The 127,140-nt window shown below is 44.1% G+C and overlaps 3 protein-coding genes and 1 long non-coding RNA gene across 5 annotated transcripts; 1 reads left to right on the plus strand and 3 right to left on the minus strand.

Annotated features, from left to right (window-relative positions):
- Positions 1–38,827: 38,827 nt before the first annotated feature.
- SOD2 (superoxide dismutase 2) lies at positions 38,828–54,482 on the minus strand. The gene is made up of 5 exons (XM_053294476.1): positions 54,119–54,482; positions 49,982–50,184; positions 44,104–44,220; positions 41,291–41,470; positions 38,828–39,802 (listed from the first exon to the last, which is right to left on the minus strand). The coding sequence occupies exons 1-5, from the start codon at positions 54,145–54,147 to the stop codon at positions 39,657–39,659; spliced, it is 675 nt and encodes a 224-aa protein (XP_053150451.1). The 5' UTR covers positions 54,148–54,482; the 3' UTR covers positions 38,828–39,656.
- Positions 54,483–61,228: 6,746 nt separating this feature from the next.
- On the minus strand, positions 61,229–83,300 carry WTAP (WT1 associated protein). 2 transcript variants are annotated; one of them, XM_053294498.1, is made up of 8 exons: positions 83,167–83,300; positions 78,441–78,478; positions 78,299–78,354; positions 75,651–75,709; positions 73,006–73,133; positions 70,753–70,931; positions 65,210–65,364; positions 61,229–62,421 (listed from the first exon to the last, which is right to left on the minus strand). In XM_053294498.1, the coding sequence occupies exons 2-8, from the start codon at positions 78,468–78,470 to the stop codon at positions 61,838–61,840; spliced, it is 1,191 nt and encodes a 396-aa protein (XP_053150473.1). In that variant the 5' UTR covers positions 78,471–78,478; positions 83,167–83,300; the 3' UTR covers positions 61,229–61,837. The 2 variants fall into 2 exon arrangements, with proteins under 2 accessions (XP_053150473.1, XP_053150464.1); XM_053294489.1 differs by lacking the exon at positions 83,167–83,300 and adding an exon at positions 82,787–82,926.
- A 3,930-nt stretch (positions 83,301–87,230) lies between these two features.
- Positions 87,231–95,736, minus strand: LOC128344443 (uncharacterized). Its single transcript, XR_008315857.1, has 2 exons — positions 95,497–95,736; positions 87,231–95,035 (listed from the first exon to the last, which is right to left on the minus strand). It is a non-coding gene; the product is annotated as an uncharacterized LOC128344443 (long non-coding RNA).
- On the plus strand, positions 94,648–120,406 carry ACAT2 (acetyl-CoA acetyltransferase 2). The gene is made up of 9 exons (XM_053294528.1): positions 94,648–94,818; positions 97,795–97,929; positions 100,267–100,448; positions 102,277–102,394; positions 102,782–102,925; positions 103,860–103,982; positions 115,988–116,142; positions 118,632–118,742; positions 120,167–120,406. Exons 1-9 carry the CDS (start codon positions 94,764–94,766, stop codon positions 120,332–120,334), a joined length of 1,191 nt encoding a protein of 396 aa, XP_053150503.1. The 5' UTR covers positions 94,648–94,763; the 3' UTR covers positions 120,335–120,406.
- Positions 120,407–127,140: the final 6,734 nt, after the last annotated feature.

Below are 127,140 nucleotides of genomic sequence, written 5' to 3' on the forward strand. Positions count from 1 at the left end.
GACCCAACCACATAAGAAGGACCAATTGCACTGGGACTTCCCTGTGGAACTGGCAGCTCCTCTCCTAGCAGGGTACCAATTTCATAGGCAGGATCCACATATTTGACCCCCACATGGTTGGATTATTTCCTACTCATGGAACAGTTACTTCCATGTGGCTAGAGTAAGATTTTAAAGGTTCATGTATTGGAGAATGTTGTGTTTCTTATCTGTATGGAAGATCATAGGAACATAGGAAGCTGCCATATACTGAGTCAGAGCATAGGTCCATCTAGCTCAGTATTATCTTCACAGATTGGCAGTGGCTTCTCCAAGGTTGCAGGCAGGAATCTCTCTCAGCCCTATCTTGGAGAAGACAGAGAGGGAACTTGGAACCTTCTGCTCTCACTTCTAGTCTCCCATTCATATGCAACCAGGGTGGACCCTGCTTAGCTAAGGGGACAAGTCATGCTTGCTACCACAAGATCAACCCTTTGGTTTGTGATTTGTAATGCTGTATGCCCTGCTGCAGAAAGCAATGGTATTTTTGGCTTGGGCTGAATGTTCAGGTCATCAGTATGAATATGCATTTAATGCCTTCTTTATGGATTAAAATTAGAGTTCCAAATCAATCCAAGCTGGCTTCCAGTATCCCCCTGGAGCCAGGATCTCACCATGGCCACTGTGGTCTGCTGCTAGTGGAGCTTAATCCCACATCTGCTTGATGCCATTCCACCAATCTGCATGATTGCATTTCAAATATTGAGCTAGTTGCATACTTTAAAATATGACGTACATTTTTTGTACATTTTTTTGTAATTTTGTAAGGAGGCTGTACCTCTAGAAAGAGAACTCACATGCTATCCAGTTGGGCAGTTCACATGATCAAGAAGAGGGTAGTAGAAGCACCCAGTCCTCATTTGGGAGCTGTGTATGCTCCCGATAGTTGATCATGTGTTAGATAAGAAAAAGGTCAGAGGCAGCCAGTAGGAAGCTTGCTCATCTGTCCAGCCCTAGCTGGGCAGGGCAATTTTTCTTCCTACCTCATTCCGAAGCTGGGGATGGAACCTGGGTAGGGCATGCTCATCCTACCCAGCTGGGGTTTAACTTAATCATGCTCCCCACATCAGACCTTGTTTTTAACTGGCTCACAATTGAAAAGCAGAAATGCACAGTGCTCCCAGATTAGGATAGGAGGCCTTTCCTATTCCTGCCCTAATGTTAACATCAGGGGTGGAGGAAGATCAGTGGCGGCCCAGGTTCAGCCCACCGTCACGGCCCTAGCCCCACCCCCTGCATCAGACACGTTTTTGAGCGAAATAATGCCCCTGTGTCTGACATCAGATGAAAGGGCATGGCTGGTGTGCGACATGCGGCCTCTTAGGGGGACAGCCCAGGTTTTTCGAACCCATTGCATAATGGTGGCTCCATCCCTGGTTAACATAAGAACAGCCCTGCTGGATAAGGCCCAAGCCTATCTAGTCCAGCATCCTGTCTCACACAGTAGCCCACCAGATGCCTCTGGGAAGCCCACAGGCAAGAGGTGAGGGCATGCCCTCTCTCTTGCTGTTGCTCCCCTGCAACTGGCATTTAGAGGCATCTTGCCTTTGAGGCTGGAGGTGGCCTATAGCCACCAGACTAGTAGCCATTGATAGACCTGTCCTCCATGCATTTGTCTGAGCCCCTTTTATAGCCATCCAAGCTAGTGGCCATCACCACATCTCGTGGCAGAGAATTCCTTAGATTAATTATGCACTGTATGAAAAAGTACTTCCTTTTGCCAGTCCTAAATTTCCCAACATTCAGTTTCATGGGATGACCCCTGGTTCTATTTTTGTGAGAGAGGGAGAAAAAAATATTCTCTGTCCACTCTTTCTACTCCTCGCATAATTGTATATACCTCAGTCATGCTTCCCCTTAGTTGCCTCTTTTCCAAACTAAAGAGCCCCAGATGCTGTAGCCTTGCCTCATAAGGAAGGTACTCCAAGCCCCTGATCTTGGGAACATAGGAAGCTGCCATATACTGAGTCACACCATTGGTCCATCTAGCTCAATGATGTCTTCACAGACTGGCAGCGGCCAGAGGCGTAACTAGGGAAAACGGCACCCGGGGCAGGCACTGAAATGGCGCCCCCAACATACTACATTATACTTAGGTTTTTCCTCACAAGCGCCCGCCGCTGCCAAGCCAGGCCACTGACTGGCCGCCAGGCGCCAGCAAAGCAATGGGGGAGGGCGCGGGCGGTGCAGAAGGGACTGCTTGTGGGGGAGGGGGGCCGACACGCTCCCTTGACTGCTGCAGCGCTGCTGCACTGATCAGGAAATATTTGCATTAACAAAAAATAAAAAATAATAAAAAAATATTTTTTGTCATGGCGGCGCCCCCCACGTGACCAGAAAAGATGGCGCCCGGGGCACGTGCCCCCCCTGCCCCCCTATAGTTACGCCTCTGGCAGCGGCTTCTCCAAGGTTGCAGGCAGGAATCTCTCTCAGCCCTATCTTGGAGAAGCCAGGAAGGGAACTTGCAACCTTCTGCTCTTCCCAGAGCAGCTCCATCCCCTGAGGGGAATATCTTACAGTGCTCACACTTCATCTTGGTTACCCTCTTCTGCTCCTTTTCCAGTTCTACAATATCCCTTTTAAGATATGGTGACCAGAACTGTACACAATACTCCAAATGTGGCCACACCACAGATTTGTATAAAGGCATTATAATACTAGCATTCTTATTTTCAATCCCCTTCCTAATGATCCCTAGCCTATTTGCTGTTTTCACAGCTGCCATGCACTGAGTTGGCACTTTCAATTAGCTGTCAACTACAACCCCAAAAATTTCTCTCCTGGTCAGTCACTGAGAACTCAGATCCCATCAGCATATATGTGAGGTTGGGGTTTTCTGCCCCAACATGCATCACTTTACACTTGCTTACATTGAACTGCATTTGCCATTTTGTCACCCAGTTTGGAGAGATCCTTTTGGAGCTCCTCACAATCTGTTGTGGATTCCACTACCCTGATAGTTTAGTGTCATCTGCAAATTTGGCCACTTCACTGGTTACCGGAACTTCTAGATCATAAATTATCTAACAAGTTAAAGAGTACTAGTCCCAGTACAGATCCCTGGGGGAACCCACTTCCTACTTCTCTCCATTGTGAAAACTGTCCATTTATTCCTAGCCTCTCTTTCCTGTCCTTCAACCAGTTACCAAACAACACATGAACCTGTCCCCTTTTTCCATGACTGTTAAGTTTACTCAAGAGCCTTTGGTGAGGAACTCTGTCAAAAGCTTTTTGAAAGTCCAAATATACTATGTCAACTGGATCACCTTTATCCACATGCCTATTGACATTCTCAAAGAACTCCAAAAGGTTAGTGAGGCAAAACTTGCCCTTGCAGAAACCTTGCTGGTTCTCCTTCAGCAAAGCCCATTCTTCTATGTGTTTGACAATTTTGTCCTTAAGTATGCTTTCCATCAATTTACCTAGCACTGAAGTTAAGCTAACCAGACTGTAATTTCCCGGATCCCCCCTGGATCCCTTTTTGAAAATCAGAGCTACATTAGCTGCTTTCCAGCCCTCTGGTACAGAGCCTGACTGTAAGGGCAAGTTACATATTTTTGCTAGGAGATCAACCATTTCACATTTGAGTTCCTTCAGAACTCTTGGGTAGGTGACATCTGGCCCTGGCGATTTGCTAATTTTTAGTTTCTCAAGACAGTTTAGAACATTCTCTCTTGTCACCTCAAATTGGCCCAGTTCTTCAGCCTCCAAGTCTGAGAAGCTCAGTTCCAGAAAGGATATATAGTCAGTGTCCTCCACCATGAAGACAGATGCAAAGAACTCATTCCGTTTCTCTGCAGTCTCCTTATCCTCCTTAACAATCCCTTTCACACCCTCATCATCTAAGGGTCCGACCGCCTCCCTGGCAGATTTTCTGCTTCTGATATATTTAAAGAAGTTTTTGTTATTCCCCTTGACACTTTTAGCTATGTGCTCCTCAAACTCTCTTTTTGCATCCCTTATTGACTCCTGGCATTTCTTTTACCAGAGTCTATGTTCCTTTCTGTTCTCTTCACTTGAGCAGTGTTCTCTTCCATTTTCTGAATGAAGTCTTCTTCCCTTTTATAGCTTCCCTGACTCTGCTTGTTAGCCACGCTGGCATCCTCCTGAACTTGGTGGTATCTTTTCTCCTTCTTGGTATACATTCTAACCAAGTTTCTATTATTGTGGTTTTGAATAAGTTCCATGCTTTCTGGAGTTTGACCCTCCTGACTTTCAGTTTCCTTCGTACCAGTCCCCTCATTTTTGAGAAGTTTCCTCTTCTGAAGTCTAACGCTCTAAGTCCAAGTCTAAGTTGGCAATGCTCCATTCGCATATATGCTGAATTGGATCACACTATGGTCACTGTTCCCCAATGGTTCCGCAACTCTGACATCTTGCACCAGATCCTGGGCACCACTCAGTTGATTGTGTGAACTGCCCTAGTGTTTCACATGAAATGTTCATTCATTGCATTGTTGCATTTACATGCCTTTATATGTCCCACATGGGATCTAGATAACACCCCCTCCCTCAGACACTCTCTCCTCAATTTCATTGTGAGTTGTTGCTACCACAGACATCTTGGTGCTGTCCTCAGCCATGCAAGCATGAGTCCTCAGAATCTCCGTTTTCAGCACAGTGAAATGAGGAATCACAGAATAGGTCCTTCTGAAGCGGAAATCACCTACAAGCAGGGCCTCACCTACAAAGATACAAGAAGGCATAACATAAATTCTTTAAATGCCTTTGCCCATAGTTCTCTATTTGTTCAGGGTGGTGTCTGGTGCAGCAGAGTGATATTTCTTGGCATCTCTCGTGTGGAAAAGCCTATATAATTTGCATTGGGGTTTAATGTGGAAAACTAGTTCAGGTTTCAACTGGGAGTATTATGTGTGACTCTAGTCTTTTTCTATCTCTATGGCTTCACATACTCCCCACCACACCTAGCAAAACCAGCTTTTCATGGACTCCTTTGTTCTCAGCCTTCTGGCTGCTTTCACTGTTTTCTAGCCCCAACGATGTAACTAGTTACAAACGTTTCTGTTCCCATTCACAAATACAAGGTAAATAACAGCCACTACTAGATCATTTGAAGTAAACACTCATAATTTGGGGGATTCTTATTTAATGTAAAAAGAGGTGACACCCAGTGTCCACACCATATCAACTACATTCAGAAGTTCAAAATGTACCAACACAGTTAAAAGAGTATTATTTGGATCTTTTGAGAATGGGCTCTTGGACTGAGGACAGTCTGAGGATTTTAGAACTCTGCCAGATGCCATGTAATTGCACTCCTCTTAATGGCTCGGATGTGGATAACTTCAGTGTGCTCTTCCTTGGATATCATCTACTACTGCTACTATTACTACTACTACTACTACTACTACTATAAAGAGGCATGGGAGAGTACTGATCAAGTCAAACTCTTCCCTGGAAACTCTGTCGCAGTGAGAACATCTTTCTATAAAACTCCTGTTTATTTCCCACATTCATTCATTCTAGCTCTAAGGAAAAAAAACAACAGGTACCTGTGGCTTAGCCTGGAGTATTTAATGCACATCAGCTTGACACTCTTCCCAGGCTGGAAGCAAGTTTAACATATGAAGGAGGCCTCAGAGGAATATACCCAAAGGGCAATCGAAATTAAATTAGGTTGGAAATGGCTAGCCTGCTGCCAAAGAAATATGCTTCATATACCCAGAAGGCTTGTTTGTGGTAAGGGAGAATTGAGCTTGCATTAAACTCTGGAAATGCTGAATGAACAGAAGAAAATGGTCCATGCGTCTTTCTTGTATGTTAGCTTGGCTCCATTCACGACTCTGCATTAAGCAAGTACATTAAAAAACAAAAGTATAAGGGATTCTTCAAACAAAAACAAATTTGGGCACTGCTTCTAATGTGTTAAAACCTAGAGAAATTACCAGGAGCTGGGCAGAGATACAAGAGTACCCATGAGTGAGAAAGGGGTGAGGAAGGTTGTGGAGAGGCATAAGCTACCAGGAGCATTTATAGTGCGTCAAGAGCTGGTAGAGCACTGTTGCAAAAAGTATGAGCTGGGAAGTCACAGGTTCGAATTTCATCTTACTCACAGACTTGCCAGTGACCATGGACCCTGGGGGAGGTTGGCAGAGGGGTCTAGAGCCCCTCCTAATATTGTCTGAGGAGGCTGAGTGGCTGAGCCCTCCCAGAGATGATCAGGAAAGGCTACTGTTGTTGGCAAGGCTGATTGATAAAGGAGAAGGAGAGGTGTGGTCCATTCTCTAGGATGCATAATCAACTTATAGAATTCTCTGCCACAGAATGTGATGACTGCCAGCAGCCTGGCTGGCTTTAAGAGGGGTTTAGATAAATTCATGGAGAACAGATCTATCACTGGCTATTAGTCTGGTGGCTATAGGCCACCTCCAGCCTCAGAGGCAAGATGCCTACCTGTAAATACCAGTTGCAGGGGAGCAACAGCAGGAGAGAGGGCATGCCCTCACCTCTTGCCTGTGGGCTCTCCAGAGGCATCTGGTGGGCCACTGTGTGAAACAGGATACTGGACTAGATAGGCCTTGGGCCTGATCCAGCAGGGCTGTTCTTATGTTCTTATATGAACATAAGGACATAAGCAGCCAACTTCAAAGTCTTGCTTGCTGTGTCTTGGGAGCAGAGCTTACCTGTGGAGGGAGGGGCTGAGAAGAGTAAAAGTATGGAAAGAGAGCTATCTTAGGCTTAGACTAGAATTGCCAAGTCCAGATCAAGCTTCTAGATCATTACCAATCTATAGTATTCATTAACAGTGTATTTTCAGTATAGTTGAGATCCATTTTGAAGTTCATATTCAACCAATTTACAGCCTGCATTCATCTTTTGAAATAGACTTGAAATAGGCTAAATCAGGATTATAATATCATTGTTCAATCCTATGCATATTTACTCAGAAGAAAGTCCCACTGCGCTTACATGAACAAAAACAGTTGATTAAAAACTTCTTATTTAACCGCAGTGTAATCCACATTCCCTTCTTCTAAGAGGGTGGGAACTAGTCCACCTCAGCTTGGAGAGGGAAATTGAATGAAATGTATTTGTCTTACAGGAGAAACTGTAAGTGGACAAAAACGAAAGCAAGGAGTTTTGGGTCAAGAAAGCTATCATAACTGAAAGTCTGTTTCATCAAAAAGAGTTAAAATGTAGCCAAAGTCAGTGCAGAAGAATATTCAGAAGGTGTATTTGTCTGCAATTTTTGCCTAAGGCTACAATTCTAGAGTGCATTTACTAGGGAGTAAATATTTAACTCCGTGGGACTTCGTTCTGAATAAACTTATTTTGGATTACTCTGCTTAACTCACTGAATTGTATGTGGCATACTACCTGTAATGTGGGGTTAAATCATCAAGCTGCAAGTCAAAACCCACAAAATTATATTATGACAATGAAGACATGGCAATCAAGGAAGGTCTTCTTATGAAAATGAATGGAAACTGAAATGAGGCACACTGTGTTAAATGTCTGGTTCATGTATTCAGTTTATGTCAACGGTTTCAATGCTTTCTTCTTGGCAAAAGCTGGAGTCCATGTTAAAAAATGCCAGCCATAGCATGGGAAAATATTGGGTTTCAATAATGAGTAACAAATTGGGTGATAAGTAGAAACCCAAGTCAGCATATGCAGAGAGGACTAGAAATGGTATTAGTAATACTGTTGCGGAAGTTGGAATTTATATTTAGAATGAGTCTGGATGTTTTAAATCAAAGATTTCCAATACAATTTCAATGGCGCGCAGTACATTGTGGGATATCCGGAGGCCAAGACATGTGATCCCGGCCTCCAGAGCAACATGCTACATAGCACAGCACAGATCATCTGGTCTGTGCTCCCAGCAACATTCAGTCACTCGTCTGGGGGGAAGGTGAGTTGGCTCAATCTTCTTGCCCATGTGGTTGTGTGAATAGCCCCATAGTCTCTTTCCTCCGCAACAGCTGAGAAAAGATGCAAACCAAATACTCTTCATGCAGCTGTACTAGGTGGCTAGAGAATTTGTTTATTTATTTCTTACATTCCTATACCGCCCCATACAAAAAAGTCACTGGGCGGCTTGTGATCAGAATGAGTCAAGCACTTTGTTGCTACAAGCAAGTCATTCAGATGTGCTAAGGAAAAAGTGACAAGGGTCTATTAAAATTCCTTCCAGTATTTCACAATGCCATAAAGCAGAGGACTGAGACTAAACAATGAAAAGGGGCTTAACCTCCAGTTACAAATCAACAAAGAGATTGAACTTTCAGTTGATGTTATTTGCATGTCCTCATTGGGCCATGAACTTCGCCTGCTTATTTTAAAAATGGGGATGAGGAGAGGAAAGAAGCTACTGGGTAGACAAGAGGGATGATAAAGAATGCTTTGAAGGGCTTTTAAGAATATTGTTTTCATTACCCTACTGACTATTCCACAGCACAGAGCATCTGTTTCCAGCTATACATCTACTTATGGAAAATACTCTAGACACTGCTAAAACTCTCCCCCTTCTCCTCCCCCCAAATGCACGTGGAATCACAAGGCCCTACAGCTCAGGGCATTTCAGTTGTAATCATTGGCACCAGATTTAGAAACAGAGCCCAATGACAGATTCAATATAAACCAAAAAGTTATGATTATAATGGGGTGATTTATACAGTGAACAGTTGACCCCACTTGGTCTACTGGAAAGTACATCTTGCCTTCCTCTCTATTCATAGCTGATTTCCTTTCCACTACTTTTGTCTGAGAAGTGGATTCGCTTTGTGAACTGTAGGCCAGAGAACGGAGGGGAAAGGGCAGTGGATACTGGGGATCAACTTGTTTGTTTCCAAAATCTAATTGGATGAGGCAGACGTGTGTGGCGGGGTGGGGGCAGGGGATAAAGTATTGCTGACACCTGTGGGAAGACCCACTGGCAGACATCCAAACTAAATTTGCCTAACTTGTCCATTTAATTCCAGTTGGACTTCCTTGAGTAAATTTAGTCAGGATGTAAACTAGCAGTTCCAGTTATATAGATTTTAAAATGTAGTGAGCGACTTGACAGAATTTTATCTAACTTTGCCCTTTTCACACCACAGACAGTTGAAAACTGGGTCCCTGGTACATTACCTATGAAACCTACCTGCTGTTTGTATTTTTGTTGTATTTTGATTCCATCAGTGTTAGCTGTCTTGGATGCAGGGATGACTCCAAGGGGTAGAAAGAGGTAGTGGACACTTCCCCACAAATATTTTCCACTCCCCCTTTTACTTCAGACTGGAACTTTGCAGCAAAGTGTCAGACAATGCAATCATATTGTCCAGCACTAACTTTCATTATTTAAAGCAGCCTCATTTACTCACTCCTCTTCCCCAGAACAAGGAGTAGAAGCCAGTGCAGCCAGGTAATCAGGTGATTCCCCCAGCCTTCCAGGAGCCAGGCCAGCCCTTTAGCATCCTTCCTGGTCAAGAACTGGACTGGGTGAGACCATGGCCACATTCACACGTAATGCCAAACTGGAGTTAAACGTGGCCAAGGTCGGAACTCCAGTACTCCCAAACACGCAGAACCGCAGTTACAGGCCAGATAGCAACCTCTGGTTTGCCTCGGCAAACTCCAAATTGAACCTTCAGTTATCACTAAGGTTCGCTGCCGAGACCTGAGGTTTAGCCGCCAAAGCATTCCGTTCGGCTCCTGGCACAGAAAAGTATACAGTGTACTGTGCTTGATTGGCCAGCAAACTCGCCTGACCTGACCCCATAGAGAATCTATGGGGCATTGCCAAGAGAAGGATGAGAGACATGAGACCCAGGGGTGTATCTAAGGGGGGGCGGGGGGGCACGTGCCCTGGGCGCCACTTGAAGGGGGGGGCGCAATTTCTTAAAATTAAATAATTAAAAATAAATGGCCACCAAAAACAAAATGGCCACTGGGCATGCTCAGATGGCCTCTGTGAGGCCCTAGGGCATGCCACACCTCGCAGAGGCCATTTGAGCATGCACAGTGGCCATTTTGTTTTCAGCGGCCATTTTAAAAAAAAAATATTTTAAAAAATGACCACCTCACATGCTCAAATGGTGCCTGTGAGGTCCTAGAGGCCAGTGGGAGGAGGGGGAAACTTTGCAGACCCCCCACAGCCTTTAAGATGTCCCCCGAAGGGGCTACAGTTAATTTTCTTTTTTAAAAAAAATTAATATAATATGTCACTGTACACATATTCAGATTGGCACTATGTACAGAGAATAAGGGCTTGTGAATACTGAGCTGAAGTTTATGAGCTAAGATTGTATCCATTTGCTCTTACTTTGCTTCTTGTGATAGGTGAGTTAAATGTGATGTCTTAATAATATGGCTATTAATGGTCAGTTTGTCTTTGAATCAATGTGAAATCCTTAGTATTAAGGCCCACTAGGAGTTTCTTGTTCTTTCTCTCATTTTTACTGTCTTTCTGAAATACTAGAATATATTCCAAGCAGTGACACAGTTTACTCTGCATATCATTTAATTATTTTCAGAGTATCTGGGAAAAGTCAAATTCTCCATTTATTTTTAAAACTTATGTAATCGTGATGCTACAATGCATAGCAGAAAATTAGACAGGCACTTCTTTTAGTTTTTCCAAGTACAACTCCGCATAATATTTGGGGATTTCATGATCCCCAGCATACTGAAATTTGTCGTTTTCCAGCATTTTAACCTGAGCTATCCAAACAAATTAATGATAGCCCCACAATTTGGATAGTTTTAAAAAATAAATCTGAAGTGGTAGATAGGAGCTTGACCACATGTATGATATTGGTAATTTTTTAAATTTTTTAAATAAAAGTTTTCTGAAACATGTGTGTCAGTCAGATGTATGTTGGGGGGGGTGGCGGGGGGGTGCGGTGGGGGGGACGCAATTTCAGTGCTTGCCCTGGGCGCCGTTTTCCCTAGTTACGCCACTGATGAGACCAAACAATGCAGAAGAGCTGAAGGCCGCTAATGAAGCATCCTGGTCTTCCATAACACCTCATCAGTGCCACAGGCTGATAGCATCCATGCCACGCCGCATTGAGGCAGTAATTGCTGCAAAAGGGGCCCAAACCAAGTACAGAATACATATGCATGCTTATACTTTTCAGAGGTCCGATATTGTTCTATTCTACACTCCTTGTCTTCTTGGTTCCATGTAATATTCTAATTTTCTGGGATTGTGGATTTGGGGTTTTCATGAGCTGTACGCCATGATCATCACAATTATAACAAATTAAGGCTTGACTTATCTTGCTTTGCATGTAATGCATCTGTCTCATATATCAGTTTCACCTTTTAATTTGCATTACTGAAATTAATGGACTTTTGCACGATATTCTAATTTTCCGAGTTTCACCTGTACTCTTGTTGCAATAGGTGGTACTCCTATTCCATGCTGCAAAGTTAGGCCATTATCCCATGGACTGCTCTCTCATGAGAGTGGCATCCTATGGGGACTTGATACTGAGCCAGGATGCTCCATGCAGCAAAGCTGTGGGGATGGATATTTGGGTGAATGCTATCCTGGTCGTGGCAGCTACAGCCAAGCTGCTGTCAAACCCTGCACCCTGCCAGCCTGCCTGCCCATGTGGAGACGTGCACCCTTGCCCATAGCCCTGAAGGGCAAGCCCACTGTCCCAGGGCCACAGGAAACCAGGGTTCTACTCTCCCAGGAATCCCTGTGCCCACAGATCTGCATATGGCACAATGACAAACCTAGCCCAGTAACTTTGGACAGGTTTAATGGTCCATTTCCAACCCCTGGGTCTGCATCATCCACACAAGCAGGTATGCCCTGACAAACTGCCCCCTCATGACAGGAGTAGCCAGCATCCCCTCTTTGGGTGTGGAACAAATTTTTTTTTGGGGGGGGGGTTGCTTCTGTCCTGGCTTAAGAGGCTGCCACAAGCTAGGATTCTGGAGCTGCCAAGTTCTATTCTTCTCACACAAAGGTTAGGGAAGCGGGACCCAGACCCCTTGCTCCCCAGGCTTATTCATGATCAAGGCCAGTCCCCAGGGTCGGTATGGGTCAACCAAAATCATTCTTCAAAGATATGACCACCAGACCTTGGGCAAACCGCCCAGGCATGAGAGTGCCAGGCCATGAAGACACCCTCATGCAATTCATGAGAAGGACCATCACAGGGGTGGGGAGAGAATTGCCAAGCAAATTCAGACATGATGCCTGATGGCAAAACATCCCCTTTTCCCACGGACACCTCCCTCATGAGAGTGTCAGGCAATGGGGGCTCTAAAGGTTGCTGTGAGGAGGGAAGCTGTGGGGAGGCGTAGCCCGGAGACTGCTTTCCTTGTCTTGGGGACTGGGCCCAAGCTGGTTTCCATGGAAATATGGCCCCTGCCAGCCTGTCCACCCATGTTGACATGTATGCCCTTGTAGCACCCCAGAATGGTGCAACGCCGGACCAGCACCTTGGATTCTGAATGGGTTTTAAGGTCTGTCTCAGTGTCTCCCCCCCTCCCCTCTGCACATGCATCTGGGCCATTGCACATGTAGTGTCTAGATGTCCTTTGGATGCATGAAAGTCTCCACAGGGAATGCAGGTGGAGGGGGGGTTAGGGGGATTTGTTCTATTTTTTACAATCAAGAGTTGGGGGGCCCACACAAGCAGTTCCCTCTTGGGTGCATTAGTGGGTGAGTGAATTGTTTCAACTTGTGAGCTCACACTCCGCAGGTGGGGCAAAGCCCTTACATGGGCACAGCCTTACCCAGTAAACTTGCCCTCTCATGAGAATTTGAGCCCACTTGGCAGCAAGCTGCCAGACAGTGGATTTCATTTGGGTCTACATGGACTGCTTTGCTGGGGTCACCCCTCCCAACATCATCCAAGGTTATGGTGGGACATAGCCCACAGCATCCCACAGCATTTTTTGCCCTCCATCATCTGCATGTCCTGTCCTAGGAAGTCTCCATGCTCCACTCCTCTCCCTTAATTAAAGCAGAATAACAACCCCCTCCTAGACCCCCCCCAAGAATTCATGTTTGTGTGGGACTATCAGGGTGTGGGGCTACTTGGGGGGGGCAGTTCCATTGCTGGCAGAAGAAGCATTGCCAGGGCAGGGCAGGGCATTTAAATGGGTTTAAATGCCCATTCCATGCCAAGGGCAGGCAGAGCATTCAGAAAATGCACTATCATGCTTGGCACGTCCCCTTTGAGATTGTGGCCAATCGCAGCTGCTCCGCTGACACGATGACACTTTGCCCACAGTTTGGCCAAGTGGCATGCTGGGATCTGCCTCGAGGGCCAAGCAGAAGGGAGGGGTTCCTCACTCCCGCAACTGGAGTTTGGCAGTCTGCAGCTTGGCAAACATCTGTGGCGCAATTTGGAGTTACGAATTGAAACCTCGGTCATGTTTAACTCTGGCTTGCCATTACGTGTGAATGCGGCCCATGTGTGCAGAGGGGTGCAGAGTCATCTCCCCTGAAAGCTTCAGTTGTCCTGGTACTGACCTCTCTCCCACCCTAGTCTTTCCTGCTACATGGTCTTGGACAGGAAGAGAAAACTATCCTGGAAAGCAAACTGAAAAGTTTGTCCTAATCCCAAAAGACAGTATTTTTCTAAGAGGAACAAGTTTTTAATAAGTTCTGAACAAGTTTGAACATGTCAAAAAGGCTTCATTTATTCATAAGATAAACTAACGACATTACATAGGAACATAGGAAGCTCCCATATGCTGAGTCAAACCATTGGTCTCTCTAGTTCAGTATTGTCTTCACAGACTGGCAGTGGCTTCTCCAAGGTTGCAGACAGGAATCTCTCTCAGCCCTATCTTGGAGAAGCCAGGGAGGAAACTTGAAACCTTCTGCTCTTCCCGGAGCGGCTCCATCCCCTGAGGGGAATCTCTTACAGTGCTCACACACCAAGTCTCCCATTCATATGTAACCAGGGTAGACCCTGCTTAGCTAAAAGGACAAGTCATGCTTGCTACCACAAGACCAGCTCTCCTCTCCTGATTAATTGGCAATTAATTAAACATTAATTGCCTTATCTCTATAAATAACGTATAGCAAATTCCTCACTCCCCTAATAATGTTCTTTGTTACCCTTTTGCTTCCCCAGACTAGTTGTTCTAGAGCAGGCCTGCTCAACCTTGGCCCCCCAGCTGTTTTTGGACTACAACTCCCATAATCCTCAGCCACAATGGCCAATAGCCAGTGATTATGGGAGTTGTAGGCCAACATTTGTAGGAGGGCCGAAGTTGAGCAGCCCTTTTCTAGAGTCAGATCCACTTTGATGTAGACACAGAAACGGCCAGTGAGGGAGGTGGGGGGGGGGGGCGACGAGAAGCACCTATACAAATAAATTAGCATGTGCTTACCAGCTTTACTGCAGCACCTGCAAACTGTCTCAAGTAGCGGCATTCCACCCAGTATCCCATGTGGGGCAGCAGCGCTCCGCCTGGTATCCTGTGAGGGGCAACAGTGCTCCACTTGGCATCCCACGTGGGTCAGCAGCGTGGCCCTACACTGGATGGCAGGCCAAGCGCCGCTGCTCCACATGGGATACCGGGCGGAACACCGCTGCTTGAGACAGTTTGCAGGTGCTGCAGTAACGCTGGTAAGCACCTGCTAATTTATTTGTAGAGGTGCCTCTCGCCACTGCCTGCCACACACACACACACACACACACACCACTGCTCTCACCATCTGCTCTTGTGTAGATGGAAAGGTGATATAGAAATATTTTGAATAAATAAATAGGTAGGTCTGTAGCTGGAAATGCTGAGGCTGTGGTGGGCCTCGAAATCCACTAGTGAGAAGGGAGTAAGAGTGTTTATTGCACCTCAATGCAAAACACCCACAGCCTAAACATGCACAGTCTAATTTGTTCAGATTAAATGATCAATTATTTCATTTATTCATGACATTAAAGCATATGTGGCAGGCACCCAATAGTTTGCTCTCAAGCCGTCTCACTTACAGGCCATTGGCTTTCTGCTTTTGAAAGTGCAGCCTGGACATTTCCCCTTAGACCTCTGTGCTGGAGGTTTCCTTTAAAGGTCTCTCTCAGGGCCAAACTACATGTTGTGTTAAGAAGATTCTTGGCCCCTCCTTGCTTGTCCCCACCCCACACTAAATAGCAGCCTCAGGGGCAGCCAAATTGGGACCATGGTGGGGCTGGGGGGAAGGGTCACCTTCTGCAGCTGCAATTCAAGCAAACAAAGCAAGCACTCAAGGCACAATAATGTGTCAATTGGCCTTCAGCCTTTCTGCTCCTGAGTCCCAATCAAAACTGTCATGAGGGAAAGCTTCGTATGCTTCATCACTTCTGATATGCATGTGGCCAAATTACATACCTGTATTGTGTGTTTGCCTGGCTCACAGGTTAACAATCTGTATCACAGGATTTAGCCCAGGGTTGTGGCATGTTCTGTATTGTGCCCTTTTTGATGGCTCATAAAGGGTCCACACCACTCTTTTTTCTGGGAATCTTCTTTGCAGATACCATGGGTCCAAGATTGAGAAATGGTTCCCCAGTCATGAAACAGCTTCAAAAACTTTGATATGTTTTTTTCTCACCTGAGTGGTCTGTTTTCCATGAGAAGGTTTTCCATTTTCAAACCCCACAAACATGGAGTCAAGACCAAGTAACTCTGTTTAAATCAAGGATTCTCAGCTTTGGGTCCCCAGATGTCATTGGACTTCAACTTCCATAATCCCCAGTCAAAGGTCATTGGGGTGGAGGATAATGGGAGTTAGAGCCAATTACATCTGGAAACCCAAGGTTGAGAATCCCTGGTTTTAAAAGAGGTGTGTTTTGTGCTGTGCCATATAATATGTTGCCACTCACCATTATTATCATCTTTACATATCATGTGTAGAATCCAGAGGAAAGAGTTGTGGTGTGCAGGGGCAAGACAGTGGAGTTGAATCAGGAATATTAATAGTTTAATGAGACAGATATTATTTACAGAGAGGCAAGTGCAGTCTACTTTTAATGCTCTCTTTCTCTTGCGGCTGGCTGCTTGTTAGTCCTGCCTCTAATCCAGGACTGGAATAAAACTAAAGCACCATTCAAAAGCTGGCCTGGATCAAGGAATGGATTAACCAAAAATACCACATCATTTACTAGAGGTCTCAGAATTCCTTAAAGGAGTGTTTCTCAAACTTTTTCACCCCAAAGCAGAGTTACATTTTTTTAAAAAATAGAATAAAAGATTTCCAGCATATTGTCACCTGACTTTTTTTTCCTTTTTTTTTTTGCAGTGGCAAAGCTGCCACATATCTATCTATCTATCTAATCCATCCATCCATCCATATTATTCTTTATTGTTATATAATCTTTATTCTTATTCCTCACATCCTTCCTGGAGCTGACTTGCCCCAAATTGAACTGGGAAGAATGTGTTCCTCCTGATACATAAGGGAGTGAGTCGGCTCCAAAAGCGGGGAGTTTAAAGTCCCTGTTTTCATTGCTGGTTCAGAGTGAGTCAGTTTGGCCTTACAACAATCCTGCAAGAGGTTATGGGGTGGTGGTTTGCTCAAGGCTACCCATAGAGTTTGTAATGTAGGCAAGCTCTGAACCAGGGTTGACCTTTCCCCAACATCATCTCTTAGCTATTGCACTATATTGGCTCTTGACAGAGAAAGTAATCTGTTGGGCACAAAAATATAAATAATCATATTTAAAACATATCTATGCACCTAACCCAGCAGTGACCAAATGTGCTTTAAGTTTTTAGGCCATCCTGTTTTGCACAATTATGCTTAAGCCTTTCACACAATTTAAGGTGTCTCTCTCTCTCTCTCTCTGACCTTGCATGACAGCTTTTAAAAACATACATAAACACATGTATGAGAAAGTCTTTTGGCCATAAGACTGTCATTCTCTGTATTTAAATCAAAATCGTATGGAAAGTGTATTTCTTACAGAGAGACTATTTAGAACCTCTCAAGGAAAAAGGAATACTTCTAACAGATGTTTCCTCTTAAAAGAGAATGGATTAGAAAAGCCAGGAAAAACTCATCCTGGGCCAAATTAATCTCCAAATGGAGGACAATCCCTGGAGTGTTCACAATATGAATTTCAGCAGCCTTTCCATGGTATGTACAACACCTTCTACAGTGAAAATTCTCTGCTGATGTCCCTAGCCCTCTTGATTCAGCCTGGCTAACCCAGTAATCGCTCTCAGTTACTGGAATAAAACAAACAAAGTGGGCGTGTCGTAAAGATTAGGGTTAGTCTTCAGCAACAAAGTTATGACATAGGACCCTGCTCACTGAGCAAAAAGGCACATTATAAAATGGCAGATCTCTTCTACTAGGCAGGGAGAGAACTTTGTCCAACAGTCCCTATGGTTTGTAGACTATCTACAGTCCCTATCCAACTGTAACAGAGCATCCTTCCAGTGGATGCTATCTTGTGATTCTTTTTTAGATTGTGAGCCCTTTGGGGACAGGGAGCCATTTTATTTATTTGTTTGTCTGTTTGTTTATTTCTGTGTAAACCCCTTTGGGAACTTTTTGTTGAAAAGCAGTACATAAATGTTCTTCGTCACTGTCGTCGTCATCATAGGTAGCTGCCTTATTCCAAGTCAGACCATTGTTCCATCTAGTTCAGTATTTTCTATACTGACCAGCAGCAACCCTCCAGGGTTTGAGGCAGATATTTCCCAGCCCTACCTGGAGATTGAATTCAAGAGGTTCTGCATGCAAAGCAGATGTTCTTCCACAGGGCCAGAATTTCCCCTGAATCTTTAATCTTCTGGTTCAGCTATAGTCCAAAGGAGCAGTCCCTTTTGCCAAAGGGTTCTACAAGGAGCCAAGCCTTCTCTTCCAGCCCACAAGTGGCCAGTTTGGCAAAAAAGAATGTTCCCTCGAAGAACCCAGAGACCAATGATAGATCACAGTATTCAAATCAAAAGAAACAGGGGGGTCTCATCTAAGAAATTTTCAAAGGCTGGAAAGCACTTCATATTGTAAAATCCAAACTGTTTGTCACCCCTGAGTTGACAGATATTCTGAGTTTACAGGATTTAAAACTATAATGAAGTGTAATTAGTGTAATTCTTATCCTGCAAAGAAAAACTTGGGTGTATCTACACAAGTGATGTGCAGTCTGGATAATGTGTATTTACTCAGAAGTCAGTTTCATTGTGTTTAATGAGGCTTATGTTGGAGATGGTGTCCCAGTGTATTGACCTTTTGCACCAGCTATCCTAATGACCACTAGGGGCATTGGGAGTAGAGATAATGAGTAAGGGTCTCCCTAACTGTTCTACCAGTCTCTGCTCTATGACCCCTGATATTACTCTTCAGGTATTTCCTGTTGAGCTTCACAATCCTTCCTTTCCTCTTAGAGAGTAGATGGAAACATCTCTCTCCTTCCTTACCTGTTCATTATGTAGTCCTTTAGATTAGGATTAGGTCTTTCCTATCCAAGTGTACTTAACCAATAAATACTTTGTATTTAGTTCTACAAGAATCTATGTGTGTTTTCATTAAATAGCTGCAACAACTAAACCCTGTGCAAACTACTCTGTAACTGGAGTGTATGCTCTTCCCTAGTGCTCTGCTGTTTACCTACTGGGGGTAAAATTAACAGCCCGCCCCCCCCAGCAGCTTACTCCCAAGTAATCTTGAATAGGATTACAGCCTCAAACTAGCTTAATTGAGAACCACTTCCCTTGCTCTAGGGAAGGAAGAGAAGGTGGAAGGCATCAATACACCTAACCAGTGTTCTCTCTAACAGGAATTCCCAGATGTGGTGGACTAGAACTCCCATAATCCCCAGCCAAAGGCCACTGCAGCTGGGAATGCTGGGCGTTGTAGTGAACCACAACTGGGAATCCCTGTTAGAGGGAACACTGCTCCTAACCAATAGGATCAGAGGTGTGAACATTTCTTCCCAGTCCTTTGTGAAGTGTGACCTATTGTGCCACAGGGTACCACAAAAAGAGGAGTGAAGGTCCACACTGCATTGGTCATGGTGGAGCATTAGCTAGTCTTACCTTGTAGGTCTTCCTTGTAGCACAAGGCTGCACAACCTTGGCCCTCCAGCTGTTTTCAGACTACAACTCCCATCATCTCCAACCACAGTGGCTAATCGTCAGATATTATGTCCAGCATCTGCAGGAGGGCTGAAGCTGTGCATCCTTCCTGCTGCACAGTGTGACATCTCCCATTCATGGCCACTGGATTCATTTGCCACAAGGGGTTTCAAAGGTTTTGCAAAAGGCAAGGAGTTTCTTTAGGGAGTGCATGGAACAGAAGACCCTCTGCATGAACACAATCCTTGAACATGCCTAAAACTATCAGGCAGCTCAAAATGAAAACAGTACAATTCACATGCTGCATCTTTTACACAAACTAAGCTTCTCTGGGGTTAACTAGCAACGATACTTGCAGTTATTCCATTGCTTAGTCTGTTAAGGATGTGGTGAGTTAGCTGGTCCAAAATGACACATGTTTGGCCATCTCTAGGAATGTCCAGAGGCTTGGTGTTTATAGGTAGATGTCGCTCGAAGTGATGGTATATGCTGAATCTATTTGGCATGGAGTGCTGACTTTCCAGGCTGCCACGCTACCAAGTGCTGAACTCCAAGTTGGCTGGTTCATGGCAGCTGCTAGAACGATGATGTATTTTCAGACCATTGCTATGTCTTACTTCACAAAGACAGAATCAGTTATTTGTTCAACACTGTGTAGTGAATAAATGTTTTTTCCCCTCGAGACCCCAGGATTTTTAGAAAAGAGACATTTTCTCCCAGCATCATGCATTCCTTAACACTGCCCCAACGGCCTGATACAGACCAGAGCTGCCGAAACTTCCATATATGCCCCTAAATCCCTCAGATTTGCATTAGGACTCCAAGAAAGCAATTATGATTATGCTTTGCATAAATATTCCAACTACTCCATGATATTGATGTTGGAAAGAGAGCTCAGACTATAAATGGGGGGTCCTTTTTCAAGAAGTGGCACTCACAAGAGTGATCCAGTGACCATGTTTACTGGAGTTTGTGTTTTGCTTGGGGGATTTGGAGGGGGGACTGTCTGGGCTCCTTAAAAATATATATATTGGAGCAGGAAATGAGGATTCAGGACAGCTTCACTTATTATCTCCAAAGAAAGGAATATTGAAGATACTGAAAGAAAAATAAAACAATACAGAAACATATAAGGCATACAACTCAACTTGTTCATTATTTTTGAGATCTGGAGCACTAAGAAAGTTTCTCTTGCCATCAGAAATAGCCTTCGAGGCCCAGGTCAGATGTTATGTAGCAATCCAGATTAAACCATGGTTCTGCACCATGTCCCCAAGCTTTAGAATCGCACATTCCCTGCTCCCCTGCTTGCGTGAAGGGAGAAAATATTCTATTTCTGATCCTGATTTTAAACAAGCTAGAATTCACCGTGGTGTCTGAACCTGGCAATACCTGGTTTGTTCTAGCCAGAGTACGACATGAGAAGTTTTTCATGCAAAGAAAAAGGAGCAGTATGCGAGCTTGAGGCTGGAGGGCATGGCGCAAAACCATGGTTTAATCCTGCTGAGCCAATGTCTTGCACCACAAAAGTACTTTCCATTGCCTGGTTTGCATGTTGTTTCAGGTGTATCACAACTAGGAGTTTCTCTAGGAAATCCAAGCTATCATTCTTTGAACCATTCCAAAAAGAATCAGTGCATGTTTTAGAGAGAGTGGGAACAACATCAGTGATCTCTGATTATACTGTGGGTGCTTGGGAATATTTCCTAGGCATTGTCTATATAAGGACTACATTTGTCTTTACAGGTGCAATGGTGGTGGGTGCTTTCCAAAAAAAGGCCAGTGAATCCTGTCAAATTACTTCCTACTAAAGCAGGTGGCTAAGATAGGTGGCTAAGATAGCTATCTGGCAATGGAATGGCATCATGAGAATTTGGAAAATGTGGACCCAGGCACAGAGCATTTGCGCCCCTAGTTCTCCCTTCCTCCCCCTCCATTTCAGGGCTCAGCCAGTTCTCCTCCCATCGCTTCAGCCAGTCTCCCGGGCTGCCCTCTCAGCTGGCAGCTCTCATCCTCCTCACAAGGAGACCAGTGGCTCCATTTTTGCTGCCTGCTTGGCCACTTGCAGTGGCACCAAGGCCTCCTCCTCAACCTCTCCCTGCCTCCCTCCCCCCACCAGCTCCTTTCCTTCTCGTGAGGAGCCCAGCAGCCCCGTTTTTGCCACCTACTCAGCTATCCCCGGCAGCGCTGCAATGGTGGTGGTGCCACTGCCGCTGCCACCTCCTCCTCGGTCTCCCTCCCTCCCTAGCAGCTCTCGCAGCTCTCAGCAGCTGCTCATGAACTCTCACGAGAGCTGCTACACATGGGATTAGCCATGGGCACACCTTAGGGAATTATATATATTGATGATGATTGATGTGTAACATGCAACATGCCAAGAAGGCTACCTGTTCCTGTATTCCAGTACTCCAGTTCTATGAATAAACATGTCATTAGCCTCAAAATAAAGTGTTGTCTGATTATTACTCAAAGTTTTAATGTTATACCTTTTGACACAACATACTTGATAATTTCAATTTCCTATTAACATTACATCTCCGTTTAGTGTTGAACATACAAGAAGAATAGAGGAGTGTTTCACATCATAGTATCTAATCTGATACCCAAGAAAACCCTTTGAAATACTGACATTTATTGGTTGTTAGGTTGGTTGGCTGGTTGGTTGGTTTTCACCTAAAAATAACTCCCATCATCTACAGTAAAACAACTAAAATGTCTCTAGTCTGAAAAAATAGCACCAAGGGCACCATGCAAGTTTCCCTGAAGAGACCACTTCAAAAATGGGGAACACCACAGAAAAGGCCCTATTGCAGGTCTTCAGATGGCAGGGGGACCTTCTGATGAGCCTCTGATGAAGATCTTAATACCCAGGCAGCGTCATGTCGGAGAAAGTGGCCCTTGAAATTGACCTTTTTATAAGCCAAGCCTATAAGGTGAGGAAGGTTACATGAGAGAACTTGGAAATAATGTCAATGTTTTAGCAAAAGACTGTGTACGTAGTTGAGCCGGTATGATCCTAGATCCAAATGGATTAGACATTAAAGACAGTCCTCTGCACTTGTTTTATTCCCCCACCCCCACCAATGTAGGTTTTATGCACTGAATTGTTACAATGAGTTCGAAGTAGCTGAGTTGTTTGAAGAGGAGAGGTCTGGTGCTTGCTGCTGTTCTCACAAACCCAGTAGTATCCTGAGTGTAAGCTGTTCAGGGCTTCAGTGGGCATAACCAACACCTGGAACTAGGCCTGGAATGAACCAAGGCACTAGTTTTAAGATTGGCAAGGTATGTTCCATATGCTTGCTTCCATTGTTATTGTTGTTATTGGCTGACATGATACGCAATCCCTACAGAGACTGAAGGGACTTTCAGCACCACTGGTATGGACCCGGAAGCAGCAGGGCCACTTTAAAGAAGCAGTGGCAGCACAACAAGCATTATGAAAGAGTTGTTTTGTTTTGTTTTCATTCACAACCATGGGAATAAATACAGTAATGCTGGTAGCACTACTACTAGTTGTCTACACCAGCGCCACTGCTTCCGGGTCCCATGTAGCAATACTGCAAATCCTATGCATATCCATAGAGCTTGCGCATTATGTCAGCCAACAATCCCCTGCTGAGTAAAGAGGCACCTTTTTAAATTGGTGATTCTCTTTATTTAGCAGGGGGTGAGCAACTGGCCCTATCCATGCCCAGCACAGCATCCTTCCAGGGACTGTTGCTGCTGTCTATCTTATGTTTCTTGTTTAGATTGTGAGCCCTTTGGGGACAGGGGACCATTTTATTTATTTATTTATATCTATGTAAACTGCTTTGGGACCTTATTGTTGACAAGCAGTATATAAATATTCATTGCATTTGTATATGATTATGACAATGACAATGTCTTAAAGTCATTAGCAGGACACTGTATCTGCTGTGTGCTGCTATCAAAGCAGCCCACAACTATACAAAATAAAACAAAAACCCAACCCAACCACTTAGCTGCCATACTCTGTACTACCCCCAGCTTTCCCAATGGTCTCCAGTGGCAGACCCATACACAACACATTGCAGTTGTCTCACTGTGCTGGACTATCTCTGTCTAGGAATGACTGCAGGTGGCAAAAGGTGTTTTGTGCCCCCATGGCCACTTGGGCCTCCAAAGATAAGGCTGGAACTAATAGGATCCCCAGACTGTGAAACTGTTCTCTAAGACAGGGTTTCTCAACCTTGGGCATCAAGATGTTGTTGGACTACAACTCCCAGAATCCCCCGCCACAAAGGCCATGTCTGGGGATTCTGGGAGTTATAGTCTGACAACATCTGGGGGCCCAAGGTTGAACTGCTCTAAGAGACAGGACAAGTCCATCAAGAACAGGCAAACATACTGTCATCTCGCAAATCAGACAACACATCCAGCAATAGAGTTTCCATCCCCCCTGAAATTCTGGGTTTCAACTGGATTTTAAGTATGTCACCCAGATTGCTTAGCTCACCCAGATTCGCCTGGATTTCAGCTTTCTTTCTTTCTTTCTTTCTTTCTTTCTTTCTTTTTGAAAGCTAAGCTTTAGCCCTTGTAGAAACGGAGTTATGAAGCAAAACATGCAGTCACTATTCTGCTCAAAAATTATTTTCAAGCCAATTTACATAATATGCAAATTAGGCACCTGGATTTGGAAAGCCAGAATATGGCAATCCTAACCCAGCAATAACACAATAATTTTCTTAGAACTGAGCTTGCTTATGGGCCTGAACTATACATGGATGATCCACCATAAAGGTTCCAGCTTGTTAAAGTGTCACCCTTCCCTAATTCTTCTTACCTTAATGGCTCTGACCTGGAAGTCTTTGAACAGACTTCCTACAATTAGCATGCACAAGGGTCACTGCATTTCCCCCCTTTTAAGTACTTTTTATCCTCGTTGAGAAGTAAGAAATGAAATTAGTTTGACATGAGTTGCTTTGTGGATTATGTGAATTGCCTGAGGTCATTACTGTTCCTGGAACTGGGATTATCTTGCTTTTTCACAATGTGATATAGCCAAACACACTGCAAGAGATAAACGGAATGCAGAAAATTCACTTCTATTTGGAGGTCAAAACTAAGCAAATCTATTCAGCTAATCCTCTAAAGTTAGGACTACACAGAAAAGGAAAATTGCTCTTCTAAACCCTGAAATTCAAAGAATAGAATAGAATAGAATAGAATAGAATAGAATAGAATAGAATAGAATAGAAAGCTCATTCTCAGGAGGATGCACTGGTGTTTGGCTGCTCCTCCTCTCCAAAGGTTCAGAACAGAAAGATGTACTTTGAAGATGTATGCTGAAGGAAAGAGACACAGCCATTGCACATTCCATGTGCTAGTCCTATATAATAAAGAGCCAGGGTGTGTGCCCGTGTCTCTGCGCCCGTGTCTTTCTCGGCCGTTCTGGGCATGCGTGGAGCGCATGCCCAGAACGTCCGAGAAAGATATGGCCACAGAGACACGGCTGCCATGTTGTCTCCCGGGACAAAAGAAGGAGAAGCGGGGACCGGGGAGAGCAGATGCGGCAGCGGCAGGACCAGCCCAGCCACTAAAAAGGAGGATGAGAAGCGGGGACTGGGCAGAGGCGGCAGTGGTGGGACTGGCCCTGCCGCAAAAACGAAGGAGAACAAGCGGAAACCGGGGAGGGCAGAGGCGTCAGCGGCGCGACCAGCCCTGCCGCAAAAACGAATGAGGAGAAGCGGAGACCGGGGGAGGACAGAGGCAACAGCGGCACTGAGGAGGAGATTTCTCCGATGAGGAGAGACAACGGGGGTGGGACCGGCCGGGTCGAGGGGGGAAAAAAACGGCGGCAAGACTGGCCCGGACCCGCAAAGGAAAGAAACGGCGTCAGCAGATCATATCCCTACTAGCGCCCGTTATTTTAACGGGCTTAAAAACACTAGTTTCTTTATATATATGAATATTTAAAATGTTGCCTTGAGGCTAGATTAAGATAAAATGGCCAGGTGGCAAACAAAAAAATCTGGTACATGTGCTTTAAAAATAACTTTAAATGAAATTATTTCTGCTTCAGTTGAGGTATATTCCTGCATCCTTGGAGCCAGTGTGATGTAGTGCAGAGGTAGCCAACCTGAGGCTGTCCAGCTGTTGTTCAACTGTAACGTCCATCATCCCCAGCCACAATTTATGGTCCAGCAACAGGTGGAGAACCTTAGGTTGGCCACCCCTGGTGGTGTGTGGCTGGGAGGATGAGGATTCAATTCCTGCCTTGAAACCCGTAGGTGCCCTCTAATGAAGCCTTTTTTAACACACCACTTTCTACCCTGTGTGCACACAAATACAAATTATTGCTATGTGTGATAGCTGAAAAGGAGGCACTTAAATACTCAGACTTGCACTTTGCCATGACTTAGTGGCAAGTTTGCTATAGTTCCAAAGCGATCTTAATTCCCATGTCATTAATAAAGAAAAGAAGCTGTTCCCAGCAACACAAATTCAGAGATAGGCTCATTTCATTGGCTTTTCTTTCTTTCTCTTTTTTTCTTTCCCAGATTGGCAAATGATCAACTATTTATTAAAAATCACTGTTTTATGCAGTAGAAATACATTTCTACTGTAATTTTTAAATCTTTGAAAAAATAATTAAAAGTACATGTTCTATGAATGTTTCTTCAGTAGTCCTCAGAAGCCTACTTAAGTAGATGTCAAATTTTTGTTTGCAATCTTGGTCCTAATATAAAACCACCAGTAGCCTGTTCAGTCCACTTTGCATTCTTCTTCCATGAAGTTTAATGTAGAAAATGAAAAATGTATCCAGTAATACCTTATTTACTCTCTTATCCCACACATCCTTCAAAGACTTCAGGGCAGCAAACCCAAGTCTCCCACCATCCCTTTATCATCACAACAACCCTATGAGGTAGATTAGGCAGAGCGTACGTGACTGACCCAAGGTTATCCAGCAAGCTTCATGACTGAATGGGGATTTGAAAGTCTCAGCATACACCTTTTAAACGACTCCCTCCTCTCTTTTGTTCAGGTTCTGCATAGCCTTGCACACTTAGTGTATGAAAAGGACGCATGACTAGCTGTAGAGAAATTTAGGATAGATTTAAAAACACACACACACTTAACGCTGCTATCAAAATAACCTTTATTGGAAGAGAAGGAGGAAGTCTAAATGAGCCGAGCTGAACTACAGGTTCAGAAATATTTGAAACAAATGGCACACTCAGAAAAGGCATGTAATATTGTCAAAGGTGCAACTAGGTAATTTTGGAGCCTGGACCTAAAGGCCTTTGGAGGCCCACGCTGCAAGTTAAGCATAATTTTTCAACACGTAGGTTCTTGAGGGCACAAACCACACTACTCAGGACAGACTAAAGAGGATTGCAGGGGACAGCGGGTGTGGAGACCCTGGACTTTGGCCCCGAAGTCCAGAGATAAGAGCACCTCTGAATATTGTTCTGTTGGGACTGCACTACTTTTGACTCCAGGTGGGGAAACCTATGTCCTGAATGCTTTTCCAGGTTTGAAGAGCAAACTCCCTGCATCTGGAAAATTAGTATACAGGGGAAAGGGATGGGCTAGAAGTCTTCTTTTTGCAAGTTTTCAAGTTGCTGGGAGTTTTGAATGGTAGGGACATATTCTTCATGTTATTCTAATAATTTGTTTGAGTGGTATGCATTCTGTTGTGATTTTAATCTTCATGGGACACAAAGCAGTAGAGTTAGCTCCACTCCATGGGTGTACCCTTCACCCTCATCCAGTACACAGAGAGTGGATATTAGGTTGTTGCTTTTGAAGAGTAGGACTACTGCACAAATGCTAAAACCTGGTGGGGTTTTCATTCATTGACTGGGTAAGGTCTACATTTGGTAATCTCTCTTTACCATTATATCATAATCCCTGTTCTGTTGAGAGCAGGGAGGAAACCTTGAAGTTTCCCCTGACTAAAAATAAGGTGTGCTTGCCAGGGACACATGAGGGGACCTTTTCTGGGTGGCACCCAGCATGAAGACCTTTCTGCTGTTGGAGGTTAATGGGGCACTCTCTTTGGTAGTTTCCTCATACCACTTAAACACTTTTCTGTTCCAGCAAACTTTTTAGGTTTGCATTTGTGCCCATTTTTTCTTCTTTGGTTTATTTATGTTGTTTTTGAAACTATATTATTTAATTGATTGAAGCTTGTATTTATCTTTGTTGTTTTTTATGTCAGTCACTTTGGGAACTTCCTGCAGAAAGGCAAAAGCAAGATACAAGTTTTTTAAATAAAATAAATGTCATTTTTTTAAAAAAAATGGGCCTGACATGGTATTACTGGTGAGAACATCTGGTCGCCACAATTTCACTTTGCCTGCACTGCCCCCTGACCTCCAGCTGGCCTATACTACCCTAGCTGCACATTTTATCAATGTTGTGCTTTTCTTTTCTGTTGGGCAGAGCCCCAGTCCAGATGCATCACACTCTGTGTCAGATGGACAAAATGGATGGTTGTCCATCAGACACAGAGTGTAATGCATCTGGACCAGAGCTCTGCCACAACATTCTTCACACCACCTAGCAGTGCTGGCATGAAGCAAAATATATACAGTCATTCTCATATTTGGTAAGCTATTGGTGCTCTTACTGCTGTGAATATTCAGGGAACCACACCAGAAGGCTAAAAGAGATAAAGATCTCCATCTACTGGCAACAGTCCATACATTTAGTCATGAACCCTTAACCACCACAGACACACACATACAATTTTTACTAGGCATAGAACTAGCCAAAGCAGGGGTGTAGCTATAATTGAGCGAAAGGGTTCAAAGAACACAGGCCCCCAGCTCCCGGGGGCCCTCCAGTTCCATCCCTCCCTATTTTCTTCATTATCTCCGTCATTCTGGGGGGGCTGCCAGAGAGAGGGATGAACATGGGCCCCCTCTCCCCTAGCTACACCCCTGGGTGTCGCTATAATTGAGCAGATGGGTTCAAAGAATCGAAGCCCCTAAGCTTTTGAGGGCCCCCTAGCTCCACCCATCCCTATTTTCTTCATTTTCTCTCTCATTCTGAGAGGCCACCGGGGAGAGGGGCGAACATGGGCCCCCTCTCCCCTAGCTACACCTCTGACCCGAAGCAAAGCATTTTCTTTGATCAGCATCTGTGACTTCGGAGATAACACCTGAGCAAATATGTATGTTACTAAGCTATTAAGTACAAGCCAAAAATACAGAGAGAGAAACTTGATTCAACAACCTTATATTTGCCAGCCTCTTTTAAAATAATGTTAAAACCTGAGAAATGATTTTGCATTGAATTTAATGTGTAAGTCTGTATAGTCAAACTGATCAGACACACCTTTCCTTTTCTCTTTCACAGAGAAAAAAGCATTAATTGTAAAAGAGAAGGAAACACAACCTCATGTCATTTTATGGGGAGTATGGGGTACAAAACTGGCTGAGGGCACTGGAGTGGATGCAAAGGAATGGTCACGTTTTCTGATTTCCCCCCTCAGTCCTTGACACTGCTGCACTCAGTCAGCAAAGCTGGATCCACCATAAGGGTCCCAGAGTTAGTGCAAGGGGATAGTTTACATCAGACCTGGACCTCGTTAACATGAGAGCAGGTTTCTGCTTCCGTGTCATGGCCGTGGAACTCCACTGTGGCCCATAAAGGCTTTCTTGGGGCAGAGGAGGATGAGGAGATGAGAGGCTAGTGTGCAAAGCCTTGCACAAAATTAGAGTAGCTCTGACTCCTTAGTGCTGGGTGGAACATTGTAACATAAGAATGAAGCACAGGTGAAACAGAACTAGCAAATAGCACTGCCTTCCCCTCCCACATCAAGCAGAGATGTTACTTCACCTGCTTCAGTGCAAGCTTCTCCTTCTGCCCCCACAACTAAATTGGTATATTAGAGTCAGATTGCCCCCATTTCCCTCAACATTTTAGCCCTACTCACATGTTGGGCAGGATCCAGACTTGTATTATGCTTGTGTAATGTGAGGGAAATGGGTGCTTTGTGCTACAGTTTGACAACAACTAGTAAAACCACTTTTCCAACTGAAGGCAAATCTGATTACATTTGCACACACAGCGTCATCAATACATGTTAATAAAGTATGATGGGTTGGAAGGAAACTACGTACAAGTGTGTTTTGGCCTTTGAGCTGTGCTTGCCCTGCTGAAGAACATTTCCCACATAACTGGACGCAGGGTGGCTTGGCTGGTTGTAGGTCTAAAACTGAAACAGAGTATGGTCCAAACTCAACCACAAGTCAGAGGATTCTCCTGGAAAACAGCTAGTTGTGGTGAGTGCTACACTAGCTAGAAAGCACAGGGAATGGGCCATCTGTTAGCTGGAAAACCCACCAGTTCCATGGAAACCACATGCCTCAAAGGTGCAGACAGAAGGATCAGTTGTCCAGAAGGACAAATCAGAAATGTAGATTAAGGGTCTTCATTCAAATGAACCTATCAGGATACAAGGAAGAACTATCTGGTTGGGATAAGCCAATCATAAAGGGGAATAAAACATATTGCTGAATATAGTGTTTGATTCCTGTGGAGTAGGGTTATAAAATCATGTCCACATGATATTAATCATGTCCCTTGATTAGGAATCGGGGCCTGCCATCCAGGTTGACTTATGCTACTTTAGTATGCGGTTTGTCACAAGCACTGACAAACCGTCCTTTGGTATGACCGGGTGGTATGACTGGGGAGAGCGCCCTGAGCCCCATCCACCGGGCCAGCAGCTGGTGAGGCAGGCTGGGGTGGGGGGTGGAGGCAGAGCATGGTTTCTTTTAAAAGCTCAGCTCTCTGTGAATTTAGCAGCAGGCTCAGCAAACTGGTGGAGGCTTACGCAGCATTCCGCAAGGAGGCTGCCCCACCTCCACTGCTCAGCTAGCTTCTACACAGGCTTCACAGAGGCTGCCACTGGGTGCCCAACAGGGTGAAGAGCGGCACTGTTAACATAGATCACATGCTGCCTCCACTGCCCCTGCCCCAGATTGCCTGCGGGCCTGGCAGGTGGTTGGGTGGGGAAGAGAGAGAGAGGGCATGAGCAGGAGTGGCAGCTTCTGCACCTCTCACCCTTGCTCCTGCTGCTGCCTAGGCTCTGCTGAAGAGCCTTAAGAATATCCCTGCTGGATCAAGCCCAAGGCCTATCTAGTCCAGCATCCTGTTTCACACAGTGGCCCACCAGATGCCTCTGGGAAACCCACAGGCAAAAGCTGAGGGCCTGCCCTCTCTCCTACTGTTGCTCCTCTGCAACTGGTATTTAGCAGCATCCTGCCTCAGAGGCCGGAGGTGGCCTATAGCCCTCAAACTATGGCTCAGAATAGTCTGTGATAGACCTGCCCTCTGTGAATTTATCTAAACCCCTCTTAAAGCCATCCAGGTTGCTGGCGGTCACCACATCTTGTGGCAGATAATTCCACAAGTTGATTATGTGTGGTTCGGGGAAAGTACTTCCTTTTGTTGGTCCTAAATTTCTTGGCAGTCAGTTTCATCAAATGACCCCCTGGTTCTAGTGTCATGAGAGGGGAAAATATTTGCCATCAGGAGGCAGAGGAGGGCAGCCACTGCGCTTCTCTCACCCTTCCACTGGGCTCTGGCCTAGGGATGTCCGAAAGGGTCTGACATCAAAACTGTTCAGTTCAATAGTCTGGTGTCAAACTGAGCCCCCCACACCACCCCCAGTTGGGTTCGGCACCGAACCAGACACACACACCACTCCGGCCATTGTGCGTGGAGGTCACACTCTTCTTTTCTTTTTAAATAAATTTGGGTACTTATCCCCTCTGGGAGGCTTCTCCAATGCCATACAGAGGTCACAACTCGGCCATGCAGAGGCCCATTGGGCCTGCATGGTGGCCTCCCAAATGGCCACCAAGGCAGAGGTGAGGCCAGGAATGGGCTGAAGACTGCCCCAACAGAGCAATTTGAATCATATGGAGGCTGTCAAAGGGAGGGGAATCTCTGGAGACCCCCCCCCACCGCCTTGGAGAAGCCCCCAGAGGGGGATAAGTTTAAAAAAAAGAAATTAAACAAATTTAATTGTTCACAAACCCTCCAGATCAAATTGAACCGGGAGGGTTCAAGGGGTTGCCGGACCGAACTGGCCCAGGCCATCTGGTTTTGTGCACACCCCTGCTCTGGCCCAACCTCCCTGCCTCCCTCCCAGGCAGCCCCGATCCTGGGAGAACAATGATGCAGGCTGGAGGAACAGCCCTGGCACTGCTACAGGAGCTACCGTTGTGGGCCCTTCACTAGCAATGCAGAGACCCATGCCAGGCAACAGCAGCATGCCCCTTTGCAGCAACCTCCTTTTATCCACTCCTCCGGCTGGGGCCCCGCACACTCCCCACGCCCTCCATTTGTCCTGGGCCCTGTGCCTGGCTAGGGCCAGCCCTGGCTCCAAGGGTCTCTAGCTTCCAACCCTAACTAGGGTGGTGAATTTGGCGACCTACCAGAGTTTTCTACCTCATTGTGCTTGACCAACTCAAACTTGCTGTTTGCTGCATGTTCTGTTTTGCTATTCTACTATCTGTTGGAGTTGGTGAGTAGCTAATACAGCTTTGAAATGTTGTTCTGTGCAGGTGAGTTTTGCTCCCTTGGCAGCAGGTACTCGGGCAGTGAAAATCCAAAATTTGGTATTGCAGCTGGACTCTGGCCAGGGTGGGCTGCAGACCTAATCATTACAAAAGGATGCATATGAAATTGTGCAACATGTTGTACAATAATTGGCTAGCAACCTATGTTGTGCATATTCTGCTAGCACAAAAATTATGGTAGTTTGGAACAGAGGTTAGTGCAACAAACAAGCATTGTCCTTGCACTATCAAGATAGTGTTACACTAGTCTTTATCCTGCTTATGTTCAATACACATACGTGTGTACAGTGCACACCTGTACAGATCTGTACACATATACACATTATTCACACATTATGTTCCATACACGTATTGTAGGGCACTTTGTTTCTGAACCCTGAATTTGGAGAGGTCCTGTATCCAGATTCACTTTTAAAATAACTGCATGTATAGAAACTCACATTAAAATATGTACATGTGAACAATATCTGAAAAGTGATTGTGTTTTGAATGTCTCTCTGATTCTATATCCTGTGGTATTGCTACTTAACCTAAGGGCTAGGCCAAGGTACAAATTTAAGTGAGCAAACTCAAGCTAGAGTCTTTATGTCTAATATGACATTTTCAAGAAAATATTTTTGCAGATGAAGTGCAAAAATCCCAGCACACAACACTATGTAGAAACAATTTACTGATCTTCCCCAGACAAAAAAAACACGGATTGTTGGCAATGTTTAAACAGTTGGAGAAGAAAGCAGTAAAAGAATAGCTTGAGGCTTAAACAGTCTTGCAAATGGTCGTTATTTAAAGAGACTGTTTGCCAAACGGGATTTTGAAGGATGGTACAGAAGCTCCACCTGGTGGACAAGTTGGAGACTTACTGTTAACTTTTAATAATGCAAAAACACACATTTAATAATGGAGGGAAATGGGGACTTGTGAGGAATCTGGATGGTGGGGTGGGGTATTCTCCCCCCCCCCACTGGCAGATGGTAGCAACAGACACAACAAGAGCCTCCCTCTGGGCTTTCCTAAGAGAATGCACTACAGTAGGCATACAATACCTTCGAAAGGCCCTTGGCATCCAGTGCTCCTGCAAAATTTGGTGAGACACACACACACTCAGCTCCCACTTGAAAATCTGGCCTTTATTTAAATCACCAAATCAGTTTCTGACTCTAAGCAGTCACTCAGAGACCTAACTACTACTCCTGGATTTGATATAAAGGTGAAACTTTATATAGGACTTTTCGTCTGAATTTTTAAATCAACCAAATGGTCCTCCCCATTCACCAAAGACAAATATTTAATGAAAAACCACACAAGATTAAGCACTACATTTTGCTAAGCATGTGCTTAATCTCCGAAATGCCTGTTTCTTTTAAAAGGAAAAAGCAGATTGGCCACCCCTGTGGATTGGGACCATGGGATGGAGAGGTGGAAATCTTCACTCTACCCTGAATAAGCTAGTAAGGTTTCATAAGCCCCATAATAGTAACTTATTGGGCCAATTAAGTACCGCTTCTCCTGCAAATTATTTGCTGAGAGGAAGCAAAAGATCAGAAAAACTCCTCTAAACTGCACAAAGTAGGTAATCCAAATCAAGGATATCACACAATACTGATTTAGATCCCTGTGTTCAGACTACAGTGGGTATTGAAAAGAATCATCCCCTTCGATAGACCTTAAATTCTGGTTCCCTTACATCCTGAAATGAAAACACAAAGAAAATTCCCTTCACCAGCTGTACTTATCCAATGCAACCTATAACACCCAACTGAAAAACATCACAATTACAGTCCAGAAAAAGTGTCAGAAATAAAAAACAAGAATTACTGAGATTGAAAAAGGATCACCCCCCAACCCAATGTCAATATTTTGTTGAACCACCTTTTGCTTTAATAACAGCCTTGAGTCTGTTGGGATACTTCTCTATCAACCTTGCACATCTAGACGGAGCAATATTTGCCCACTTCTCCATACAGAACTGTTCAAGTTCGGTCACATTGGATGGTAGGTGTTGGTGGACTGCTATCTTCAAATCTCCCCACAGATTTTCTGTGGGATTTAGGTCTGGGCTCTGACTGGGCCACATGAGGACGTTCACTTTTTTCTCCTTCAGCCACTGTGTGGTCAATTTTGCTGTGTGCTTCGGATCGTTGTCATGTTGAAAGGTGAATCTTCTGCCCATCCTCAACTGTCTGGCAGAGGGTAGCAGGTTTTCTTCCAGAATCTGACGGTATTTTGCCCCATCCATTTTTCCTTCTACCCTAACGAGAGCCCCAGTCCCTGAGGCAGAGAAACACCCCCACAACAGGATGCTGCCACCTCCATGCTTCACTGTAGGTATGGTGTGTTGTGGATGGTGAGCTGCGTTGGATTTACGCCAGGTGTACTGTTTGGTGTTGCGGCCAAATAGTTCAATCTTGGTCTCATCTGACCATAAGACCTTTTTCCATTTGGCATCAGAATCTTCAAGGTGCCTTCTGGCAAAGCTCAAATGAGCTTTAATGTGGCCTTTCTTGAGAAGTGGCTTTCTCCTTGCGACCCTCCCGAACAAGCCACATTTATTCCACAACACACCATACCTACAGTGAAGCATGGAGGTGGCAGCATCCTGTTGTGGGGGTGTGTCTCTGCCTCAGGGACTGGGGCTCTCATTAGGGTAGAAGGAAAAATGGATGGGGCAAAATACCGTCAGATTCTGGAAGAAAACCTGCTACCCTCTGCCAGACAGTTGAGGATGGGCAGAAGATTCACCTTTCAACAAGACAACGATCCGAAGCACACAGCAAAATTGACCACACAGTGGCTGAAGGAGAAAAAAGTGAACGTCCTCATGTGGCCCAGTCAGAGCCCAGACCTAAATCCCATAGAAAATCTGTGGGGAGATTTGAAGATAGCAGTCCACCAACACCTACCATCCAATGTGACCGAACTTGAACAGTTCTGTATGGAGGAGTGGGCAAATATTGCTCCGTCTAGATGTGCAAGGTTGATAGAGAAGTATCCCAACAGACTCAAGGCTGTTTCTGGACTGTAATTGTGATGTTTTTCAGTTGGATGTTATAGGTTGCATTGGATAAGTACAGCTGGTGAAGGGAATTTTCTTTGTTTTCATTTCAGGATGTAAGGGAACCAGAATCTAAGGTCTATCGAAGGGGGTGATTCTTTTCAATACCCACTGTACATCCCAATACTGTGCATTGTCTATAGTCCCAGCTACCAGTGGGGCAGCACTGCCTAGTCTTTTAGGTGTAAGTTGTGCCTAGAGGCCATTGCCTATTGAGTGGCCTTTATGAAATCAATGTGAAACAGTTTGCTCAGTGGCGCACCTAGGTAATTTGGGCGCCCTGGCTGCCCCCGCCGCGAGCCCCACCACCACCGCTGTAAGCCCCCACCTGCTGCTGCCGCCGCCACGAGGCTGAACTGCCGATCTTTGCAAGTATTCTAGCCACTATGTGCATAGCTGGGGGGGGGGCGCAGAGAGCCTGGGCAGCCCCCCCTCCCCTATGGCAGCTGCAGGCAGAGCAGGAGCCGCCGCTGGGCTGACAATCTGAATCAGTGATCCTTGAGCGGATGGTCAGCCCAGCAGCCACTCCTGCTCCGCCTGCCACCACAGGGGGAGGCCTGCTCAGGATCAGATACACACACCCCCCTCCGGCTGTGCACATGGCAGCTAGAATACTTGCAAAGATCAGCAGTTCAGCCTCACAGCAGCGGTGGAAGCCCCGCCCTCCCCCGCCCCAGACCTTGGAGGCCACAGGCCAGGGCCCCATGGTCCTGGAGTAAGGGCACCTCTGAGTTTGTCATTAACCCTCATCCAGTCACGATTTTTTTTACACATGAGTAGGACTTTCTATTCCCAAGTAGTCCCATTGGTTACACTGGATGCCCCCACAACCTTTTTCAGACCACAGACTGCACAACTTACTGAGAAAGTGAGTTCTCAGCTAAGAAAAATGAATGCTTCAAACACCACACTAATAAGGACCCATACTTCAGCAGCTCAGTTCTCAGCATTTCCGCAGGAAGGACACTCTGTGACTGACCGAAAGGCAATCTGGGAGCTGGTCAAGTGCAATCTACAGGCCAGTCACCCACAATCAACCCATCATTTGCTAGTTTTTTTGTCAGCTGTCCTGGGCGCACACAATACCAACATCTTCTGTCCATCCAAGCCAAACACAGATGACAGGCCTTCCCTTTGTGAATGTGGTTGCATATCTGGGAGTGTGTCTGGCTTCTTGTGTCTCATGGTGCCTACACGGGTCAACCCCTTGCTCAGGAAAGCTCTGTCAGCTATACACTAAGAAAAATGTTATCCCTCACAATTCTCTTGAGGACAGATTAAAATTTCAGTTTAGATTAAAATTTCCCACATGATAACAAAAGGTCTCTGGCAAGAACAAACCTGCCCTGATGCCACTGGTGGGTCTGCCGATGTGCTCTTGGCACATCCTTTAATCGCGAGAGGGATGCTCATCTGAATCACCCCTCTACACGCGCTTCACTTAGGAGCTGGAGTGCACGTAGAGGGTCAATTCATCTGAAACAGCCACAACAGCGGGTTCCATGGCTGTACACATTGCTGTGCAACTTGCAGGCCTACATCTCTTTGTTGCAGTGCTCCAGCTTGCTTCCCAAGGACAACATCTCCTGCCAGCGAGTAGGATGTTTTTGAACCACAGCACCACATTTTCAAACCATACTTCTTTGGATTGCTTGGCATGTGTTGCCAGAAGGGACAGCTGCTCACCAACTGCTGGTCAGACCCAGGAATGTAGCTGTGCTGCAGTTCCCACACAAACAAGGTCCAGGTTCCTCTAATCGTTGACAGTCACTCTTCTCTCCTGTCGTATGGCTTTGTCATTAAACCTTACAGTACTTGTGATGTCCTTAATTAATCTCAGCTGCATCATGGCACAGAAGTTGGAGGACCCCAAATGTACTGCCCACGGTCCCTGCAGTGCTTCATGATTGGCATGAAACACACCAGCCAGGATTACCAGATTGTCTTTCTGGTTGAAAGACAGGAAACAGAGGGTAGGTATAAATGGAAAGTTTTCGCAATGGAGGGAAGAAGTGGCAAATGTGGTTCAATGTTGGCAAGTGTAAAGTGATGCACATTGGGACAAAGAACCCCAACTTCAAGTATATGCTGATGGGATCTGAGCTGTCGGTGACTGACCAAGACAGGGATCGTGGGGTCGTGGTGGACAGCTCGTTGAAAGTGTCAACTCAATGTGCGGCAGCTGTTAAAAAGGCCAATTCCATGCTAGGGATCATTAGGAAGGGGATTGAAAATAAAACGGCTAATATTATAATGCCTTTGTACAAAACTATGGTGCGGCCACACTTGGAGTACTGCGTACAATTCTGGTCACCACATCTAAAGAAAGGACATTGTAGAACTTGAAAAGGTGCAGAAGAGGGCAACCAAGATGATCAAGGGCCTAGAGCACCTTTCTTATGAGGCTAGGCTACAACACCTGGGGCTTTTTAGTTTAGAAAAAAGATGACTGCAGGGAGACATGATAGAGATCTATAAAATCATGCACGGCATGGAGAAAGTGGAGAGAGAGAGGGAAATTCTTCTCCTTCTCCCATAACACTAGACCCAGGGGGTCATCCCATGAAACTGATTGCCAGGAAATCTAGGACCGGCAAACGGAAGTATTTTTTCCACACAACGCATAACCAACTTGTGGAATTCTCTGCCACGAGATGTGGTAACAGCCAACAACCCGGATGGCTTTAAGAGGGGTTTGGATATTTTCATGGAGAAGAGGTCTATTTACTGCTACTAGTCGGAGGGCTGTAGGCCACCTCCAGCCTTGGGGGCGGGGTGCCTCTGGGTACCAGTTGCAGGGGAGCGACAGCAAAAGGGAGGGCATGCCCTCAACTCCTGCCTGTGGCTTCCAGCAGCATCTGGTGGGCCACCGTGCGAAACCGGATGCTGGACTAGATGGGCCTTGGGCCTGATCCAGCAGGGCTGTTCTTATGTTCTTAGCAGGCTAAAGTGCTTCCATCAGAACATATGAAGGTGCTGCCAACCGAGTCAGACCATTGGTCCATCTAGAGCAGCATTGTCTTCTCTGATTGGCAGTGGCTCTTGAAGACTTCAGGCAGTATTTGGATTCCTCCCTCAGGGTTCATGGTAGCTCCCTCTCTGATTGCAAAGGAGGGATTTGTTTCACTCACTGCCACCTCCTCCTGCTGAACTAAACTTCTCTTGGTCTGGCCTCTCATCAGAGGACCCCAACCCCACCTCACCAATGTGCAGTGGGCAAGTTGTAGACCACTTTTTGTCATTTTTTCTTGTCAAGTAACCCATTATCTCAGTATCTTCAGACTGTTCAGTGCCACACATCCCACCTCTACATCTTCTTGCTGCCTGCACCTGGAACCAAGCTCCAATCCACACCATCTGAGCTATATCCCACTAGGAGAACTGGGAAAAGACCACCAATGTACTGTGGATGGTTGATCCACTGATGCCAGGCTTACTGAAGCTGACATGTTGTTGTGGTTGCTGCTTTTATGATCCTTTTGGCTGTTCTGCAGGCTAAAATCCCTGCTTTTATGAGGTCAGATGCTTCCAAATGCTTTACTTGTTCTAAACATGAAGTTTGACATTGTGGGAGGGATTGGTTTCATCTGCCCCAACTTGAAAGCACAGAACTATACATACTTGTGGATATATCATGTACCAGCACAGATAAGAATTTGACAAGATCATAGCTGGGAGTGCACTAGTTTGCTTGTTTACATACCTTCACGGAGCTGGGGGTGGAAATCCACCCCCAAATCCAGATGAAGGTTATGTATAGTTATAGTAAGCCACAACTAGCTCAAATAAAACTCAATGTAGCTTTAGAATTAGCTAATAAGAGTGCTTCCCTTAGACATTCAGGGTGGGTTAATACCTCAGAAATATGTTTAAGGTCCTTGGCTGACATCAAGGCTAATGTTTTGCATGCTCAACATTTTGCGAACATACAACAGGGGAGATTTTTGCTGATCCTCCCTTACTTCTGCAGCCCTCTGTGCCTCCTGAAAACATGTCCCTGAAGGACTGTGTGACCCTCTGGACAGTTTTGGGAGGCAGAAAAAAGGGGTGGGGGGGATAAGTGAAAATTACCCCTTCCTACTGTGTGTCTGAAACGTTGTTCAACATGCACATGAGTCTGGATGCCAGCTCTTGAATTTTAAGTGGCCTATCACAAATGCATTAAAAGCATACTTTTAATAACTTGGTAGTTATTTTAGATTTTATTTTGATAGTTCATACTTCCAACATTATAGTACAGAAGAGGAAGCAAGACCAATATCAGAAGACAATTTGATTTCCATTCATTAATAGCATCATCCTCTGGAAGTAACAATGAATGGATACTTCCCATCTTCAGTAACATTTGAAGACAAAAGTATACATATTAAACACCCTTAAACAAATATTCTATTTCTGCTGCACCAAATCTCTTCGGTTTTCGAACATGAAATTTATGAAGGATTTTTTCTCTCTCCTTTTGCAAGGGTAGCAATTTCATGAAAGCTAACCCTTAATCTTTGGAACCTGTAACACACGTTAGGAATAGAGACGTAGTGATGAACAAGTGTTTGCCAAACCTGTCATTAGGAAGACTATAGTAGATTGCTTTTTACTCAAATGCTGTCCAGCTCTGACAGACATGCTTCATTCAGCCTTTCATGAAAGCTATTTTATAAAATGCTCTGGAAATGCTACTAGTATTTATCTCCCTTTGACTTTAGTATAACGAGTTTTCTTCTTTCAAGGGTTCCCTTCACAGGGCCAAGTGTCAAACCCACAGTCTATCAAGAGGAACTTCAGATATAATCCCATATTGATGTTTTAAAGAATTACACACTGGATAAAGAATTTGTTTTTGAACAGCAGATTAGCAGCTACAGTTTCACCATATTAGACACACATTTACCTCGACTGTGAAGAGCTTATGTTTGATGTGCTGGATCGATTAGCAAGTAAGCAGTTGGACATTACTATAAAAATAATCTGATTCACACTAAAGCTCCTGTTCCAGTTTGTGCAAGAATTTTGCTCTACTTTTTGCATGCTGCATATCTTGAAGACACATTCTCCCAGTTGATCACATTCCAGATGGCTTTGAGATAGTCAGGTCTAACATTTTTATACTGAAGATAATATGCATGCTCCCATACATCAATACCTAGCAGGGGAATAAGACCTGGGGGCGGGGGGAGACAAAAGGAGAGAAATATATACAGTTTATTTGGCTAAAAATATTCTCTTTTTTTTTTTTTTTGCTTTAAATTTTTATTGATTTTAACAATAACTTGAAAATCTCATTACATCCAATTAAACAAAAATTGACTTCCAGCTCACCAATCAGCGCGAATCACTAACTATACAATTAACCCTTGCTATAATAATTCAAAACATATATCCTATATCTTACCAAACTCGATTTTAGTCTACTCAACCTGCTAATATTACTAAATTTCAAACCCTGTTGAAAAATCAATATTAGGAAAATAGTTCTTTAGGTACAGTAAGAATGATTTCCAATCTTCTTTAAAACCTTCCAAATTTTGATCTCTTATCAGTACTGTAAGTTTACGGCTAAAAATATTCTTAAGTGTAACAGGTCTTTAGAGTATTCTTTTCCACTTTCGTCCACTTCTTCATAATTACTATCAAAACAAACATGCACCACTCAGTTCACAGGTATAAAACACATTCATTTAAAAATAAACTGCTCTTCTGATAGAAGAAGCAGAGGTTTCTTTTGCTCTGAATAGAGGCTGCAGTCTTCTAGCTACATATTTTATACAGCTTTATTACATGTGCCCAGTGCTGGGTGTATCTACAATTGTGGAAGGAAAAAAATGCAAAATAGATACAAGGTGCACAATTAAACTTCCTGAGAATGTCAGCTTTTGAAATGGAAAAAAAAAATGCTTGAAAAAAAGAGTATGGGAGATGTCTGCTGAACGCTTGGATGCCAGAGAGGTGTCTGATATGTTTCAGCAGTTGGGAACAACAAGGTTTTGGGGCCTGCATAACTCTTGTCCCACCCCATGAAGAAAAGATGAGGAATCAATTATGCAAAGTACTTTGCACACCCTACCCCTATTTTCAATTAGAAAGATGCCACAGCTATCAGAATCCAGCAGGAATAGCAATACTTAAAAGGGAGAAGAGGAAAAGAATCAGTGTCAACTCTCAACAGTTTTTTCTTGCAGCTTCTAATCTAGAGTGTTTTAACATTGGTCTCAAGGTATATTTAAAACAGCTGATAGCTGTTTACTTAAAGTCAGTGCCTTGCACAGTAACAAAAAGCCCCAGAAGTAGTAAGAACATAAAGGAAAAAAGGAAAGGTCAAGTTGACTCCTGACAACCACAGAGCCATGTGGTTTTCTTGGTAGAATACAAGAGGGGTTTAGCATTGCCATCTTCCGCACAGTACGAGATGATGCCTTTCAGCCCCTTCCTATATCGCTGCTGCCCGATATAGGAATTCCCCATATTCTGGGAAACACACCAGTGGGGATTCGAACCGACAGCCTCCTGCTCTCTAGGCAGATTACATCCCCGTGGAGCCATTAGGTGGCTAGTAAGAACATAGCAAACTGGTTGTGCAAGAATTCTCCACTTACTGCAACAAAAAAGTGGTACCTCTAGTTTCAGGAAAACACAAAGTAGGGAGACTCACCTGTGGTCCCTTGGAGAGGGTCCTGATTGGAACAAGCAGTAACCTGCAGCCGGCCTTGTTCTTTGTTAAAACCAAGCCAACCCCATCCTGAGCCTTGGACACCAACTGATACAGCCGTCAATTTCTCCTTGAAGTTCCCAAAGGAGCCAAAATCACGCATTATGGCTTCTAATAGCTCCCCTTCAAATAAACCATAATGCACACAAAACATCATTAGTTTTTCCATGAAATATTCCAAAGAACCATTTCAGATTAATCTGGAAATAAACAAAGAAAACAAATGCGTAACCATAGGCAATAAAACTGAAGTGGGCTCCCTCCACCAAGTTTCTGCCTTGGTGGAGGGAGCCAAATTCCCTTAGCTATTAATAAGTACTCAGCACTAATATTAACTATGGTTAATGCTAACCAGGCTGTCTCTTAACTAAGAGCTGATAACCAGCTCTAAACTCACTTCGAAAGGGAAACTTGGTTAGCAATACCACCACCATGCTTAGAGTAGGCAAGGGAAGGATGAAGGGAAGTGTAGGATTTGAGCCAGAGTGAGAAGGGGCTGAGCGGAATAAACATGTGTTCCAAGAGCCCGCTGATTATTTCTTAACTAAGGCTAAACATTCTGCAGCATTATGTCTGCACTGGTCTTGAAAGTGGATCCTTATCCATTCTCTTACTTTTATAGCATTTGGTACATTTCAGTTCATACTGCCCTAAACAACTGCTACAAAGATTAGTTAACTTTGCCCCCAAACTATATATTCTGATGTTTCCCTAATAAATTTCATTCTCATCACTAAGGTTCAAACACACCATCCAACAGAATGACCCAACATCATATCTGGACAAACATCCCAACCCATAGAACACAGTAGGCTACACATGAACAAACAGTAAACACAGCTCCCTCAGGGAAGCAATGCATAGTCATCCATACTCTAGTGCAGTTCTGTATGCGGTCTTTTGTTTTCTCTATGCAATCAACTTCTGCATACTAGAATGGGAAATCTACATGCAAACTCTGGTTTCGCTCATGGATTGCATTTGCCACATCAAGGTATTTGTATTAAATCTTATAAAATTTGGACTGATGTTCACAATCTTCATCATAAATAATAGTTTGTAGGAAGCCAGTAAGTTTGTTTACAGTACAGGCTGCCCTTGTTATCCACAGGGCTTCCATTCTCGGCTACAACCTCAGATAACAGGTCAATGGGAATTGCGGGGTTAGGTTCCTGGAGCAGGAAAAAGCGATTTAAAAAGCAGAAAAGTGAAATATGGTCAGGAAATGTAGGACCAACAAGAGGAAGTACTTTTTCACACAGCACATTATGGAATTCTTTACCATGGGATGTGGTGATGGCCACTAGCTGGGATGTCTTTAAAGGGGGCTTAGAAAACTTCATGGAAGACAGGTCTATCAATGGCTACTAGACTGGTAGCTATGGGCCACCTTCAGCCTGAGAGATGATGCCTCTAAATACCAGTTGCAGAGGAAATACCAGTTGCAGGGGAGCAACAGCAAGAGAGAGGCATGTCCTCACCTCTTACTTGTGGGCTCCCTAGAGGCAGCTGGGGCCACTGTGTGAAACAAGATGCTGGACTAGATGGGCCTTCAGCCTGACCCAGCAGGGTTCTTCTTACGTTCCTAAATAAAATTCTTTGCCATATGCTCCAGGTTTCCAAATGTAGAGCAATGCCCCCCAAAACCCTGAATTCCACCAGTTTTCTGGGAGAGAACAAAAAAATCAGTTTTTTAATCATGGGAAATTTTAATTTTTAAGAGCCACAAAATGGCTTCTTCCAGCAAAATGGTGGCTGTAAAGAACTCTAGGGGTCATTTCTGGCCACCCAGGAACCCCAGATAGTTGCATTTTAACCATTTTTGTATCCGCAAATAAAGAGGCCAGGTCTCCATTGCCTGACCACGGATACGCGAAACCACAAGTGCAAGGACTGAGGATAACAAGGGCCACCTGTATCAAAGTTAAACATAATGGAAGCTAAAATAGATAACCAACATCTGATAATATACAAACTTTACTTAGAATTCAGCCTCCTCAAGTTATCACTGGAGCTCACTTCCAAGTAAAGGATTAGATCTGTGTTAAAATGCTTAAAAATGCAACTCATCAGGTAGCTAACCTGATGCTCACTACAAACTCATCATAGTAGAATTTATGCTAGAACAAGTAGAATGGATTTGCTTGCCTACAGCACTTTGCTCCTTTTACCACACACTCCATTAGGATTGAGATGCATTAGGTTAAATCAGAACTCAAAGCTATTAATTACCAGTGCTGAAGGATATATGTTTTTTCTAGCTGACTAGAACAAAAAGTGAGAATTCCTGAGAAACAGAAGTTAACTCAGACTATATCCATATATCCTTCAAAGCTTTTTTCAATGACCTTCTTTAATGTGCAATTGAAAGTTAAAAGTTTAAAAACTTAAAAAACTAAACAACAGATGTATCAAAGTAGCAAACATTTCGATGTAAGACATCATCCTCAGTACTATACAAAGGTGGCTGAGTCTTGTTCAAATACAACTCCACACAATGATTCAGCTAAAGAACTAAAGGCAATATTGGTTGATTGCCTTCAGTTCTTTAGCTGAATCATCATGTGGAGTTGTATTTAAGAACTCTTGTATTTAAGAACTGACTGTTTTCAAACTTTTGACTGTTTTCAAACTTTTGACTTTCAATTGTGCATTAAAGGTCACTGGGAAAAAAGTCTTGAAGTGTGGAAATGCATATCTCATCGCCCTTATGCCGTCTTATATCCATATACTACAATAAGCCATTGACTACAAACCTTTAGGCTCCCCTCCGCCATTAGGAGAAAGGTTTGTCCAGAAGATAGTGTGATTAATGTGACCTCCACCATTGAACTTCAGAGCAGGTTGAAGAGATACTTGCACAGTAACATCCCCTGGAAATGTAAAGGACAGAAAATTACATGCAGCCACCACCACACTAACAACCCAGACCTGAGACAGAACACTTTACTTTTATTTACCCCAGAGCAGTCCACTTATTTAACAGCAAAACTTTGAAGAAACCAATTGCTGCTTACAAAGAAAACATATGTTGATAAAGTAGACAAATAAGACTTTCCACAAATATCCATAAGAACTGTACCTTGAAAGAGAGAATGGTATATGTAAACACACTATCTATACTACACACTACCAAAGAGTTCAGTGTTCCTATAAAGAACATAAAGATTTACTGATAGTCCTTAACACTGAGATACATTGGGCCTGAGGCAGACCATAGTCTTTTTTCAAGAGAGTTGGAATCAATCTGAAAAAGGGATCATTGCTTATGAAATGCACACCCACTGTTGCCGCAGGTAAACAAGTGTTACAGGCTTTTATATTGTTTTTTTTTCCATTTCTGAACAACATTCTCCAATATGGAGATATAACTGTTTCTAAGTCCAGATAGTAATAAATCGTTTACTACAATGTTGATTTCTATTTGCAATTTTTAATCCTTTCCAGCTTTCCCAACTTGGGAGGAGGGAGAACTGTTTAGGCACTTTTGGCTGCAGCAGTTTAGATCTGATAAGAAAGAAATGCATATATTTTAATTTCCTCCCAAATCTCCCCCCCCCCACTGAAAAAGGCCTCATTTCTTACCCTAGGGCTTCAAAATGTCTGCAAGTCTTATATCTGTAGTTTTCTGGCACACACAGAACATGAGAAGCATGGCCATCTCTAGACTTCTGTGAACTATCAGGCAAAATGCTAGCAGTCACACTTTCTTTGCCATATCTTCCTTTAAATATAGTTCCTCCTTCTTAAACATGTTACCTTTCTACTTTAACCATGCTCTTAAATGAGTCCATATGGCCCCTAGATTTAGATCTAGGGAATCAAAGCACAAGATGTGGCATATTTTACTTGCAGCTAAATGAATCTTGGAAGAAAAGTAAAACCACTAGAGGTCTTCCCAGCATTAATGAGTTGCATTCCGAGTGGCAAACATGCAACAGTGGAAGCCGTTTGCCCAGGCCCCTCCAAATCCTCCCTACAATCAAAACCCTCAAAAAGTCATTCTTGAGGGGCAATGGTATGGATGGCTGCAAGGAGAGGGGAGATTCGAAGCAACTGGGTAGACACCAGGGGTGTGCGAATCAGTTTGGAACCGAATAGGTTCAACTTGGAGCTGGTTCAGTTCTACAGTTCAGAGTCGAGCCGAAACACCCCAGACCGAACCGACCCCGGCTGTTTGGGGAATTGTGTTGGTTTTTTTAAAAAAAAACTTCATTCCCCCCCCCCAACTTACCCCCTCTGGAGGGGTTCTCCGAGGCTGTGGGGGAGGCAATCCACAGAGGTTCTCAACTCCCCCTGCTGGCCTCCGTTATGCACCCATCGCCTGGTTCGGAGGCCACCACACATGCGCAAATGGCCCTTGCGTGGCCAGGTCAGGCCAATCAAGGGCCATTTGTGCATGCATGGTGGCCTCCAAAATGGCAGCTGCGCTGGGGAGGAAAGGCCCAGAAAGGGCCACAGACCAAGCGAACTGGGCGATGGGTGCATAACAGAGGCTGATGGGGGGGGAGGGGAACTTCCGTGGACCGTCCACCACCTCGGAGAAGGCCCCTGGAGGGAGTAAGTTGAAAAAAAATTGTTTTAAAAAATTAACCTTTTAGTCCGTGAATCCCCCCGGACTAGATGGGGGAGGGGGTTGAGGGGGTGCCAGACCCAACTCGCCCGGTCTGGTTCAGACTTGAACCGGGCCAGCCAGTTCCGTGCACATCCCTTAGTAGACACCCCTTTCATGAGCAGAGCTCCATTAACAGGAAATGTTTCCACGTAGTTTCTGGGAAATCCTCCCTCTCTCTAGAAACCCCCCCCCCACACACACACACACACACACTGCATCCCATACTATTGCCAAGGGTCCCTCAACCCTCAGTTACATTTCTGGGGCTGCAGGGAAGTCAGCTTGTGCTATTGTACCAGTTTAGATGCTACCCAACGTGTTCTGGGTTACACTGTGTAAGAATTCTGCCTTGTGTACATATTTCTATGGCTGTGATCCTAATCTGTCTCACTTGGAAATAAATTCAGTTAAGGTCAAGTAAATACAATTATGATTTGGAGTATTAAGCTACTTGATTATGTGATTCCGCAAAAGGTCACAAGCTTGCAAAAAAAGAGATTAGATGAGTTTCAGATACTTTTGTGCACAGTGAGCAGCCCCACGAAAAAGAGGGGCTTTGTGCGCATGGATGCCATTTCAAGATACACACATGCGCACACACACACTACACATGAACAGCTGGGAAAACTTGAAGACCACATTGTGGGGCATTTTACTGCTGCTGTTGCTCAAACCATATCTACGAAGTTGCACACTACACAAGAATTTTTCCCAATCTCTGCACCTTGTCTGGATGCCTGGAGCTCAACGCTCCAGTATTGCCGAGTCCACCCTAATCAAACTAGCTCCAAAGGGCTGCAGCTCCTGCTTTCCTGGCCTCTTCACCAGCCCAGGGTAAGGAGGCAAGCCTCAGCCCTGCTGAAGAATTAAAGGGACTGCTTGGAAGCAGCACCAGATCACTCAGCAAAGGCTGCCCTCTCAATGAGTTCTGGGAAGTGATGCTGGTACAGCCATCCCCATGCAGACTGTGCCACACAGTCAGCTTGGGGAAGAGAACAGTAGCTGCACATAAGACTCTTAGTAGGGGGAACAAGGCTAACAATTGAGCACAGTTCTGAGAGCATCCCAAACCAGAAAAATGAGCAAGGGCGAAGCTATGCTGCTGCCTTCTTTCCCAACCATACCTTAATTCAAGTAAATATGAAGCATGGATAGATGGATAGATAGATCAATAATACATGAGAATACGAATACCTGCTGAAGCAAACTAGACTCCTGGACAGCAACTATCCTGACCCTGCTATACTGAAAGCAGCAGAAAAAGAGGTGGCTATGAGTGGGCTCCTTGGAACTGGGGCAGACAATATACAAGCAGAAGTCTGACAAAAAAATAAATCCAAAAAACGATCATGTCTAAATTGTTCCAGTTACATATACTTCCAAACTATATTGAACAACATTTTTTTGCTTTGAAATATGTCCAACTACGAATGTTAGACTGATTTGTTTTTAGGATTCAGAATTTAGACTTCTGTAATCAGATACAAATTTTCAACGTAAAATGAATTTCCATGCATCAGGCCACTGAATTTCCCCTGAAGAAGCTCAAAAGCTCAAAGTGCTCTGGACTTTTTAACACTGTTTACTACAATAAATCTGCAGGGCACTCATTGACAGTTGATCTTCTGCTCTACATAGCTTGAGTAAGACTCTTGCTTGTAGGATTACGTTATCTTCTGGCTGCACAAGATGCAACCAAGGGCAGTTTGCAAAAAGCAAGGTTGCAGACACCAGACAAAGGCACGCTTCTAAGTTTAAGTGCACACAGCTACACTAATATACTTTCCCCCCTTATCCCAATAGCACATATGGAACATCTGAGCCAGTCACTTCTCTCTCAGCCTAACCTACTTCACAGGGTTGTTGTGAAAGAGAAACTCAAGTATGTAGTACACCGCTCTGGGCTCCTTGGAGGAAGAGCGGGATATAAATGTAAAAATAATAAAAATAATAATAATAATCTGCCATAAGTCTTCCGAGTTTCCATCTCAGCAGCTGTCCTCCTAGAACCTTCAGATTCAGCTCTCTAGAGTTTAAAATGTAGTGTGGGGATTTGGCACTAAAGCAGTATAAGAGGAAAACCACCACTAGTGAACTGCTGATACTTCTCTTCTACATTTATTTTTGAAATAAATATCATACCAAATCCCCAAACTGAAATGCCAGGACATTTCAGAAGGAGCTCGGGCATTTTCTTGGGGTAGCTTCGGGAAGGAAATATCTCAGAAATAGGGATGCACATAAATACAAGTATAACTCTGGGTCATAGACAGGAAGTTCTTCATAGTGCTTAATTGCACACACCATAATCCTTATTTGAAAGAGGTATCCAACAGATGTTACACAACCGCTTTAGCCTAAATCAGGCTTTCCTCAGAGTGATAACATGAAATTATCGCTAATACAAATAACGAATTTGCCTCTCTTGATTACATGAACCCAAAGACCCTGCCAGTCAAAAACCCCTCTACATTTGCTATTAAGATCACTTTAAGTGATTAAGAGCCCCTGGTGGTGCAGTGGTAAAACTACCGCCCTGTAACCGGAAGGTTACAAGATCGATCCTGACCAGGGGCTCAAGGTTGACTCAGCCTTCCATCCTTCCGAGGTCGGTAAAATGAGTACCCAGAATGTTGGGGGCAATATGCTAAATCACTGTAAACCACTTAGAGAGCTTCGGCTATAGAGCGGTATATAAATGTAAGTGCTATTGCTAAGTGCTATTGCTATTTATTAAAAAAAAATTAAAAATATTATTTCTAGCCTTATCTACAAGATTCCCATATCTCTTTCCAACTATATGGTTCTTTATTTAAAAAAACAAAATCTGAAAAACATAAACAAGTAAACTTGAGTTGTCAGAACTTTTTAAAGTGAGTTCCCTTCAAAAATATATTCCTGGGGGCTGGGGTCCCTCAGGAGAAGATTTTAAAAGGGGAAATCAACAAAAAATCGTCCCTCCTTTCCTTACATGAGCGGAAGAGTTCCACTCCTGCTAGTACTAGTCTGGTTGCTACCTGTTAAAACACATACCCATAACCCAGACAGATGCCCACACCCACCCTGAAAATTGAACTCCAATCCAAAGAAATTCAACAGAAACTAAATCAGGGAAGCAGCAGAAAATCTTGTTGAAACAGGGTTTCATGACAACACTAGAGCATCATCAAAGTAGATGCCTGGTGAATCTCCTGGGGAAGGTTGTTCACAACGCAGGAGCCACTACTGAGAAGCCTCTGTCCCATGTGACCAAATGCATCTCCAAAGGCCTAAGTTATCTTATGAAATGGGAAAATTCAAATCAGAGATGGCCCGTCAGTTACCTTGATCCCAACTGTTTAGGGCTTTAAAAGGTAATCACCATCACTTTCGATCACAGCCAGAATAAAATGGTAACCAGTGCAACTGATGAAACAAGGTGTAATTACGCTATGAGGGTCATGTGCCCATCAGGACCCTCACAGCCAAATTCTGGATCAGTTGACACTTCTGAACAATCTTCATGGGCAGCCCCAAGTACAGCTTATTAATCTGATTGCAACGTAACAAGGTTGTGGATAACTAGTCAGGTCTGACAAAGTCAGAAATAGGTACAACTGGCACACCAGCCTAAATTGGGCAAAAGTGTCCCAGATCAAGACAGTTACCTGGGCATCCAGAGGCAAGGCTTGGTCTAGGAGCACTCTCAAGCAACAAACCTGAGCCTTCAAGGAATGTGCAACCCTATCCAGACCAATGGTAGGTTGTCATATCATTGTCAAATCAGCAGTTCTGATCAGGAACTGACCAGAGAGCCAGTCTTTTGCCCAGATTTAATTATCTCTAGTGTTGCCCAAACCTAAGGCTCCACTGATTGGTGCCAGGTACTTTTAAAATGCATAGGAAGAAGATAGCACCTGTCCCAAATGACTTCTTAGTTAAAGTTGGGACAAGAGACAACAGGTGGACTCAATGACAGGCATGTGGCAGCAGCTCTAGAGAAAGTGTTAGGCAACACATACTCTGACATATACCCATACCTTTTGCCAAAGCTTCTTTGTATTTTTCTTCTGCAACATTCAGATTATTTACATATGCAGCATGATGTTTGCTATGGTGAAGCTGCATAATTTCTGCACTAATGTGGGGTTGCAGAGCACCATAGTCATAAGGCAAGTCCGGAAGAGTGTGCTTTTGCCTTGATGCCAAGCACGCAAGAGGCATAAGCAGTTTAGTGCCATTTCTGAAAAAGAAAAGAAAAAATGAAGTTTCAATAGCAACCCTTTCCTTTCCATTTCACTTAACTATACTAGCTCAAATTTTTAATCTGCCATGTTCTTTACAATCTTTACCGTTTACTTACCCTATCCTCATTGCCATTTTTCCCAAATCAAGGCTCAGAGCAAGTCAGAAAAGAATGTCTTGTCCAAGGCCAAAATGATGGCAACATACAGCTGAAGGTTTTATTTTATTATTATTTTTAATCTAGGTCCCCTCGATTCAAACAATGCTCTCCATACTCTAGTCTGTACCATACTGGTTGCCAGTTATAGCTTTGGTCATTCTTATACAGAGGAATACGAAGTAGAAAGAGAAATCTATGTGTGAAGTAGGGAGAGTTAGAATAGTTACAGTAATTGCTCTGTGAACAACAAGTGGTTTAAAACTAATATTCCTGAACTATAGTACCAAAATTGCTATTGAGTCACACTAGCTTTCCTTTTGGATCACTAAACTACTGGTAGTGGACAGGGGGCACGGGGCAGTATGGTGCAAATAGCAATGATGGCTTGGATTTTAAAAAAAATTGGCTGAATACCACAATATATTTGCAATAGATCATGGGTCCTTCTGGTTAAAATTTGCAAAGTATGATTTTATAGTATCAACTGCCTATTTGCCAAGCTCTGTTAATATGAAAGGCTGCTCCTCTGATTTTGGAGTATTAATTCAAAACCATTAAAATATCTAAGAATTTGACCACTATGCCTTGAAGTACTGTTGAAATTCAGGATTTGCAAAGCAAGGATACAACTTTCACCAACAGGCACCACAAGTGCATGCACACCCACCCACGCCCCCTTAAAATAAAAGAATGGAGGAAAATCGACATTTAGCCACTTTTTCTACAGTGAGGGAAATAAGTATTTGATCCCCTGCTGATTTTGCCCGTTTGCCCTCTGACACAGAAATGACCAGGCTATAATTGGAATGGTAGGCTTATGGTAGCTGTGAGAGACAGAACAACAACAAACAAACCCTCAAAAGCCCAGTGCCCAAAAGTCAGCGATGGTTTTGCATTGTAGTGAGGGAAATAAGTATTCGATCCCTTCACAAAAGATGTCTTAGTACTTGGTGGCAAAACCCTTGGTGGCAATCACAGAGGTCAGACGTTTCTTGTAGTTGGCCACCAGGTTTGCACACAACCCAGGAGGAATGTTGTCCCACTCCTCTTTGCAGATCCTCTCCAAGTCAGGAAGGTTTCGAGGCTGATGTTTGGCAACCCGAACCTTCAGCTCCCTCCACAGATTTTCTATGGGATTAAGGTCTGGAGACTGGCTGGGCCACTCCAGGACCTTCATGTGCTTCTTCTTGAGCCACTCCTTTGTTGCCTTGGCTGTGTGTTTTGGGTCATTGTCATGCTGGTATACCCATCCACAACCCATTCTCAATGCCCTGGCTGAGGGAAGGAGGTGCTCACCCAAGATCTGACGGTACCTGGTCCCGTCCATCGTCCCTTCGATGCGGTGAAGGTGTCCTGTCCCCTTAGCGGAAAAACACCCCCAAAGCATAATGTGTCCACCTCCATGTTTGACGGTGGGGGTGGTGTTCTTGGGCTCATAGGCAGCATTCCTCCTCCTCCACACACGGCGAGTTGAGTTGATGCCAAAGAGCTCGATTTTGGTCTCATCTGACCACAACACTTTCGCCCAGTTCTCCTCTGGATCATTCAGATGTGCATTGGCAAACTGCAGACGGGCCTGTACATGTGCTGCCTCGAGCAGGGGGACCTTGCGGGCACTGCAAGATTTCAGTCCTTCACAGCGTAGTGTGTTACCAATTGTTTTCTTGGTGACTATGGTTCCAGCTGCCCTGAGATCATTGACAAGTTCCCCCCGTGTAGTTCTGGGCTGCTTTGTCACCGTTCTCATGATCATTGCACCTCCACGAGGTGAGATCTTGCATGAAGCCCCAGACCGAGGGAGATTGACAGTTATTTTGTGTTTCTTCCATTTGCGAGTTATCGTGCCAACTGTAGTCACCTTCTCACCAAGCTGCTTGGCGATAGTCTTGTAGCCCAGTCCAGCCTTGTGCAGGTCTACAATCTTGTCCCTGACATCCTTCGACAGCTCTTTGGTCTTGGGCATGGTGGTGAGTTTGGAAGCTGAGTGATTGCTTGCTTCTATGGACAGGTGTCTTTTATACAGGTACTGTAACAAGCTGGGATTGCGAGCACTCCCTTACAGAGGGTGTTCCTCATCTCAGCTCGTTACCTGCATATCGTGAAAAGACACCTGGGAGCCTGAAATCTTGCTGGTTGATAGGGGATCGAATACTTATTTCCCTCACTACAATGCAAATCCATCGCTGACTTTTGGGCACTGGGCTTTTGAGGGTTTGTTTGTTGTTATTCTGTCTCTCACAGCTACAATAAACCTACCATTCCAATTATAGCCTGGTCATTTCTGTGTCAGAGGGCAAACGGACAAAATCAGCAGGGGATCAAATACTTATTTCCCTCACTGTATATGACCCGCATTAATTTGTCTATCTTTTCTTCAGGGAAAGAGAAAACAACAACAACAAAAAAGGTCAGGTGTCCAGTGAACAACTAATGTTTCATTATAAGACCAATTATGTTGGTGGGGAACAGTAGCAAACTAGCAATAGCACAGCATAGCAATAGCACTTACATTTATATACTGCTTTATAGCTGGAGCTCTCTAAGCGGTTTACAATGGTTTAGCATATTGCCCCCAACATTCTGGGTACTCATTTTACTGACCTCGGAAGGATGGAAGGCTGAGTCAACCTTGAGCCCCTGGTCAGGATCGAACTTGTAACCTTCTGGTTACAGGGCGGCAGTTTTACCACTGCGCCACCAGGGGCTCATACTGGCCACAGAGTTCATCAAGATAGAATAAAATAGTTATAAACCAGCTTCAACCTATGCCTCCAACACAAGGGATCACTGGGACTATTATTTATATATTTATTTTGGAGCAACTCTTGTGAAATCTGCAGTTTCTATAGCAGAAAATTTCACTTTCACCACATGGAGAAATAATTGTGCAAACACTCATTGCTGAAGATGAATTAGACTTTTAATACTGGGGTTAGAAATCTCTTTTCCAAAAGAAAGTGTAGAAACTTTCTTTGAGCTTTTACAAAACACTTAGCTCTTACTATCTACTTGTTATTCACACCATCATCTCTCTCTCTCTCTCTCTCTCTCTCTCTCTCTCCGTAGCTATAGGGGCTCACCTCCTCCCCAAATATAGGGGAGACTATTTTAATCATGCAAGACAAGACGCCACTGACAAAACTGGCTTAAGAACTTAATTCCTAAAAAGAGATACATCAGATCTCAAATCTTCCTAGAAGCTACACTTTGACCTGGAAAGCTTGTCTTTCTAATCCCAGTTTCCCTGATACGGGGGACTGTGTGTCTCCACTACCCCATTTAGTACAAGTCAAGGGCTACTAGTCATGGTGACTACATGCGATTTAATACCAGTTGCTGGGACAGCAGGAGCAGGCCAGCGAACTGCCGACATGTCCAGCTTTCTGGGCTTTACGGGGGCATCTGGTTGTGGGCTCTTGTGGGGGAAAGCATGGTGGTGGCCCACTCCAGATGGACCCTTGCGCTGATCCACTGGGATCAGAGATCTCTGGCGTGCAGAAACGTTTCTCCCCCCCACCCCACGCTTCTTATGTCACGCCTGAATCTCAACCCCAAACACAGGGCTCCTGGTTCAACTCAAGCCTCGACTTCGAGCCATGCTGCTCGCCCCTCCCCCCGGTTTCTATTTCGCCACATTCGCGGTTCCGCACATCACAACTAAGTTCCGGCCTCCTCCGCTCAACACCCCCCCCCCACCCTTCGCTCCGGACAGGCCCACCCCTGCATGCCCTTGGCCAGGAGTTCAAGGGCTTCCGCGCTAAAAGGATCTTACCTGCCCCGGGAAGCCAACCGGCAGAACATCGCGGCAGTGGCGCCTCGAAGGAGCAGGAGCAAACGAGAGAGAGTCTGCAGGGAGCAAACGCACCTTCCCTCCACTCTTCTTGGCCGCCAAGCAGTCACACTCGCCCGGACTCGGCCTTGCAGCGAAGCGCCTGCGCAGCGCCACCCTTAACCCGCCTCTCCTAGCAGCCGCTGGGCTGGGCGCGGAGGTTATCTTTCTCTGCCCGCCACTAACAGGGGGGGCCTGAGGCCGAGATAAAGCGGCAGCGGGGGCGGGAGGGTTTGCCTGCAGCCTTCTCTAGGAGGGTTTCTAATGATAACCGTGGTGTGTCTTGAGCAGTTGTTGTGCTGTGGACGAAAACAACCCTTCAGTTCCCCGAGTCCCAAGCCTTGTTAGGTTTTAAAGGCAAACGCTCTTATTTTGCTTTGTGCTTGGAAGTGGCTCGGAAGTAGGCTTGTCCTGTTCAGAGATCTTTCCTGGGTTTCTTGTGAAAAAGGGGAGGGCACATCTTTTAAAACCCTACATTTTTGTCTGGGATTGGAAAGAATTCTCGACAGTGGTGGCTGTTTTGTACATTTTCCCCTATAGTAGTTTACGTACTACTGTGCAACATTCCAGGGCGGTTTTGTGCAAAAACATTTTTCCTATTTTGCATATACATCTTTCAAATACAGTTGTGCTAGAGCACACTTGTGCAAATTCTGTAATTCTGCAAGGGAGTTGTGATAATCATGCAGCTCCCTCTCACAATTTCAGTGCAAGGTGCAGCAGAGCAACACTCGGACAACAACAACAACATTTATATATCGCTTTTCAACAAGAGTTTCCAAAGCAGTTTACAGTGAGAGAGATGGATCCGTGCCACCTAACAATCTAAAAAGAAAAGTAAGATAGACACAATCTAAAAAGAAAAGTAAGATAGACACCAGCAACAGTCACTGGAGGGGTACTGTGCTGGGGGTGGATAGGGCCAGTTGCTCTCCCTGATAAAGAGAATCACAACGGCAAATATGCAAAATAAAGATGACAGTAAAAAGTTCAGGTGAGGAATGAAAGAATCTATATAAAGTGTTTAACAATGGTCATTTTATAAACTATTAGAGCCAGCATGGTGTAGTGGTTAGAGTGCTGGACTAGGACCAGGGAGACCCGGGTTCAAATCCACATTCAGCCATGATACTTACTGGGTGACTCTGGGCCCGTCACTTCTCTCTCAGCCTAACCTACTTCAAAAGGTTGTTGTGAGGAGAAACTTAAGTATGTAGTACACCACTCTGGGCTCCTTGGAGGAAGAGCGGGATATAAAATGTAAAATACATATAAATAAAATTAAACATAGCTTGACTTGGAATGATCTCTGCCCCCAACTTGGTGTACCCTATTTTTGCCTGCAGTGTATCTTTTCATCAGTGGCCACTTAGAACATCTGTAATACCACTGGTTAGGAACCCATAGTCACCAGTTAACCCTTGCATAGTTCTGCCTTCACCGGTTCTACAGTCATTCTGTTTCTTTCCTTTGACCACAAGCGTGTCATATGGCTGAAAACCCTCCCAAGACTGAAGGTGTTGTATCAGGCAATGCATATTCTAGAGAAGCGGGGCTGCAACAATGTCACTAGAGAACAGGGGGCTCTCTCTGTCCATATACTTCACAGTTAAACCCAGAGGCCCACCCACCCCCTAACTCTAGAGATGATCCAGAAAGGAGGGGAATGCGTTTCCTGAGCCAGAGAGAGCCAACCTAGCCAGTCAGCAGCACTTTTGTCAGAGAAAGGATAAGAATATGCAGCTTTTAAACATTGGCACCAAGTACCAGGAAAAAATGATTAAAATTTATTATTGCAAACTTCCCACTCAAATTCCTGGACATTTTATATCTGGGTTTAAACTTCTCTTACATCTTAGACAAGATATCTGATTCCAGGACTGTCCAGACCAATCCTGGAGATGTTATTACCCTAACTGGGAGTCCATGGAGCTGTTTAAGTACATATAAGTGCTTTAAGCACTAATTAAGCCCAATTCCAATCTCCCATGGTCCGGTAAGGTGATTGAGAGGGTGGTGGCTGACCAGCTCCAAGCGGTAGCAGAGGAAACTGATTATCTAGACACAGCTGAAACTGGCTTTAGGGCAGGCTATTGGGTGGAGACTGCCTTGGTTGGCTTGATAGATGACCTTCCCCAGAGAATTAACAGTGAGACTCTGCCAGTTCTTTTGAATCTCTCAATGACTTTTGATACCATCAACCATGGTATCTACATGAGACCTTTGGGTGAGGTCATCAGGGGATTTGGTGCTGTGTTATCAATATGCTGACACCCAAGTCTATTGCTCCTTTTCGTCAATGTCAGGAAATGGAATTACCCCCTTAAATGCCTGCCTACAGGCAGTAATGGGCTGGTTGAGGATAATAAACTGAAGCTGAACCCAAGCAAGATGGAGGTGCTCATTGTTGTGGGTAACAATCTGCAAGACAGAATAGAACTTCCTGTTCTGGACGAGGTTACACTCCCCCAGCAGGAACTAGTTCATAGCTTGGGAGTGTTCTTGGACTCGGGTGGCACCCTGGTGCCTCTGGCTGAGGTTGTGGCCAGGAGCACTTTTTTCCAGCTGTGATTGATTCAACAACTCTGCCCTGTTTCTGGAGGAGAATGACCTGAAAACAGTGGTACACCAGCTGGGAACCTCAAGGTTGGACTACTGCAATGCATTCTATGTAGGGCTGCTTTTGTATAGTTCAGAAACTTCATTTCAAATGTGGCAGCCAGATTGGTCTCTCGGGTATCCCAGCAACCACATTATGCCTGTTCTTAAACAGTAGCACTGGCTACCAATATGTTTCCAGGCAAGGCACAAAGTGCTGATTGTTACCTTTATAACCCTGAATGGCTTTGATCCAGGTTACCTGATCAAACACTTTTCTCTATAAGATCCGCCTCACTCATTAAGATAATCAGGAGGGGTATGTCTTTGGGTGCCACCAGTTCATCTGATGGCCTTGTCACCCCTGGGTTGTGGAATGCACTCCCCATGGATATAAGAGGATTATCTTCCTTGCAGGCTTTCAGGAGAGCCTTAAAGACCCATCTTTTTAGCCTGGATTTTAACTATCTAATTTTAATTTTACTTTGGTTTAAATGTTTTTTTAAAATTTTTAAAATTGCTTTATTATGTGTTTTTGATTTTAATGTAAATCGGCCTGAGCCACTTTAGGAATGGCGGTATATAAATTGGATTGATAGAAACTGGTCCCAGTCAGCACCACTGCTGTGTTTTATAACCGACTGTAGTTTCCACACAGTCCTTCAAAACACAGCCCTAGGGACAACACACTGCAGTAGCCTAAGCTGGATGTTACCAGGGTCTGAATAACAATGGCCAAGTTCTCTCTGTCCAGGAAAGGCAACAGTTGGTACACCAGCCTTAACTTGTAGAAGGTGCCCATGCCACAGAAATCCTTGGGTATTTAGTGACGGAGTGTGGGAGCATCCCCAACCTACAAACCTGATCCTCTGGGGTAATGCAACTCCTTGAACAAATTACCTTCTCACAGAAGCCTTTTCTTGTTAGGACTAAGCTTCAGTTCAGGAATGTCACACATACTTCTGCAGACAAGCACTGAGTGAGAGCACTTTCAGAGGGGATGGCTAGCCAGCTCATTTCGATGGCTAGCCAGCTCATTCCCCCCCCTCGTGTTGTGGGGAGAAAGGGGCTGTAAGACCAGCATGCTGATGATAGCTCATCCCAGGTTACTTTCCCCAGGACTTTTATGGACACGTTCAACTTGGAAGAATGAGACAGAACCTTGACACATGGCAGATGAGCCATGGAGCCAAGCAGTAACCCAACGAACCACCTTCTGAGACCAGCTTTCCAGCAGAGTTGCACTGCCCCGTTTCTCTTGCAGCATTGGTAATGCCTTAGGGAAACAAAGGCAGTTTCTGTGCCAAAACCCAAACTGATCCAGATAATCTCATTCAAGAGTGTCTGGAGTTGCACAGCCAAACACCTTGCTCAAGAATGGGCAGCATGAAGTGTCATGGAGGAACAAGCAACAGCCATATTATCAACCATAAGCAGAAGCAGGGGGCTACATGACATTCCTATAGATACCAAATCAGTCCGAGGGAAGGAGAGGCACAATACATTTGTCGGTCTCTCATTCCCACCTCTTTTTAGTTTGACTTTCTGGAGTCTTGTGGGAAGTTTGCTCTGAAAACCATTAGTGGGTAGCATTTTTGTTTTCTAAATTGTTCAAAATCAAATAAGAAATACAGGATATGCATATCCAAGTCCAGAAATGAAGTATATCCATTCTTATTCTGTCTCACTTTGGTATGCAGAAAAGGTATGCATGCCACCCACACCCCAAAGGCACAATTTGGAAATTGAAGCAGGGATCCTGTTCTAATTTTTTTTCAAAAGGAAGTTTCTAGTCCATGTCTTTGACGAGAGCCTGCGGGGGCGGGGGGTGGGGAGTATGGACAACGCCTGTTGACATTCCAAGAACTGAGTGCGGGGCATGGATGGGAGTGTGGGGGAGAAAAGAACAAGCTTCAATGCTCTGCACAGGTTATGCTGGTCAAGGACTGAAATAAAGACTATGCCTATGCCTGCACAGGCCTATGTCTTTCCTCCCTGGAATAGCAGACGCAGAATTCTAGGAAATAAACCAATATATTTGCTTAACTCATACATGTAACCATGAAGTCAGCTTTTTAAATGTAGAAGACTGAAGTTCAGAAGCATCGAATATGCACAACTCTGGCAATTTCATTAATAACGCATTGACCATTTTATAGAGCTACAGTGACAAGCAATTTTGGGTGGTGTGTTTTTTAAATCAGTTATTGGATTCTAGATTTAAATTCTCATTTCAAACAGTTAAACAGTAATTGTTATTAAGCTGCATAAGTTGGTTCAGACTTCCAATGGTCAGGGTGCCTTATCTAGATCCCTAGCAGGCTCTCCCCTACAGTTCTTCCCTGTCCCTATTAACTTACAGAGTGACTCCTACCTTCCAGGCTGCAAAGTATAATTACACAAATATGTACCACAAAATGCCAACTTTCAGATTTGTTACTAGCAATTCTGTCACTGCCCAATGCCATTTTATACATTATTGAACTGATTAAAGCTTTTTTTTTCTTGAACAATATTCATGTTCTAAATAGACCATGGATGTGATGCAGAATGGAAGTATTATTAATTTAAAATATTGGGCAAATGTGCCAGCTTCAGACAGTCAACCCCATTGGAAAATGGTCTGTAGAACACAGTCAGAAGATATACTGACATAGGGTCTCTTACCTTCAGAAGAGGACTATACTGACACCTGGTTTCATTCTGGAACTTGCAAGCTCAGGAGTTTCCATTTTACAGTTGCTTTAAATTTTACTTCATTCCGGAGTTCTTATATGGTCCAGAAAATACTATCCAAGGAGAGTGAAGGGTCCTCTAGAATGGAAGTTGAAGGGACCAGATTTGTTCTTCACCCAGTGGCAGGCAATCATAAAGTTGAGTGTTTGAAGCAGCAACCAATATTGTGCAGCAATGTTGTCTGGACCATGTTGATGCCATCAAGGTTAGATTAAAAGATTGCTTTCCTCATATGAAGATTTGTGGTGAGTTTTTGTCTCTTTAAAATCAAGTTGATAGCAAGACATTGATAGAGTTCAAAGTAGTTTTATGAAGTTTGCATTCACATCTCAAACAGGACTACTACAGCACTAGCAAGTGGTCTGTACACTACATCCTACTTAGCCACTTATATTGCATTGTTCTATTTTGTCTTCCATTCTTGTCACTTCCCCCCATTGATTTGCCACAACCAGTGACTTTGAAAGATATGCAGTGCTCTTCAGACAATGAAGGTCACCAAGCTGACCTTTTTCACAAGACTGGAAACATTTTGCTCAGTGTACAATAAGGAGTCTAGGTTTTGTAAGGTTTAAGTTAAATGCTTCTGCAACATATAACCATTATCTGCTCTCAAGAAAGAATATCTAACGTATTCCAACAATTGGAAGCATGCGCTGATGTTGAAATATATAGACAGCTTGCTTTGGTACCGTCAGGCTAGAGAATGAGACAATTTGACATGTACATTTGAAAACATTTTGTTCACAAACTCCTCCTCCATCACTCAAATTATTACCAAGCTGAACTGAAATTTCACTGTGACTTCATTTGATATGACAATTCTGGTTGTTAACTGAATCCAAAGGAAGACAAAAATTTAGATATTAACCACAAGTTTAGAAGTAAAATTATTCCATGGAAAGCATTTCACATATAAGCTCTCCACTTATAGCAATAGCAAGAGAAATACAGGTAGGTGTTACAGCTTTGAGTACTTTTCAATTCCCCTAATAAGTGATTGTTTCACTTTTATTCAACAGGATAGTTTATGTCAACATTAGCTCCTCCAAGTCCCCTGCCGGCCTCCTGAAGGATAGTATGGGCCGGCTGCAGCCCAGGCTGTCCTTCAGGATGACAGCAGGGGACTTGGAGGAGCCGCTGCTGCTACTATCTTTGCCGCCTCTGCAAAGGTACAGAGTACCCCTTCTCTTGCCACCCCGCCCCTTTACAATAGGGAATGCCCTCTTTACTCATAAAGGGAATCCATGCCAGATTTCCCTTTGCAAGTATAACCCTGAACTTGACCAGGTTTGGCTGAACCTGGAACCACACTGGGCCAGTTTGAATCCAGTCTGGATTCAAACCAAACCGGAAAAACTGGTTCTATGCACACCCTTAGTGTAAACTCACTCCAAGTTTAAGATCAAAACTGAATAGTAATGGAACGTTATCACACCATTGTCGACAATATTCTAAGCACAGCTATGTGTTTTGTGAGTAGTTCCCTGAACATGGCAGAGATATGTATCTTTTCTTTAAAAACAAAAACCATCTGGTTTAGTGGTTAGAGTAGCACCATATAAGAAACAGGTCATTTACTGATAAGAGCACTGTAAGGCTTAGCAATGGATTTCCAAGAGTATGTTCTTGCTTATTACATCTCTAAAGATCTCTACGTAACCTGGCAGTAAAGAGAAACCCAATCTGCAGAGGACAAATGCAGGGGGACTGAATAAATTACATTGTTAAAAATCTTTATTTAGGTTTGGTCAGTACAGGTAAGATAATATTGGAGTCACAGAGCAATATGCATTAACAGGATACAACAGTTCTTAAACTGAGTAACTATGCACACAGAATTCTTAAACATTCGATCACCTAAAGAGAACGCACAGATGCATGGTGGCAAAACTGGAACACAAACTACTACAGGACTCCTTCACCAAGTTAATTTTAGTTATAAAACTACTGTACTGGGCAAACTTGGCAGTCATCAACCCACAGCTATTATGACAAATTCTGAATGTTATAACAGTATGAGTAAAGAATGCCCTTACACAGCACAAGTTCTAGATATACACGGATTTGTACAGACATCATTTTGTTATACCTGGAAATAAATTCCATGTTCAACTTCACATTAACTCAAAAATACCTTGAGCCTACACAAACATCCTTTTAGCAACATTCAACGTAATTGTTAAAATTTCAGAAGTGGCAGAGGTATTGAAGCAAAAAACCCACAAAAGGCAGAATTGTGACATATATGCACTAATTTGAACAGTTCTGGACAGTTTCTTCTCCCAATTTAAATGACACTATATAAAAATGTTGCAGGAAAAAAGGTTACAAAACTGAACCCTGTACATTTACATTTGAGTCCAAACCATTCTGAACATGACGAGACCCCGCAGTTCTGTTACCTTTCACACTCACTGTTTTCTCCTCTTGAGGATCATGATTGGAGTCTGTGTCATTTGAATGGTGAGTCAGAGAATTTTCACTACCAGTGGGAGAGTCTACACTTTCGTACCCAGTACTGAGTTGATTTATATAGCTACCAGATCCTCTGCCAGTTCTATCTTCAGAGTGGTTGGAAAGCTTATTACCATTGCTTGGTGAGGGTGGGAAGTCATCCTCTGCTCCACTCCCCTCTCTATAAAAGCCAGGCCCAGATGTCCTCTGGTGGGAAGAGCTGCCATTGCTTGGTCCATTAGCCAGACGACTGCAGTCTTTGCCCACGACCTCTCCCTGATCTGTGGTTTCCGAAGTTGGAGTGCGGCTGGTACCTGGGACTGAGGTCTGCAACTGCTGCTGCTGGTACTGAACCAACTGCTGGCGAGTCTCCTTCAGTTGCTGCTGTAGGACTAGAATGGTACTCTGCATACCTTCTACTTCCTCATCAAGCTGGATGATGAAGTCATTCAGTTCTACATGAAGAAAAACACATTTGAAACATACACTGATTCATATGGTAAAGTCTAGGTTCCCCTTTATGTACAACTGATATGGTGCTCTGAAAAGAATTAACCCCCTTTATTTACTTTCAGAGTGCTGCTGCTAGGACTCCACAATTAAGAGAATCCCAGCTCGATCAGGCCCAAGACCTATCTAGTCCAGCATGCTGTTTCACACAGTGGCCCACCAGATGCCCCTGAGAAGTTCACAGGCAAGAGGTGAGGCCATGCCCTCTCTCTTGCTGTTGCTCCCCTGCAACTGGTATTTAGAGGCATCTTGCCTCTGAGGCTGGAGGTGGCCTATAGCTACCAACAATTCATTATTGGGTGGTTCTGACACACACACACACACACACACACACACACACACACACACCCCCCGACCTTAACTTGGCAGAAAAAATACTTTGGTGGAGTGCTTGTTTTAACCCCAGTTTGTGTAACAAGGATTATAATCCACATATAGAGCCCCTACACACACACACACAGTACTTGGGCTTGAATCCGACAACTGGCATAGTATCCTCGGAAAAAGGAGCAGTTATGGCTATAGATGGGTTTGAAGAGATGTAGCTAGCATCTACAAAAGCTCTCAAATTGAGGGATTGAGCCACTCTGACCTGCATAGCTAAATTCCAATCCCTCAGCACTTCTAGTTATTTCCCCTTAAGCTATACACCCTCATTGTACATACCTTCAACAAGATTTAAGTATTGAATTCAAAATAAGGTATGCAAATTGAGAGTATGTGCAAAGAGAACATTTACCTGCATTGGGATGAGTCTAGAATTGCACAGGTACAAACTGACCCAATTTTTATAAACTCTTTCCTCCCCCTGCAGCCCCATTCCACACCCTTCTGGTATCCAATCCTTCTGGCTCCAATCCTCAGCAGAGTTTTGGGAAGGCAACAGAGGCTTAAGTGGGGAGTAGGGGATAGCAAAGTGTTGCATGAGCAGACTTCCACCTGTGCAACTCAATCCCAACCCATCATTAATTTGTACGACAAATGCAAGATCTTTTGGGGGCCAATTGGGTTTCCATAGCAAAGAATCTTTTGCTTCCATGCAACACACATTCCTGAGTTATGAATTCTCTTATAAATCTGTGCTGTTCACTAACTTACTTAAAAAATCTTCATCTTTAACATCAATACCAGTGAAACAATGTAGAAGTGTTCTTTTGTAATTTGCAGATCACCTGCCCCAATTATAATGAAGTCTCAAGCATATGCCAACGCTGGCAATAAAGATATGACAGCTTCAATTCCACAGTCTGTGTCATAACTAAAATACACAGGCAGACATCCAGACTAAGGAAGTGCTGGTGTAGGAAATGTGCAGCTTGTACTACAGGGAAGGGGCTATTTTCATTTGTCTCCCTTTCCATCTGAAGCCCACTATGACTCCTGAAAACCTGTCCCTGAGAGCTGTGCAGCTGCACCAGTACTTCCTCAAGTCTAGATGCTGGCTAGTTTTCCGTTTAGATTTGTAGACTATAGTTTGATATAGTCTGACACAAAACTAACAAAATCTCAACTGTATAGTTCAAAAATGAAAACTTGTTTTTTATAACCTTCAAAAGCAATATAAATATAGTGTGGGGTTTGGGTTGAGTTGCCTCTTAAATATGCATTAGATCACCACTCATTCAAATGCCTTGGAAACACTCATTACAAAACTGAAATCTTTCACTTTGTTTTGTACTCTCAAGCAGAAGAAGACGTCAACATGCAGTTCAGTGCAATTAAACTCAATTTCTCGAGTACCTGGCAATATTTAGGTTACAAACAACTGAAAAGACAAAGGGCAATATCAAGTTAAGTCAAAGTAATGCCTTTAACAAACCAGTTCCCCATTCCCACCAAGATTAATTCAGAGGACCTTGATATGCCTAACTCAGAAAGCCAGCCGCCTATTGACAACTGAAGGCAAAATTCACTGCAAGATCAGGAGCAATATTCACACTAAGTTAAAGCTTTTGGATGTATCCTTTTAGGTACTGTGAATGGCTTTTAAACTGATTGGGGGGTGTGTGTTTCCCTCCTACACACCAAACAGTAATCAGGATCCCAAAAACTATTTTAGGTGTCCACATATCTTTTTTTACTCTCCCCAACCCCTGCCCACTATGATGAAGTAGACCACCATGCTAAATCACAGATTGCTTCTACATCACCCCTCAGTTTCAAAACAGCTTTTTGCTATGTGACACAGGGGGCTTCTATTCAAGAAACATCTAAAGCAGCCTTGGGAACACAAAATTAGACAAGCACATAGACAAGTAGTCATAGGCATGTCTAATTTCCTAGAAAATTCCTTTGGATCCTAGCCAGTTTGCTATTTTACATGTCAAAACCAGATGTACCTTAGCAGGAAACCAGCATTTTAAGAATACATAAACATTTTTGGTAGGGATATGTAGAACTGGGCCAGTTTGAGGGGTTTTATTGCAAATTGGTTCAGCGACCTGACCAGCCCCAATCAGTGGGTTCGACCAAACTGGTTTGGGGACCCATGGTTCAGTCAGAAATCGATCCTAACTGTGGCAAATAGTCCATGCACATCCCTAATTTTTGTGCTGCTTATCTTTACAATTTAGACTTCTTGAAAACTACACCAGGTTGAGTTAGCTTGGCATTACCCCTTTATTCAAAATGTATACATGCACACTTCCGTGGAAACACACATCACAACATTTAGCTACTGAAGCCTATAGAAATACAAGGCAATTCTCTATTTTCTTTTTAAAAATCCCTTACCATCCTGACTGCTCTTAAGCTCCTCACTATATTTCTTCTGCAAAGCCAACTCTGCCTCAAGCTGTGCAATACGTCCTTGGGACAGCTGCCTTCCAAGCTCTTGATTCTCCTGGATAAGCATTCGACACTTCGCCATTAACTTTTTGCCTGTTTGGCTGTAAAGGAAAGAGCCATCTATCACAAAATGAAGACAAATTTCTTATCTCCCTTGTTAAAAGAAGTGACTGGAAACACTATTTCTGCACGTCTCATTTTAAAGAATCTTACTGCCAGTTGTCATAGCACAAAGTCTCCCTACAGGTACCACAAGTTGATCCATCATCATCATCTGTTGAATCTTCTGGCCCCTTTCTGTGAAACTGAAAGGCAAGTTCTACAGTTGGAACATTGAGGTGATCAAGCATGAATTATGATCAAAGGACCTTTGCAGTTCTTTCATACCAGTTATTGCACTGGATAATTTTCAATGAAAATGTTGGGCCTATAAGCAAGGCATGAGTAGTGGGGATGGTGGGGGAGGGAGAGAAGAGTCTTGGAAACAGTAACAGATACATGCACTGAAAAATACATAGATTTCTACATACTGGAATTCCTAGTCATGGCTAACAAATATATGCATAATCCCATGACCAGTGCTATGGTGCACAGTGTTTCACTAGCTGTTCACAAGATTAACTGGCCTAGTCAGATACATTTAGGAGCAGGAAAAGCAATGCTTTAAGAAGGTATGCACGAACTGCAGTTATGGGAGGGTGAGGATTTGGGGCATAATTCAGCCCCTCCCACATGCTGAGAAAGGAGGAAGGGCTCCATGTGGAATCCATCATTCTTCTCTACTGGTCTCATTTCAGGCATAATGTTTCTGTGCTGAGCAGGCTGCAATATAACCTGGTCACTTCTGGTAAGCAAAGACCCTCCTGCAGCTCATTTATATGTATCCAGCAGCTCACTGTCCCCTAGGCCCTAACTTTATGGATTACTCCCAAAAGGAGTGCCACCAGTTGCAAGGGTCTGGAGAACCATGAGTTACTGAATACATCTAAGGGAGGCACAGGAGAGTCTTGACTTCCCACCACAGATTCACATGTTCCTCAGCACACCAACACAGCATCAGCATGGGGAAATTACAATACACTCTCCATGTGCAGAAGTGTCAGGATCATACCCACTGTCTTGAGCAGCTTCCCCAACCTGCGGCCCACCAGATGTTGCTGAACTACAACTCCTAGCATCCCTAGCCACAATTTATTGTGGTTGGGTATGCTGGGAGTTGAAGTTCAGCAACATCTGGAGGGCTGCAGACTGGGCAAGCCTGGTCTTGAGTATTTCTAGCATACAAACGACCTCTGCTCATGGTTCAATGTGCAATTACTGAGACTGTAAACGAGACTGCACAAATATTTTAGGCAATATGTAATAAGGCATTTTGTGTGTGCAGGTTTTGTATGATCTTATTTTAAGCTACGGAACTGTTCAAAATATACTGAAAGGTATTTTCCATGTTTTGTCAAACCAAACAGATGCAGCTCTCCTTTTCATTTTAAAATTGCACTCTTGAACATTTTATGACTTAGTCTATACCAAAGGGGCCACAACTCAATGGCAGAAAATATGCTTTGCATACAGAAGGTCCTAGATTCAGTCCCCAGCATCTCAGGTAAAAGAGCTGGGGGGAAACATCTGCCCAAGATTTTAAGAGAGCTGCTGCCAGAAGACAATATCGGGACTAGGCAAACCAGTGGTCTAACAGAATATGAACAGTAGATCATTCATATGTTAAATGCTCTTTAAACATATGAGCTGCCAACAAACGAATCAGCGTTTCCCACTCCTTCTGAGGTTTACTAATGCCAAGACAACATCCCCTGTCACTAAAGGAAGCAAAAGCAATTTCAGATTCAACAATTACATTAGACAAAATTTTAGGGCTAACTTTAAACTGAAGTTAATCGTTTGAGAAACAAAACAAGATATGGAAAGCTTTGATGGATATGTCCAAGTCAAGGGCGGGGGGAATCAGTACAATAGTGAGAACATTGCTGTATCTACTTATTGTACTTTAAAATTATTCCTTTCAGATGTCCTCCTCTGCAAGATGCCTACCATTTATAGTACTTCAAGTTTCCCCCAAGTACAGTACTACACCCTTGAAGCTTAAAATACTGACCCAAGAACATTAATTTCAGCAATCATTTTTCTTTGAAGAACCCTTATTCCTTACAGATCCCATAAGCACTTGCCATGAAACTGTAAACATATGTGATGGTTTCACCTCACCCAATTCCTAGATTGTCATCTATTCATACTGTTATTGTGGCTAAAAGCTTAAGATTTTAAAGACTGTTCTTTCCTGCAACTAAGCAGTCACAGCGGACTATGTCACACAAACGACCCATCTACATGAATCAGCTCCATATTGAAAAACCAACTATACGCTGTAATATGAGACTGGTGCATGTTTATTTTCCTGTATATTCATGGAACCCAGTGACAGTCATGGTTTTCCAATGCGTGTACATGTGGTGAAGGTACATATGCATGTGTCACACATTATGGCGTACACCTGGTTTTCCCACATGGAAGTAGTAACTGTATAGAAAATAACTGGTATGAAATGACTCTTAGATATAACAGAGCCTATGGCCGAGATAAAAAAAACTACTTTAGGTGCACCTAAAGTCTTGGGCATATCTAGAAGATTTTCTTTGACCAGCAGGCCACCAATCCATTGCACAAGCATCTTTTGAAACTCTATTCTGTCAAAATAAGCTTGACATGTTTCAGAAAAAGTCAGTTGCCCAAGGAAGCTGCCAGGCTAATAACTAGCTGCAGTTCTTTGAATCCCGGTCTATATCTCCAAGTTCCACTGTTTCTGAATATCCATGCTTTATTCTTCAAGTACCCGCAACACAATGTAAATTCTTAATCTTTAGAATGTACATAAAAATCTGAAGACATTTAAATGGAGCATAGAGGCAAGGACATAAACTATATGGCAGATAACAGAGTTGCACAGCAATACTGCAATGTAAAAACTACCTATGTAACAAAGCAAAATACTGCAGTAAAATTCTAATTTCAAAACATTTTACTGCTACTAGAGCGCTTCTGCGGTGGTGCCTCTATTAAAACAACTATTGGATACTATGTGTGTGATATCAGTGACAGTTATAATGTACTGTGAAACACTTGGCATTTCCCCAACTGCTAAATAAATAAATAAATAAATTCATCAAGAGCAGTACAACAAATACTGTTGAAATAGTCGGGTTTTGAGCACAATTTGCAAAGACATTAATCTACAGGAAGTGTTATGTACAAGAACTGTTTCACAAACACTCTAGAATCATTTAATAGTGTAGAAGCGTTAGAAGAGTGCAGTAGCACTTTCAAAATTCAGTTCAGAAATAAATTGTGGCAACAGTCATGGAAAACAAATTACGTTAAAAAATATTTCTTTAAAGGGATAAATCAAGATCCCATTTCCTCATTCCTCAAAAGGTGCAGCCAATTCACAAATCTTCTTTAAATTTTAAAAAAGGGGTGCGATTTCACAGATTTGGAAACATATGCAAGTTAAAAACTCAGAAGACTAGAGAACTGGCATTTTTAAGCAAAAAAAAGATTTGCAGATGTCTAGTTGAAGTAAAAAGTAAAAGTTATCCTCAGGTAAAGAGATTTAGAATCCAGTCACATTTAACGTTATCCTCCTCTGTCGAAACACAAATTCATTTGGTTAAGCTAGATTTCACAAGTAATCTCTATGATACACCATAATTAACTCATACCTATGAAGAACTGTTTTTTGATTATACATTCAAATTTTACAAAGCCAGTTGTGACACATTAAAAACAGGGTGTTTTTTGTTTTATTTTTTTACACTGCAGAAATCTTACCTCTGTTTCGAAGCTAGATCTGTAAAAGATCTTCCATACCATCATACCAAGATCATTTTCAAGAGATATGATTGCTTACTGCAATGTTTTCTTTCGATGTATACCCATTAATAGACAGATTCATTTACCACCACATTTTATATGCTGCAATGATCATCTAAAGAGGAGCTAAAGTTAGCTTCAAAAAGTATCTTAAATTTAACTCAGATAAAGACTACATTAACAGGAAAGTTAACTATATTCTGTCTTGAGTTTTTACCTCATATTAAAAACAGTCTTCAGTTGTCTCACTGAAATCTATGTATTTTGACTAAGTACACAAATATTGTGTCAGTCCGAATCATTCCAGATTTCTCTCCACCGTGATCACAAGAATACACACTAAGCTGTCCCATTCTACTCTTCCTGGAGGTCATCTGGGACAAAATGACAAGGCATCAGAAAGTATCAGTGCTTCTGAACTGATGCCAACCAGCAGGATGCATGCAATTAGTGTCATCACCTCTCTTCCAGAGAACAGGACAAGATATAGTAGTATCCTGTTCTCCATTCTTTGATATTCATACCCCACCAAAACGTCACATACAGTAGTATGACCAGCAGTGTTCCCTGAACTATATATTACAACTATTTCAAGGCATATTTTATATATGAGTGCAGTACAAAAACCAAATATACAATGGAATGCAAAATGCCCCAAAACAACTTCAAAAGGCAACTGTCACTAATGCGCCTTGTATATTCTGCATATATGTTCTCAAAATAAAGTAATAATGGCACTTCTACACTGCCAAGGGCAGTAAAAGAATCACAACTAGTTATGCAATTATATTTTCTAGTTGCAATCCACTGTGCACACAACTGCTTCAACAATATAAAAGATGTAATTAAATTGCAACTATACGTTTGTACAGTACTAAATTTGTGAGTTCACATATTGCCATCCATCCATGGAACAATTTGTTATTCAAAACCATAATGACAAGGTTCACTGAAGTCCTATGGAGCCCAAATGCTAAGAAAAATCAATCAATACTGAATGTGTGCATGTTCTCACAGCTATTCAAAGCTGATTACCAAATAAGATAGTTAAGCAAAATTCACCTCATTGAGTTTTGACCCAGCAGTTCAGTGAACAAGGAGGAAGTCCACAGTCTTAATGGCAAAACTGACTTAATCAGTCTCTAAGTCACTAGGTTTAGGTTAAGAACGAAGCATATTCCATTTTATGTTTTACTCGAATTTGACATGATCAATTCATGATTTAAAATCTCTAGGTTCTCCTCCAAACTGTCTGTAGACATAGTGTGCCACAGACTTTAGACTTCTGCTTCTCCCTCTATTTTCTTCAAACAGAACCACTTTGCAAATGTCTACATGTTCTAGAAAGGGCTCTTTTTTTCCTGAGGTGGCCACTTCTTCAGAATAGTCCGACGCTGTCAGGCCTCTGAAGCAAAGGGGGAGAAAAAAGCTGAAACACAAGGTTCATCTGGTAAGTTTTACATTAAGCATTACAAGCTGGACAGTATAAGAATGTGGCTTTTGGCTCAAAACGTCTGAGTCTTGGTGTGGAAACGAGTACGTGGTTGTCCCACCAAAGCATTCTCTGTCAGGGAAGTCTTGACTGGGGAGTATGTTTTGTTTACCTATCAGGTGTAAATTTCCAGGCACTCAGTTCATTTAGGGCTTGTTCCAGTTTGTCTTTAGTCTGTTCCAGTTCACCTTTCATTTTTAGGAAAAACAAGTTGATGGCTGGGTCCACCATTGTTGATCTCAGTTGAGCAACGCTCGGCTGCTGGACTTGCTTGAGGTACTGGATCTGATTCTGCATAAAAGGAAAGGAAAGTTATTATGCTTGCATTTGTAAAGTCCTAAATCCTAAGCAGAGAATGCTTAAGTGCACAATACCACACAGTTTTTCTGACTGCTCACAGAAAGGTCTACATCCGAGGAACCTATACAGACACCTTTTGTGTGTACCATTTGTACTTTTATTCACTTTAGTTTAAAGATGAGTAACTAGTAGGATTATATCAAGTTCCTTTATTTTAAAAAGCTGGCAACAGTTGTCAGCTTTGCATGTACCTTTGTAAATACACAGATAATGTCAAGAGCTGTTTCCATTAAGAGTTACAAGATGAAGTTCAACTTATACAGTAAACCTGTCACATTTGTACCTTGGGAAACAACAGAATTTTAAGTCAATTCTTACCAATCAGAACTGAACAACCGGACAGAACAAATGTTAATTCGGCTTTTAATATGGCAGGAATTTTCAGAACCTGCCTGAAAGCCACTACAGTAGAGAAAATTCACCCCTCTATACACATACTTTTCATTGCTTCTTGTAAAGAGCATTTACTGTGCAGACCTCTATGATGACCAGAACACAATGGCCCTGAACACAGGGTCACTGCTATGCTCCCAGAGCCTCGAGTATCAGATAGAAATAAGTTCCAACAGGCAACAATTTTGATCTGTTCAAACCCCTTATCCCAGTCCTACTGCTGCTGGTAGGTAGGGAGCCCACATAACATGTGATATGTTGTTGCTATGTACGTTTATTTATTTAATTAATTTGTATTCCGTCCACTACCCAAGTCTCTAGGTTGTTTACAGCATAAAACAAACCAAGAACAGATCAAGAATTTAAAAGTTAAAACATCCATAAAAACACCACAAGACATTAAACTTTATGCGAAGAAGACAACAATACTCCAACTTTTCCACAGGTGTCACAAGTAATTTCACCTACTCCCATTTCTACCAGCAAGAGCTCTGAAACAAACTATTGGCTTCAACATAAAGCCTTACATGAGAGCTAATGTAGCATCATGGCTGAATTTTGAACAAGGATCCCCTGGTTCAAATTTCACCTCTGCCATGAACCACTTTGAGTATGAATTTCAGAAATGCAGAGTAAAATTTTAAATTAAAAAACCTTACAGGTAGCTTTAGGTAAGCTACTCCCTCTCAGCTTCACTCCCCATCCAATACATCATTGTGAGAATTACAATGTATATAGGGCATGCTTTGGAAGTGATACATAAAATGCTTATTACAGTGAAGTACTGGATCATATAAGAACCAGGTGGGTGTAAAATACAGATTGCAAGAGAGAACGATATGATCAAAGCAACTGCCAACATTCAAAGCAATTCCATGACAGCATCAGAAAAAAACCAAGCCATATTCCAGTTCTGTTTGCGAATACCATTCATAAGCTGTGCAGTCAAGCTTCATATCTGCATTTATACTTATATAAGCCAAGTGGTCAGTGAAAGAATTAAACAAACACACCAGCTACTTATAGGAGCTTTTTTACTATGAGGAAAAGTGCTGGTGTTCCTCTTACTGCCAATATATAGAAGACAACTGAGTGGTAGGCTCCTGGAGTCTTTGTTACTCATTTGAAAATAAGGGGTAGACAGACATCATTAGCCCAGAACCTGGGTATTGATTCCTTGCACCATCAAAAACTAGTTATATGAAACATTATGCTTTTAGCTATTTCATCTATATACACAACAAATTGTGTGTGAAAAAGATTTACAGATATTTTGTAGGCACTCCAGATATTTCCAGTGAATGTCAGGCTCCTTACAATACAGTACATGTTTTGCAACAATTTTCATAAGCCTATACTTTGCTTAGATTGGTCCTGGTATATGGTAGATCCTAATTAATTATTGTAGACTACCATATTGGTATAGCAAAACTTGCAATCTACTAAGAGTGTGGTCTTCTGAGCAAAGACAAGCACCTGCAGAAAAGCTGGAGCAAACAGCACAAGTTACTGTTTGCTTAACAGTATTCCATGTACAAGATTCTAAGCTAATAATATATTGCTATATAGCAAGATAGATACTTTGCTCTCCAACAACTTGAACTTCACTTACAGTACACTCTTGCATCTCTTGTTCCTTAGTTGCTAGCCGCATCACCAGGATATTTTCTCTTCGAGCAGATTCTTGTTGCTGCTGCTTCAGTTTTTCTTCAGACTCTCTCAATCCAGTTACATCATTAGCTAGTTTTAAAGGCAAAGTGTATTAGTAAAAAACCTTTCAACATGTTAAGTCAACCACTATTTCTAAACAGAACAAGGCAAAAATAAGTTGGTTGTCAAATTCTTTGCCTTTGCTCCCTTTCTAACTAGTCCAAACCACTCATAGAAATGCTAGAGAATGGAGTATCTCCTCTGTGACCAGCAAAACTGGGTGAATGAGGCAGCACTAAAACAGGAAATCTCCAAAATATTGCTCTTTTCCATATTCCTGTCAATTGTCTGTAAGAGGGAGCGGTGATAGACTGCAGCAATATCATTCCAGAAGACATCATTCCCTCTACACCAATGGGTACCTTCCATATTGGTGCTATTGCTGTACATTCCAACCTGCAGCTATGATGCTTGCTATGGCTTGCAAATAGCAGATACTGCCTTGTATAACTGAATTCTTACCTCAGATCTATAAAACGTTTAGAGCATCAGGAGCTACATAAAGGGCATCTGCACACACTTTCTCTGCTGCAAGCATAAAAGGAAGCAGCCATTGCTTATTCCAAGCCCACTGTTTCCCAATATTTTAATCGAATAGGGCTTTTCTATGAAATTGTACAGTACTTCATTTTCAGTTTAATCAACAGTTCAGTTTAGGTCTGTACTATTTAAACTCAAACCTAAGACAGAACTCTCTTAGGTGTGTTTAGGAACCCATCTTGCTTGTCATAGTCTAGAGGCATCACATGGTTATTGCACAGTATCTAACAGGCTCAAATTTGTTCTTCACAGTATTAATCCCAAGGCAGATAGGTCCAGAGGAATAATTTTGATATTTTAACAACTTAAACTAAGCCAAGCTCAAATTCCAAGGATATAGAAGCATTTAATAAACCTTGTTTCAGCACCACTTTATTAAAAATATTTATATCCTGCCTATCCAGCACAAAACTGCTTGGAGCTGCTCATAATTAAACAGTATAAAACCAGATCTACAAATTAAACTCACTAGCACAGACAAGAATAAAAATGTCTAATGCCTCTCTAAAAATATGAGTCTAAATGTTTCTTAAAAATATTGAGGGAGAGAGCATGGCAAAGTGCATCCGAGAGGGCATTCCAGAGTTACAATCGAGAAGACCCTGTATCTGGTCTGCATCAGCCTTCACAATGTGAATGTTTCTGACAGCGTGGTTTTACATTACCATGAATCCATGAGCTTCTTTTGGATTTAAACTTTTGTCAAATGACCAAAGAGCAAACAAAATGAAATAAAAATCCCCACCAAAAGGAATTTTACTTAAAAAAGAAAGAACGAAAGCAGACAAAAGTAATTCAGTTGCCAGCCTTCATTGCACATGGGAAAACACTTAAACTACCTAAGCATCTGGCAAATGTTTACGACACTCCTCTTGACTAACAAATCAACCACAGTAGCACATTTGCTTGTAACAGCAGTACATCTACAAGAGCACATGATATAAATTGCTCTAACCTACAAGACTGGTGACAGAATTCTAGAAACTCTAGATGATATATAAATAACTTGTCAGGCTCATCCAGAGCACTTACAGATATATCATAGTTTGAGCAAGACTTTTATTTACAATGTCAACTAAAGTAACTACAGAGGGAATGGGTCAGTCTAGTGAAGACACCCAATGGGGAACCATACCTACAGACCAGCTCTCAGATCAGAACAATCTACTTATTTCACTGAAATAGAGGCACATTTACCACCACCAGTGCCTGAAGAGAATTCAGCTCCACCAACCATCCTCACTTACCCAGGGGCTACAAAAAGAGCTACATGGCAAAAATACAGTAGGACAAGCCCAGCCTAGGAAGCTCATATCACCAGCTACTAATTATTGTGAAGTTACGTATGTTTAACGCAATTTTAAGTATGGTGTTTCGTGTACTGCACTTAGGAAAAACTGCATACAAATGCCTTAAACAAAATGGGTTCACTGACAAAGGCACAGGAGTTTGAATAATATAGGTCAGTGATGGAAAGCTTCCTGCCATTTGAGAGACTGGCTGGATGGCAGTTTCCTTTAAAAACATTGGCCGGCATCCAGACTAACAAAGCACCAGCGCAACATCATTGATTCCAAAGAGTTCCAGATCAACACTTCTTGGGGGATTGTGCATGTGCCAGGGGAGTGGGGGGATTGCAACAACTTCCCTTGGAAGCATTCTGTGCACCAGAAAATGGGTGACAAAGAGTACTTCCGGAGCAAGGGGGTTGTCAAAATTTGTGTGCACACCTGTGCTGCATGAGTAGTGAGGCAAAGTTAAACTCTTTAGAAGCACTGGTGCTTCTCCCATAGTACCAGTGCTTCGTTTATCTGGGTATCAGTCTATGATTCTAATCAATCTATGGATCAGCCTGTCCAAGTACACAATTAGAGATCTCTTCTGGGTTGTACTTATATGCAGCTCAGTGGTTAAGTCCCAGACAGCTCCATTCTTTATTGCCACTTCTCTATCAATCCAAGGATCTCAAGATTTCATGTCACATAAATCAATTCAGTTTCAACTTACAGTTAAGGTCTGTGTATTTGCCCTCCAGAGCTTGCACATAGGCTTCATATTGCTTCCACCTAATAGGGAATGAAAAACATTTTTGAACTTTAAGTGATTAAGTTAAGGCATGCTATGTGCAAATCCACAATATACATGAAACAACACTGAAGCACACACTAAGGTCTTCAAGATCTTAAGCTGCTTCAAATCAAGCATTATTGTATTCTGTATTACCAACTATACAGAGTCTCACATTTAAGCTAATCCTAAACACTTACAATTACTAAATTTGTTTGTCAGAAATTTGGTTAATTATTGATTGCTAGAAACAATATATAGAAGCATTCTTCATGAGCCACACACAGAGATATAAAATTCCCAGAAATTTTGAAGTCTTGGGAAAAATACACACACATAGACATCCCTTACTTTTGCATCATATTAAAATTTACTTTGTTTTAAAAACACAAAATAAACTATGCACAACTTAGTTATCACACAGGATTTTCCTTTGTTAAGATAAAACTAAAACATTTGGCCTTTTAAATCTACTAAGCAATAATTACAAAAATATATGTAGTGCTAGAGATTGACCTATAAGATGCAGTTTATGTGCTTTCTTCTATAGATCTTGGTGTCAAGGTGGAATGGGACAGGACTACAAGGAAGGAGACCCCAAGCTACCTAATTTAAATGCTCAGGTTTCTTCTGAGGCTTTGCTACGCACAACATGTCTCTTGACCCCTTTGACTTTCTTTTAACTCTGCACAGAAGCAGGCAGAGCAAAAGGCTGCTTGTTTCCCTGTAAGAGGTGAAACATGGCTTCACAGTTCTCTGAGGTAAGAGAATATGTCTAAAATGAACAGGGGTCAAATTGGGAGGCTAATATGCCCACTCTTCTCCAGATCAAAGAGAAAGGAAGCAGGCAACAATTCACAAGAAAAGAAAGGTCCTAAGAAGGCCTGGGCCTGTCTGTTCCTCTAGTAAAGATTATAGTATATCCTGTGAAGTGAAAGGGCCAAAAAATATAGGGGAAATGAGTTATTTTAACTTGGTATTAGACAGGTTTAGAATTGTAATCTAATATTTTTCATTGTTAAGAACACAAGAAAAGTCCTGCCGGCTCAGGCCCAAGGCCCTTCTAAATCCAGAATCCTGCTTCAGACAGTGGCCTACCAGATGCCTCTAGGAAACCCACAGGCAAGATTTCACTACCCTAAATAGTTTGGTGTCATCTGCAACTCTGGCCACTTTGCTGCTTACCCCAACTTATAGATCATTTATGAAGAAGTTATGAAACAAGTTAAAGAGCACTGGTCCCAGAACCAATCCCTAGGGGACACCACTACTTACTTCCCTCCATTTAGAGGACTATCCATTTATTCTTATCCTCCGTTTCCTGTCCTTCAACCAGTTACCTCATGACTACTAAGCTTTATGAAGAGTCTTTTGATGAGGAACCTTTCTGAAAGCTCTTTGAAAGTCCAGGTAAACTATGTCAACTAGATCACCTTTATCTACACACCAGCTGACACTCTCAAAGAACTCCAACATGTTAGTGAGGCAAGGTTTTGTTGTACAACATCACATCGTATTATGTAGAAAAGCATCAAGTGAGACTATTTTAAAACCATGCCTTGTAAAGCATTTCATGCATCCCCCCCCCCCCAATTTTTCACCTCTGGCCTTGAGGGGGGAAACTGTTTGTTTCTCCTTAATTTTCCCAGTATTTGTCCATGCCTTCACATCCTTATGCACATATACAAGGTACCTATATGTATGCACATATACAAGGTACCAACAATTAAACAATATCACCAGAAACAAACTTGCAATTTTCTTTTACAACTAATGGAAGCAATTACAGTAGATGAACAAAGTTAATTATTTCTCTATTGTGTGCTATCCCTGACCTTTGAAAGTATATTGTATATGCTATCCTCTGTGCACAAAACTATGCATTGTGTACCAGGAGCAGTATAACTACTCCCAATTTTTATTTAGTCACATTTTTATCTCGCTCATCTTTGAAGAAACTCTGGCAGCTTACATGAAGTTATCCGACCTTATTCTCACAAGAACCCTATAAGACAGTCACTTAGCCTAAACTAACTCAGTAATCTTCCTGACCAAATGGGGATTTTAAACTGAGTCTTCCCAGTGGGGATTTTAAACTGGGTCTTCCTAGTCCAAATATTCAAATATGTACCTAGATTAACAGTATGTGTTGCATTCTAAACAGCTCTATTTATGCAGCTTCAGAACAAGTTTCTGGACCCAGGGACATGAAAATGTGTTTGCTTTTGTTAAAAACAAGGAAGGCTTGGAAGCGTACTTCTGATGGTACTCTATGTTCTGTCCTGCCATTTTTGTTCATCCCAATAAGTCTCATAGCATATAGTCAAATGGCAACACACAGCATTTCAGATGCAGATCTTCAAAATTCTTGCCGTAAGATAATGGTTGCACCTTTTTTTTCCAAAATCCAGCTAACCAATGCACATTTAGTGTATTCTTTTAATCTCAGTAAACTTCTTTGCTGTCTGACATTTGCCTCTATTTCATAAACCTAAGGATATTCCTTTTTAGTTATGACATTGTGAAGATAGGAGATAATGCGACACTCAGAAGTGCATGGTTTGCAAGCATATGGCCTGTTACTTTACCTTAAGAGCAATTCCTCCCTAGGTAGAACCTTGAAGTCCGTTTCATTGAGACGAACCTACAGAACAAAAATAATTTATTTTAACTCTCTTTTTGCTTGCTCTTGGGGGAAAAAATACAAGTAGTACAGGTTTTCAATCTTACCTTCTTTGGAAGTGGTTCTTCATTAGTCATTGTGAACTCTGAGGAGGAAAGCAACAAAACACTAGGATTATTTGGCTCCCAACAGCAACACCTGCATTTTTGAACTTCTTTAAAATATACCACTACCTTACTTAAAAATAAATCCCAGGTACTGTCCCACTAAATGTATACAAATTTATTCCAAAGGAAATAAGCACAGGATTAGATGGCAAGTGCCTAGAGCTCAAGTGTGACCATTCATATCTTTCTAAGAAAAAGAAACCATAATTTACTTCTATCCAAAGGGCATTTAATTTCCTTTTAAATGTGTATCCTGCCTTATGATGCCAATGGGACCCTAGATTTTGTCTGTTAATATTCAGCATTTAAATTCTTTTCTGAGGATCAGACACTCCTTTCCATATCTAGCATATATTATTTTGTTTTTAGTGCCCAAGAGCTTTGCAAATAGCCATGTCATCTTGCCATTATTTCCTGTCCCAATATCCTCACAGACTTCTTTTACCCACTATTTCTCTGTGTGTGTCCAATCCAAAGGGCTGCTAGCAGGATATTCCCATTCTTTCCCAGGATGAGGAGTTCACTACTATGTATGTACAAAATATAGAAAGGCATGTGCTTCATTAGACCACTCTTGCTGCCTCTTTCAGCAATAAAGTGGTACTTTCCCTACTGTTAGACGATAGACAGGAAAGCACTAGTTTCTGTTCAACTTCAAACATTCCCCCCACTCAGTCGCTGTTTGATGATCAAAATATACATCTTCCGCACACACACAAATGTCTTGCATGTGTAAGAGCTAAATAACTCCAAATAAATTTTATATTTTCATATTACTGTACACAATGGATCGATTTTAGAATTGTTCTGTCAGAATTCATCAACATACAGCCTATTATCAAATGTACTTTCAATATAGGAATAGAAATAAATCTCGCTTACATTAGCCAACAGCTTTGCAAGCAAGTGTTACTCCATGTTATCTCAGTTTCAGCATTCACAATGAAAACCTTCAGAACATGGTCCAATATTAGTGGCCCACTCAAAAACAGCAGTCCCTATCTCCAGATCAATGCAAAATGATTTATGAAGAACAATGTACAGAATGACACTCATTATTACATTTTTCCTAGGTTAAATAATCATCAATCTAAATATTTTCTTTGCAGGATTGAATATGTAGATTCTTCTCTGTCTCTGTAGATTGTAGATGGCTCTGTGTTAAGAGTAAATATCCGACTGTGTTGTCATGCAACCAGATTTGTTTGTTAGTGCATTATGAGGTAACCTCCTCCCCCCCTCCCCCGCCACACACACATCCCATTTAAGCCAAGCATCCATCTCCAAGCAACACAGAAATAAGGGTCAATATAAACGTGATGGCAGCCACAGGTAAAGCACTTGTCCTATGTGGGCCACCAATCACTAGCATGCTAACTCTTCACGTGAATGGTCCAACTAACATGGTAAAAGCATTTGTATGCACTGCAATGTGTACTGAATGTTTACAGTGTTTTGGTCCTCAATTGAGTTTTTCATTTTATGGCAAGCTGTGATATTCATTAAAACATATTTTCAGTTATACCAGTCAACCCAGTTGCTAAAGATTATAGGTGGCCCTCATTATTCGCGGGGGTTCTGTTTTTACCCATAAGCGTCAATACAGAAACTGCCTTGGGTTAGGTTCCTAACACCAAAAGAAGGCCCCCCACAAAAAAGAGGCAGAAATAAGAGGAGAAAAGCACTGTACCTTATTCTTCAGGTCTCCAGCAATGCCCCCCAAACCAACTAGTCAAATATTGGCCAATATTTTTTTTAAAAGAGCCACAAAATGTGTGTCTGCTATAAAATAGTGGCCAAAAATTACATTGGAAGTCATTTCCAGGCACTCAAAACTGCAGAAGGGTGAATTTTGCCTATTGTTCTACCCATGGATAAAGAAATTGGGTGTCTTGACTCAACCTTGCATTCCATGGATAACAAGGGCCATCAGTACTAGGTTCTGAAAACAGCAGCAATGTGTGTATTCAGTTGGTACTACAATATAGGCTAATGGGGCAATTAAAGCAAGTTTCTATATTGGTACGGTATGGTATTACACACCATTGAAAGTAAAGCTATGTATAAGAGATTGATGATGTACAACATCAGGTTGATGTTGAAAGTGTCAAGCCCAGCATGCAGGATTTATTCACATATGGTGGAACTGTAATCTTATTAGGCCCTTTTAGGGTCATCACTAAAACAAGGGGGGAAAGTGACACACACCACAGGTTTCCCTTGCATACTTTCAGAAATTTTGTTAAAAGGGAAAATAGACAAGTGGTTACTTGTGACTACAGTTGTGTTGCTAGCAAAGTAATGGGGAAGGGATTAGATCTTACTTTAAGAATGGAGGACAGTATGGGGGGGGGATACAATTATATTGTAATTGTAGTTACAATTACAATTATATTGTTATTGGGGGGAATACAGTATTCGGGAAATACAATTATGTATTTCTGCGGTGATTTAAGGTTTGTGCAGGCAAAATATATCTCAATTTTCTCAAGTTGAAAAAAATATATTTTGGAATGGAAAGTTTTTTCAAAAAAACATACATGCTCAAGTTCATATTATAGACATTTTGGCTGGTATTTATTTAGCGTATCCTTTTTGGATTCTTCTTCTGAAGTATTGTAATAGTGGGAAATAATGTGCAATTACTGAATTTGCAAAAATAAAGTAAGGACGAAACTGCAGTCTGAAAGTATTGGACCACCACTAGGGATACATTATGACTCCTGAAAATCTACTGAATGCAAGGATTTCTAGTCCACAGAGAAACGAGACCAGGGCTGCTCAACTTGGGCCCTCCTGCAGATGTTGGCCCACAACTCCCATAATCCCTGGCTATTGGCCGCTGGGAATTATGGGAGTTGTAGTCCAAACATCTATATCGATCAGCAGCTATATAGGAAGATGCTGAAAAGCATCATCTCATTTGCACAGAAAGCGGCAATGGTAAACCCCTCCTGTATTCCACCAAAGAAAAACCACAGGGCTCTGTGGTCGCCAGGAGTTGACTCAAGGGCACACTTTACCTTTAGTCCAAAAACAGCTGGGGGGGGGGCGCCTAGTGGAGCAGGCCTGAGCTAGACTGACCCTAAACAGAAATGTGAGTTAATATGTGCAATCTATTATTTCCATGCAGGAAATGTAGTATTGCCACATTTCAGACATGATGTATAACGCACGAATAGACAATATATGTTTTGTCAGACATTAAGCAGCCTGACTTCCTATGAAAAGTGATACTTGCTTAACACTTTCACCTAAGCTTGCAGCTGAACAAAATATGCTGAAATAGACAGTTATTAAACTCTTGAGTGCAGACAATTAAAAAATCAAAGAGGAAGCTAATAAAAGATGGCAACTCAACCCAGCAGACTTATTGCACCAAACAGGGTAAAAATAGTGGCATCCTGACAACTGTGGCATTGCAGAATTGTTTCCTTGGATTTTGGCAATCTGAGAAAGCAATTATTTGCCAGCAAGCCAAACAGCACCTAAATAATCCACCATGTGACATGCTTTTCAAGCTTAAGCATCTTTACTTCAAAGCAATTCCAACTGTGTTCGAAGGGGTTTACTCCCAGGTTCCGTGTGCTTAAAAAGTGTTGCAAATGATAAAAAACAGTCTGACCTCTTTACCAAGATATTCAAACGATACAGAAATAAAACATGTGACCCAAGCCTTTACAAATATTACGGCTAAGGCGCCTTCTCTTCATTACTCCCATGACTGTGAACCCTTTGGGGACAGGGAGCCATGTTTCTCACTTATTTATTTCTATGTAAACCGTTGTGGGAACTTTCGTTGAAAAGCGGTACACATAAATTATGGGAGTTGTATATAAGTATTCGTCGTATTCGTATGTCCCTGTTTCTATCTGCGCAGGATAGAATACGCGGAAACGGCCCTCCTCGGTGTATAGCGCTCGACTTGTCAACAAGCCCGTGTTCTGCCGGCCCCAGGGGTGGCCTCGCCCCTCGGGAACAAGCCTCTTAGAGAATTGCTCGGAGGGTGGGGGGGGGGGGTGCCGGGGAACGACAAGAAAAAGATGCTGCTGTCGGGCGCGGCGCGGAGGGGCTGAGACACACACACCTCCAACGTGAGAATGGACAACTCCGCAGGAGGCGCCGGGGTTTACCCGCCCCGCGGTGATGCGTGGCCAGAAGAAGGGTGACCGAGGCTGCCGCCGCCGCCGCCACCCAAGACCGGCGGGGCTTTGGGTCTCCCTCCAATGGAAACGCGACAGCCCACGCGCAAGGAGTGCAAGGCCGCCACCACCACCACCACTCACCTCCCGCCTGTGGTGGCGGCACTGCCGCCGAGACGTCGTCGTCTCCTCCGCGCCCCGAGGACCTCCCAGCTGGGGCTCTGACGCATCAATAAAGTGGGACCCGCGCTGCTCGGCCCAGAGACCGCCGCCGTCGCCACCTCGTCCACTTCCCGCCCGCTCTTTATTTGCTGCTTCGTTGCGCTACAAAATGGCGCCGGAGAGGGAAGCGAGAGGAGCCGCCTCGCCCCTTCCTTGCCTCCCGCCTCGTCCTAGCAAGAAGGCTGAGCCGCCCGCAGAGCGCAACCAACCGCGGCCACTCACGCAGAGGCCCGCTCCTCCTCCCCGCCCCCTCCCCCCGCGGCTGCGCGCGCGCTCTCGCGTCTCCTTCGCCACACGCTTACCGGCCCAGCCAGCGAGTAACTGCCTCTGCTGCAGCGGCGCTTGCTCAGCGCCGGGACTACTTTCCACGCGCCCTTCCACCCTCCGCCGCGCAGGATTCTTCCAGCGCCCGGGATTCCCTTTTTTCTGTAAAAAGACGGCGGCAGTGGGGAGAGCAAGAGACGATACGAAGTACCCCCAAACGCCTCAGCCCCGCGTCTCTCAGGGTACCCAGCCGCAATGCATGATGGGGAAGAGGGAGTGGCGGAAGGATTCGGAATCGTACTCTTTAACCACCTGCAGGAGTGAGGCCGAAGTAGGCGGAAGGAGACTTGGCAGAGAAGAGCGAATTCAAGCGGTACTCGGCGGCGTGGTAGAGTGCGTCGTTGCGGCTTCGTATCCCCCTTTGAATCTACAGGGTTAACTAAATTACAGCGCCTGCCTGCGCTGCATCCACGTAAACCGTTTTTGTCTCATTCCTTAAGTACACAGCCGATCCAATGCGGAACTAGAAGCACGCACCTCAGTGCATCAGTGTGCTTATGTGCACCCAACCCTGCATAGGATAGGACTGGCTCTCTAATATCGATAAGCACTGGACTTAATGGGGCTTCTACATTAATGCCTTTATGACTGCAGCCTGGGTAGCTCAGGCAAGTTGTCTCTGTGTTTCTCAAGATGGGTACGCTATTCGTAGCACTGCGGGTATGCGAGACACTCAGGCAGGGGGCGCGAGACGATGGGAAAGCGGACCAGCGAGGAGGATGGATGCTGCTAGCGGCTGCCTGGAATTAATCCCGCGTTTGCTTACTCTCTTTTGCTGTTTCTCGCCCGCTTTCCTGGTCTCTCTAGCCTGCCTTGCCTGGTTTGACCTATTCACTAGGACTGAGGTGCAAGGATGGAACTGTGAAGCATTTTGTGCCAAGGAGAAGCAGCACACAAAGAATAAACTGGGGGCCAATGATTGGCAGCAAGTTCAGGATACAAAAGCTGAGTTAGCAGATTTTCTGTCCATACCCTCTTTGTGGCAAGTTCAGATGAGGACAGCCAGCCATGGTCCCTTATTGCAATTGCCCTCAATCTGTGGAAAAAAGCATCACTGTGAGGGCTTTTTGTGGGGGGGTATATAAAGCATACCACTTCCACGTTACTTTATAGACTGCTCATGTTGTTGATCTGTTTATTGTTGGTTTTTAATTGTATTTTTGTTATGGTAAAGTGCTTTGAACAAAACAGTATATCAATATTTAACTAAATAAAAGGATGTGTCTCTTCACACCATTCATAACTAGCGGATGGATTTCACTATTACAAGATGTAATAATGGTCACTAGCATAGGTGGCTTTTATAAGGATTACACCAATTATGTGTCTGCTAGCAATGATAGTTAAATAAAATCACCAAAGGCAATACCAGGCGCCGAGAATAAATAACCTCATTGAAGTTTCATGCTTCCATGCCATTCTCATGAGCTTCGCAGAAACATCTTGCTCTTGGAAACAGAAAGCTAGACTAGATGGACCTTTTGGTTTGATCCAAGGCAGTTTAAGTTCATTAAGCAAGTACGTTTACTTGCTGTGGATTATCCCATAGATTTAAATACAAATTGGATTGTGGTTTTTGAAATATATATTTCAAGTTTTTCATTCTCAAAATAGTGTGATTAAAAACACATCTGAACACAAGCATGTTAAACCTACACTGACAATCTCTTAAAACTGGAATCAGTGTCCCATTGCCAAACAGTGAGTTAAAGGGCTGCTTTTGTATGTAAATAAAGAATCATGAGAAAAAATATTTGAGGCTGCGAATTATAAATATGGTATAATAATACTGATATGGATAGGGGCGTAGGGTCTGTTGGACAAGGGGGGACAATTGTCCCTAGGCCCAGAGCTAAGCAGCCTGCAAGCTGCTGCAGCTCCTTCAGTCTCTGCCTCAGCTGTTTGGCGGGTGGGCAGAGCTTCCAGAGAGGTCTCCATGCAGGCCTCACTGAAGCCTGTAGGGATGTTCATGGAACCAGGTGTGGGAGGGTGCACCCTCTCTCCACTTTTCCCTTGCTGGCGCTCAGTATTTGCAAAGTCCTATGAGATGGCAGTGTACCTCCCTGCCACCCCATCCGTTCCCTGGCCAGAAGTAGCTGACGTGCATGCACACATGAGCCCGCCCAAAATACTTCCAGCCAGGGAGTGGGTGGGGCAGCAGAGAGGTATGCCCCCCTCACCTTCGAATGTCGAACTTCCCAGTGTTCGAACCTGTTCGGAGACCCGTAAAAGATCCTCTGAACAGGTTCGGGCACATCCCTAGAAGCCTGAACTCTAGTGCCAGCTGTCAGGCAGGCAGCAAAGAAGGAAGGAGGCAAGTTGGCCAGCGCTGGCTGCCCTTGCCCACCACAGCTCTCCCCAGCCTTTGACTCCTCAGGCTTAGTCATGAAGGTATGATGTGATTTCCTTTTTGTGGTAATTCCCTCTGCCTTCCTGGATATTTAGGGATTGGCTTGCCATAGGACTTTGATATGGGGTGTGTAGGGCAGATTGATAAGGCTCTGAATATTTAATCTGAAACAGATTGAGGAATTTGTTGGTTTTTAATTTTAAAAAAAATCAAAACATTCTTATAAGTAGCTTGTTTCATGGCAGAAAATTACAAAAATGTCTGGAGCTGAAGCCCCCTCTTAGACCATCATTCCACTCCTATATGGAAGAATCTGCCCTTTGCCTTCATAAAAAAACACCCCCATTTCTGCCCCAGCCGTTAGATCACCTGGAATGACTGGGCATAGGGCTTTGGTACTAAGCAGTGATGTAGGGCAGGGTGGGAGGAATATGTATATTTAAATTGAAGTGGATTGGACAAATGGTTGCTTTTTAATATTTTTTTAATTTAAAAAAGCATCCCAAAAAAAAGTCCTGTAAGTGGCTTGTTTCATGGCAGAAAATTACAAAGTCCTTTAGGTTTCAGTGAAAAGGTACTTCTAGATAAATGTGGTTAGATTTGCTGCCTGAGGCTGCAATTCTCTACACTTTCCAGGAAGCAAACTTACTGAATTTGTTAGGATTCCTGAGAAAACATACATAGGATCACACTGTGTGGTTGAAAGTCTCCTTTGTTAATCAGCAGTGAGCAGCCCATTTTAAAATCTTGTCCCCATGCCTACTTCGACCTTGCTATGCCCCTGGATATGGAGTGTTTGTGTGCAAGGACTGGCAAATCATCCTGTAGAAGTATCATCCAATTGGATGATTTTGTATACTTCAACTTCTGTGCTTTTTAACTGTTGCAGATCTATAATTTTCTCATTTCTCAAATTATGACTATTCTGTACAAATAAACATTATATGAGTTCAGTGGGACTTATCCCCACATAGGATTGCTGCTTTAATTACTTTGCTTCATGAGAGAGTATCTTATAGAATGTCCTGGTTGCAAACATCTTTCCAGGCAAATCGCATTATCTTCCTAAGCAACAGGAGGTGACAGTGAAGCTAAAGATATATGTAATGTACAATGCTGAAGTTAATGCATTTTGTCCTAGCATAAACTAGCATGCAAACCATGGCCTTTGGAGAAGCATACTACTCATACACACAACTAATGCATTTTACAGATGCCACTTAAGCACACTTTTGAGCCTTTATCTTGTTGTTGGTGTGCATGTGTGAAAGACAGAAATGCAGTTCAAGCATGCTTATATCAGTTTTTTAAATGGAGGAAGGAACTTTACAATCGAATTTTGGATTCCCAGTATTTGTGTTACCTGTGACAGGTACCCTGTCTGAAGCAGATTTTTAACCACATTTCCCACCATTTCCCCCCATAGTCATATTCATTCGAGAATATCTCTTCAAAATCTAACTTCATTTTCCTGTTCAGAGATGTGTGTGGCGGGGGAGCCCTGTCAATTTCACAGATACAGATTTCCTTCAGTCTGTCCCACTCTCTTCTCTTTGGTGCAAGCGACAGTTGGAGAAAAACCTATCAGTTTCACAGATGACGGAAAAACTTCACCTATCCACACCTTTTTCTTACTTTGACGGGACAGGGTGTGTGTGTGTCTGCGTTCCCTCAAAAGAGATACACCACCTATCAATCAATCAATCATTTTATTTGCGGCCATAAGCCAAACAAAATTAAAACTTTAGACTGTTACCATGCATAAATATACAGCATAAATTATTATTATTATTATTAATTCGATTTCTATACCGTCCTTCCAAACATGGCTCAGGGCGGTTTACACAGAGAAATAATAAATAAAGAAGATGGCTCCCTGTCCCCAAAGGGCTCACATTCTAAAAAAAACCCCACGATAGATACCAGCAACAGTCACTGGAGGTACTGTGCTGGGGGTGGATAGGGCCAGTTACTCTCTCCCTGCTAAATAAAGAGAATCACCACGGTAAAAGGTGCCTCTTTGCCCAGTTAGCAGGGGCAAAGTTAGTTATATGGCAAATATAACTAACTAAAAAATACACAATCAGCCTCATAAAACCCCATGACAAGAGGTCAGTTTCAAAGCCCCATATAAAAATTTAGCAACCAGTTTAGTAATGCCCACATTAACATGAGCAAGACATAAATTAAGATAAAATGAGTCAGGCCTGCCTGGAAACTGATCAAATAAAGGGGTCAATAATTCTTTCCTTGAGTCGCGGAACAGAGGGCAGTACAAAAGCACATGAACAACTGTTTCTAAGCAGCCCTCTCCACAAGAACATAGCCCTGAAATAGGGGAATCCTTGCAAAACCTTCAAAGGAGCAAGGTGATACACCACCTAGAGATACATATATCAGGTGGTATATAAATATAAAGAAATATAAGGGCATGTATATGCAACAGCAACATGTTGCTGTAAACCCCCTAGAGACAGAGGTTTGGGGCAGCAGGCAAATATAATTAATAAATAAACATGGTATTTACCGACGTACAGTATTTTAAAAAGAAACGAACAACTCGCTGGTGATGCTTTCATCTTGGTAGTTTCATCATAAAACTGAGTGGGGCACCGAAAGAAATGACACAGGGAAGGTAGAAGGATACCTACTGGATTGCATCCAAATCTATCGGCCTGGGGCAGTACAGCCCAGCAGCTGGGGGCATGTCTTCTTCCACACTAGTTACAGGAGTTGACTAACAAGCAGAATCCACTGGTACTCTATCAGGCAGCAGCGATATAGGAAGATGCTGAAAGGCATCATCTCATACTACACGGGAGGAGGCAATGGTAAACCCCTCCTGTATTCTACCAAAGAAAACCACAGAGCTCTGTGGGCACCAGGAGTCAACACTGACTCGAGGGCACACTTTACCTTAGTTAGAGGAGATGTAGTGAATGGCATTTAAACTGGGAGAAGCATAACTTGTGAATCATGGTAAAAAGCATTAATTTAACTGGGGAGGAACTGAAAGATAATTCAAGTGCTTTAATATTTATGTTCTCTACTATTGTGTTTCCTTCAAAGTGCTGGAAGAAGCAAAAAGATAGCACAAGCTTATCACTAGAGGGCAGGTGTGCTACAATATGAGTAGGAAAAGGATTTTTCTAGGGTTAAAAAAGTGACCATTGTAGATAGTAGAATCATCTGTCCCCGCCCCCACTCCAAAAATCTGTACTGTAAATTCTGTGAAAACATCTTGTTTTCACAGGCAAACATTAGTAAGATCACATCTATTATTTATTTATTTAAAATATTTAGACCCCGCCCCTCCAGTGCACTACTGCTCAGGGCAGCTCACAACAATAAGATAGACATAAGATACAATAAAAGTAATAAAATTAACTAAATTAAACAAAAAAGTTGTCAGATTAAAAACTATAATCATTATTAGATTGCTAACAGTATAGTAGGCTGCAGTCTTAAAACATACTTAACAGGGAGTAAGTCCTATTGAACACAGTGGAATTTCTGAGTAAACATAGGATTACACTGAGACACATTTTATTCCCAACACTTTTGAACTGCTGAAGAGGATTTCACTGATATAACTGCTTTGATTTCTCCCAAAGAAGCCTGGGGATTCTCATTCTACAACAGAAACTCTCTGTCAGAGGTCCCTGGCACTACTGGAGAATTATAATTCCCAGATGTTGTTGTAGGAATGAAAAGCAACAGTTACACTGAAACTGCTTTATGTGGCATTCCATAGAAACTTTCACTGTGTTCTTTATGGGAAAAGAAAACGATTCAGAAGAAAGGATGTGTGGAAACAGGAAAGAAATGAAAACTGAAATAATGTCAAGGTGTACCAGAGTGGAACCTCTATAGAACCACGGCCAAAAAAAAGATTTGTCAGACTTTTGTGAGCAAGCAGAGTTGCCAAGTCAGGGATCAAAGCTGGGTAATCCTTGCAAAAGCCTGAAAAGAATCGGTAGCAGAGACAGGATCTAGAAAAGCAAACATAGGTTGCAATGAGGCAACCCCAAAAGAAGGGAGTGAAAAGAAAAGCCTGATAATATTAGCCCTGGACCATAGACTATCAAGGGAGACTGCAGAATGAGAGGTATTGATTTTTGTCATACCCATCAAGGACTGGCACACAAGCAGTGAAGCTGGAACTCAAAAAAAATAAAAAATCAGAGATAGAAGTTCCATCTTGACACTGCACCTGGGAATTCACAAGAAACAGCTGCCCAGCTCAGGTAGGAATATCTTGGGAAACTACAGAATTCATCATGTTGTACACAGGCCATAGAGGGTGTGGATCATGTTTTATTATACTTTTCATTTTTATAGGTATTCGCGTGAATCATTAATTTTACCCCTGATTAAGGACCTGCCAGGCAGAGGGGATGTAGCATATATTTTATTTCTCTTTGACCATCAAGCCCACGATACTCATAATGTGGCTAGGTTTTGTGTAATAGCTGTGAATATACAATGGCATCTAATCTACTGGAGTAATCTACTATACTACTATGCTACTGTATATTCATAAAGTTATTGTTGCTATATTATTGTATGGACCTGATTTTGTGCGGACTTCAGTTTATCTTTTGCAAAAATTATCTTTTGCAAAATAATTTGCAGTGTACAATATTTATTAGCTGTTCTGATTACCTCTTTATGGATCTGAAAGCTTGTAAAATTATGTGTTGTCAAAAGTGCAATTGGACATTCAGTTTTTTTAACATTGTATTTTAGAAATGGGTAAACAAAAAGGGTGGTGAATAAGTCCTCATTCTGGCTCCTATCTTGAATACACTTTACCAGAAAAAGACTTCAGGAGAATCTTTACTGAAGTCATAGGGGTTATTTTAACACAGGCATTCAGGCAGCAATCCTAAATGTACTTAATACGAGTAAGCCTCATTAACTCAATGATATTTTCTTCTAAGTCAACGTGCTTAAGATCGCATGTTTTGGAACTGCACTCTGCTGCTTTGACTACTAGTTAATATTTATTCAGTGCCCACAAAGTGTAGGCTTAATGTTAAAATTTTACTGGCATTCCATTCAGAAGAGCTCTCAGACCTCTTGGTTTCTGATTTACCAACTTTCAAAACTTTGATTTGATGACACTAGCAGTTTACCTCCATTTGACTTTGGGGCAAGATTTCATTTGCAGTGGTGGCATCACAATGATTACTTAGTGTTCATTTAGTGCTTTGGAGTGTCCAGAATGCTTCATATAATTGTCTCAGTAACTTTTGTATCAGTCATCTAAAGAAGGTCAATACAGTATTATTCTCATACTGCAAAAAGAAGGCTGAGACATAGCAGCTTGTCTAAGGCCTGATTATTCAGCAAACTCAAGTTCGTGGAGGACAATAAAGTTGAGATTGCTGACAGAATCCCTTTTGCCATTTATTCTCTGACCAAGATATTTGTCATATTACAAATAATTATGCTTTTGGAAAGACATCCTTAAAATATGATAATACTGTATTGTGTATGTACAGTTTCTTCTCTCATTGTGTTTGGAAATTGTTTGTTCACAAAATGTCAAACCATGCATTAAAAAAAAAAGTTCTGCTGCTACATATGTGATATTTTGAATACTCATGAAGTTTCCTTTAAAATAACTTTAACTGGAGAGGGCCCATTCACCAGCATTGGAGAGCTTGGACCATCTTTGGAATCAACATAGAGAACAAAACCTTTGCAGCAAACACCAACTTGAGAGCAATTTTGGTACCAAACTCTGGAACAACCACAAATTCTGCAGCAAGTTTATTAAACTCTGAACTTTAATGGTATTTACTGCTGAACTGCTTTTTAAAAATTTGCAGTTTGTTATTTATGTGACTGATGGATTTATTGTAGCTATTATAAGACTGATTTATAGTAAATTCTTTCTATAGACTATTTAGTAGTTCATTATATTTATCTGGGTGGATGTGCTTTAGTATTAATTAGAGGTTCGAGGACAGAACAACAGGTTCCAGTGCGAAGCTCTGGTGAGTCCTGACTTTAAGCCTTGTTCTGCATGGCCTGAGAATCTGGCAGGTCTGGCATTCTCCAGAATGGCCGCTGCCCCACCTCCTATCTGAGAGTCCAGTCCTCCTTTTCCTTTCTTAGTGTTTCTACTAACTCCAAGGCCTCGTGAAACATGACTGGTGCATTTGTATGTGCACACATGCACACTGGCTGATGGAGAGTGAGTGAGTCTCATGCACTCTCACATGGAAACTACTGGCAAATCAACCAGACAAGGAAGACATTAATTGGAAGAGTATTACCTTGCATAACACCTTTTTAGCTAAGCAAGAAAAGGACATCAGGGTTAAGGATTACTGGATTTCAACATAACTGAAAGAAACAGTTTGCGTGCGTCTGGCTGACTTGTCTTGCTCATAGTTAAAATGTAACATTTTAGAATTTGGCACCTAGTTGATTGTTAAGTTATCTAGCATTTAGGGTGCTCTGTTAACTGATATGTATTGTTGTATTGGATATGTTTGTTATTTCTATTTCTGCTAGCCAATGGCTGTAATACAATTGATGATGATATGTATTAGGACTAAGATGTATACTTTGCATCACTAAATAAACCAGTCTCCATCTGCTGAGTTTTTGCTCTTTTTTTCCTCCTTGTATTGGCAGTTAAATGGGAGCAAATGGAACATAAATTTCAGTAAAGGATGTGACTTCAGTTCATTCCAGCATCTTCTTTCTACCTAGTGAGAAAAGTGGCTGAAGAGTATCATATATTTAAAGTGGCAAAATAAATACTTTAAGATAGCTCAAAGTAGTTCCATTTTTGGTTCTCATGAAACAGGATTTTTTTGGGGGGGATTTGCAAAATGTGTTTATCTGAGATGAAAGTGGAATAAGTGTACACACCTCACTCAGCATGAACAAAAAATATTTATATTCTGCTTTTCAACAAAAGTTTTCAAAGTGATTTACATAGAGAAATAATAAATAAGATGGCTTCCTGTCCCCAAAGCACTCACAATCTAAAAAGAAACATAAGATAGACACCAGCAACAGTCACTGGAGGTACTGTGCTGGGGGTTGATAGGGCCAGTTACTCTCCCCCTGTTAAATAAATAAACATCATCATGTTAAAAAGGTTCCTCTTTGCCCAGTTAGCAGGGGTTAGCATTGTTTCTGTAAAATCTTGCCTCACTAACCTTTGGAATTATTTGAGAGTATCAGCAGGCATGTGGATAAAGGTGATTCAGCTGACATAGCATACTTGGACTTTCAAAAACCTTTGGACAAAGTTCCTCATCTTGAATAAACATAGCAGTCATAGGATAAGGGGGCAAGTTCATTTATGGATTGGTAATTGGTTAAAGGAAAGTTACAAGAAATAGACCAGGGATCTGTACTGGGACCAGTGCTTTTTAATTTGTTCATAAATTATCTAGAAATCAGGGTGAGCAGCGAGGTGGCCAAATTTGCAGATGACATTAAACGATTTAGACTTGTGAAATCCAAAACAAATTGTGAAAAGCTCTAAAAGTATCTCTCCAAACTGGTGAGTGGGCAACAAAATGGCAACTGCAGCTCATTGTAAGCATAAAGTTAAGTACATCGGGCCATATAATCTCAATTCCACATATACACTGATGGGGTCTGAGCTGTCAGTGACTGATCAGGAGAGAGATACTGGAGCCGTGCTAGACAGATAACTGAAAGCATCAACTCAGTGTGCAGCAGCTATGAGAAAGGCCAATTCCATGTTAGGGATCATTAGGAAGGGGACTGAAAATAAAAGTTCTAATATTATAACGCCCTTAACAAATCTATGGTATGGCCACATTTGAAGTACTGCATAGAGTTATGGTCACCATATCAGAAGGACATTTAACTGAGAAAGGTGCAAAAGAGAGCAATCGGTCAGCTAGAGCACTTTCCTTATGAGGTAAGACTACAACATTTTGGACTTTTTAGTTTAGAAAGAAGATGACTAAGGGAAGGCATGATATTTATAAAATTATGAATCATGTGGAGAGAGTGGAAAGAACTAGGTTTTTAAATCCCTTTCACAGCACTAGAACCCAGGGTCATCTCATGGAACTGATTGCCAGGAAATTTAGGACCAACAAAAGGAAGTACTTTTTCATATAGCACATATTCTATGGAATTTCTTTCTTGCCATGGGATATGGTGATGGCCACCAGCTTGCATGACTTTCAAGGGGGCTTAGACAAATTCAGAGGACAAACAGGTCTATCAATGGTCACTAGTCTTGATGACTACAGATTACCTCCAGACTCAGAGGCAGGATGCCTCTGAATACCAGTGGCAGAGGAGCAACAGTGGACCCAATGTGTTGTTGGGTTTTTTAGCCAGATCTGGACATGGAGCCTGGTACAAAAGCTGTGTATTCACCGAAGTTGTTCAATGATATACTTTTTCAAAAGGCCAAGAAGAAAGAAAACCACATTTGCCTTTTGCTTTTCTGGCAACTAATCCCAAAACAAAACCCCACCCAGGTCACTTTCCCCCCAATTAGGATAATAAAATGGGATAACACCACGTATGCCACCTGAGCTCTTTAAGGGTGAGATGCAAAGGTTAATGTTTATTATTTACATTTATATCCCACTCTTTGAGGAGCTCAGAGTTTAGTACATGGTTATTTTTATCCTCCCAACAACCCAGTGAGATCGGTTAGGCTGAGATACATGACTGTCCCAGAGCCACCCAGTGAGTTTCATGGTTGTATGGGGATTCAAACTCGGGTCTTCCTGGTCCTAGTCCAACACTCTTAACCACTAATACCTCTAAATCTCAGGTTCTCATACAGGCATTCTCTCCCTGCCTGTTTGTCCCTATATATCTCCAAAAAGGAAGATGTATGTTCAACACAATTCTGAAGGGATGGCTAACCCCTGCAGCACAGCCTTTTTTGCGACCACTCTGCCAGGTAGGCAGGCAGCCTCGCTTTTCCTTCGCAGCAGCCCAAGCAGTTCCGACCTCAACAAACCCCAACAGCAACTAGGCTTGTCTGTCACGTGCCCCCGCCTTCTTCTCTCCTTGCTGCAAGTGCGGAGGGAGGGAGGGAGGGAGGGGAAGACGGAGTCGTCTGGTGTGGCCAATGACAACACGGGGGTTTGGCTGCCTGCGGGTGGGAGTAAGGGAGGCGCTAGGCGACTTGGGCGTCTAGAGAGGCTGAGCGGCAAGTCGCAGCAGCAGAATCCGAAGCAACACTTGAGAACCATCATGAACGCCGGGAAGGAAGCGGTTGTGCTCGTAGCCGCTGCAAGGACCCCGATCGGTGAGTGGCAGATCGTGCAATGCTTTGTCCTCTCTGCTACCATATATTACTTGGATCAGGCTGGTTAATCGAGTGTCATAACACACCAAATCCTCACAGATGAAGAATCCGTTTAGTCTAGTGTCTGATTTCTCTGGGGAATTTTGTTTTCCACACCCCTTGGGTTTTCTGCGGGCTTGTTGCAGTGGAGACGCCCCAATGCCTCTCGTGACTGTGGCTGGAAGGAGAAGCAACAGCTTGAGCAGGTAGTAAAAGGAGTTTTGCGGCTTCATAACTGCTCCATTTTAGCGCCGCACTAGGGGGTTCGTCTGAGCCTAAGAAGGTAGTTGGCGGGTTAATAAAGAACTGGCGGAAGAACTGCAGAATGTTGGAGTTCAGCGTTGCTAGCTCTTAATGGTTTCAAGAGAGCATGAATGGGTGAAACACTTGCTTACTAATGATGTAGCCATAAGAAGCAAACACTGCAGATAGCCGTGCTGGTCCGTTAGACCAAATCCAAACGTGACAATACTGGTATAACTAAGTTGACCCTTATTAGGTACCGCACTGCTGTTTCTTTTAGATTTTTAAACAATAAATATGGGCTTTTGAATTTTAACAATACATGTGGATTTTTAAATTTGTTTCCTTGGCCCTCAGACACATACTGTAATTCCAAATTCTTCTCTCGTATTTTACCTGAGAATCCCACGCTCGAATTCGTTCCTCTGATGTTCAAGTCCTTATGCTCAGAAGATACATAGTGAGATGCTGCAGTCCTGAAACTGCGTGCTCTAGAGCAATCCCAGTGATTTCGTGAGATCACTCAAGAATAAGTGATCTGGAAATTGCACTCTGGAAAAACCGAAACGGGCACGTCTGTTTTTCCCGGTTGCATAGATAGCTGCTCTCTCTGTTGGTTTTCTTAGTTCTACCTCGTAGAGACCATCAATATGGCCACTGGAGGCTCCTCCCACGCCTGTGTTTTTCTTGCAACGATTGGACAGCGGCGATTGCGCCACCACGGTGGACCAGCGTTGTGATTGCTTAGCGAGCCGCGCGCGGCCGAGTCATGCTTGTGACTTGCCCCGATTGGGCTACAGCAGTCGAACCATGAGAGCCTGGACTTGTTTGGTCTCATTCTTTGAACAAAGCCAAACCCTGCAATAATTTTAATGTTTCTTAAAGAAGGAAAAGGGGATAAGAGAGGGAGCATGGCTGCCCCCCATCTCTGTTTAAGAAATTTAATACGTGGACAACTGCCCCCCCTTGTGGGGTGGGGTGCATATATTTCCTTTTTTAATTTGAAGTAGGGTCTAGGGTTGCAATTTGATATAATCCAGTTCACCTAGAAGAATGGTACAAAACCAGGCTTTTGCAAGGATGGATAGTTGCCAACTCTTGTTTTAAAATGTCTTGATACCTGTGATGAGTTTCCCTCCCAGGAGAAATTGAGGTTTTACCCCGAAAGAATATAAGAGCAAAGTGTCCCTGATCATAAGTGGAGTGCCTTTCCGATGTGAGGAGAATGTTTCCTTTGCTTTAAAGGCCAGGTAGTCGCTGCCAGGTAGGGTAAATAAATAGCTTGACTTGTGTCAGGAGGGAGCTCTATATAATTAGGCTTCTTGCCTAGGTCATGCCTCTTCTTTGTCTTCCAAGAAATCCTAAATCCTTTTTCTTGTATTTTCCTTCTGACCTATTTTTATCCCCGTCTCCTCTCTCTTCTGCACCTTTTCTAGTTCTACAATGTCCTCCTTAAGATATGGTGGCCAGAATTTTATGCGGTACTCTAAATGTGGCTGCACCATTAGATTTGTTTAAAGGCATTATGATGTTAGCATTTTATTCTCAGTCCTCTTCCTAATTATCCCTGGCATGGAATTTATCTTTTTCACAGCTGCCCCACACTGAATCAACATTTTCAATGAGCTGTCCACCACAACCCCAAGATTTCTCTCCTAGTCAGTCACTGACAGCTGAGATCCCATCAGGGTTCCAGCTCAATGAGCATCAGGGTTCAGGCTCAATGAACTGTCCACCACAACCCCAAGATTTCTCTCCTAGTCAGTCACTGACAGCTCAGACCCCATCAGGATATATGTGAAGTTGTGGGGGTTTTGCCTCAATATGCATCACTTTACACTTGCTTACATTGAACTGCATTTGCCATTTTGTTGCCCACTCTCCTAGTTTGCAGAGATCCCTTTGGCTCTCCTCATAATCTGTTATGGATTTCTCTACCCTAAATAGTTTAGTGTCATCTGCAATTCATGGTAGCTGCTGACATAAACTGGTTAGAAAAATATGCATGGGATAGGATTGTTGGTGGCACTAACTATCAAAGCCTGAAAAGCAGCCTCATTGTCAACAGATGGTGGGCTCACCCCCATTAGGCATGGCTAACCCCATTGTCAAGCATTTCACTGGTGTTTGAGTTAGCATTGACAGGGAACTGATCTATACCAACTTTTAAATCTTATGTAAATTGACAGTAACATGCTACCACACCTAATGAATCAGTGCAAAGTGCTTCGATGGTATAGCATAGTGGAAGTTGGACAGTGGGCAGGACAAATATGGTTCAAATAATAAAATAAAATACCGATGGACACTTTCAGACCCTTTTAATAAACAGTGTGACATGACATCAACAGTTTTTGTGTGTTCCTTAAGAAGTTGTTTCATTTATTTTTAAATTGTTTTTTTAAAGCTGCAGTTTCATGCCCTTTACTTAGAAGTAAGTTTTAGTGGGCATTAACTTCAAGTTTACAAGTACAGGATCACTTTGTGAATGACATTGTGGCAACCTATCCACAAAGATTTACTGGGGAGCCATAACTTTAACCAGTTAGTTGTATGACCCTCTCAAATAGTACCTTGTTTATGTATGTCTTGCTACGATTGGAGTTGATGTGCATTTTCCTATAATTCTTTTTGGAAAAAGAATAGAATGAAAATATGTGTGTCTGTAAACATTTAACTTTGTATTTTATCCAGGATCCTTCAATGGTGCCCTGTCTACTTTGCATGCCCATGAGCTGGGCTCTATAGTCATTAAGGAAGTGTTGGAGAGAGCAAAAATCAGTCCTGATGAAGTGTCTGAGGTTATATTTGGACAAGTCTTGACAGCAGGTCCGTCTTCAATTTATCTCAGACTTTGTTCTGGACCCTGTTTATAACCTCTTCTCTAGAAATTGTATGTAATATGTTAGCAAAAGGATACATTTATACCATGAATTTTGATCTTCCATTATTGTATAGCTCATCTTCTCACCCCATATAATCAGGGTTGACAAAATGCAACTCGCAATCTGTGCTGTAAACATTAATTTATTATTTATTTATTAGATTTCTACACCGCCCTTCCAAAAATGGCTTAGGGCAATTAATATCCCTGTTGTGTAATATCCCTGATGTGGCAGGAGATGAAACATCTGTAGCTTATCACCCTTGTTAGTTCTCCGGTCCTTCCAGCTGGCTCTTTCCTTGCCTGATGTGTGGCATGCTTGGTATCCTGTTGGTTACAGGAGATGGTGAAAGGGGCAGGTGACAGATGCTGGAAGGAAAGGCAAGAGATGCCACAGCTGTCTCATCTGCCACACTGGGGATATAAGAGATATAAAGCAGGGGCGTAGCAACGTTGGAGTGGGCCCAGAGACAAGATTTTAAAATAGGCCCCCCTCACTGAAGCTCAGCTCATGAAGTAAAGAAATCTTAAATGAGGCTGAATAGTGGTAACAAAAAGCATAGCAAAATTTATATATAAAACCTATGTGCCACAATAGAACATCATCCTAAATTATTTTTTAAAAGGTTTTGTAAATTGTGGACGATGCAAGTCATTTAATGGTACTAGAGAAAGACTTGCTGTTCTGGTAGCTCCAAGTCTTAACACCCACATCAGTTTTGGAGAATGAATACAACTGAAGGAACCCCGGGTGGGTACATGGCTGGGGGAGTCAGTCATGTGACTTGCTTCTGGGGGGGCCCCCAAGGCAGTGGGCCCCCAGACAACTGTCTCCCCTTGCCCTATTATTGTCCCTCGTACAAAGGTTTGCTTGGATGCAACTTGGCAAATATTTTATTTAATCCATTCTTTGGTATATTTCCTGAGAGAAAATTCCTGCATTTTATTTGTGTTAGAGGACATACTCAGCAACCCATCGAAAGCCATATTTAAAGAACAAAGGCCTGTATTTTAATTTAATTCTAAGCAGTGAATCACATCATTCAGGTGTTACTATAAAAATGGCCTATTTATAGTAACTGAAAAGCTCGCTTTAGATGTTTTTAATCTTAAGGAGCTTCAACTTTTATTAATTCCATGGAAGGTGTGTGTGTGGCGGGGGGGGGCTGACATTTCAAAATGTAGACTACAACAGCTTTTCATCTCTACCCATATCTTAGCTGTATCTCTACAGAATAGCTAAGTGCACTTACTTCTCATAGCCATCACTGTATGCCGGAACTCCCTAATACTTTGCCATGGTATCTTGTAAAAATATCCCCTTATTCACCTACATTCTTAAATTCCCAGTCTGTTTTAATGCTATCCATTGTATATGTTCTCCCCCATATCCTTACTGTCCCCAGCCCCATTCAGTCCTTTAACAATAGTAATTCAGAGCTTGCCCAGCTCCTCACTTCTACTCAGAGTAACTCCAAATGGCCCTTCATTGTTAGACATGAGTGTCTGCAGGACATTTTCTAGGCGGGTGGGAAAGCTTACAATCTTGTACCCACTTACTTGGGAGTATGCCCCATTAAATTAAATAGACTGGCTCAATCCGTTGAGGGGGGGGCGGGAATTGCCCCCTCCAGTCGCCTGTGTTGGACATCCGTCAGTGAACAATTGCTTACAGAGAAATTGTTGTGAGAAGGGCTAAGGTGACATAGCGTGATCTTATGATGAATGTTATTTCTGAGCTCAAGTTGCAAGAACTCTTTTACGTTGCCAAGTATAACAGTGAAAATGCCCTTGCTTCCTGCCATGTGTATATGAGGAGGGGGAATGGTTAAAAAGCAAGCTAACTTTCTGTTCTGGCTCATCGCAAGTCCCTAAGAAGTTGCTCAGCAAAGCAGCTTGCTGATGGCAGTGAGTGTGTATGCCAGTGTAACATGGAAGTTTTAAAAACAACAACAAACAACCACTGATCATCACCCTCAACAATGTTGAAACGTATCTCAGAAGCAATGCAGGCCCAACTCAAGATGTTCTGAGTAAAAGTCTTAACCTAAATGAAAGAGTTGAGATGCAGAGCTAAGGTATGCTATTATAAAGCAATATTTGGCTCTGACAGCTAATACTTAAATTAAAGACAAAAGGGGTGTTTGATAGTGTCGCAACCCAGTGATGTGTCTGCCCTTTTTGTCTTTACATACAGAAGGAACTAGAAACTTGGTGGGGAAATTACCTACAAACGGTTTAGCTTGGTTTTTTCCACATCTAAGTTCATTGTATTTCTGCAGGTGCTGGTCAAAACCCTGCTCGACAAGCCAGTGTTGGTGCAGGGATTCCATATCAGGTACCAGCTTGGAGTTGTCAAATGATTTGTGGTTCGGGCCTGAAAGCCGTGTGCCTAGGGGCTCAATCCATCATGGCAGGAGATTCTAGCCTTGTGGTGGCTGGAGGCATGGAGAGCATGAGCAAGGTGAGGCAACCATCTCTTTTGCTGTCCATAAAGGTCACTCAGGCCCCCAGAGGTCTTGTCTTTTGGAGATTTGTGGTGAGGAATTCTCTTGTATTTTATCAGCAAAAGAAGTAATTCTGGAATATGGCCTGTTTAGATTTTCATGTATACATAAAGTGACTTCCTGAGGGATCTACTACTAGTAGTCATGCTCTTGTACAAGTGGAAGGTGTTGTACAAGGTTGTGTTGCAGAGAAAGTAACCTCTGTTCTGGAGAAATTCTTGTGCTAGTAGAAGATGTTGGACATGTTGCATTATTCTTTTACAAGCTATTTTATCACTGATGGTCCTTCTACTAGCAATTGTGCAATGTTGTGCAGTACTTCCATTGCTAAAACTCCTTCCACAAGCACCACTACAGATGCTACCTACATTCTCCAAGAGAACCTATCACAATTGATATTTGGTCATGCATCTCCAGCTTTTAAGCTGAAGGCAGACAATAATTTTGCATCAGGAAGACAGCAAAATAGAGGGGTTGTTCTGTACCAACTCGGTTATTTTGTTGCACTGTTGTCTCTGGTAAAAGGTTTTGCAGGTTTCTGAAATACTACAAAACTGTGAACCAAGATGTCATGACTCCTACCAGAGCCAGAGGGGTGGGGGTGGGTGGAGTTCACTGGGCCTTGTTTGTAAGGGATTCACAGTAGGCTGCCACCATCCACTTTATTTTAATGTGAGAGAAACCAATTCCTGTGGAAAGTTAAAGTGGCAAAACCCTCCCAACAAAGGCTGAGCAGTCCTAGGCCTTCAAAGGCAGACCCAAAATAAAGAGTAGCACACTTCAGCAACAAGGATTTTTTACTAGACTTAAAAAAAAAAAAAGGTATGCAATAAGAACAATTGTCTTTTCATAAAACATACCCTGTTTTCATTAAATTAGGCAACTCAGATTCCAAACAATGCAGAAAAGAAAAATAACTTTTCTCTTACGTGTCACTATTCTGGTCCTTATTACTCACAGGCTGCAACCTTCCCATGTCCCCAGCAACTCAGCCCCCTGCTTCCTCAGGGCCCTCCTGGGACAGACTAACTAACAAGCCGAAGCTTCTGCTGGTGGCTGAGCCAGAAATCCCTGCCCAGTCCTCTGAATTGGTCCCTTTGATTTGAACATCCTGGACTTTTTTTTCTTTTTAAGAAAGGTCCACCCTCCCAGCAGTTGCTCTAAGTAAGGCCTAGACCTCTGTCCAATCCTTACTGTCACTACACAAGATGATAGTCATAGGAGTGGTCACTCCATAAGCAGCAATGCCTTTGTCAAACCATTTTCAGTGCTCTAAAAGAACTATTGTATACCTCCAGCCTTAAAGAAAAATATTCAATCCCTTTCTGCTTGTTTCAACTATTAGCTTTCTCACATTGTCTTAATTAGCCTAGAATTTTCTCTTCCTTGTGGGAATATAGTAGATCTCCTTTACAACAAACGTGCTAGATAGAAGAGTCATGCGGTGATGACCGCCTAGACAGGAGCGGCTTTATTTGTACTCAGTTACAAATCATGGGTAGCAGCTAGACCAGTAGTTTGGCAAACAGAAGGCGTTCTGCTCATGCAAGACGGAGGAGTGGTTTTTGCCGGTTGCCCTCTCCTCTTCATATCTCTGTGAAAATATGTCCTTGAGGGGTGGGGGACATATGTTTGGGGAGAAAAGGGGACTACAGAGGAAAGTGGAGGGTGTGGTGAAAATCTCCTCTCCCACCGTGTGCAAGTGGGACATCTTTCATGTGCGCAGCTACTACTCTGGGCAGAGTAACTTTAGAATCCTAACTTAAGAAAACCCTTTGCTTACAGGCACCACATCTCATTCACATGCGCAGTGGGGTGAGGATGGGGGAGACCTCCTTGCAGGACAGCATAATCTTAGATGGCCTGACAGATGCCTTTTATCATTACCACATGGGTATAACCGGTAAGCTGCATGATTCTTAAAAACCTACAAAAATAGATTGGGGAAGACTGTACACTAATATTCGATATTGCTGTCAAGAACTGCATGTCTTTTACTCATCTGTAATTTTAAACCTGTATTTAAGCAAGAACTTTTCCTCCAACAGAAACCTATTTGATAGAGTGTCATGACACATGTCCTATAATCTATTGTTGAGTTCCCTTTCTCTCTCTCAAATTTTATTGCATGTAACCATTGGCTATTACAATATTTCAACAAAGGGTTTATAATACCAAGATAAAAAAAGAACCTTATACATAGTTTTCGATGCCTATTTTATATGCTGCGATGTAGCTCTTGCCAAAGTCTGATAGGAGTGTGCACTTTGATATATTTTCACTGTTTCAGCTGAAAACGTGGCCAAGCAATGGCAGGTGAGCCGAGAAGAACAAGACCAACTGGCTGTAAAGTCACAGAACAAGGCTGAAAAGGCCCAGAAGGCTGGCTATTTTGAGAAAGAGATTGTACCCGTTCTTGTGCCTTCCAGGAAAGGTACACATATAAAGTAAAGCTGAACAGTATATGGCATTACCGTTTATAATCTGTATCCGATTTCATTTCTCTGCTTCAGTTTCCCTTCTGTAATTGAGCATGATTGTAATATAAGTTATGGAGGGTTGAGGGAGTTTGCTTCCCCAGCCTTAAGAAGTTAGCAATTACTATGATAGAGAAAGACAAAGTGAATAGGCTTGTGCCCAAAATGTTTCGGAGGCCATTGTAAAGGCCTCCGAAACGTTTCAGCACCGGGGCGGGATTCGGTGCTTCGGCACCGGCGAGGGTAGTGCTTTAAGGGCGGGGGAGGGTGTACTCACCCCCCCTCCCACCGCTGCGTTTCCCCCGCCGGCGCTCTCCAAATTCCAAGCCCCTCAGGGCGGCAGCGTTCCTCCCTGCCGCCCCGTCGGCCGGAAGCTGCGCGTGTGCCCGCCCGCCTGTCTGCCATGCGCACGCGCGCTCGCAACTTCCAGCCACTTCCAGCCGACGGGGGGAACGGGGCGACAAGGAGGAATGCTGCCGCCCCGAGGGGCTTGGAATTTGGAGAGCGCCGGCGGGGGAAATGTGGCGGCGGGGGGCGGTGAGTGCACCCTCCCCCGCCCTTAAAGCACTACCCCCGCCGGTGCCGAAGACTATTCGGGCACATCTCTAAAAGTGAAGGGTGGTGACCAATCATAAAACAGCCTAATGTGGTGAGATCTCATGTAGCTCCTGATCTGAGCCAGAGTTTTGTCACATTTTTTGACTTGATACTATCATTAAACAAGACTTTTTAAAACTTACTGTTAAATTAATCAGGTCGGGACGGGGTGGTGGTAGGGAATGAAAGCAGTATTTCAAAAGAAAATAATCTAAGACTGACCTTGCTGGGTCAGACCAAAGATCCATCAAGTCCAGCAACTGGTTTCCCATGAAACTCCTTACTGTGTTGCAGGTCCTGTTGAAGTTAAAGCAGATGAGCATCCCCGCCATGGTAGCAATTTAGAGACAATGGCAAAGCTAAAGCCTTTCTTTGTGACTGATGGAACAGGAACTGTGACTGCAGCGAATGCCTCAGGTTTGTTTATGGGCTACTTTAAAATAATATATGAACACACCCATTTCTAGTTCTGTTTTAAAAAATTTACTTCAGATTTATACAATGGGGATTATTGGAGCAGGTGCCAACTTGTGTTTTTCCTGGGGCCTTTTTTCCTTTCCTGCTCTGTTTCATTGGCCTCAGAGTCTGTTCTTTATGACTGGTAGGGAGGTTGCTTCACCTCTGCCCCTTCCCCAGTTAGCCTTCTACAGTCAAAGGCTGTGCCATAGACTTACCAGGCTCCCAAAGACTTCTCTGCCCTCCTCCTTCAGCAGCCCCTTCTTGTTTAAATGAAGCCCCACAAAGCAAGCACACCCAGTGAGGGGCAAGGTCTCATGGCCTCGGTGGGGAGGTAGAAGAGCAAAGGGACTAAGCTGTTGTGTGGCAGCTGGGACTGGTCCATTTCGCTGGCTAGTAGATGGCCTCATGACATCATCAGTGGGCCCCAGCGTTGCTGGTGGCCAGCTCTCGCCGAGTCAGGAGCAAGCCAGACTATGGGCCGAGTCTGCTCACTGACCAACAGTAGGGTGCAAGAAGTAAGTTTTTAAATAAGATTTTAAACTTAGAGATGTGGGAGGAAAGATGGGTTTTAGGTCTCAAATGACCATTCTCGGTTGGTGCTGTCAAGGCATCTCATGAAGATGGGTTATCCCTGTCACGTGCTCCTAGGCAGGACTATGCAAATTAGTTTAGAAAGGCAGTCCTATATAGCTCTGACGGGGATAACCCCGCCCCAGTTCTTCTAGTCCTGTTGCTCCTGGCAGGCTGTGTTCCTCGGCTCGTCCAGTTCAGGCCTGTATTGCTTCTGCTCCTTACTTTTTCCCCGTGGTTCCTATTGTTTCGTGTACTTTCTCTCTCCAGATATATATTTAAAAAAAAAAAAAAAAAGCCCCGTCAGTACTTTTCAGCGCCTTTCACTCCAACCTTGGTTTGTTGCCCCCCCCGGTTAGCCCCTTCCCCTCCTCCCCCCTCTCCTTTGTCAATTAGATTTTTATGGGAGATCCCTCCAGGGGCTCAGAAAGTAGGAGGAGGTTATTGCACGTGCTAGTGCCCGCTGGGCGTCCGTCTGAGCGTTTCCCAGGGCACACTAGAAAACTTGGCGATCCAGCACCCCAACCCAGCCCAATCGCCACAGTTCAGTGCACAATTGTCCTCCCGGCCCCGGCTGACTCTGTTCTGTCCGGGCAGGCAGTGGGAGCGTTCCTGCGTTCGATCGCCCCTTTGGGAGGCGAGTCCTCAGGAAGAACGGAGGCCGGAGAGAGCTTAAATCGCCCGAGGCGCTTTACACGTAGTGCGGCCCTCGCAGGCGACTTTAATCTAGTTGAGCCTACGTTCGGCGCATTAAACGAGGCCATCAGGGCGGGAAGGGTTAGACCGATCCCCAACCCCCACACACACACACACACACAAGCAGAGATCCGGGCCTTGTGCTCTCTACCTAAAATGGCCGTCTCCACTAGCGACGCTCTACAGCCACTAGATGGCGCTGCACCAGAAATGGCGGGAACGGCTTCGGCTGCTCCTTCTACATCCTCAGCTAGTATTACAGCGAGAGGGCCCCGATCGGAGGGGCGGGAGGGTTCCCCCCTATCGGAATCGGTAGCTAATCTGCCAATGCCTTCCCAAATGCCCACGGAATGGCAAAATTGGTTTAAATCGACAATGAAAGAGTCCCTGGGCCTGCTGAGGGATTATAACAAGCGTAAACGCTCTAAGAGGCCCACAAAATCATCTTCCTCTTCTGATGAGGAATCATCCTCCTCTTCCTCCTCCCCCACCCCTAGGAGATCCAAGCGCAGAAGGAAACATACAAAGAGGCATAAAAAGCATAAAAAGACTGCTAGGGTCATTACCTCAGTACACTCATCTGAGGGATCTGGGCAAGAATCTGGGGACCCCACGGCAAATGACATCCGCCCAGTAGGAAATAAAGCTCCACATATTCCACCCCCCCTTCTGGAGGAGGAGGCGGAAGACACCACAGCTGATATCAGGGGAGCTGATATGGCCTGCGAGGGGGACCAGGGACTAGAGAGAGATGAGGGAGACTGGTCAGGGGCAGAGGAGATCGAGCAAGCACAATCTTCCCAACGCCTTTTCTCCCCGGAAGATTTTAACCCCCTCATGACCAAAGTGTTAACTACCATTGGTCTACAGGCTAAGCCCACGCCTGAACCAGGCCAAAATTCCAAGGGTGATCTGGTCTTTCCCAAGCCACAGCCTCGAGAGCTTCCCTTACCCATGCCCACCTATTTTTCAGAAGTTATCAAGTCGGAATGGGTGGCGCCGAGTGTCCCGAAAAAAGCTTCCAACTCTTCCACTAGATTCTACACGTTCCAACAAGAACCTACCACACTCCTCCAAACGCCGACCACCGATGCTCCTATTTCACAACTAAGCAGCGGATCCCTGGTACCGAGAGATGGGGAAGGGTTCCTCAAAGAACCATCCGATAAGAAGGCGGAGTTCTCGTTCCAACGGGTCCACGACAGCGCCTCACTGGCTACACGATCAGCCGCAGTGGCCTCCATGACGGCCAGGGCCAGTCTTCTGTGGATCAACGATCTCATTGACGAGACTCCACCGGAATCTACTCGCCTAAGATAGCAGCTGTTGAAACTACAGCGAGCACAGGCACTCATCGCCGATACTTCCCTCGACACTATACGTTACTCGGCAAGATCCTCGGCGGCTTCAGTGGTCGGTAGAAGGCATCTCTGGCTGAAGGCGTGGCAAGCAGACTCCGTATCCAAGAACAACCTATGTGCTCTGCCTTACGAGGGGTCCAAGCTCTTCGGCGATTCAGCCCTAGAGAACATACTAGTCGAATCGAAAGATAAAAAGAAAACCATGCCGTCGGCCCCCAGGAAGCCTGACAAACCAGCTTTCAGAAGAAGCTACCAACAGCCTTTTCGTTCCTTTCGCCCCGCCTTTAGAGGCAGAGACAGAGACTTCCGCGGCTCCAGATCCTCCTGGCCCCGCCAGCGATTCACCAGCAGGAACCCCAACTTCCGCAACCCCGGCAGCCAGGGGAAACCTCAGGCAAAGAATCAGTTCTGACACAGACTTCCTCAGCCTGGGGGGTCGCCTATCCTACTTCCTCCCAACATGGCTACGCGATATATCGGATGCATGGGCTCTGGAGGTCATTCGTTTCGGTTACAGGATCGAGCTGGGCTCCTCCCCTCGTCCACGATTTCTTCCTACTCCCCGCTCTCACTCCGCTTCAAAGCACGCGGAAATGTCCATGGCTATCCTACACCTGCGAGACATCGGAGCCATAGAGCTTGTGCCCAGGGGGCAGGAGGGGAGAGGAGTCTACTCCATCCTGTTTACGGTACCCAAAAAGAACGGGTCCCGCAGAGCGGTTCTAGACCTAAAATATTTGAACTCCTTCGTCAGAACACGCAAGTTTCGCATGGAGTCCCTCCGCTCCATTTTAGAATCTCTGCAGCAAGGAGACTTTCTGTCATCAATAGATTTACGGGAGGCCTATCTACACATTCCCATACATCCCGACAGCAGGCCGCTACTCCGCTTCAAATATGCAGGGCTGGACTATCAATTCAAGGCCCTCCCCTTCGGCCTCGCCTCTGCACCCAGGACGTTCACCAAGATCCTCGCCCCGGTCCTCGCTCTACTTCGTATTCAGGGGGTACACATAGTGGGGTACATCGACGATCTACTCCTAAAATCGGAGTCCTGGGATTCAGCAGTAAGGGATCTAGAAAGGACCATGACAACACTGAATCAACACGGTTTTCTAATCAACATAGAAAAGAGTCACCTCTCCCCGATGCAGAGAATTCGCCACCTCGGGGTTATAATCGACACTCTATCGTGCAAGGTCTTCCTCCCGGAAGACAGAGCCCAGGTGCTTACATCAGAAACAAGGGACGTCCTGGCGAGGCTGAAGTCGCCTCTACTGTCCTTGGCTCGACTCCTGGGACTAATGGTGTCAACGCTGGAAGCGGTCCCGTGGGCAAGGCTACACCTTCGGGTCCTCCAATGGTACCTCCTGAAATTCCAAGCGTGCATAACCACGAGGCGCAACATCCTAGTCATTCCGCCTCCGCAGGTGAAAATGTCCCTGACCTGGTGGACCAGGTCTCGGAATCTCCAAACAGGCAAGTGCTTCCTCGAACTTCCGAAACTCATTATCACAACAGACGCAAGCAACAGAGGCTGGGGGGCACACTGCCTACAACACTCAGTCCAAGGACGATGGGAGAGCCTAGAAAGATCCCATTCTATAAACTGGCTCGAGCTGAGAGCTATCCGTCTGGCCCTCTTACATTTCCAACCCCTGGTCGAGGGGAAAGATGTCTTAGTGAAAACGGACAACACCACAGCCAAGGCACACGTAAACAGACAGGGAGGAACTCGATCGCGTTCTCTGTTCCAGGAATCAGTCCTCCTCCTATCTTGGGCCGAAAAACACCTCAATTCCATCACAGCTCACCATGTCAAGGGAGATCTGAACTCAGTAGCGGATTGGTTGAGCAGGGAGGACCTCCTCCCGGGGGAGTGGTCCCTCAACACGGAAGTGTTCGATCAGTTGGCATACAAGTGGGGGCGACCACAAGCAGACTTGTTCGCCACTCCCCTCAACGCAAAGACAGAGATATTCATCACCAGGTTCCACTGTCGTGCAGCATGGGGAACGGATGCCCTGTCTTGCAGATGGCCTCAGGGTCTCCTGTACGCCTTCCCCCCAATACCACTTCTGACCAGAGTACTCCGCAGGATACGGAATCTGAGAGCAGAGGTCGTCATGGTGGCCCCGTTCTGGCCCAGACGTCACTGGTTCACGGACCTCGTAGGCATGGCAATAGACCAGCCTTGGCACCTCCCCGCGAGACCAGACCTTCTTCTCCAGGGGCCAGTTCACCAGCCTGGATTGGGATGGTGAACTGGCCCCTGGAGAAGAAGGTCTGGTCTCGCGGGGAGGTCCCGCGAGACCATCCCAATCCAGGCTGGTTTCAACTAGCCGCCTGGAGACTGAGCGGATCCGATTGCGAGCGCAGGGACTTCCCCCCAAAGTGACTGAAACCATCCTGGCTTCTAGGAAAAATTCCACTAATCGAATCTACCAGTATACATGGAGGATGTTTCTGCGTTGGCTCCACAGGAAAAAACTCCCTAGTGACGAGGCGACTCCACTACATCTCCTACAATTCCTCCAGGATGGGCTTGATAAAGGACTGAAGCCCAACACCCTCAAGAGGCAAGCTGCCGCATTATTGCCAATGTTGAAGGCTAACTCACAGTATCATTCTCTCCTAAAAAGGTTTCTCAGGGGGGGCCACCCTATTGTCTCCCCCAGTGATACATCGTTTCCCCTCATGGGATCTGAATTTGGTGCTTCAAGCATTACAAGGCCCTCCTTTCGAACCGATCCGTACCATACCACTACGCCTCTTGTTTCAGAAGTTGGCCTTCTTGGTGGCACTCACCTCTGCTAGAAGAGTTTCCGAGCTGAGAGCGCTCTCAGTCCACAAGTCGTTCTGCGTCTTCTCTGAGGACTCGGTCAGGCTGATTCCGGACCCCTTTTTCCAACCAAAGGTGATATCTCATTTCCATGCATCACAAGACATCTTTCTTCCTTCATTCTGCCCGCATCCGAAGCACCCCAGAGAGAAACTGTGGCACAAGCTGGATTTACGTAGATGCTTGAGATGCTACATAAAACGCACGGCCAGTTTTCGTAAGACCGAATCTATGTTTGTCTCTTACCTGCCCACCTCTATGGGAGAGGCGGTATCAGCAAGAACTATTGCTAAATGGATTAGAGCATGCATTACCTTAGCTTATGAGACACAAAAGGTCCCTCCTCCGGCCAATATTTGGGCACACTCCACCAGGTCGGCAGCCGCCTCGGCCGCCTTCTCCACTAACGCTTCAGTACAGGAGATTTGTAAGGCAGCGGTATGGAAGAGTCCATCCACCTTTATAAAACATTATAAACTGGACACATACGCCGCTGCCCAAGCGGCATTCAGTAGGAGAGCACTCCAGAGGGTTCTTCCCCAGGAATGAGCAGCGTTATCCCTCCCTGACTTGGGAAGTTTGCTTTGGTAAGTCCCATCTTCATGAGATGCCTTGACAGCACCAACCGAGAATGAAGCATTGGTTACTCACCGTGAAGGCTTCTTCTGGTTGCTGCTGTCAAGGCATCTCAGCCCACCCTTGTGGCTCGCTTTCCTCTCTAGGGGAAGAACCCTCCTGGGACCAGGTTATACGCTCCCACACACATCTGTTCCTTGCAGGGCGTAGGGACATGTATATGTGTTTCTTCTCTCTTGTATTATTCTCTGCATAACTTTCTCGTACTACTGGTTCACTCAGCCTAGAAGAACTGGGGCGGGGTTATCCCCGTCAGAGCTATATAGGACTGCCTTTCTAAACTAATTTGCATAGTCCTGCCTAGGAGCACGTGACAGGGATAACCCATCTTCATGAGATGCCTTGACAGCAGCAACCAGAAGAAGCCTTCACGGTGAGTAACCAATGCTTCATTCACCACTAGAGCAACAAAGAATAGAATGAAGTAAAGTATTCTGCAGAACTCTGTAGTATATAGATCAACACAGGCATGCAGACTTGAAATCCTTACAAAATATGGAATCCTGGAGGCCTGTTTCAGCATCCTGGGAACTTGTGTTTGGTTCCTAAACTTTAAAAAGAGAGCATATGTTGCTGAAAATCTTTGGGAAACGTACAGTATATGCTGTTCTTATGAAAAGTTCAGAAACTGGAATGGGGCAGCTGGGTCTGCCAGTGACTGACCTTATAGAGCACCTTATTCTTCCCAATGTTTTCCTTTTCTCCAAATCTGTTTCTTTCATGTGCCTCAGCCCTTTCCCAATGGTTCTGACTCTAACATACTTTCAGACCCTGTGCAAAAGGCAATAACCTTAAACAGTCTTGCCAGTATGGTGAAATATCCAAATTAAGCAGATTTATTCAATTTATATTAGTGTTAAATTTGAGGGGAAATATACCTTTTGGCACTGTGGAATTTATGAAGCAAATATTATGCAGAATTACAGCCAATCTATAAGAAACTGTTCTTAAACCACTTGGTACAGTGTTCTACAGTTGTTGCTAACAAATAACTATTTATTCATGTTCAAGGTGGCTTATATGTACTGATAAACACAGTCAAAATCAAATGTAAATAAAAATGGAGGTGAGAACCAGCTCTTTGAATTAAACCTGAAAACAAATTGATAGCCAGTACAGTTGGGCCGGGGAGAAAGGCTGAATATGCATGTGTCTTCCCATGTCCACGTGGGGTGGATGGCGTGCTGCAGCATTTTATATTAGCTGAAGCTTCCAGTTGCACTCAGGGACAGCCCCACACAGAATATGTTTAAGTAGTCAAACTTGGAGGCCATAAAAGCATGGATCAGCATAATATTGTGAGATCATCTCCATCTGATAAAGGATGGAGCCTGTAAAAAAGATATGAGTTGATAAGAAACATGACTTGCTGTAGCTGCAAGCAGCTTATTAAAACAAGTTGTTTTAGTAAGAACTAATCAGCCTACTTTCCTTTCCCTGTCTCTACAACTGGACTAAATTGGGTCCAAATTGAGGTCCACAAGTTAGATCTCATGCACCTCAAATGTTCATGCGTCTGCCATCTTGGATCAGGGTAGATGACATCATTACAAACTACACCATTGAGGCATCCTTATGTGTCCATACAACTGTAGCAAATTTGGTTCAAATTGGTTAGACTGTCCACAAGTTAGTACACTTGTGCCTCAAAGGTTTACGCGTCCGCCATCTTGGATGGGGTGGATGACATCATCACAAACTATGCCATTGAGGTGTCCCTACAACTGTACCCGATTTGGTTCATTTTGGTCCAGGCATTGCAAAGTTGATAGCGGGGAGTGAGGGGACACACACATGTATAGACACATACAAACAGAATGCCAGGTGGTCTCATAAACCTCCTGGAACATAGGCTAAAAAAGCAGGGCTGGGTCAATGAAGACCCTGCCGCCTGACCCTGTACCTGTTCTAGCTGTGAAACGGTAATCCCATCAATTGCAGGCATATCGACCCTTCTCAGGTATCTTGAGGGGCATATCAACTCCTCAAGGTTGTAAACCTCCCAGAGATGTGAGTTTGGGGCAGTTTACAAATATACTAAATAAACAGATAATAAATAAAAAGGATCAGAACATAACCTATAGGCATCACCTTTAACCAGTGTTGCCTCTAACAAGGATTCCCAGATGTACTTGACTACAACTCCCATAATCTCCAGCAGCTAGGGAGTTGTAGTGAACAACATCTGGGAATCCCTGTTAGAGGAACAGTGCTTTTGACCTGTCTGAATTAAACTTCAGCCTATTAATACTCATCCGCCTGATCACAGCCTCCAATCATTGAGTCAGGAGGACAAAGAGAAAGCACTAGATGCTTAGGAAAAAATGTAGAGCTGGGTGTTATTGGCATACTGAAGTTAACTAGCCCTCAAGTAGCGCTCTTGATGTAGATATGAAAGAGAATTAGTGCCAATACCAAACCCTGTGGAACACCACAGACCAATCCCAAGGCAGTTGGATTAACTGAAGAGCTACAGTTTTGAAGATTACAGCATTCATGTTGAACCCCCTCCTTTCTCAGGCATTCACACCACGCCTTCGAATCCTTCATTTCAAGATGAGATAACCACCTTATTATACAAAGGTGCTATCCAACTTGTGCTCATGGATTCCCAAATCTGGATTCTTTCCCAGATATTTCACCACCTCAAAAATAGACGGGGGTCTGCATCTCATTCTCAATTTAAGAGACCTGAATATTTTTGTCCGCCATTTTCATATGATTACCATAGCATCTATCCTAGACCTGCTATCCAGAGGTATCTAGTTCTTATCCAGTGATCTTCAGGACACCTACTTCCTATCCCTATTTGGTTTCACCTCCAAAAGTACCTCAGATTCAAAATTGGTCACAACATATGCTAATATACTGCACCATCCTTTTAACTAGCATTAGCCCCCAGGGTGTTCACAAAATGTATGGCTGTGGTATCTGTGCCCCTTTGAAGCATGAAAATGCAGGTTTTCCTATATATACATGACTGGCTTCTAGTAGCCATCTCCAGGTACCAACAATCACCTTAGGCCTCAAAGTAAACACACACAAAAAACACAACCTTAATACTGACCCAAAAGATAGAATTTATAGGCATCATCTTAATTCTCAAGTGGCCAGGACTTTCTTGACAACTCACTGTGTCACACCCTCGGTCTCAGATAGCAGGGAGGAAGGGGAAGCTGACAGCCTTTCAGCCGATGCAGGGGTGCCTGAGGGGCAGAGCCCAGCTGTCAGATCCCAAGAGATGGCTGAGGAGGGTCCGGCTGGTGTTCCAGAGCAGGCACAGCAGTCTGGGGCAGCAGAGACAGTGACGGACAGACTAGAGGATGAGCTGTGCAGGCAACCCCCACTGACTCCACAGCAATGGCGTGTCACAAGGCAAAGAGCACAGCTGGAAACTATCAGGAGGAGTAAACTCCTCTTGCAGAGGGCTGATAAGCTTTGAATCCCTGCCAGCTGAGAGTTATCAGCTTGGACTATAAAGCAGGTCAACAGCTTTCTGTTAGCTGCTGGAAGACAACATTTGTCAACCCTCGTGTTGACAGCTTTCAGCCCGAGCCTGATATCGAGAACTATTCTGAGCCATGTTTGTATTGTGGACTATCTTCCTGGACTTCCCTTCTGGGTGGCCAGATTGCTAACACACTGTATAAAGGGCATTCACCGGGCCTCCTCAAACATGTTTCACTGAATCACCATGAGAACCCACCAGGTCCAGAGGATGCCTGGTCTCATGGCCTTGACCACCACCATCCTCTCTCATGCAAGACTCCAAATGAGGATCATTCAGGTGTGCTTCCTAGGCATCATCAAACCAGGAAGATATTTGCAGTCCAAATAATTGTGCCTGCCATCACTGCTCATCAGTGGATGGACCTTGTCATTCTGGAATGAGGTTGCCCCTTCACTCTGCAACCAGATGTCACCGTATCCATGGATGCATCTCTGGGGCTGCGAAGCCCACTGCAAGGACTATCATCTTTCAAGTATCTGGTTCCCAGATGCCACTCCCACATCAATTATCCAGAACTCCTGGCCATTTTCAATGCAATTTGGGGTTTCCACTTTCATCTTATCATCATGATCTCCTGATGACAGACACCATCACAGTGGCAGCTTATGTCATTCACCAGCAAGTCCAGGCGTCTCCTTCATCTAGCCATTGTACTTGGGAATGGGACATCAGCAGAAATACCTTCATCTCCACCATATACATTCTCTAATCCCTAAAAAACTAATCCTTCAAAACTGCCTTTCTGGTAGCCATCTTGTTAGGTTTTCATTTTGGGGAACTATAAGCCCTACATTCCAATATGTTTCTTACTTGACCTTTCGTAGAGACAAGATCCTGCTTAAACCCAATATTACCTTCCTCACTAAAGTGATTTCTATCTTCCATCTTTCCCAAGAGATCTGCCTCTATGTTCTTTACCCCCCTCCCTCATCTCCTGAGGAGAGGAGGTTGCCTTCACTTGATCTCTGCCGAGCTTTATCATTCTACGTCCTCAAGACTAAAGACTATAGAAAATTGCCATCTCTGATAATTGGTTGTTCTTGACCTAGTAAGGGTCTCCAAATTTTAGCTCAACATTTTGTCAGCATGGATAACCTCAGCCATTGCCTACATACTGTCGCACAGGCCACTGCCTATCCGGGTTTGTGCCCACCCCACAAGATCCATGGCCACACCTGCAGCTTTCTTTGCTGATCTCTCCTTGGAGTCTATTTGTTGAGCTGCTACTTGGGGCCAGCCCACCATATTCATCAACCACTACGCCAGCCTTGGACCTCCGAGCAAGCAAGGATGCATTCTTTGGGGCAACCATTCTTCAGTTAGCTACTCGCTAATGCCACTGCACCCTCTGCCAGAGTTCCTCATCATCCCCTCAATGTGATCCACAGAGACCACACAGAAGATAGGCAGGTTGCTTACCTGTAACTGTTGTCTCCTGTGCATTCACACAACCTCCCCACTGCAGTTCTATCTGTAGTCTCTATCATTATACTTTTGTGTTCACCTCTGACTGAAGAGTGGGGGGTGGTTCCCGCTTGGAGGCAAGGCATGGGGATGGGGCCTCTGCCAAAATGTTTATTTTCACTTCGTCTAGAAAGTGTGAATGCACAGAAGACTACAAGAAGAACGACTTTTACAGGTAAGCAACCTGCCTTCCCCCCCTCAATATTCTTCTGTTGTTGTTTGTTGAAACGTTCCTATATGAGGCCACTAAGAAAACTTGCTGCATTAAGAAGGGACACAATACAAATGCCATTTCATTTCATGGGTGGTTTCTTAGACTTCCACTGGGCTGGTTCAGACCCTGGCCCACACGCTACATGGTGTAGAGCAGCCACTCAGACAAACAGCTTGCACACATGACAAAGAGACAAATTAGGAGGGTGTTGGGACGTCCACAAAAGGTGCACACTCTTCACAGTCTCCTTTTTAATTGTGTGGGCTGGAGATGTTTCTTCTGAACCAGCCCAGTATGCCTCCAAAATGTGCCCAGCTCTCTTTTTGTAATGCAGGGTTTCCCAGCGTTGGGTCGGCTTTAGGGCAGGGGAAAGTAAACTGGAGTTGGGCAGAGCAAAAACACTCCCAGCTCCCACCTCTTTCCCCATCTCTCTCACCTCTTGTGTGGTACACAGTCCAAATCCCTTCTCTCAGCGCCTTAGATTTCCACAAAGCCTTTCCTGAACGACTTTCTTCTGCCATGGGGAGCAGCATGGCAGAAGATAATGCATGACAGATTTTAATATTTCTATAGACTGGGCACATTCTGTCGTTCTGCAGAATGTTTTCCATCAGTGTGCTAGATTTTCTTTTAAAAACAAGTTTAGAACAGCTGTTCCTCTTTCTTCAGGTGTGAACGATGGAGCTGCAGCTGTAATTCTCATGACAAAAACGGAGGCTGCTAGACGGGGTCTTACTCCTTTGGCGCAGATAGTGTCTTGGGCTCAAGCTGGTGTCGACCCTTCTGTAATGGGCACAGGACCTATCCCAGCAATAAAGAAAGCTGTAAGTAATCTCTAGGAACAGAGTTGCTCCCTTTTGGAATAAACAGTAAACCCTGAATAGAAACCTAAGATGAAACATGGGTATTGTGCGGTGTGCAGGCCCTTTCTAATACAAGTTGGTCCAGTAATGTCACCCTGTCCATAAGAAGCTGCCTTATACTGAGTCAGACCATTGAGCTATCTAGCTCAGTATTGTCTACACTGACTGGCAGCAGCAAATCCGAGATACTGGCCAACGTCAGGACTAACCCTCCACTGACACATATCAACAATCTCCTTGAAGGTCCCTCAGCCATTAGGAACAGAGTTTAGGAAGGCACAGGTAGCTGCAGTGGGAAGAGGAGTTCACTGAAAATTGCCCCTCTTCCCTCATGCAATGGAAGAACCTGATGTGTTGGCAGAGGGTTAGTCTGGATGTCAGCCATTGTGTGCTTATTGCTATGCTTTGTGTCATTGAGAATTTTCTCAGTGGGGTGGCTACATCTCATATATGCAGACTTGGAATATGCAGGGCTTACTTCAGGCCCAGGTTGAGTGGTGGGTGTGCTCCGTAGCCAAAGGCAAACTGCAGTCAGACTCAGCTCTCCTGGGTATTTTCCAGATTACACGCTACAACAGGTGAAATGCTTTGGTTTGGCAGGATCATATTGAAAACGATCCCCAGAATCTCACAACTACAACAGGGAAATACAGCTATTCTGCAACAGACTTGAAACGTTGTAGCACTATAATGCAAAGATTAAATCAGAAATGTGAACAGTACCTTGCCGTCAGCGCAGGGACTGTGGTGTCACAACACAGGAAGTTCAGAACCACACTTAGCAGATCTGTAGTGACACTGTTGAAGGGTTTAATCTGGAAAGCTCCCTGGCTCAGACATTGGAAATAAGCTGGGCTGGGCTCTTAATTGGGTGAAATATAAAACCTGGACCAAATGTAGCAGCAAGAAAAACTCAACTTGGAGACCTCTAAGAATGATGCACATCAAGCACATTTTTGTATTGTTTATTTTACATAAGTTCTGCTTCCATTAATCATGGGGAGGGGCAAGTTGCAGCAGGCCTCTGAAGTCCTGACTGACGCCAGAGTCCCCCTTTGGCTTTTTGAGTGTTCAACAGGTAGTGCTCACACTAAGGGCATTTTCACAGGTTTACAGTTGAAAGGGCTTAAAGTAGCTCCAATGTCAGTAAGTAGGCATTGTAATGTGCATGTAACACTTAACACTAGCCAGATAGTTCATTTGCATTACACTCTGTCTTCTGCATGAATCGGGAGAAGGAGCATTGAAAAGCTAGGGAGAAGAAGGGAAAGGCAAAATCTGAGGCACAGTTTGGTTGTAATGCCAAGCCATGTAGTGCTACCTGAATGCCGCCACCACCCCGACCTTCCCTCTTCCTTTAATGTGCTCCGTTATCCTCCTTCCCTTCCTGATTTGTGGGAAACCATAGTTTGCTGCTCCTTCCAAATTGGCAAACTCTGGTTTGCCCTTGCCCGGATTTGATCCTGGTTTGCAGGGCCAAGGGCAAACCTGAGGAGGTCTGTCTCCAGTTACCACCGGTTCGTCTGGTGGTGACTCAGAGGCGGGCCTTCTCTGTAGCTGCTCCTGGCCTGTGGAATGCACTCCTGGCCTTCAGGAGAGCCCTTAAAAGTTAAAACCTATTTGTTTGGTTTAGCCTTCCAGGGTTTTTAAATAGTTGTAATTGGTTTTAATGTTGTAACCTGGTTTTCAGGGTTTTTAAATTGTTGTGATTGTTTAATTGCTATTTTATACTGTTTTATAATTTTTGTTTTAATTGTAAACCACCCTGTGCCATTTTGGAAGGGTGGTACAAAAATCCAATAAATAAAATAAAATGGGCAATCTTCAGATAAGTGACTGTCCCCACCCCCCAAGCACCGTTCTGAACCATGGGTGTCTGCAGGGCTTTTTCTTGGGGTGGAGGCACAAAAACTGCAACCTTATACCCACTTACGTGAGAGTCAGCTCCATTGAATTCAATGGGAATGGCTCAATTGGGGGTAGTCTGCCCTCCCACATCCAGATGCCCCTATTCTGAGCCTTACCTGTCTTTTTGTTTTATGATCAAAGCCCAGACATTGTCATAAATGGCAAACGAGGCTTGAATGCTCTTTAATCAATTTTCAGTGTGCATGTAAATACTTTTAAGTCTATCGTGAAAGCCCTAAGGACTAGAAGCCTACTTTGGAAAAAGGTTTTGAAAGTCAGAATGCAGAATTGGACACCAAATACAAAATTTCATGTTTCCCCATACTTAATGGAAGCCTTGGAAATAAGGATTAGGCAGTAGTACAATCTTGGAGGCAACTGGAACCAACAGTCCATAGCTGTGTCTTATTTTAATAGTGCTCTGGAATCAATTTGGTTGTTGTGTGCTTCCGAAACGTCAAGATACAAGCGCTAATGTTTCTTGTAATAATTGCTTTAGTTTTTTACCATTGTAATTATATTAATTTTATGTTCTTCTCTAGGTGGAGAAAGCAGGCTGGACAGTGGACCAAGTTGATTTGTATGAAATTAATGAAGCCTTTGCTTCACTAGGTGTAGCAATAACAAAAGAGCTAAAACTGAACCCAGAAAAGGTATGTCCTGAATTAGAAAGTTCAAAATTCAAGAGACTCAACCACCAGTCGTAGTGGACTAGAGATGTAAGCAAAATAATTTTGCATAAATATATTAGCAATAGATCTAAGAAGCAGTCCATGTTCAGAATTCCTTTCATGTTATCCAACTTGGATTGCTGGGTAGGAACATAGGAAGCTGCCATATACTGAGTCAGACCATTGGTCTATCTAGCTCAGTATTATCTTCACAGACTGGCAGCGGTTTCTCCAAGGTTGCAGGCAGGAATCTCTCTTAGCCCTAACTTGGAGATGATGCCAGTGAGGGAACTTGGAACGTTCTGCTCTTCCCAGAGTGGTTCCATCCCGAGGGGAATATCTTACAGTGCTAACACATCAGTAGATTCTCTGGTAGCAAATGAGATTTTCAATATAAACCATGAATCCACGCTCACTTGCTACCAGAGAATCTACACTCAGAACACCTCAGAAACAACAGAACCCTCTACCCCATGGGTTAAAAACCCATGGGGGTGGCTGGCACCCTCTGTTCATTACACTGCCACTCACTCTGGGCCACCCCAGCACCTCCCCAAGTGTAGTTACAGGGCTGCTGAAATCTCCATGATTCCCTATAGAGAAAAACCTTAAAGATCAGCCCTCTGCCCAAATCCTTTGAAAAAATTCTGGTAGCTTCCTTGCACCCCTTGGGCACTAATTGTCTGTATGCTTTAATTACTCACCATTGTTCTGGCTGTAAAGACTAATTAAAGCATCTCCCTCCTCAGAAACAGAACAAAGTAGAAAGGCTAGATAAGGAATGCTGTCCAGAATGGTGGAAACAGTTCAAGGGGGCAGTAGAAAGTAATTTTTAGAAACAAAAGCTGCTTTAGAAAAGGGACAAGAAAACAAGAGTAGGTAGCTGAGAGCAGCTCAGAAACTGAATGAGATTTTCTTCTGAGTAGACTTGAGGAACTTGTCTGCAGGGGCAGCCTATGCAGGACTGTTATGGGCAATATAGAGCTAGGATAAGGAATGCACAGCACCATTATCTTGGTTCTGATTGCAGAAGAGCACTGTTTCCATAGCACTAAAGGGTCCTACTGTGGAAGCCACCCAGGACCTTTCTGTAAAACACATCTTGAAAAGTACTGTGTGTTTCCACTTGGACTTTGAGTGACTTAAAGGGAGGTGCATGTTCACTTTTGTTCCAATAACTAAAACTTCACTACTACAACAAATATTTATATACCACTTTTCAACAAAAGTTTCTAAAGCGGTTTACATAGAGAAGAAACAAATCATGGCTTTAGTATAGAATAGAATCTGTCACACATCACATACTTGACAGCTGGAATGAAGGAATGAAAGAACAGAAAAGGCTGCACATTATTTGCTTGAAGAGTTTATATTTTGCAGTTGACAATAAATTTTACTTTGGGCAGGTTAATGTTGAAGGTGGAGCTGTTGCCCTTGGACATCCTCTTGGAGCATCTGGTTGCCGCATTCTTGTCACTCTTGTGCATGCACTGGAACGAATGGGTGGAAAACGGGGAGTTGCTGCCTTGTGTATAGGAGGAGGAATGGGCATAGCTATGTGTGTTGAAAGATAATGTAAGCTTTACGTCTGTACTGACTTATGGTGTGGCTTCTTTTACTAATAAAGCAAAGTTCCATCCAGTGTACATTTATACAGTAAATTCTGTAATACGACCCTACCAGAACTTGTCCATATTAGTCAGTTGTGCAGGATTAGCTTTGTTTCAGCTTGCCTCTTCTCCAGTTGTATGCTACCATACCCATCACTGTACAAGCCATATTTCACTTAGTGTTACAAGGGATCCCCATGTTTTAGCTTGGCTTAGTAAATGCCCAATGTTTCCATAGGCTCTGAAGTGTGAACTCAGGAGGGTCAGTATCAGTCTCTTTACTTCATGATGGGCTTAGGAAAAAGCCAGAAACAGTTCAAACCTCTTGCTACTTTTGTCCTTCCTCTAAGCTGGGTATGAAGCAAAGAAAGATGTCTAGTGTCTTGATGCATTGCATAAGCAGAAATACCCCTCCCTCAAAATTCCCAGCAGTGCTAAAAACACTAAAAAGGAAGGCCCAAGGCGAAAACCAGTGGGACATGGTTATTCCTAGATATAAACTCTTCAGAAGGGACAGGTGGAGGAAGATTGGGGGAGTAGCACTGTATATCAAAGGGATAGATTCCAACAAACTAGAAAACCTAGGTCAACTGGAGTCCTCCACAGAATCATTATGGGTAACATTGCAAGAGCTGGAAGGAAATGTTTTACTAGGGATGTGCTATCACCCTCCAGATAAAAACACTGAGTGATCTGGAGTTGGAGAAGCAAGTAAAAGAGGCATCAAAGGGAGATGGCAGTAATAATGGGTGACTTCAAATACCCACACATAGACTGGGTAAATTTACACTCAGGTAATGAGAGGCCAAGTTTCTAGACATGCTAAATACCATATTTTACAGACTATAAGATGCTACGGCCTATAAGACACACCTTAATTTTAATCCAGTTTTTCAGAGTTTTCGAGCTTTCCTTCTCTCGTCTCCATCTTCCCTCCAAGCCCTCCCACCGCTCCCCGCTCTGTCCTTTCCCTCCTTCTGCCAGCAGCAGCAAGCCCACGTTGGTGACCCATCGCGGCCGCCGGCGGAGCTCGTCCGGGACCTCCTTCTCCACCTCCTCTTGTGCCTCCGGCGGCTCCTGTGGGCTGGCGCTCGCCTGCGCGGGCTCGTCTCCGGGTCAGGCCCCGCGTCACCTCAGAGGGCAGCGGCACAGCAGCCTCCCTCACTGCAGCAGCATCAGGGCGGCAACCAGAGGCAGCCTGGGGAGGGGGGTGGCAGGCTGGCTGATTAGGCCGCTCCCAGCAGGCCCCGGCAAGAAAGGGAGGTGGTAAGCGAATCCTCCCTGTTTGCCCTTCCTCCTCCTCCCCCCTCTCTTTCCCGACAAGCCCTAAACTTCCAACTTCTCCCCGGCTCCGGCCGCACAATCCAACGTGGCAGGGAGTGAGGAGCGGAAGAGACCAAGCGGTGCGAGTGGAGAGGGGAGGACAGGGCTAGAGGCGAAGCAACCGGTACAGGGAGCAGCAGCAACAGCGTCAAGCTTTTCGCAGAAGGGCCCGTCCACGCCTTCGCTTTCTCCTCCACCCTCCCTCCTTTTCCAGAGTATAAGACGCACCTGAATTTGGGCGGATATTTTTCGAGGGGGAAAATGCATCTTATACTCCATAAAATATGGTAAACTGCCTTAAAACAGTTCATCACAGAACCAACCAGAGAGATGGTAACCTTGGACTTAATCCTGAGTGGTGCCCAGAATCTGGTGCAAGATGTCATAGTTGCAGAACCATTGGGTAGCAGTGTCCATAGCATGATCCAATTCAACATATATGGATGTAGAGAATGGTCAAGCCAGTCCAGCACAAATGCGTTGGACTTTAGAAAGGAGCATTGGTTTCACTTACCATGAAGGCTTCTTCTGGTTGCTGAAGCCAGGGGCATCTCATTGGGTTATCCCTCTCAGGAGCTCCAAAGCAGGACAGAATTTGATTGGATAAAAAACAAGTCCCACCTACCCAAGCCCAAGGGGCATAACTCCTCCCAAGTTCTTTCGGGCCGATAGGCAAACTAGGCTTGCACCCTATAGAGAAGAATGAGAAGGAACAGGAAAAAACGGGAAGGGGAAACCCCAGGCCTGGGCCCTATGAACCCCGTTCCTTAATAGCGAGTAGGTCAGAGCGCCGTAGCTGGGTGGGCCGAGATGCCCCTGGCTTCAGCAAACAGAAGAAGCCTTCACAGTAAGTGAAACCAATGCTCCTTTCTCGGTTGCTGGAAACCAGGGGCATCTCATTGGGACAACGCGGGCGGGGGCGGTCTAACCTATTATTGAGGAAGGACCTGTTGCAGCACCCGTCTCCCGAAGGAGGCTCTGGCCGATGCAAATTTGTTGATTTTGTAATGCTTGGTGAATGTAATGAAAAAAGCCCATGTGGCCGCCCTGCCAATTACTTCAACCGAAGCAGTAGTAGAGAAGGATGCAGCCGCTGACCTCATGGAATGGGCTACAACAGAGGCTGGTGGTCTGAGGCGTTGGGACTCGTACGCCATCGAGATGCAGGCTCTGATCCACCTTGCAATGGCAGTTGACGACACCACCGACCCCTTAGGGAGTGGGTGGAAGGAGACAGGCATCGTGTCCAAGGTCCGGGACGAGGCAGACCTTGGTACACCTTGAGACAACGGGGCACGTCAAGCCTGTGCCACTTCTTTTTAGCAGGGTGAGTCGGCCTGAGGACAGCAGGAACATGTCCTGGGAGAGATGGAGTGCTGATGACACCCTTGGTAACAGGAAAGGGTCCGTATCAAGCGCACCGCGTCCTCGAGAAAGATGCAGAAGGATTTATTTACAGACAGGGCCCAAAGCTCAGAGACTCTCCTTGCTGAGATAATGGCCACCAGGAAAACCAACTTAAATGTGAGAATCCGAATAGGAATGGTTCGAAGTGGCTCAGAGGGTTATGATAGAAGAGCTCGCAGGACTATGTGTAGGTCCCAGGAGGGGAACCTATGCACTGTAGGTGGTGACAGGAGGGAATCGCCTCTTAGGAACTGACGAAGGTCAGTGTGAGCCTGAGAAATCTGGGAGTCTGCGCTGGGCAGCATAGGAAGCAGGGACGCTGTCTGTCACTTTAAGGTGTTATGACGGAAGCCTTTCTCTAGGCCATGCTGAAGGTATTGAAGAAGGTGTCGGATGGATTCCGATCCTTGTGGAATGGAGTGTCTAGAGCTCCAACGCAGGAACATCCTCTATGCATACTGATATATGCTCTCAGCATAGCCAGCATAGTGTTCAGGACTACGCCAGAGAAGCCTTTCCGCCTGAGGAAGAGCTGCACAGTCTCTAAGCGGCAAGGCGCAACCAGGCTGGATTGGGATGTAGAACGGGGTCCCTGTGACAGCAGGTCTTGATTTTGAGGGGGTTCCCATGGAGGCGTGGTCGCTAGATGAAGTAGCTCCGGAACACCAGGGGTGCCTGGGCCAGAATGTGACTACGAGGATGACTACCACCCGGAGCAGTCAGATTCTGCGGAACACTCTTGCTAGCAGTGGAGTTGGTGGAAATGCGTACCGCAGCCCTTCTGGCCAGGGTGCTGACATGGTGTCGGTCACAGTAGCTCCTGGGCGTGGGAATCTGGACATGAAGTCAGTCAGTTTCCTGTTGGACGGGGCTGCGAAGAGGTCTAGGACTGGTGTGCCCAACCGTTCTGCGATTTGTTTGAAGATCGTGGGATGTAGACTCCACTCCCCTGGTGCGATGACAGTGTGACTGAGTCAGTCCGCTGTTACACTGAGTTTCCCCTTCACATAATGAGCGATTATGGATTCTAGGTGGTGCTCTACCCCAGATAGAAGTGTTGCCTCCTGGTGCATGGACCAAGATCGGGTCCCTTCTTGCTTGTTGATATACGGTAAGCCTGGGCCGCTATATTGTCTGTCTTACCAGGACATGGCTCGCTTGTGTGGAAGACTGGAAGGGTAAGAGGGCTAGCCTGATGGCTCTGAGTTCCCTCCAGTTGATGCTGTGGTCCCTTTCTTGGGGGGACCAGAGACCCTGGGCGGATATGTTTTGGGGGGAGCTCCCCATCCTTGGTCGCTTGCAGCTGTGCAGGCAATGACCCAGGGAGGACCCAAGAAGGGCTTGCTGCTTAAAAGATTGTTGGTATCCGCCAGCATTGGAGAGATGACCGGATTGGAGATGGAATAACCAGCAGGATCTTGGATCATTGGCCTTCTGGTGTGGAAGGAGGAACCATTGTAGGTCGCGGAGATGGAAGCGAGCCCAAGGTACCGCATCTATTGTGGCCACCATGAGGCCCAGGAGCTTCGGTAGAACGCTAAGATAGGCCTTTGGGACTACTAACGCACGTCTGACCTCGGATTGGAGAGATATCCGACGGTCTGGCTGTAGAGAGAGTGGCTGCTGTTGTGTCTAAGATGACTCCTATAAGGTGACTTTGTAGAGGAGTCAGGTGGCCTTTTTTTTTTTTTTAAAGAAACATTGATTGTGAACCCGTGGAGATCCAGGACATAGAAAGTGGCCTCGAGATCCCTCTGGGATTCTTGAGTGGAGCAAGATTGCAGAAGCAAGCCGTCGAGGTACGCAAAGGCCCGGATCCCTTGTATGCATAGCCATGCCATTAGTGGCGCAAGAACCTTAGTGAATACTCTGGAGGCAAATGACAGGCCGAATGTCAGAGCTGTATACTGGAAGTGTCGACCTGCATATTTTAAGCGAAGGTACCTCCTGCTGTCCAGGTGTATTGGAACATGGAGGTACGCTTCCTTCAGGTCGATTGACGCCAGACGGTTGTAGCGGTGCAGTGCCTCCGCTATAGATCGTAGGGTTTCTGAGGGAACTGGTTCGATTGCCTTGATCTCTATGAGATGATGACTGACCTGGAGCATTCTGGGGTGCTTCTCAAAGGACCTAGACCTTGGCATCGGGAGGAACCTGTAGGATGGAGGAGGAGTGGCAAACGCCCCCCATGCCAGGTAGGCCTGGTGACGTTGTTGTTGTCTGGGCTTAGAGGGTGAAGTAGACCTGAAGGTCCTTGCACCTTTGAAAGAATGCCGTCATTTGGGTACAGAGATCAGAATGGTCTTTTTCTGCCTTGGACTCTATGAGCACGTCCTGTAGGGCAGATTCCCCAACAGTTTAGTGGAGTCATGTTACAGAGGTAAGATTGACCCTAGATGAAGGATCCACTTGCCAGTTCTTGAGCCATGAATGGTGTCTGCCGACCACTGCGGCTGCGGAGACCCTAGCTGAGAAGCAGATGGCGTCTAGGGCAGTATCTGCCATAAAGGCTTGAGGCTTCTGAATTTTTAATAGCTGCTGGCGCATGCGCACCGGGTCAGATGGGGGGTTACGGAGTAACTCGACTACCCATAAGAGGGAGGCCCCGGCTGCCATAGAAGCCGTTGATGTGGCACGTGCTGCCAGTGCTAAGTTGTCCTGGGCCCTCTTAGATGAGAGTTCTGCTTTCCTGTCTCCCCGATCTTAGAGGGATGCTGCGCCATCATTTGGCACCAGTGAACTTGACACCAGCTGGGCAAAGGGGGCATTGGTACTGGGCGTCTTAAGCATAGTATTATTATTATTATACATTCATAGCCCGCTCCTCCCCCGAGGAGCCCAGAGTGGTGCACCACATACTCAAGTCTCTCCTTTGCAACAATCCTGCGGAGTAGGCCAGGCCGAGAGAGTGCGACTGGCCCAGAGTCACCCAGTCAGCATCACGGCTGAATGGGGACCTGAACTCGGGTCTCCCCGGTCCCAGTCCAGCACTCCAACCACTACACCATGCTGGTTCTCGCCTATATCTAAAGGCTTCTGCTGGAAAAGAGTAAAATTTGTTAAGTTACAGCCATGGGTTTACGATTTTGAGCTGGCAGAAGCCATTCTTCTTTCACCACATTAGCAAAGAGTTCAGGTATCGGCAATATGTCTTTTGCTTTGCTCTGGGGAAGACCAAATCACCCTTCGTTGTTTCCTGTTCTGGCGTAGCTATAGACTGTAGACCAATGGTCTCACTAATTTTTTGTCATAAGAGGGGGATAGTCCTCTGCCCAAACAGGTGTTGGGATACTGCTGATGGTTCCCACCCCCCACCATCCCCATCTGACGCTTTGCTCTCCTGTTTATCTGGGGCAGTGTCCGAGTCAGGGACAGGGCGTTGGTGTTCCAGTGGGGGTTCCCCTTCATGGTCAGAAGCCTCAGAAGAGAGGGGATCTGTACCAGCGGGGATAGTGGTGACCAAGAGGACTCAGGATTGGAAGACCTGTGTCTAGATTTACGCCTATTTTTCTTTTACTTAGGTTTCTTGGGTGGTCTGACCTGAAACTCTGTATCCACCATGGCATTTTTGAACCAGGCCTGCCATTCAGGGGGAATTGTTTTGGCAGAGACAAGGTTGGACTCTGGCTGGCAGCTGCAACTATAGGGGATGGGCTTGGGCGTGCAGCAGCAGATTTTTCACTTTTTTGCCCCCAATCCTTTGATGAAGATGGGAAGGACTGTCCACCCCCATCCCCTGTCCACCCCCATCCCCTGTTGCCCCACTGGCGGTACTTGTGGTTCGTTGCTGTGTGCTGGTCGCCATTCTCAGCTCTTGGGCCCGCAGTGAGATAGCCCATATCTCCTCCACGGTCGGTGGTGGGTAGGTGGATGGGCTTCTCCTAAAACAGAGCTCTTCTAGCTCTTTGGGGGACTCAGCCCCTGCTTGTCTGCGGGCCGCCACTGCTGAGCCCGTCTCGCGGCCTGAGGGCGGGAGACGCTCGGCGGGTTCCAGGCATGAGGCGAAGGAAGCTGCAGAGTGGCCGACACCCACGCAATCT

The sequence above is a fragment of the Hemicordylus capensis genome, chromosome 1 (genome assembly GCF_027244095.1).
Source record: "Hemicordylus capensis ecotype Gifberg chromosome 1, rHemCap1.1.pri, whole genome shotgun sequence".
Lineage (NCBI taxonomy): Eukaryota > Metazoa > Chordata > Lepidosauria > Squamata > Cordylidae > Hemicordylus > Hemicordylus capensis.

What these genes read in the sequence shown, in the direction of transcription:
- SOD2 (XM_053294476.1), bottom strand. Translation starts at nt 54,147, where the DNA reads ATGTTCTGCCGGTTGGCTTCCCGGGGCAG. An exon ending in TGGCGGAGGGGAGCCTAAAG is followed by an intron (nt 41,471 to 44,103) that starts GTTTGTAGTCAA and finishes GTTTATTTGAAG; the next exon opens with GGGAGCTATTAGAAGCCATA. An exon ending in CCCTCTCCAAGGGACCACAG is followed by an intron (nt 39,803 to 41,290) that starts GTGAGTCTCCCT and finishes CCCCGCCCCCAG; the next exon opens with GTCTTATTCCCCTGCTAGGT.
- WTAP (XM_053294498.1), bottom strand. Translation starts at nt 78,470, where the DNA reads ATGACTAATGAAGAACCACTTCCAAAGAAG. An exon ending in CAAATACACAGACCTTAACT is followed by an intron (nt 73,134 to 75,650) that starts GTAAGTTGAAAC and finishes CTTTAAAACTAG; the next exon opens with CTAATGATGTAACTGGATTG. An exon ending in TGGAAATTTACACCTGATAG is followed by an intron (nt 65,365 to 70,752) that starts GTAAACAAAACA and finishes TTTCCTTTACAG; the next exon opens with CCAAACAGGCAAAAAGTTAA.
- ACAT2 (XM_053294528.1), top strand. Translation starts at nt 94,764, where the DNA reads ATGAACGCCGGGAAGGAAGCGGTTGTGCTCGTAGCCGCTGCAAGGACC. An exon ending in GACTGCAGCGAATGCCTCAG is followed by an intron (nt 103,983 to 115,987) that starts GTTTGTTTATGG and finishes CTCTTTCTTCAG; the next exon opens with GTGTGAACGATGGAGCTGCA. An exon ending in TAAAACTGAACCCAGAAAAG is followed by an intron (nt 118,743 to 120,166) that starts GTATGTCCTGAA and finishes TACTTTGGGCAG; the next exon opens with GTTAATGTTGAAGGTGGAGC.